The sequence below is a fragment of the Leptodactylus fuscus genome, chromosome 6 (genome assembly GCF_031893055.1).
Source record: "Leptodactylus fuscus isolate aLepFus1 chromosome 6, aLepFus1.hap2, whole genome shotgun sequence".
Lineage (NCBI taxonomy): Eukaryota > Metazoa > Chordata > Amphibia > Anura > Leptodactylidae > Leptodactylus > Leptodactylus fuscus.
The window spans coordinates 10,161,335-10,305,513 of record NC_134270.1 but is presented as its reverse complement, the minus strand read 5'-3'; the positions used below and the strand labels follow the sequence as shown (position 1 = coordinate 10,305,513).

Genomic DNA, 144,179 nt, shown 5'->3' with positions numbered 1-144,179 from the left:
ATAATTTAAGCTCTAAAGGAGTCGTCCCAACAGGAACAGGGACAGTACCTCATTTTTAGCATTGGTGGGAGATGCATTAGTCAGACCTCCACCCATCAAACTTGGCATATACAAACATTATAATGTTTTCCAGAAACAGCACCACCCTTGTCCATTGGCTGTATCTGGTATTGCCGCTCAGTCCTGTTCCTCTTCCTGACATCCATAGCTGGTAAGTTCTATCTGTCTTTGCCCTCACTGAGTGAACTGACCTTTCTGATCTTCTCCAACCTAACGTTCTTTATTTCATGACTGTCCTATCATTGACCTTCACATTGCTCAATCCAACAACTGTAGACAATGTAGACACCCTCTGGATGTTTGAGGAGATGTCATTGCATTGTCCGCTATCTGACTTCACTTGTTCCTTTGATCCTTGATATTGTAGTGTAATGCATGTCAGCAAATGCTCACGTTAAGAATTGTGAGCAAAAGTGGGGTCCATGATGTATTTCGGGGTTCGATGATGTTACTAATATTCTTTAGAGTACTTGTGGGACAATGATGTACAGATACTTTGGGTTCTAGAGCAATGTAAAGAGACATGTTCAGGTCCAAAATCTTTGACACTTTGGGGTCTCAGAAAACTTCTGCACTTGAGAAACCAAAGCACTGAGATATAGAAATTTGGGGTTCCGGACCAAGGAGGCTTGGAGAATTATTAGGTGATTTTGACACATTTACCTCAGGATTCTAGAGCATCTGTACATTGACACCTGAAGGTCCTAGAACAATGACACGTTGACACTTCAGGTTGACACATATGGACCATAGAACAATAAGAAGTTGACCCAATGGATGTTGGTGGTTTTGAGTGATCTTTTTTCATGAACGTATGGATTCCCTTTCTAGTTGCTGGTTTTTAGGTCTGGATAATCTGTTTTTTCTTAACTCAAGGTCCAAATGTTCTCCTGCCGTTGTGTTAGAGACAATTTCTACAGATTAGGGTTTCCATCAGGGCTATGGTGAAGGACAGTGATGGTTAGTGGTGCCTGGTGTTAGGGTCAAGTCTAGGGAAAGATTCAAGACGAGGTGGAGTTTGGTTTCCATCCTCTGTTCACCAATCTGACCTCTATGGACATCATCCATACGTATCTTCTTGTAACTGGTGAACCATCCAAGACCATCATCTAGTGGTGAGCTTCCATTTCCATGTAAATTTTTGTTGCCTTCCAGTACAATCCCATTTTTTTTCACAGATATTGACCCTACTATAAGTCCTGGAGATAACTGAGCACCAGGTGACGTTGTTAGGACTTGGGAAAGGGGATTGCCATACGTAAGGTCCAGTTCTGATGATTTGTGAGGAGAGGACCCAAGACAATGCACCGCTTCTAACCACCATTCTTTCCAAGCCTACATCGTATCGAAGCCACCACCATGCTCTTGGCCATGTCAACTAGGCCGTCTTAAAGAGACCTTCTACCCCCCCATACCCATCAATCAAACTTTGCTCATCCCTAACCAACCCAAAGCATGTTATGTTTTCTTTCGGAACGGCAGCCATTTACATATTAATCCGAGACTCTTTATGGGTTTCCGTTCTTACCATTGTACGAGCAGCTGCCTTAAAATTTATAACATTCGGCATTCACGGAAATTCATCTATTATGAATGGTGCAGTTAACAGAGTAATGCATAAATTAATCAAATTCATTAGTCAGTCACAGAAAACGGGCACGAGGATAGGGGGGTCGGTGGGGTGCGAACAAAGCCATCTCTGCATCTCCATTGCTCCCGATTCTCCATCTACATCTGCTACTGTGTTAATGGTAAATTTATACAGCGGCAGCTAAATAAAAAAAATACATCCCCCAGAGGTTGCGATTGGATTTTAATGACAATATGACAAAGCGCCTGTGAGGTGACACATCAGATATGTTATTTATCTGAAGACGTATAGAATGGAGCATATGCTTCTCATCCACAACGTTCCAACATCAATGAAGGATTACAAACACTAACGAGAGCTAATTAGCAACAAAGATGGAGTCCGCTCAATGAGGATTTGTAGAACATGTGTCATTTTCGGTGATGCACTTAGCACGTTGCTAATGGTAGAGTAGACTCGTGAGCTTCAAAGAAGATGTAAAATGTAAGAAGTAGGTGAAGGTTCCATCACTTCTATGAGCCGTTTATTGGGCATTTCATCCCAACGTGAGATGTGGTATCCCAATGCCAAATCGGTGCCACATGACCTTATACTGGACGGCAAATCTGAGACTGAACTACAGTATCTGATATCATCATCCAAGAACTTCAGAAACGTCTCCATAGTTCTTTGTTTGGTTGTCACCCATGGCGGTATTTTCTAAGTGTTCCATTCGGTTCCATGTTTTGACCTTGCCTACTTGAAGTTGCAACCTTTAGACTAGAAATGGGTGAACCAACTTGCACCGACCCGGGATCAGCTAGAATATTCCAAATTGTTACAAAGGTAGATTTATAGATAGGTTCCTAGGAGCCCTAACAGTGTTCTACACTATGTTTTATAGATAGGTTCCTAGGAGCCGTGACAGTGTTTTACACTATATTTTATAGATAGGTTCCTAGCAGACCTGACAGTGTTCTACACTATGTTTTATAAATAGGTTCCTAGGAGCCTTGACAGTATTCTACACTATGTTTTATAGATAGGTTCCTAGGAGCCCTGACAGTGTCATACACTATGTATTATAGATAGGGTCCTAGGAGCCCTAACAGTGTTCTACACTATGTTTTATAGATAGGTTCCTATGAGCCCTGACAATGTTATACACTATGTTTTATAGGTAGGTTCCTAGGAGCCCTGACAGTGTTATACACTATGTTTTATAGATAGGTTCCTAGTAACCCTGACAGTGTCATACACTATGTATTATAGATAGGTTCCTAGGAGCCCTGACAGTGTCATACACTATGTATTATAGATAGGGTCCTAGGAGCCCTGACAGTGTTATACACTATGTATTATAGATAGGTTCCTAGTAGAGATGAGCGAACAGTGTTCTATCGAACACATGTTCGATCGGATATCAGGGTGTTCGCCATGTTCGAATCGAATCGAACACCACGTGGTAAAGTGCGCCAAAATTCGATTCCCCTCCCACCTTCCCTGGCGCCTTTTTTGCACCAATAACAGCGCAGGGGAGGTGGGACAGGAACTACGACACTGGGGGCATTGAAAAAAATTGGAAAAAGTCATTGGCTGCCGAAATCAGGTGACCTCCATTTTAGACGAATAGTGGATTTCAAATCCGGGTCATATGAGAATGTGAACTTTGTGACTATGAGACAGGGATAGCTGTACAGGCAGGGATAGCTAGGGATAACCTTTATTTAGGGGGGAATGTTATTAAAAATAACTTTTTGGGGCTCTATCGGGTGTGTAATTGTGATTTTTGTGAGATAAACTTTTTCCCATAGGGATGCATTGGCCAGCGCTGATTGGCCGAATTCCGTACTCTGGCCAATCAGTGCTGGCCAATGCATTCTATTAGCTTGATGAAGCAGAGTGTGCACAAGGGTTCAAGCGCACCCTCGGCTCTGATGTAGCAGAGCCGAGGCTGCACAAGGGTTCAAGCGCACCCTCGGCTCTGATGTAGGAGAGCCGAGGGTGCACTTGAACCCTTGTGCACCCTCAGCTCTGCTACATCAGAGCCGAGGGTGCGCTTGAACCCTTGTGCACACTCTGCTTCATCAAGCTAATAGAATGCATTGGCCAGCGCTGATTGGCCAATGTATTCTATTAGCCTGATGAAGTAGAGCTGAATGTGTGTGCTAAGCACACACATTCAGCTCTACTTCATCGGGCTAATAGAATGCATTGGCCAGCGCTGATTGGCCAGAGTACGGAACTCGACCAATCAGCGCTGGCTCTGCTGGAGGAGGCGGAGTCTAAGATCGCTCCACACCAGTCTCCATTCAGGTCCGACCTTAGACTCCGCCTCCTCCGGCAGAGCCAGCGCTGATTGGCCGAAGGCTGGCCAATGCATTCCTATGCGAATGCAGAGACTTAGCAGTGCTGAGTCAGTTTTGCTCAACTACACATCTGATGCACACTCGGCACTGCTACATCAGATGTAGCAATCTGATGTAGCAGAGCCGAGGGTGCACTAGAACCCCTGTGCAAACTCAGTTCACGCTAATAGAATGCATTGGCCAGCGCTGATTGGCCAATGCATTCTATTAGCCCGATGAAGTAGAGCTGAATGTGTGTGCTAAGCACACACATTCAGCACTGCTTCATCAAGCCAATACAATGCATTAGCCAGTGCTGATTGGCCAGAGTACGGAATTCGGCCAATCAGCGCTGGCTCTGCTGGAGGAGGCGGAGTCTAAGGTCGCTCCACACCAGTCTCCATTCAGGTCCGACCTTAGACTCCGCCTCCTCCGGCAGAGCCAGCGCTGATTGGCCGAAGGCTGGCCAATGCATTCCTATGCGAATGCATACTTAGCAGTGCTGAGTCAGTTTTGCTCAACTACACATCTGATGCACACTCGGCACTGCTACATCAGATGTAGCAATCTGATGTAGCAGAGCCGAGGGTGCACTAGAACCCCTGTGCAAACTCAGTTCACGCTAATAGAATGCATTGGCCAGCGCTGATTGGCCAATGCATTCTATTAGCCCGATGAAGTAGAGCTGAATGTGTGTGCTAAGCACACACATTCAGCACTGCTTCATCAAGCCAATACAATGCATTAGCCAGTGCTGATTGGCCAGAGTACGGAATTCGGCCAATCAGCGCTGGCTCTGCTGGAGGAGGCGGAGTCTAAGGTCGGACCTGAATGGAGACTGGTGTGGAGCTATCTTAGACTCCGCCTCCTCCAGCAGAGCCAGCGCTGATTGGTCGAGTTCCGTACTCTGGCCAATCAGCGCTGGCCAATGCATTCTATTAGCCCGATGAAGTAGAGCTGAATGTGTGTGCTTAGCACACACATTCAGCTCTACTTCATCAGGCTAATAGAATACATTGGCCAATCAGCGCTGGCCAATGCATTCTATTAGCTTGATGAAGCAGAGTGTGCACAAGGGTTCAAGCGCACCCTCGGCTCTGATGTAGCAGAGCTGAGGGTGCACAAGGGTTCAAGTGCACCCTCGGCTCTCCTACATCAGAGCCGAGGGTGCGCTTGAACCCTTGTGCACACTCTGCTTCATCAAGCTAATAGAATGCATTGGCCAGCACTGATTGGCCAGAGTACGGAATTCGGCCAATCAGCGCTGGCCAATGCATTCTATTAGCCCGATGAAGTAGAGCTGAATGTGTGTGCTAAGCACACACATTCAGCACTGCTTCATCACGCCAATACAATGCATTAGCCAGTGCTGATTGGCCAGAGTACGGAATTCGGCCAATCAGCGCTGGCTCTGCTGGAGGAGGCGGAGTCTAAGATCGCTCCACACCAGTCTCCATTCAGGTCCGACCTTAGACTCCGCCTCCTTAGCACACACATTCAGCTCTACTTCATCGGGCTAATAGAATGCATTGGCCAGCGCTGATTGGCCGAATTCCGTACTCTGGCCAATCAGCACTGGCTAATGCATTGTATTGGCTTGATGAAGCAGTGCTGAATGTGTGTGCTTAGCACACACATTCAGCTCTACTTCATCGGGCTAATAGAATGCATTGGCCAATCAGCGCTGGCCAATGCATTCTATTAGCGTGAACTGAGTTTGCACAGGGGTTCTAGTGCACCCTCGGCTCTGCTACATCAGATTGCTACATCTGATGTAGCAGTGCCGAGTGTGCATCAGATGTGTAGTTGAGCAAAACTGACTCAGCACTGCTAAGTCTGCATTCGCATAGGAATGCATTGGCCAGCCTTCGGCCAATCAGCGCTGGCTCTGCCGGAGGAGGCGGAGTCTAAGGTCGGACCTGAATGGAGACTGGTGTGGAGTTATCTTAGACTCCGCCTCCTCCAGCAGAGCCAGCGCTGATTGGTCGAGTTCCGTACTCTGGCCAATCAGCACTGGCCAATGCATTTCTATGGGGAAAAGTTAGCTTGCGAAAATCGCAAACTGACAGGGATTTCCATGAAATAAAGTGACTTTTATGCCCCCAGACATGCTTCCCCTGCTGTCCCAGTGTCATTCCAGGGTGTTGGTATCATTTCCTGGGGTGTCATAGTGGACTTGGTGACCCTCCAGACACGAATTTGGGTTTCCCCCTTAACGAGTTTATGTTCCCCATAGACTATAATGGGGTTCGAAACCCATTCGAACACTCGAACAGTGAGCGGCTGTTCGAATCGAATTTCGAACCTCGAACATTTTAGTGTTCGCTCATCTCTAGTTCCTAGGAGCCCTGACAGTGTCATACACTATGTATTATAGATAGGTTCCTATGAGCCCTGACAATGTTATACACTATGTTTTATAGGTAGGTTCCTAGTAGTCCTGACAGTGTTATACACTATGTTTTATAGACAGGTTCCTAGGTGCCCTGACAGTGTTCTACACTATGTTTTATATATAGGTTCCTAGGAGCCCTGACAGTGTCATACACTATGTTTTATAGATAGGTTCCTAGGAGCCCTGACAGTGTTATACACTATGTTTTATAGATAGGCTCCTAGGAGCCCTGACAGTGTCATACACTATGTTTTATAGATAGGTTCCTAGGAGCCATAAGAGTATTCTACACTATGTTTTAAGCAATTTTAAGCTGTGGTTCATACAAACTTGTTCAAACCAAAACTAATCTTTGCCAAAGCCACCCAAACCCGAACAAAACAAATCTCGAGAGATCCGCCTCTCTCTACTTTAGACTATCCATTGACTCTGCCTCCTGCTACCGACCATGTATTGGGGACTACCCTGGAGTCATCTGGTAAAGTCTACATCCCTTTACAATAGTTAAGATGGTTGTCCAGATCCAAATCGATTCTTCATACTGAAGGCCTATCCGTGGCATAGCGGTGGTTCCAGGGAGCAGAAGCGGAGCTGCAATTATTCGGTGAAACTAGCACTATGCCATGGACGGGGCTTCTGCATGTGCTCTCCATCAACTGCTGCTGCTTCCGGAGCCCAGATGCTTCTGGAACAGCTGATCTGTGTGGGGTCTCAGTCCACATGCTGTGGATAGGTCACCAGTGCAAAAAAATATTAAGTTAGGACTGGACAAATCTGTTTTTATGAACTTGTATGCAATAGATCAAAAACAGGAGAAACAATGCCTCCACCCCTGCTTAGGCACCCCCTTTAACCCTTAAAATATACAGAAAACCCTCTTTCATTCAATCGACAAGAATATAATAGAATCATAAAGTATACAGCCTAAACAAATAGGATTATAAGAGAGTCGGAACGTAGCAGATAATTAAACCTGACACACAAAAGAGCTAATATCAAATAACCTGAAACCCACCGGCCCATGCAGGCGGCGCACTGTCTATATTAATTGCATTTTTACTATGCTTGAAAGAATCCCACCTTGAGTCAGAGAAGATCCAGCTAGGGCGCCGTCTGTGTGGCAATGAGTTTTCACCGGCCTCGTGGTACCAACCGGGTGCCGAGGTCTTCTGCTATTCTAGGCATTGCTTGTCAGTGCTAAACAGATGAAAGCCAAGGTAATGTTCTGCTGTCAGGAGGAGCACAGAACTGGAGAATGACTTGACAGGTTGGAGGAACTATTAATGGGCATCAGCCGCAGGAACAGGGCTCGAAACATTGGTCTGAACCATAATATGGAAGGTGATGATCATACTTTAAGAGAGCTGAGCGGCAGACAGACCTTGTTCCATATCATGATTAGAGGTGAGCAAATTGAGAAAACAAAAATCTAATTTGTCAAGAATTTGTCCAAAAATTTGGAATCTCAGTATCGTTCGAGAGTAAGCCCCAATGACTCTGAAATTGGTGGCCGCCATGTTGAAGAACACTGAGAAGAAGGATCCGATGACCCAGGGGTGGTGACCCAGTAGACTTCCCATTGATGTCTTGGAGACATCTTGGAGCACAGCCAGCCATCCCATCCCCTGCTCTTCTGCGGCTGTGCACAGACTCTTCTGGATGCTGCGGTGGTTCTTCCTGTAGGGCTCTCTTCCTGCTACTTGTATGTTAGTAAGCCTTCCCCAGACTACTTCTGTCAGTCTGCAGGTATAAAAGCTAGCTTCTCCTACCACACCCTGATGGAGCAATTTGGTTCCTAGTCATAAATTGTGTTTCTATGTACAGCGAAATTGACTGTGTTTGACCTTGGCTTCTTCCCTGCATTTGTCCATGCCTGCAGTTACTATCTTCTGCCTACCTGTTCCTGACTCCGACCTATTCCTGACCACTGAACCTGTTCTGCCAGCCAAGACTCTTCCCTGTTTAATCTCTCTACACGAATTCTACCACCTGACCTGTTCTCTGACCTTTCACATTCACTGCCAGCCCTGACCTTGGCCAGCATTCAGGTTCTGCTTCTCCTTGACACCTTGATGCTTGTTTGCCTGGTCAGAGGTAGCGTCCTGGTGGTGTCACTGCAGTGAAGTCCAGATTCCCTTGCAGGGATTAAAGAGTGAACCCTAGGAAACCTCAGAGTACGAGACGTGACTTTTCAGGGCAGTCAGGGCACTTTAAATTCAGTCCTAATCGAATGCGATTTCCAATTCAGTCAAATAAAATCGGAAAAAAATTTCAGGAAATTTGCTCATCTCTAGTCACTACTTCTCCAACTAGCCAATGAGTGGAGACCATCAACTTGCAGAGCTTTAAAGGGATTCTGTCACCAGAAACCGGCATGTCAACCTGTCCCGCAGATAGATAGGTTAGGGTCACCTGAATCAAACTCTGTTTTCCCCTTGTGTGTCGTTGCCTCCGTTGCTGAGATATCGCTGTTTTTGCAACATGCAAATGAGCAACACGGGAGCCGCCATTACTCCAAAGAGCTCATTTGCATGTTGATAAATATGGGAATATCTCGGCAACCGTGGCCTCGATTCACAAGGGGGAAACACTGTTTGATTCAGGTGACCCTAACCTATCTATCTGCGGGGCTTTGGGAATATGTGGGGTGCTGATGACACACTCCCTTTAAGAGTGTCTTGGTTTCCACATTGTTACTTGGGAACCTCTTTGGAAAAGATATTTTATAAGAACTGACACTGTTCCCTCATGTCCTTGCCATCACAGCATAGAGCAGAACACATCACCGTCATGGCAGGATTGAGGTAGACATACGTACGAGTAGTAGGGATTCATAGTGCGGAGGCCATAGGGGTAGTGATTAAATAAAAGTACAACATATAAGGCGAAAATCCTCATTCCTCGGAGGAGATAAGGATAAGGACGGGTTACGCTAGGTAGACTAATTTAACAGCGGCCTTTACAAGGAGAGAGCTTGGAGACCTTTCTGGTCCCTGCTCCATCTATCGTGCTTATGACACCAGGTTATTTCAGGCCCGGACAGTCCTGCCGGGCTTCTTACAAAGTAATTAGAGAGAATACTGCCATAAGAAAAATCCAATATCAGCTTTAGAAGGCCCAAAGCCACCCGTCATGGAGATGGCCTCAGCGTATGATAAATATATACACAATCCCGAGACCTTATCTACAGCTTCTGGACCACCACAGGTTAATAGTGGACACGCGCGGCCCGGGGAATCATTCAGGATCCCGTATTCAATGAGATTAGATGAAGTGCAAAGAGAGTCTCGTTCTGAAGGACCCAACATGTCCACGTAATATTAAGGACAAAAACAAAACCTATATTGGGCTTCAGCCATCGATTTTTGCGTTTTTCAGCGCCATCTTTTGAGAGCCATAAATTTTAGTTTTTGTCATTGATGTAGTCATAAGATGTCTTGCTTTTGACGAGGCAAGGATGTGTCATATACAGTGTTATTATTATGTATTATATTATTATAATATTAGTAGTAGTATTGCTGTTATTATCAGTATATGTATACGGGAAAAATTGTGGGGGGGTTTGAATTTTTTAGAATTTTATTAAACTTTTTTTTTTTTTTTTAATTTTTTGTTCTTAGTCCCACTAGGGAATGACTCATCGTGACTGCCTTGCACAGTATTATACTGTATATACCAGTTTTACACTGGCATACAGGCTACCAGACCCAACCCTAAGCTGGTCCTAATAGGCTTCCATACATAGCAGGCAGTGGCGTAACTATGGGACATAATACTGTGTGCAGGGGCCACTATGGGGCATAATACTGTGTGCAGGGGTCACTATGGGGGATAATACTGTGTGCAGGGGCCACTATGGGACATAATAATGTGTGCAGGGGCCACTATGGGGGATAATACTGTGTGCAGGGGCCACTATGGGGGATAATACTGTGCACAGGGGCCACTATGGGACATAATACTGTGTGCAGGGGCCACTATGGGGGATAATACTGTGTGCTGGGGCCACTATGGGGGATAATACTGTGTGCAGGGGCCACTATGGGGGATAATACTGTGTGCAGGGGACACTATGAGACATAATACTGTGTGCAGGGGCCACTATGGGGGATAATACTGTGTGCAGGGGCCACTATGGGACATAATAATGTGTGCAGGGGCCACTATGAGGGATAATACTGTGTGCAGGGGCCACTATGGGGTATAATACTGGGTGCAGGGGCCACTATGGGAGATAATACTGTGTGCAGGGGCCACTATGGGACATAATACTGTGTGCAGGGGCCACTATGGGACATTGTACTGTGTGCAGGGGTCACTATGGGGGATAATACTGTGTGCAGGGGCCACTATTGGGGATAATACTGTGTGTAGGGGCCACTATGGGACATAATACTGTGTGCAGGGGCCACTATGGGGGATAATACTGTGTGCAGGGGCCACTATGGGGCATAATACTGTGTGCAGGGGCCACTATGGGGGATAATACTGTGTGCAGGGGCCACTATGGGGGATAATACTGTGTGCAGGGGCCACTATGGGGTATAATACTGGGTGCAGGGGCCACTATGGGAGATAATACTGTGTGCAGGGGCCACTATGGGACATAATACTGTGTGCAGGGGCCACTATGGGGGATAATACTGTGTGCAGGGGCCACTATGGGGCATAATACTGTGTGCAGGGGCCACTATGGGGGATAATACTGTGTGCAGGGGCCACTATGGGGGATAATACTGTGTGCAGGGGCCACTATGGGGTATAATACTGGGTGCAGGGGCCACTATGGGAGATAATACTGTGTGCAGGGGCCACTATGGGACATAATACTGTGTGCAGGGGCCACTATGGGGGATAATACTGTGTGCAGGGGCCACTATGGGGCATAATACTGTGTCAGGGGCCACTATGGAGTAATACAGCGCGCAGGAATGCGTAGGATGGGTTTGACGAGGTCTTTGGCGTCGTTGTCGGTTGGGGGGGGGCATGTCAAAAGTTTGCCACGGGGCCCCGCCATTCCTAGTTACGCCACTGATAGCAGGCCTGTAGTATGAAAAACCACTTGAGGGCCAGACATCCCCTTTAAGGCTAAGGCCCCACTTTGCAAAAATCCAGTACTTTTTTGTTGAAGATTTTGCTGCAGTTTTTTGAGCCAAAGTCAGGAGTGTCTACAGAAGGAAAGGGAAAGTTTTTGTACATTTCCCTTCTGTTAATTCCACTGTTGACTTTGTGGATGCAGATGAGTTGAAACCGAGACAGACATCCCACCAACCGGGACTGCGGGACAGGGCCCCAAATCCGGGATTGTCCCGCAAGATCCAGGACGGTTGGGACATATGTAGTAGCTCCCCCTAGTGGAGTGTGTAGGGGCTATGTTGGGGATTTGAAGCAACTGGAACATTGATTCTGACTGCTATAAAGATATATGGAGAATTTAACCGAATCTTGAACTGTGCTGATGAAGGGTAACGGAGGACGTGGTCCCTTTAACACTTGCGGAGGACTGATACTTGTCTGTGTATAATTCCTACGCCCTCTGTTATTACATACTGCCACATATAGGGCCATTGACTGATAATAATAGACCTATGCTATGTCTTTTTCACCTCTCCGCTGCCATGAATAATTGAATATCATCTAAAAAATGTATTAGCTTCTCTCCAGAGTAATAAGTGCAGTCGTGTACCCACTTTACTGCCAATGTTACCTACAGGCGGGATTTTATTACATTTATATTGTCCTATAGGTACAGGTGACTAGTCCTGTCATATCCCAATGTTCTCTAGTGTAACCTCGGAGCCCGCCATGCATGGATAAAGACTGGAACCCCGGAGCGGAGAGCGGGATTTCATTGCCTTGCAAAATAGTGTAAAGTAGGCTGGAGAGCTCCTTAAAGGGAACAGGGCCTGTTAAGTTAAAGGGGTCCCAGACATAGACAACCAGTTCCCTGTGTATACACAGTATGTTAGTAAACCCTGTTGTACGATCATATTTTGGCAATCATGTGACTCCCAGGGTAAATTATTAAATCGAACAATACCAAAAACAGCCATAGATAAGGGTGGCGCTGTTTCTGGAAAAAAAAATTTTGTGAATGTCTCACTGCGATATAAGAGGACCATTATGCGGTGTACACAGCGCCGCGCCTCTCATTAGGCGACCTGAAGCGACCACTTCAGGCGGCACTATGTCGGGACCCCGGGGGGGCGGAATTTTTACTGACCTAAGCCAGCCCAGGACAGAGGACCAGACCAAGAAGAACAGGGAGCTGCACGTAAGCGGACACCGGTGGGGGGGAGGGGGTTTATCACTACACAGCATGGGGTCCAAAAATTGAAACAACTTTTGGACTACATGCTGTGTTGTCGGGGTGAACCTAGCCTTTTTGCCGTGGGGGCGGACGGTGGTGGTGGTGGTTGGGATTGGGGGGGGCAGCTTTCTGTCGTCCGCCTCAGGCGGCAAAAAGGCTAGGTTCACCCCTGGATGTACGTTATGTAGACCAATTTCCATGAATGACACTGGACGCCTAACCTTCTATTATATATAGTCTCGTGACAATGATAGATAGATGAGGGCGGTTCAATGATGTCATTCATCTTGATGTCTCCGAGCGCGCTCAGTCACTATCAATAATTAATAGAAAACGTCTCAGTAAGAAGATAGTTATCGAAACTAAATATAGTTTGTAGTATATGGTGAGGGGTCTTACGGGAAACCATAGCAGACCACCCCACAGGTAAAGACATCTGTCTCACTAGTGCTACCTACAATGGATAGTTCTCCTGCCTGGGAGACATTTGCATAGTTTTTTCCCATGGAGCATTGCCAGTAAGTCTCCATAACTCCTGGTCTCCTTAACGAGAGCAAGTATCTCACCAAAACTCTTCAACCCAAAATAGAAGAGACAAATGTGTCCCTTCCCTCCATTACTAGTGTGTCAGTGCCATAGTACCTGTGATCCAGTCTCCACCATGGGCCACTTAGCCTCTACAGGGGCTTCATTCAAGGGCTTGTCCAGGATTTAGGTTTTTATGGCCTATCCTTAGGACAGGCCACCAATATCTCTTCAATGGAGGGCCAACAGCCAGCGCTGGTACCAATCAGTTGGGACACGACCAATGCCTATACTAAGGCCTCACGCAAATGACTAAGTGTTCAGTCCATTGGGGGGTCCCTGATACGCCATTCTGTCCTATCCTGCTCCATGAAATCAATGGAGGACAGAAGGCACTTGGATGTCATCTGAGTGCATTCCATTAAAAAATTGGACCCCCCCCCCTCCCCAGCCTGCACACTTGGCTGCACACTTGGCTGACCTGCAGTACTTGCACCCTACCACTCTATAGGGACCAGACCATTAGGCTTCTGACCCTGTGTTGTATATAGTATGGGCGCCATCCAGGCTTGGACTGGCCCACAGGGGAGTAGTTGAGTCCACCAGTGGGCTCCTAACCCAAGGGTCTAGTGGGCCCCTTGCCCCCAGCCCCATAACACACTATACTCACTGCACTATATACCAATACAGTATCACAGCGAGTTCATGTGCCCATATAATCTGGGAAGAATATTTAACAGACTCCCCAGTTTACGACATACATAGATAGATGCATTGGGTGGCTGAGATGACATCTAGGCACAGCGTAAGGTCGGGCACTATCCTTCCTCTTGGGCCCTGTTTCCTTACTGTAAGTGTGGGGCCAAAAAAACTTGAAAGCAGATAATATTTGCATTTGTCTGTCTAGTGGGCCCCCAGAATCAGTTCTACAGGTGGGCCCTAGGCACCCTAGTCCGACACTGGCCCTAGGCACCCCTGTCCAACATTGGCCCTAGGCACCCTAGTCCGACACTGGCCCTAGGCACCCCTGTCCAACATTGGCCCTAGGCACCCCAGTCCGACACTGGCCCTAGGCACCCCAGTCCGACATTGACCCTAGGCACCCCAGACCGACACTGGCCCTAGGCACCCCAGTCCGACACTGGCCCTAGGCACCCCAGTCCTACACTGGCCCTAGGCACCCCAGTGCTACACTGGCCCTAGGCACCCCAGTCCTACACTGGCCCTAGGCACCCCAGTGCTATACTGGCTCTAGGCACCCCAGTCCGACACTGGCCCTAGGCACCCCAATCCGACACTGACCCTTGGCACCCCAGTCCGACACTGGCCCTAGGCACCCCAGTCCTACACTGGCAATAGGCACCCCAGTGCTATACTGGCCCTAGGCACCCCAGTCCGACACTGGCCCTAGGCACCCCAATCCGACACTGATCCTTGGCACCACAGTCCGACACTGGCCCTAGACACCCCAGTCCGACACTGGCCCTAGGCACCCCAGTCCGACACTGGCCCTAGGCACCCCAGTCCGACACTGACCCTAGGCGCCCCAGTCCGACACTGGCCCTAGGCGCCCCAGTCCGACACTGGCCCTAGGCACCCCAGTCCGACACTGTAATCGGTGTGGACGCAAACAGATATTTATGTCCTCACTTAAGGATAACTCATAAAAACCTAAATCGTGGACAACCCCTTTAATAGAATGTATAGTATAATATATACATAAAAAGCTACAACACAAGATTTACTTTGTGACCATAGAACTTTTATTTCGCCGCCATGTAATAGCTTCACGCCACCAAACGAATCCAGACTTTATCTGATTTTGTACAAATTCCATAAAAGTCTGATTTTATGCACGCGGAGCCAGAAAATTCATTTGTAACAGCGAGAGAAAATATTTTGTGATACGACAATAAATTACGTGCCGGCTTATGCAGGGCTACATTGACAGAATGATTGACTGACAAACAACATGCCCTCTGCACCCGCACAAAATCTCATTGAAGAGGCGAACAACATATCTAGTAGAAAAAAATCCGCATTATTTCATGAAATAACTTCAGAGCGTCTGCCTGTTGTCTCGGGTCTATCTCGTAGGGTTACTCTTTTATGTTAGTTATAGCAGTGCTGGAATGCTTTCACGAATATGACAAGGTCTTTACATCTTCCAACTACCCCCTCCCCCTCTTCCCCGCCATCGAAATGCAACCAAGAATGTGTCGGACATGATGGAGAAAGCTGGTTTGCCTTCAGTCACCTTGAAGACATCTGCCAGGTAATTTTCAGCAATAACTTTAACACAAATTAACCCAACGCCATTTTTCACACATATTTTGACCTTCAGGTTTCCGAAGATCCGTGTTCCAACACTTAGTAGATAGTTTAATGGGTACAAAAACTTATTGGGGTCCTCTTTTTTATGACTGGGCCCCCACCCACCTTTCTCCAGTTTCCAGCCTCCAACAAGTGTCCAGGAACCATGGCCTTCAAAGATGACTTGATGCTTTCCAAGCTTCTCCTCCGTTCAAAAACTCGAACCAAGAACCCATGTGGATGCCCGCTCAACACTTTTAGGTCTGGTGACCTAACCTTTAGAGCTCCTGGTCTCTGTCGTGAGATCTACTTGAGGGATATGTGTTTCTAGGCACTTCAGTATTGATATGGGTAGTTTGTGTTAACCTACCTTTGGTTGGATCTCCACCAATTGGGAAAATGGGCTGTCTGGTTATCTTATCTGGCGATTGTTGACCTGGCTGTCATCATTCCTTCTATAGACTTTAGTGGAGAGGGCCATGCCCATTTGAGGCTGCAATATGGACTGAGATGGAATGGAAGCCCCCCACCAAAAGTTTTGACCAGGGGCCTCCACCAACCCTTATCCAATTTTGTACCCAGCCTGAGATCACCATTAGCAGTTCCAAATGTCAACGAAAGAGATGTAAAGTAACCACAGTTCAGCTCTTGATAATGCAGAGGTGGAATGGATGCCTCCCATCAAATCTTTTGACCAGGTTCCTCCACCAACCTTAACCCAATCCTGCACACAGTCTGAGATCACAATGAACAATCCCAAGTGTCAACCAAAGAGATTTAACGCTCACCCTCATCTGGCCCTTCAACACTTTCCATGCTTTCATAGTTTGGTCTTGGTCTTCTAACTTTGTAAGAGTATGTCCCAATAGGACGATGCCCCTGGGCTGAACGTGAGGTCCATGAGGTGCCAAGCAAAATATAGAAGAACTGGAAGTTGGGTGAAGGTTGGCATAGGACCTGAAAAAACAAAAACACATCTGAGGAAGAAGAAGAGCTAAAGAGCAGCTTGTATTAACAAGAACATTATCATCTCAAGTTGTAACAAGTTTTGGGACACCTGGGACCCCTTAAATCAAAATTAAGAGACAACATCCTTGTTGGTTAAGGGTGAAAGAGATAATCCAGGTGTCCCAAACCGAATTACCACTTGAGATAACAAAGTTCTATTCAATACAATCTGCTCTGAGTCTTCACCTGTACCATTGGAGATAGCTCCTTGAAGGTCTCCTTGACAGTGGAGAAGAACTCATTGCCCAGTGACTGATCAACTGTCTTCCAATTACTTGATTGGGACTGAGCTCAGTACCAGATGTTGCCAGAACCGTTTGCTTGGCACGTTGTCTGGTAAACAAGGAACACGGCCCCTTTATTCAGCTAATATCGGGATGGAATTAACAGAGTAAGATTTTATTGTAGAATATCCGAGAGTCTTTTTGCAAATTTTTCCCAAATGTATTGCCTAAGAGCGTCTGGACATAAATCATCTGTGAGACTATAACCCTGAGGTCAATGAGTCTATAAGCAGCATTTATGCAGTCATTTATATATCCCACAAAGGGCAAGCACATACCGCCCTCTGCGTCGCTTAGCGTCTTCACCCGGACTTTCCAGTTGTGGTGGACGGCTCATTTATATTGGTGATATTTCTTTATGGCCCAGGAGAAATAAAACCGTCCATAGGAAGCAGCCGCTGAGATGTGATATAATGACCTTTACTCAGCCCGGGGCAGATGACCTGCAGAGCAGATGTGTGTACGAGATGTCTCTCATCTTTGTTATAAACAAGCTTTATAGAAATTCAGGACCAAACTTGTCCACCAGAGTTCCAGAAGATCATATGGTAGACCTGGGTTCTGGCACAATCCAGGCCTCAAAGTTCTAGCAGAAGACAATCCAGTTCTCAAAGTTCTAGCAGAAGACAATCTAGGCCTCAAAGTTCTAGCAGAAGACAATCCAGGCCTCAAAGTTCTAGCAGAAGACAATCTAGGACTCAAAGTTCTAGCAGAAGACAATCTACGCCTCAAAGTTCTAGCAGAAGACAATCTAGGCCTCAAAGTTCTAGCAGAAGACAATCTAGGCCTCAAAGTTCTAGCAGAAGACAATCTAGGACTCAAAGTTCTAGCAGAAGACAATCTAGGCCTCAAAGTTCTAGCAGAAGACAATCTAGGCCTCAAAGTTCTAGCAGAAGACAATCTAGGACTCAAAGTTCTAGCAGAAGACAATCCAGGCCTCAAAGTTCTAGCAGAAGGCAATCCAGGCCTCAAAGTTCTAGCAGAAGACAATCTAGGCCTCAAAGTTCTAGCAGAAGACAATCCAGGCCTCAAAGTTCTAGCAGAAGACAATCTAGGCCTCAAAGTTCTATCAGAAGACAATCTAAGCCTCAAAGTTCTATCAGAAGACAATCTAGGCCTCAAAGTTCTAGCAGAAAACAACTTCACCCATAATGGGTTGAACAAATCTGCAATGTATAGATGAAGTGAGGAACCTCAGGATTATCTGCTATGGTTGGTCGCTGACCACCCAAGAAAACTACTGCTACAAGTCCTATGTCCTGATTTTTTTAGAGGAATCCTATGTCGTATAAACATGATTGTGAATTTAGTGGTAAACCCTTGGGATATCACCTATCTTGCCACCAAGTTTTTTTCTTTTTTATACCCTCCATTATTTATCTATTGATCTAAATGTTGAGTCTGGTCTGGAGTCTGAACTTGGGGTTTGAATTATGGGGTCTGGTGTCTGGATATGGAGGTCTGGGGTTTAGATTATTGGATTTGGTCTTGAGTCTGAATCTTAGAGTGTGGTCTGGGGTCTATATCATGGGTTTTGGTCTTCGGTCTCAATTATAGACTTTAGTTTAACAATACTATACCAAGTTAACCCCAATTGGCCAATAGGCTAGGCAATAAGTTCTCGATCAGTGGGTGTTCCAGCAGGGGGTCCGAAGAATGGAGTCTCACCCTGATGGAGCAGCAAGTCAATCATGCACCCTGCCGCTCCATTTATTCATTATGGTAGCACTGGAGATAGCGGCGCAGTACTAGAGTGGCAGGACATATGGTCAACCCAGCACTCCATAAGGAGGGGAGATCATGATGTCCATCTTCTGGATTGGTGGAGGTCCTAGCTGTCAGACCTCTATCGATCCTGAAGTTATCCCTTTACTATTGAACTTCATAAAAATTGGTACAACCCCTTTAACGTCTTAGTTTTGGAGACTGTTCTGAGGTCTGAATTGTGGACTGTAGTTTAAGATGTGAATTTCAGAGTCAGAGGTCTTCATTTTGGAATCTAAGCTCTGTATTATGGGGTCTGTTTTCTGACGTTGGAGGTCTCAGATCCAAATTATGTGGTTCAGAGTAGAGTCTGAATTTTAGGGTCTACTCTGGGGTCTAGATTGTGGTGTCTGGGGTGTAGATTGGTCTGGTTCAAAATTTGGTGCCTGGTCTAAAGTATGAATTTTGGAACCTGGTCTGAATTTCAGGACCTAGGCCTTGAATTCAGGTCTAGTATGAGGTTTGAATTTTGGGGTCTGAGCTAGTTTTAGAACTTTTTATGGGCTATGGAATAATTTGGGGCTTGGATCAGGAAGATTTGATATATTAAAGGGGTTGTCCCATCACAAGGATCCTATCTATACTGCTTGATAATGTGCATGTAAGACTTTTACTAAATACACTGCTTCAGCAAAACTGCTTTGTTTGTCCACTATATCACTTTATTCATTTCTCTGTTGACACATCCCTTGACTTATCTGGTCAAAAGTCAAGTGATGTATCTGCTGCTCTGAGGGGAGAGGGAGGAGGGGCTAAGTGCACGGGAGCGAGCCTGGAGGGGGGGTAGTTTACACTTTGGGGGGGGAAGGGGCCGCCAATACAGACCCGACACCCGCTGTAATAGAGAGGCGGATGCCGGGGAGTGTAGACGCCGGCACAGGTGCCTGCAACAGGCTCCTGCCCTGCATGAAGCCAGCAGCGGCAGGAGCGATGCTGCTATTCCGGAGGGAAGGGGGGAGGGCGCGGCATAGAAGCAACGACTTCTCACCGCTGGCTTTGCATATGTAACCCCGCCCACCAATGACGCAACAAAGCCGGAAGAAAGAAGAATTTACAGCAGCGAAGATTGGTGAATATGCGACGTGGGAATACCCCTTTAAACTTTACCATCAAATTATATCTGAAATCACTGTTGTGGACAATCCCTTCCCTTTGTAATGTCCCCACTAGGGTTGAGCGAAAGAAAGATCAGATCCCGATCGGCGATTGAGCAAATTTCACGATCGGGATTGGCTGGAAAATGATCGAAAATCGGATTTTAAAAACGATCCTGAAATCTCAAGATCGGCTCAACCCTAAAAGTGACTCTTCCCATAGAGAAGCATTGACTAGGGTTGAGCGATCGGGAAAGATCGGATCCCAATCGGTGATCGAGCAAATTTCACGATCGGAAATTATCAAAAATCGGATTTTAAAAACGACCCTGAAATCTCAAGATCGGCTCAACCCCAGTCCACACTGTAAGATCCTTTTGTGAGGACAATATATAGGGAATATTCAGAAGTCCCACCGCACCGCAACCAGCCCCAGCGACACCAGACCTCTGGAAACCCCAAGTATCCCTCAAGCCCTATGGCGGAGATATAACTGCGATGAGCCGATGGCGTCGCCGCGTTCTGCTCTCACATCCTGATTTCCTTTTGAGCTGACATTACATTTTCTGGCATTCTACATTTTTTAAGTCTCTGCCGTAGGTGTCATTAACAAGACACTTGAAGCCATTAAAACTCAGTAAAGTAGCATTCCCTCCTCAATTATAACTAATTGGAATGTCAATGATCGGCTTTATGAGCGGCGAGCAGTCTGCAGAGGAAAGCAGGCGACAGTCCTGCGCAATCACCCTGTGCGGATAGTCAATGCTTCATGAATATAGAAGACCGAGCTAAAGCCTGTGCGTTCTGTAGGCGGCCATCTTTACTTCCCAGAGGGCATTTGAGTAAGTGCAGAGAATGAGCCATTTGCGGCTGCGTTCCTGCTAATGCGGGGTTAATCCGGCTACGTCCCGAGCCCTGATGATTGCTGCTAAATGTGGCTCTTTATCTCTCGCTCTGAATGTGTCCTCTGGCTGTTGTTCAATAAGTCCATTTAACTCCCTGTCTGGTGCTATAAACACTAGGCTGGGCCATTAGGAGCGGAGCAGAAGATGCACAGAGGTCCGCTCCACCTGCTCAGCGCAACGTTATTCTCCCGTATACACAAGAGCTTCTTTATACAAAAAAATCCAAGGCAAATGTATTATTTTTTTTAATAGTACGTTTGGAGCTACGGGGTAGGGGGATGGAATGGGCGGTGCAAGAGGGTTCAGGGCCCAATGACTACTTCCGCCCATTGACGACCTTGGCACAAGTGGTTATTGATATATTAGATATATACATACATATACTGTATACAGCGACGCATCTTCAATGAAGCGACCTGAGGTGGTGACTCACTTAAAATTCACTCACTTAAAATTCGGCTTCCGCTTCTTCATTAGGTCTCTGGTTCCTGTCTTGGGTGATGGTGAGAATTTTTGTGGTGGTACAAATTTTTGTAGCTTAAACAAGTAGCAAAAAAGTATTGCAGTACATTGTACAGGAGATCAAGTGATCACAGGTTCGAGCCCCCTTGTGGGACAATAAATTTTTTTATTTTTTTTGTCTGTATGTCATATGTGTTATAGGCATATTGTATTGGGTGTGCGGACATTGGTCGCATGGTTGGTATATGTATACCAATGTACCAATCATTTGGCTGATTTTCTGCATGTGATTTTAACAGGAACAGGATAGGGGAAGAGAAAAGAAAGAAGTAACACCACAAACCATTTTCATTAGCATACCCCATTACTTTTATCACATCCCCTTGTGTTATATAGTTATACTTCACATGTATTGTTATATTTATATCCACTTTTTATAATAATCAAGCGTCCTTCACATTCATTTTTCATTAGAATTGAATTTTTTATATATTCATTGTTTCACTTTTTTCACATTAATTATTCTATTTATATTTTCACTTTTTCAATTTTGGTACTAAAAAATTTTATAATCTCACGCCTCAGCATTTTGGCTGTATTTGGAACTAGCTTTTACCCACGACTTCGTCTGCGGAACCTCGACCCCCTACGGGACCCACCTGGAGCGGAGCGCAGGCTTGTTCCTTTGCCTTGTGTCCGCAGCGGGCCCTTCCTACACCTGTGGGTCCATGGACCCTCGGGGCCCCACCCTGCGGCCCACTGGAACTGTTTACCTCCTCTCCCTCCTGGCGCTCACAACCCCCCTTTCTCCCTACCCACTTCCCCATGTGGTCACTCCTTCCTCCTACCCCGTGCCCCTTTGCCCCCCAGGAACGGGGCCCCTTCCCCCCTAACCCCATGCCCCCTTCTCCCATGTTACCTACTCCGTGCCCCCTTTTTCCCCCTACCCCATGCCCCCTTCCCCCGTCTTACCTACCCTGTGCCCCCCCACCCTGCGGCCCGCTGTGACTCTTTGCCTCCTCTCCCTCCTGGTGCCCGCCATCCCCCTTTGTCCCTACCCGCTTCCCCATGTGGTCACTCCTTCCTCCTACCCCATGCCCCCTTCCCCTGTCTTACCTACCCCGTGCCCCCTTTTCCCCCACCAGACCGTGCCAACCGTGTGTCCCCTTTCCCCCTACCAACCTGTGGTCCCGTCCTCACCACACCCTGGGCTTCCCGTGCACCGATGTTCCGACTTGTAGTGTCCGCAGACGCTGCGGGACAGCTGGCCAAAGCAGCGTTCCAGAGCGCGGCGCAGGCGACCCCCTTTCCGGACGCGGCAGAGTACTGCGGTCCCGTGGTGAGGCCACACAGGTGGGGGAGTGTATGGACTTGTCGCTGCCCCGGAGTAGAGGCCCTTGTGCAGGACGCTCCGGACTTCTCAGAGACGCCATGTTGGTGTGGACGGCGGCCGGACGATAATTCCGCCCACATAGAGAAGCGGCACCCAATCAGGTGAGCTGCTGAAGGGGCTGGGATGACGTCATCCCAGGTCCTACAGCGTGCCAGGTCCTGCAGCGACTTGAACCGTGAGAAGCACCGGGCACGGGAGTGAATTGCGGTGGTGTACGGGAATTCCATGTAGCCTATCGTTCAATCCGGGACCCAAGGTATGTATGTGCGCATTTTCAGACAAGTCCGTTCGCCTGTGTAGGTGTGATTGAGGAACAAATATCCAAACACACAAATACACATACTTTCACCTTTATAATATTAGTAGGATGATTGGTGCAGTGTCTATGCACACGTTTGTGTTGTGTGTTTTTTGTTTCACTTGTGCACTATATATGAATGTAATGTGTATTCTATGGATCGTTTACGTGGGATGTTTTGTGTGTTATGATTCAATGACGCATGTTTGTGACACCGTGACCTTGCCTTTATATCACTTTGTGATGAATCGGACCCCAATAAGGATTCTCAGCTATATTTATAACTATCTATGTATTGTATTGACTGACCCTCAACTGTATATCTTGGAGAATGACTTATCTGGTCTGTATTTGCCATTTTTACGTCACCATCCTGCTAAGGAATCTTGTTATCTCAGTAGGATGTGAAGGCTAGTGACCCAAATGGGTGAATCTGATTATCTGTGGCCAGTTGCCAAGATCAAAAGCCATTGTCTCACCCTAGGCATGGCATTAACATATCTGTGCTAACTTCCTTGATTCTTAGCAGGGGGCCATCCTGGCTCTGAAAGTTCTAACACATGTGACCAGACTCTGCGGAGTCGGGTTGAGGTGGTAGAGAACTTCAAACAGTTATGGTTTTATGATGATATTGCGCCAGGGAAAGATGCTACCATTATGACAATTAGATCTTCTGGTGCGTAGTAGTGAAACGCACGTTTTTAACCCAAAAACTTTAAGCATACGGGCCTGGGAAGGGCCCAGGCCCAGTTCTCGTTACTCAAAGGGTATTGAGTTATCATGTTTGGTGTCAATATGCTGGGAAACTTGCGGTGAGCAAAGACATGCCACTTGTTTGACCGTATATTCATGTAATGAGGAATTATGACCATTTATAGTTATTTGATTGCCAAGCTAGAGGGTGGTCCGAAAGCCCTGATGATGTCATTTCAGGGTGGAGCCCAGGGTCAATATAAGAGTGACCTGGGGCGGAGCTAGTGCTTCTTGGTCTTGTTCTTCTCATCTGGACACATGTGAGCAAGTTGGCTCTGTGTGTGGCCCCTCCCCCCTTGCTGGGGGAAGGGCGGGGCAGAAGCGGCCATGTGCTGAGAGACAAAGAAAGCCATGCGGCCAAGGGACTTTGAAGGAGAGCCATGTACTCCTTTAACGCTAATGGACTTATGGAATTATGAGGACTATGATGTAACGCCTATCTGATCATGGATTTATGGACTATGGACTTTTTACATCGGTATGGAGAAACTCTCTTTATTGCTATATGCTATGTGGGGGGGTGCTGCGGTGCCCCCACCAGAGTCTTTAATGGACTGTATCTCCTGCCTTGTGGGTACCATGCGTTGGCTGCGGAATCGCCGGGTGCCTAAGGACTGTTTCTGTTTCTAATCTTTTAATCTCTTTAATCTGTTTTATCTCACTGCACTGTAACATACCTTGTCTGTAACCGTATAAGCTTGTGACCGCCAGGGTATATCTTTATATGTATTTCTGGCTGACCTAGTATTGACCATCTTGGGTTAATAAAATGTTAAAACTTTAGAAGGCTCTTCTCGTATTATCCTATAAGGCCCGGTCCTCTCTCTGGGTTTGTGGGAGCGGACGGTATAGTTAAAAAGACGATCGCGGGTTCCGCCTGCGGCGAAGGCCGGGTGGGCCAGCGGCTGCGGCCGGGTGGCTGAGGTGCGGGCCGGAGACCTCGCGCCTTGCGGGGCCGGACGCCGGGGCGGAAAGGCGCGATACGTCACACACTTGTTTTTAGTTAGGATTTGTTTAGATTAAAATTCATGTGTTGCAAAAAAAATAAAAAATTTTGATAGGTGAACAATTTTTTTTGAAAAGTAGTATATAAAATAAATAGCTAAAAGTTATAAGAAAATTTTCCCCAATCCAAAAATAATCTAAACATAAAATTACAGGCATTGCCTGTGCATAGAAGTCCGGACTCCCGAAATATATTGTACGGTGCCATTGCCATATCTCAATTAAGCAATAACAATTGATCCAAAAGCAGTGGCAGTGACCCCAGACCACCTGAGACAGGCTGCCCCACACAACAGGGCTATTACCTCACAGAACATATCCCTTTAAGGAAGAAGATCACCACTGGTTGCCATTGAGGAACCGCATCAATGGCGGCTAAGAGCCATGGCTGGAAGAGACAGATGCCGTCATCACTAGATCTTCTCCAGCCAGAAGACCTCTTCATTTCAGCTTCATTTGGCTGAGTTGCTAGGCGGTAGTACAAAATATGACTGTTGCAGTTGCAATCCCCGCCAGGGAGGATAGACTTCACCTGTTGGATCATCCAATTATTTTTTGCAGAATTCTGGTGGCTACAACATTTGGTGTCAAAACTCCTAATAACTGTGAGCACATCTACTAATTTACTTGGTGGTTCGGGAAGAGTTCTTGTAATAATTTAATGGCCCCTTGGGGTGGATGGAGTTGGAAAATGGTAGGGTTCTTGAAGAACCTTGTAGTGCTCCCATAAAAGAGACCACCACCAGTCCCACCCGCATTCAGCCTCAAGCTGAATACGGAGCAGGAGAATGGTCCTTTGGTCTTCAGTCCATAGGACAACCAATTTTTGTGGTGCATGTTCCAGGTGTAGCAAATATAGTTGCTGATGTGTGGTCTCCAGTGGGAGAGGTTTGTTGGTGCCAGTGGTGAACCAACAGTAGGTGGCTTGGGCCCGTGGTTGGTGAGTGCAGATACCTGGACAGACTACAGTTTCATGGTTTGTGGGGGATGCATGGGTACCTAAGCTGCAAATCGGGAGTTAGTGGGCGACACAGAGAAGATGTTGTTAAGCCTCATCAGAAGATTGTTAGCCGAAGGGGTATCAGTATTGGATATGATTAAGAAGTTGGCCTTTCGGAGTGAAATTGTAGGATTTCCAAGATATGGATGAGTGGAGAGCGAGCAATAGATTGTCTTATTGGTGAAGAAAGTTGAAACTGATCAAGTTGGAAGGAGGGCACTTTGTTGCTCTCGTATGAGGTTTCCTAGAGGTCAAGATCCTTGCATTGGTGCTCTCCATTCTCCTCAAAGGATAACAGTACCACTTACACAGTGCACCCTATAAAATTAACACTCACACAGTGCACCGATATCTCTATGATCATCTGCGGCCTCATAGAGCTGCTTTAGGCGTCTTCATGGTCCACCAAGCTCGTGTGGTTCTGGGCCATACAGAATGGCATTGTGGGTCTCAGATTGTGCACCCTAGGCCTATAGTATTTTCTTCACTACGCAGAACAGCCTTCAATCTGGGACTCTCCAGTTGTCAGGAAACTACACCTCCCAGCATGCACCTTGTTGCTCGGAGTTTACCGATGTAGAAGAACCAGTCAAGAGAAAACACATTTTCCAAATCAAAAGACTAAAAAGTTGACTAGCTCGACCTTTCATCTCTTACTTTCCTCCAGAGCCTCGGACAGCTACTTAAGACTTCCTTTCTCCTATGTGTGATGTTTTCTCTACACATGCTCCATCTCGCCAAGTCTTTGATAGTCTTCGATACCCTGTCAACCTCTGTTAAAAACTGCGAGACTCACTTCCTGCACTGTCTGACTGAGGCCAGCTGGAAATGCATTAAGATACCTCTCACTGGTCTATCGATTCACCAGAGTTTACAGCAAAAAGTTACGCTTGGAAAGTTCTATCTAAAGATTGTTTAACCCATTCTTGACCAGTCTTTGGAAAGTTGTTGACTTCACCCATGAGGTCTACCTCTATGACCAACATAACCATTCCAATGGAAGGACAGTAGACACCATGGAAGCTATGGTAGATACCTTCACGAAAGGTATGGTAGATATTAGATTGACTGGGAAGGGCATGGCCACCATGTGAAGGTTCTTGTTGGCTCTTGGGTCTCACCACGACATATTACACATCTGTAGTTGCTTTACTTGATGTTCCTTTGCCCAATGATGGACATGAAAATTGGCGGATGTGACCAAACAACATCTAATGTGTATAGGGGCCTTAAAGAAGACCTCTTTGTATACGTGAATTGGTGCCGATCCCCTGATTCTGGTGCAGGTCCTGGAATGCTGAGGACTAGAGAAAAATTCCAACTGTGCCGGAATCAGTGAAGAGGCCAAGAGTTGAAGATGGTGGTGGCGATGAAAGGTCCTACTAAAGTCTGACAGACTGGTTTACAAGACCTTCATTGCAGACTCCTACTGAAATTTTTAGACCCAACAAGTTGCTCCTTTAACTGATATTTGATGACATAACCTAGAACAATAGATGGACATCCTAACCGGTGTAAAGTGTTGCAGGATGGACTTGCAAAATTCAATATGGGAAGTGATACAGTTGTACAGGGCAAGGTAAGACTTACAGAACTAGTATAGCCAAATTTTTGGAAATGTGTGTTTCAAGGTAATTCAGTAACCACAGGGAACAAAATGGGGGGTCCTTACGATTCTTTCTTTGCAAATTCAAGATCCAAGATCCGCCACTTTCCTCTTTTCCATGCCCCATTAGATGTGGAGCATCTTTGGCACTTGACCCTTTTTGCACCACTTCCCTCTTTTGCCCCCAACCTCTGTTGAATGGAGCAGGGCGGAGAGCAAAACGGCCTAGGACGTGGCGACCTCGGCCCAACAAAGTTTCTATAACTCATGACAAAAAATTATTAAGAGGAGTTGGTGCCAGTCGGGGGCTTCAAGAATTCACTGGAAATTCACTGACCCCAATAGGGATCATCCAAAAACTTCAGGGCATGTTGGCATTCTACAGTCAACTTGGACGCCATTGGAACTTGTCTTGCCCACCATGCAGTGTTCACGTCATAACTTGTCCTATAGATAGGTCATCAGTTTTGAGAATACATTTTGGGCCAGAAGACCCCTTTAGGCCCAGCTATTTGCAGAGATATAGTTCTCCATACATCGTACTTGACAACAAACTCAGCTCTGCTCCACGTGCGCAGTGGAATTATTTCCCGACCTGCTCATTTTCCTTTGATGTTTGGATAAATAAGCTTTTCAGTTTTTGGATTACAGGTTTGAGGCCTCTAATCGCTTTATTGACAGGTCCGCTGCACATGCCGGAGAGCCGGCAATTCTATATTGCTTTGTGTATTTTGATTAAGCGATGTAATAGAAGGCGCTATTGACCTGTATGTATGTGTTAAACAAGTGTAAAGGAGAGAACTTCCTATTGACCCGACCGGTTTAGTCTAACAAGTGGGAAAGTAGAAAATCACCCAGCTTGGCATCCGCAATAATCGCCGTCCTCGGAGCGCTATGGCTGGAGTACGCTGCCGGCTACAAGGAACTTTTGTAGGTTTACCTTGCTCAAATCAATAGGAAGATTAGTAAGAAGCTTCTATCTATTACAGGGTTAAATCAGGGGCAGTTTGGCCCCTGGGTATAATAATAACTACCGTACATAGAATGCAGAAATAATATCCCTATAAAGTGTCCAAAATACTACAACCACGGTGTGTCTATGTAATACTGCCATACTGTACACGTAGCTGGACAAAGACTATCTCCATACCACATTCAAACTACTACTGTCATATTGTGTCTATATAATATGGCTATACAGAGCCCACATAGTATAATACCGCTATACAGAGCCCACATAGTATACCCATACATATGATGTACAAATGATATCTCCATACCATATTCAAAATCATACTCTCAAATATTGTGTCCATATAATACTGTCATATAGTTCTCTACACAGTATACCCATACATATAGTAAACAAATAGCATCTCCATACCATATCCAATATACTACTGCCATATTGTCTATATAATACCGTTATACAGAGCCCACATAGTATAATACCGATATACAGAGCCCATATATTATATCCATACATATGATGTACAAATGATATCTCCGTACCATATTCAAAATCATACTGCCATATATTGTGTCCATATAATACTGTCATATAGTTCTTTACCCAGTATACCCATACATATAGTAAACAAATAGCATCTCCATACCATATCCAATATACTACTGCCATATTGTGTCTATATAATACCACTATACAGAGGCCACATAGTATAATACCGCTATACAGAGCCCATATAGTATATCCATACATATGATATACAAATGATATCTCCATACCATATTCAAAATCATACTGCCATATATTATGTCCATATAATACTGTCATATAGTTCTTTACCCAGTATATCTATACCTATAGTAAACACATAGCATCTCCATACCATATCCAATATACTACTGCCATTTTGTGTCTATATAATATTGACACATAGGGCCCACAATGTACAGTCACACATGAATGGATCACTACGCGCCATTCTGGATTTTATGCTCCTCCCACATGACACATATGGATCATTTGCCGATCTTGGCGACCCTGACTACTTCCTGGTTTGGTATCTCCTTACAGCTTGTCCTTCTTGGGGTTGCGGGGTGTCGGATTCCTTCGCATTGTCTGTACATTTCTGAATGTCTCCAGCCCGCACGTACCCAGCGCTCGCCGAGAGGCGCCAATAATAGAATATTACAATATGACATTCATTATTTTACTTGTTTTATAACATTTAATTAAAGCTGACGACGTTCCGTTTCACTTATGATTTACTCGCCATCTCCCGATTATTTTCAGGTCTTAGCCGCCGATGGCTGTGACGTCATTTTCTGAGATTCTTAATATCTGCTTGTAAAATAGGACTTAAAGGGGAACTCTCATTATTAATATCTGGCTCCGAACCGGAACCTGCTTTTGCCCAGTTTGTCAGTAGGGCAACACTTCTTGCTTAGAATTTGGCCGCTTTAGTGTTATCTTAGGGATTTGGTAAATCTTAGATTGCCTGAGCAATTAGGTTCCTAGCCTGTTAGTGTTCGGGCGAAGGCAAAGGCGTAGCATGAAGTTTCTGGGGCCCAATGGGAAATCTTTAAAAGGACCCCCACTTAGCATGTGCTGTGTATAATACTAGTGTTTCATTATGCCGTAGGGGAGCCCTTGAGCCCCCTTTATCTCCAAAGATGGTAGTGACACTACCTATAGGTACGCCCCCATGTTCCTATGTCCAGTCTGATATACTGTGTGTCCGACCTTGGCTTGTTTCTTGACCTTGTCCTTGTTTGCCGCCTTCACTCTGTCGATTACCCGTTGTTGACCTTGGCTTTTCGACCACCTCTGCTGCCCAGCTGTAACTACGCACAAGCTCCGCCAGCCCTGACTTCGGCCTTTGCCTGACTCCTTGTCCCTGACCATCTTGATGTGTTGTCACCAGGAACGGGACGATGCCAAGAGGTAGCCGCCCTGTAGCAAAGTTCAGATCCCTGTGCAGGGAAGGCTACTGAAACATCACCATTAGGAATGGCCCAAAACTAGAGTTGAGCGATCGGGATGGGAAAAGATCAGATCACGATCGGCGATCGAGCAAATTTCATGATCGGGATCGGCTGGAAAATGATCGGAAATCATATTTTGAAATCAATCCTGAAATCTCAAGATCGGCTCAACCCTACCCAAAACCAAACTGGTTTGGTGACACAGTGGGTCCACCACCCGTTGATCATAACCAGTGCCGCACCTCCCATGAGGTGACCTGAAGTGACCGCGGGAGGGCTTAGCACCGAGCAGTGGATTGGGGAGGCCACTGGAACAGCGCTGCTCCAGCGGCCTCCCCTCACACTCAGGCAGAGAGCAGGTCCTCTCCCTGCCTGCTGTCTGCCTGCGAACGCCGCTATGCCCCGCCCCCTTAGCCCCCTCCCTCGCTCCGTCACGCCCCCTCCGCTCCGCCCCCTCCTCCTGGGGGGGGGGGGGAGGCTTTCTGTCGTCTTGGGCGGCGAAAAGGGCAGGTTCACCCCTGATCGTAACACAGTCTCCAGTGTAGGTTCCATCACTCTACAGAGTCTCTAAGCGTTAGTTCTCCAGGTTCCCTGAGCGGACTCACCTCTCACTACAAGTATATGGGATCGTGGGAACAGGCCCAACAGGAACAAAGTGCAGCTCAGACGGAGGGGCTGAGAGCCAACAAGTATCAATCCTCTTACATGTATAGATGAAACTTTGGCGTTCTTCACTTTCTACGTTATACCGTCTGTAAATTCAATCTCCTCTCATTAGGAGCCGCAGCGGCTGTGACCTTCTGTCGGTGATTTATGGGACATTAGAAGGATATTTTTTAATAACCGGTTACATAGCAACAGTCTGACTGTAGGGACTTATTCCGGCTTTATGTTCTAATAACACAATTCATTTAAATGTTAGGCATGAAATGATAATTCATCCTATAATTCTTCAGAAACCTAAATATACCTCGTGGAGGTGGCAAGAAGACGAAACGGGGCACGAGTGCCAGTGGTGGCTCTGTAATTAGATTGTACAGATGACTACTATAGACCTGGGAACTTTGTGTATCTCTGTGCCGTGAGCGCCCCTTAGTGGTGATTGCAGGCAGACAGAATTTTATCTCATCTATGGCTGCTGTGAAGTGGAGCTCTGTGGCACGAAACACATCTAGAGCCAGGATCGCGTTGAGGTTTCCATTTTTCAGGTGTGCCAGGTATCTGCAGAATGCAGGACAGAGTCTTGTACGGAGACTTGAACACTGGAGTGAACCTAGCATGACTCCTGTAAGAGCTATAGTTCTTATAGAAGGTGCTGCTAGACAAAAATATGGCCGTCAATACTGTGCAGTTACTTACTTCGACAGACAGGATGCCACTTGGTCCTGGTGGCCTGTTCAGTAATATTTCTGCATTGTTATTTAATACAATTTAGTTGTGCCATACACCTGTGTCAGTCAATCTCCATCTTCCTGAGGATTATTGGACAGTTCATTATTAAAGTTTCTGATACCAGTTTTGGTATCTTCTGGTCCAACGCTCACCTGCCCCTGGCTGCTGCTCTTGGTGTCTCTTCTTCCATCCGAGTTCTACCCCGATCACTGTTCCTTGTATCTCCTGGGTTCAGGTTCTGTGATCCCCAGCACTGTTTAAGTCCCACATTCTTGCCCTGAAATAATAACGTCACACATTGTGCAGTTCCTATACCCCATAGACAGGATGCCATTTGACCCTGGCGGACTGTTCCAGTCTTCACTACAAATTCTGCTTCATTGTTTTGTTGCAATTCAGCGTGCTATACTCCTGTGTCATTCAATTTCCAGCTACTTGAGGATTATCGGACAGTTTATTACTATTGATACCTGTTCTGTCTGTTCTTCTCCGGTTCCGGACTCTGCTGCACACCGCCTTGTCTAGTTTGTAGTTCTGTGGCCTCCATCCAATCATGCTGCTTTTGGCATCTTCTGGTTTTGACCCCTGCCTGCCCAGGGCTGCTATTCCTGGAGTCGTGATGAAGGACTCCTTGCTGAATCGGACTATTCCTCTGGGCCTTAAAGGCGATGCCCGGCAGCAGCATCCCATCGCAGCAAGACCGCAGCCGAATACAACGGCGGACAATGAAGAGGAATTCCTCTTCATTTTACTCTAAGTGAACTTACCCTAAATTCTTCCTGCCCTAGACCACAAAAGTATTTCACCATTAACCCCTTCACTACTCTAGACCATCTGGTTTTACCTAGTAACCTCTTCACTGCCCTAGACCACCAGGGCATCACTACCTTAACCCACAAGCGAATTTTACTATTAACCCTTTCACCGCCCTAAATCCCCAGGGAATTTTACCATTATCCTCTTTACTGACCTAGACCACCAGAGGAACAGACATTTTACTGCTGTAGACCACAAAATAAAATAAAAAATGGTATAATTAACCCTTCCACTGTCCTAGACCATGGACGTATTTTAACCCCTTCACTGCTTTAGACCATCTGGAGATAACCCGTTCATTGTCTGATTACAAGGGATTTATCTATTAACTTCTTCACTGCCCTAGACCACCAAGGCATTATAGGATTAACCCTTTTACTCCCCTGAGCCACCAGTGAATTTTACTATTAACCCCTTCATTGCCTTACACCACCAGGGGATTATAACCGTATCCTCTTCAATGACCTAGACTACCAGGGGCACAGACAATAAACTACGTGGTGCTGCAGGCTACCAAAGATTGTGAAATGAACTCCTTCATCATCCTAGACCACCAAAGGATTTTACCATTCACCCCTTCCCTGCTCTGGACCATCACGAGATAACCCATTCACTGCTTTAGCTCACAAGGGATTTGTCTATTAACCCGTTCACTGCCCTAAACCACCAGGTCTTCGTGCCATTAACCCCTTTACTCCCCTAAACCACCAATGAATTTTATTGTTAACCCTTTCACTGCCCTAAACCACCAGGAGATTGCAACCTTATCCTCTTCACTGACCTAGACTACCAGGGGCATCATACCGTTAACCCCTTAAACCAACAATAAATTTTACTATTAACCCCTTCATTGTCCTAGACCACCAGGAAATGTCGTACTATTTGGCAGTATTTTGGCATAACATTTGTGCATTTGGAGGGAACTAAATATTTCATTTATATGACTCCGATATAAATGATTCTGGTTCATTTTTCTGCATCGATTTCTTGTTCTAATTTACTTCATGTAGCCAGACGTGAAGTCTAAGCTTATGCAGATTTCTATGCTAATGTATTATTAGAACTTGTTTTTATGAGACGGTGTTACTGCTCCTTTAATTAATTACCAAGGGATCTCCTATCTGCCCTCCGCTACAGCCAGCGAGCGTCTCCCCGCACTCCCGAATGTCTCCGCTCTCGCAACCTTTAAACAGACATATACCTGGTCTGCATATTTTTGGATGTTACTCGGCTAATAATTTTTCCCCCCCGACTACCGCATGTCGAAACACAATTAAAATGTTTTGCCAGCTGGCTAACGACCTGCATCCAATATAACAAACCTCATTAATGAGCTTCTCGCGACTGACAAAGCCGCAAACAATCCTTTTGTGCGAGAAAAAAAAAATGAAAATGCTGCAGAGCAATAAAAAGTAACTTTTCTTCCAATTCAGAAGGATTTGGTGAAACTCTGCTGGCTCCTAGTGGACGACATGAGATACTGCAGTGATTGTAAAAATGGCTTACTATTAAAGGTAATAATAATAATAATACATTTTATTTATATAGCGCCAACATATTCCGCAGCGCTGTACAATTTATAGGGTTCAGATACAGACATACATAACAAAGAACGTCATTTCACACAATGGGACTGAGGGCCCTGCTCAAAAGAGCTTACAATCTATGAGGTAGAGGGGGTGACACAAGAGGTAGCAGGGGCGGCATTGCTTATACAGTGTTCAGACAATTTTGTGCATTAGGAATTGTGATAGGCCTGTCTGATAAGATGTGTCTTTAGTTTGCGTTTGAAACTGTAGAAATTGGGAGTTAATCTGATTGTCCGGGGTAGAGCATTCCAGAGAAGTGGTGTAGCTCGGGAGAAGTCTTGTATACGAGCGTGGGAGGTTCTGATAATAGAGGATGTAAGTGTTAGGTCATTGAGTGAGCGGAGAGCACGGGTTGGGCGGTAGACAGAGATGAGGGAGGAAATGTAGGGAGGTGCGGCATTATGGAGAGCCTTGTGGATGAGGGGGATAACTTTATATTTTATTCTATAATGAATAGGCAGCCAATGTAGTGACTGGCACAGACCGGAGGCATCGCTGTAGCGTCTAGCCTGGTAGATGAGCCTGGCCGCTGCATTCAGAATAGATTGTAGAGGAGAGAGTTTAGTGAGGGGAAGACCGATTAGTAAGGAATTACAGTAGTCAAGGCGAGAATGAATCAGAGAGACAATAAGTGTCTTTAGTGTATCTCTGGTAAGGAAAGGGCGTATTCTGGAGATGTTTTTAAGGTGGAGGTGACATGAACGTGCGAGTGATTCAATATGAGGGGTGAAGGAAAGGTCTGCGTCAAATATGACCCCAAGGCAGCGGGCATGCTGCCTAGGAGTTATAGTAAGGCCTGAGATTGCAATGGATATATCAGGGACAGATCTATTAGATGGTGGAAACAGTAGTAGTTCAGTCTTAGAGAGATTTAGTTTCAGATAGAGTGAGGACATGATATTAGAGACAGCAGAGAGACAGTCACTGGTGTTCTGTATGAGTGCAGGGGTGATGTCACGGGAAGATGTGTATAATTGGGTGTCATCAGCATAAAGATGGTACCTGAAGCCAAATCTGGCGATGATTTGTCCAATGGGGGCTGTGTAGAGAGAAAAGAGCAGGGGGCCGAGGACCGAGCCCTGAGGAACCCCAACAGCAAGGGAAAGAGGAGAGGAAACAGAGCCCGCAAATGATACACTGAAAGTGCGGTCTGAGAGATAAGAGGAGAACCAGGAGAGCGCAGTGTCATTGAGGCCGACTGAGCGGAGCATAGTGAGGAGGAGATGATGGTCAACAGTGTCAAAAGCTGCAGAGAGGTCCAGAAGAAAGGTACAGGGGATATTGTCACTCCTTAGGGAGAGACCACCATATAGGTGTATGGAGACTTATCAAGCCATTTGCGCTCCACTGTGAGGGTTCATGGGAAGAATATGCAAATCTGTCTCCCATGATGTTAATATAGGGAGACAGTGCCTCAGTCATGCAGCCCACTAGGGGGCGCTCCCTTTAACATCATGCCCGACCTTCCCAAAGCCTTTGTTGCAATGATGTGGGATTTTACCAAGTCAGTCTCTCAGCCGAGGACAGCTGTTTTGGTCTGTTTGGATCTCTTCAGCCTGGCGTAGAACCAAGTCAGTCTCTCAGCCGAGGACAGCTGTTTTGGTCTGTTTGGATCTCTTCAGCCTGGCATAGAACCAAGTCAGTCTCTCAGCCGAGGACAGCTGTATGGTCTGTTTGGATCTCTTCAGCCCGGCGTAAAACCAAGTCAGTCTCTCAGCCGAGGACAGCTGTATGGTCTGTTTGGATCTCTTCAGCCCGGCATAGAACCAAGTCAGTCTCTCAGCCGAGGACAGCTGTATGGTCTGTTTGGATCTCTTCAGCCCGGCGTAGAACCAAGTCAGTCTCTCAGCCGAGGACAGCTGTTTTGGTTTGTTTGGATCTCTTCAGCCCGGCGTACAACCAAGTCAGTCTCTCAGCCGAGGACAGCTGTATGGTCTGTTTGGATCTCTTCAGCCCGGCGCAGAGAAGACTAACTTGGCAGAGGTGAGAGGCTTCAGACCAGGTTAAGGGGATATTGTCACTCCTTAGGGAGAGACCACATAGGTGTGTGGAGACTTATCAAGCCATTTGCACTCCACTGTGAGGGATCATGGGAAGAATATGCAAATCTCATATGTCTCACAGGGTCTCAGTAATGCCGCCCACTAGGGGGCGCTCCCTTTAACATCACGCCCGACCTTCCCAGAGCCCTTTGCTGCAATGATGATCGAAACAGCTGTCCTCGGCTGAGAGATTGTACTTGGTAAAATCCCACATCATTGCAGCAAAGGCCTGTGGGAAGGTCGGGCATGATGTTAAAGGGAGTGCCCCCTAGTGGGCTGCATGACTGAGGCACTGTCTCCATATATTAACATCATGGGAGACAGATTTGCATATGCTTCCTATTAAAGGTACAGTATACCTAATGCCAGGGGCTTCTAAATGTGCAACATATGTGATGGATACTGATAGTGGTGTAGATAAAACTTGAAAGGTTATCAGAACTGGAATATGGACTGTAGGTGATCCAGGGGGCCAATGGCGACGCCCTCGTTGCTCCAAAGATCTAGTTTGAATATTGACAGCAACAGCAATATCTCATCAATACACAAGGGAAAAACACATTATGATTCAGGTGACCGTAACCTATCTGCGGGGCTAGGCTGATCTGTTAGGCACTGGTGACACACTCCCTTTAAGAGCGCACCTACCTAGGAAGGTAGATTTTCTAGATTTCTTAAAAAATCCAAGGTCGTCTAAAAATATGGTATTCATATTGCTGGGACTCTAACCAATCAGCTCTGATCTAGGGGCGACCTTAGCAGCAAGTGTTTTATTTTCCTGCAGCGCCACCACAGGTGATATGAGGTATTACACAATAATAATGCATCAGTGACTGTTGCTGGATGATAAACTTGGCAGATCTTTAGACCGTCTAGTCCACATTTACACCATCTTTTAATGGACTTACTTTGGGCCAGAATTTTTGGACACTATTTTTATCCCATTGAGACCCATTTAAGCCGCGGCCCCTTCCTCTGAGAATCCACCCACATGTCTAATATTTTGAAGAAATGTTGCCCAAACTAGATGAATCACATTACACCAAGGATGCGCCATGTTTATCTTATTGTAATAAACCTGGGTCAATGTGTTGTACATGTAATGCAGACATATGCCAGGTCCTCCAGAGCAGCCCAAGGGATCCCATTGACTTATAATGGGGTTCATCAGGGCTCTGCTGTTTTGATGGGATGAACCGCACTGCAAGCTGGAATATTCTTCCTATGTCCAACATAGATGAGAGCATATCCATAGAGGCCACTGCATTAACTAAACCCTAAATATTCCATAGGGGGCCACCAATTTCAGATTTTAAATGATGGGCACCCAATGCACCCTATTATAGTCAATGGGGTGTGTTGGACTCTATACGACACCCCAGACCAATGGAGAGGCAACACTATTTTGAACCTAGCGTAAGGTGATTGGTTAAGAGGGATCATATGACTGGCTCCACAGCACCCCCTAGCTGTTTACAAGGCACTTCATTTGGCCCTGGATACTGAGGGGGCCCTCTACAATACATAGCACATGGTAATTGGAGGCCCTATGACCTATTTTGCTCCCAGGAGCTTATTGTTACGCCCCTGCTAATAGATTAGGACCACGTCTACCATCTGCAATCAGATTTTATCATGACATCACATTAACCATCAGGGGTCCACTTCACTGGCGGACCACCCTATGGGGTTTTGGCCCATGGATCAATGAGGGTACAATGTACAGATTCCCTTCAGTAAGTCACTAGTTAATCTTACACCACATACAATGGTAAAAGAAAATTAGACTGTGTCTTTCCATCTAGAGCCGAGCTTGATGGGCTTTTGCTGCAGCCGACTGACACTGAGTGCACGCCATCTTTTTAAGATGTCACAATGAAAGCTTTAATGTCTCCTGAGATTTGAAGAAGTTTCACATCAGCCTGAGGAGCGGCACGTCTTATGAGGAGCCGTCAGACGTCGCAAGGATACAGAAACATTAAGCTAATAAGCAGATAGGAGCTCAGCACAAGGGCCTGGTGAAATGGAGACGGGATCTGAGAGGATGGAGCGGAGAGAAAACAAAGAACAAGAACTACGACAACATGAAATGATAATATGGCCGACAGCTTGGAAGGATTTGTAGTGACATCAGGTGTCCTAGGGATCTGTGGACCAGCGTATGTGCTATTAAAGGGGTCCTCCAATGGAGGTTGAAGCGCAGGGGATGTCCGAGTACCGGGATCAGCTGTTCCCACATCCTGCTGAGTGTCAGGGAGTTGCTTAAATAGCAATTCCATTACTTTTTTGGAAATCGCTTCAGTATTCATTCCATAACACTTTGATACCTTCTCAGCTTTGCTGTATAGACTCAGAGAGAATGAGCGGAGCCAGTTCATTGTTATTAGAATGTGGCAGGTTAATGGCAGGTCTATTGTAGTGGCGGAGACTTGGAGGACCGTACACGTTACATAAAAGTCATCTGAACCTACAGGGTTACTTGACTGTACTTTTTCGTTGAGGATGGCGGATGTGACAGTGGGTTGCTAAATTCTTCTCCTACTTTAGGTGGTAGGAAGGGGGACATCAAACTTTGGGGGCAGCTGGAGGGGGAACATTAAATCCCCTGGCTACAGAGCTCCCGCAACACATGAATTAAACAAGCGATGGCGTCCCTTTAAGTAGATTGAGAGTCTGCGTTATAAAGAGGCATTGTCAGCGATATATCAATCCCATTATTACTAATCCAGATGTCCTGATCGATACGCGAGACAGCGCCAAAACATAGAACAGATAACCCAGGTATACAATTACCCTTATAAGATGTTACCTATTGATTTCCCGGGGCCGTACTGGAAAAGTAACATTTTAAAGATCTATTAGTATCCGGAGCGCATCACTCAACTATAATATTGCTTTATGCTAAATCAGCGAATCCGAAACCACGTGACTCAAGGCGCAAGTCGTAAAAGGAGAAACCGTTGCCCAGTGCCCTGTAGAGTAGGAGATAGCTGGAAATTACACTGCTGGAAACAGCACAAAATAATGTAGTGTTTTTGTTTACAAACAGCGCCACCCTAGTCTATAGGCCACATGTGGTATTGCAGCAGAGCCCATGGACAAGTAAAGTAAGGGGTAGGAGGATAGAGGTCTGTAGTCTGTAATTCTCAAGGACAGAGGTGGAACTTAAAAGCGCCAGGGCTCCAATGCAAAATCTATAAGGGGGCCTCTGCCTACTTTGTAACATTGCAAATTTTATGGGGCCAGGGCCCCGTAGAGACTGGTATTTCACCATTCCCTATAGCTAAGCCCCTGCACAAGAACCCAAATCAATATTGGTTGTCTCCTGTTTGGTTTGGACAACCTCAAGTGGTAGGACCCCATATGAGGAGATGATCGCAGGAGGTTCCCCTGTAAGGCGCCCCATTATTAGCAGCGGGACAGCATTACATTCCTTGAAATCAATGGATTTAATAGCTTGGGCGAGCTGGTATTTGTAGTGTTGGTAGAAGGGGCCCCATATATGGTAATATTAAAGAGATCCTATCATTAGAATCCCTTTTTTTCTAACTAACATGTAGGAATAGCCTTAAGAAAGGCTATTCTTCTCCTACCTTTAGATGTCTTCTCTGCGCCACAGTTCGGTAGATATTCCGTTTTCTGTGTTTATGCAAATGAGTTCTCTAACAGCACTGGGGGCAGGCCCTAGCGCTCAGACAGCACTGGAGGCATCCCCAATGCTGCGAGAGAACTCTCCAGCGCCGCCTCCATCTTCTTCAGGAACCAGCCTCTACGCGTCATCTTCTAGCCTGGCTTTCAATCTTTTATGCATGCGCAATCAGCTCTGCCAGCGAGCCTCAGGCAGAGCCAACTGCACCTACGCGCGGCCATTTTTTTGTGGCAGCTTACTACAAGAGTTTGCGTAAGCGGCCGATCGCGCATGCGTATAAGATTGAAAGCCAGGCCGGAAGACGACACTATTCCTATGTGTTAGTTAGAAAAAAAAAGGATTCTAATGATAGGACCCCTTTTAAAAAAAAGTTATCAGAATATGGAGATTATAAGAAAAACATTGGGATTTTTTTAAAGGGGTGTTTTTAAATGTAATAAAAACTATAAATTTCGTATCCCCTGGAATCAGACCGACGCATAGAATACAGGTGACCGGTCATTGTTGCTACAGAGTGGACACTGTAAAAACAAAGCCCATAAGAAAGTGGCTCAAACACAGTTTGACTCTAATTCTCCCTCATTCTGAATTTTTTTCCAAATTCCCAGAATATTTATTGGTACCATTATGAAATACAACGTGTCCCGCAAAAACTAAGCCCTCATGCGGCTCTGTCAACAGAGAAATCTAAAAAGTTATGGGTTTTGAAAGGTGGCGAGTAAAAAAAAAAAAAAAAAAAAAAAAAAGATAACATTCTGACTTTTTGCATCCACCACTAGAGGGAGCCGATAAGCATAACCCTTATACATTGCTCCTAAACCTTCCCACCCCCCCTAGTGTTGGCTTTAGGGATGACATGATGTTAAAAGACGGCGCTCCCCTTTAAGTTTGTCTCAGTGAAATCTCGATGAACTTTTGCCCGTGAGATCGTTTTTGACTTCACACTTGGCTGACATAACAACATTTTTCTGCTTTCCGCGCAGAATGGAATCGCTGTTTAGCAGTTTTTCCCGCTTATTAATTTGGAGGACATAAATTTGTAATTTAGACAAGGGAAATGTCATGTAGAACGGCGAAGACGACGCTTCAGTCTCAGGAGGCTGCGAGTGTGGGGCAATAAAGCAGAACGCAGTGTAATTGTATTCTACATAGAGCTTTATGTGTAACAAGCAGTGCGACGCCTCGTACAACCGCCATAATGTTGTTCTATTTCCTAATAATACAACTATAAGATGTGCGGAGAGTTAAAGGGACACTCCAGGGAAAATGATACTCTAGTGCAGGGACTGACGGGGCGGAGCTTGACACCAAGGAGGGAGGAGCCTTGTATCATGCTCCACCCCTGCTGATGCTACACAATGGGGCAGATTTATTGAGACTGGCATTTGGTATAAAGGCCCCAAGAGTCACAGGGTTGGGCTGATTTATCAATCGATGTGCCAATATAGAAATCTACCCCAATTAGCTCCTCCCACATTTGCACAATGTGGCAATTATTTCTTTAACCCTTGGTCATTTTTATTTTATTTTTTTTTCTCTGCGCCATAACTTTTCTATTTGCCCAATTTATAACTGTATAAGGACTTGTTTTTTTTGCAGGGGAAGCTGTATTTTTCTTTAATTTTTCTGTAATATTATTTTTTGCTGTAATTTTTAGCCCCCATAGTGGTTTTGAACCCCATGGGTCTGATCAGTATTACAATGCTCTGTGATGCTACAATTGTGGCACTTCTATTACAGGCAGCATAGAGCCATTGTGTTACATGTGCAGGCCATTATACTACTTTGTATTACACGTGGGGACACTGTTGGGGCCATTATACTACTTTGGGTCACTATTGGAGCCACTATGTTACATGTGGGGTCACGATGTGGACTATTATATGTGGGGGCACTGTAGGGGCCATTATGTTACACATAGGGGCACTGTGCAAACCATTATAATACACATGAGGCACTATGGGAGCCATTATATTACACTTGGCGGCCATTATATTACACACTAGCTTTTACCCGCGACTTCGTCTGCGGTGATTTGAGAATTGGGCGGACACAGACGTGTGAAACTGTAAAAGTGCTTTAAAAAGTTTGGTGGGATAGCAAATGTGTATGTGTTATATTGTGTATGTAGTGATATAGACAATGTGATGTGTTGTATTGTGTATGTAGTGATACAGACAATGTGATGTGTTGTATTGTGTATGTAGTAATAAAGACAATGTGATGTGTTATATAGTGGAAAGCTATATGTTAATGTGAGTGAGTAGAGTGAGGGCTACTCCTGAGGTGACAGTAAGGAGTGTGTAGGCAGGTTGAGGCAGGAAATGCCAGGCAGTGTGTGTGAGTCTATAGCTGGGGCTAGGAGTCCTGCTTTTGTGAGTCTCCTGCTAGGAAGCCATGTTGTTTAGTGGCACCAAAAGTAGCCTGTGACTCAATCCTAAGGGAAAACTATGTTTGTGGAAAATTGCACGCAAATCCGTCCAGGCGTTTTAGCGTGATTGAGGAACAAACATCCAAACTCACAAACATCCAAACACACAAACTTTCACACTTATAATATTAGTAGGATGAGGGCACTGAAGGGGCCATTATACTACACTTGTCATCATTACAGGTAGTACTCGGGTCACGACGGTCTCGGGTTACGACGTTTCGTGGGTTACGAGATGAGCGAGTAGATCCTTGCTAGTCGGGAGAGCTGGCAGCTTGCTGTTACGAGGGAGCATACTTTTTCTCATAGGAATACATTGGCCAGCGTTGATTACAGCGTTGATTAGTGTACAGCATTCGGCCAATCAACGCTGGCCAGGAGGCGGAGTCTAATATTGGACCACAATGGAGACTGCTGTGGTCCGATCTTAGACTCCCCCTCCTCACAGACAAGTCTCCGGCAGAACCAGCGTTGATTGGCCGAATGCTGTACACTGGCCAATCTACGCTGGTCAATTCATTCCTATGAGAAAAAGTAATCTCCCTCGTAACAGCAAGCTGCCAGGGATCCCGAATAGCAAAGACGAACATGCTGCTTCCTGCTGGTTCTGCGGGAGGCTTGTCTGTGAGGAGGCGGATTATAAGATCGGAAGAAGATGGAGGCGGCGCTGGAGAGTTTTCTCGCAGCATTGGGGACGCACCGAGTGATGTGAGAGAATTCATTTGCATACCGAAGAAAACCGACATTACGGCGGCGCGGAGAAGACATCTAAAGGCCTTTCTTAAGGCTATTTCTACGTGTTAGTGAAAAAAAATTAGATTTTAACGGTAGAATCCCTTTAATGACTCTGGCGAACTCCCACCTACCATATTGAACTTTTCTGACTTCCAAACCCATTCTGCTTCCCACAACGTTCCGTTCAGATTCTACTTTCAAAGACGCCAATGTACACTGCGAGCCGAGACCGTTGCCTTCCATCTTGTCAACCTCAGAATTAATGGCTGTCTTTACGTAAAGCCATATAGTTATCCGGTAACCTATGCGAAAACGAGGGATTCATCTTACTGACGTATGGAGCCGGCCGACGTTTCGACGAGGAGTCAAGCGCTTTTCAGACACGTCCATCGCCAACAGTTAAAAAGCCGTATTGATTTCATTCTATAATTGCATTGTGCTCTATGAATAAATTTGAATAATTGCTATTATATTTAGTTTCGCGCTAGAACATAGTTAATAATACGCTCAGCAAAAAAAAAAAATATTGCGGCTATGTTAATTCTCCAGTGAGGAAAAAAAAAAAATCCTCTCTTTGTGTTCTCGCATGAGTTCACTTTTAATGTATACAAAAGCGTAAACCGCTATCGCACATTTGCATTACAAAGGTCAAAAGTGGGAAAACGCTACAAAAAAGCTGCGACTGCTATTAGAATAAAAGACTGGTTTAAGATAAGAAATTCTCGCTTCTGCTTTTAATTATTTTCTTATGTCAGATAGTGTCTGCAAAATTCTGTCACTTCCGAGTTCGCACCTCCCGTCGCCCCCTACTTGGGTCTACATATGGCATATTCTGCCGATGTGTCATTGCAGGAACAGTATAAGAGCCATGCAGGGGGTGTCAGAAAATTGTGAACACAGAGGTAGATGAGATGGGACTTCAGAGTTCACATCTACCCTCACCCCCTACTTGTGTCTGCACTTGGCATGCTCTGTCAATGTAGGAGTACATCAGCAAAGCATGCTACGTACGGACACTGAACAAGCTGGTCTTTGGAGATGGACTTGTAGCCTTGAGATTGCTCATGCTTCCTCACAATTTTGCTTCACAAGTCCTCAGACAGTTCTTTGGTCTTCTTTCTTTTCTCCATGCTCAATGTGGTCACACAAGGACACAGGACAGAGGTGGAGTCAACTTTAATCCATTTCAACTGGCTGCAAGTGTGATTTAGTTATTGTCACCACCTGTTAGGTGCCTCAGGTAAGTAACAGGTGCTGTTAATTACACAAATTCGAGAAGCATCACATGATTTTTCAAACAGTGCCAATACTTTTGTCCACCCCCGTTTGCTGTGGAATTATATCCAATTTAGCTTTTTGACAATTCTTTTTGTGGTTTTCTACTGAAGACAAATTAAATGAAGATAATAATAGCAAAGAATTTGTGCTTGCAATCATTTTCTGGAAGACAACGAGTATTATCAGACAGAATTGCAGGGGGGGCAATACTTTTGGCCTATACTGTAAGTTGAAGGGATATGACTTCATAGTTCACATCTCCTGTCAGCCCCTACTTGAGCCTGCACTTGGTATGTTCTGCTAATGTAGAATCGCAGGAACAGTAAAAGAGTCCATCAGCAAAGCATGCCATGTCCAGACACTGAATATACAGGCAAGCCACGTACAGAGACTGACCGAGCAGGGACTGAAAACTGTTGTAAACTCTGAAGTCTGCAATATTGTCATTGATGAGTTTCAATTTTAGTACATGTTCTATGTGCAGACACCGAAAATAGGAAAATCTTAACTCTAAAGCTTGCGGAATTGGAAACACTTCAATCGATGAGATGCAATTTCAGAGTTCACATCTCCCCCCCACCCCCTACTTGTGTCACTTGACATGATCTTCCAATGTAGCATTGCAGGACCAGTATAAGAGCACATTATAGAGCATGACATGTACTGAACAAGCAGGTAGTGACAGCAACATTTATGAGGATGAGATTTATAACAGGTGCGGAGCAAAGACAGTGAACAAACAGGAGGTGACGGAAAGTGTGAGCTTAAAGCTTGTATATAAAGCAGCTTATGTAATAATAGTGCATGGCTGCTACAAAACAGATGCCATGTGATCCCACACAGTATTATATGCTCCACAGCAGCCCTCAATAGGTGCATTTTGGTCCGGATTCTGACATGGCTTCCTGTGTCAAAATCTGGACCAAAAAAACTACGTGTGAACTAACCCTTAAAGATAAGGGGCACGAGGTCCAACTCCCTACAGGGACAAGAAAATTATTTATGAATAATAATGCTATACAAAAAACAAATGTACCGTATATACTCGAGTATAAGCCGACCCGAATATAAGCCGAGGCCCCTAATTTTACCACAAAAAACTGGGAAAACTTATTGACTCGAGTATAAGCCGAGGGGGGGGAAATGCAGCAGCTACTGGAAAATTTCAAAAATTAAAATGGTCGGAGTTTTTGGGTGCAGTACTTGCTGGGGAAGGGGAGGGGAGGGGGTGTTTTGGTTGTCTGTCTGCCCCTTCCCTGAGCTTGAGGACTGGGTTTTCTTCCCCCACTTGGAATTCAGCCTGGCTGACTATAGGGGATCTGCAGTGCTCCTATTAACTCCTTCCTGATGGAACAGTCGCACTGCAGATCCCCTATATTCAGTAGACCGGGCACTGTCAGACACAGGGATACCTAATGTGTTTGTGTGTCACAGTCATTCTCTACTTTTGTATGTATTCTAGGGAAAGGAGGGATTTACAACTTTTTTTTTTTGTTAATCTTTTTTTTTTTTTGCACTATTTTATGGGAGATTCCAGACATTTATATTGTGGCTGGTCATAGACCCCCCCCCTCCCAAAAAAAATAAAAAATAAAAAAAATAATTATTTATTTATTTTTTTGCTGACTCGAGTATAAGCCGAGGGGGGCTTTTTCAGCACAAAAACTGAAAAATTCGGCTTATACTCGAGTATATACGGTAAATATTATGTCCATATTGTTATGGAAAAAAGCTCCCTATGCACTAATGTTACCAATGATGCCTCTATAAGGCCTAGTTGATACGGGCACGGAATAGCGTATTTGGTCCTGCATCAAAATTGGGACCAAAAAACATCTGCCCCGACTGTCAGTCACGGCTTCCCGCTCCAGAGTAGGCCTAAAATGAATGGGCCTAGCCCAGAGGGTGCTGCCGCGAGGCGGACGCTGCGACTCAATGAGCCATGGAATCCACCTGAAGAAGGGGCAGCTTGCTTCTCTGCTCACGGAAAAAAGATCGCTAGCGGTCTCCATGGACCTCCATTGTGATGGGGCGGATTGTGACGTGGATTCTGCGCCTTAGTCTCAGACGGCAGTAATGTACCGCACAGTAGTAGTGCCAGCTTTTGTATTCAGTAGAATAATAATGACCACACACTTTTATCATAATTAAAAATAATTATAGAATTAAAATAATAATTTAGCAATTACTCTCATGATATTAACCCCTTCCCGACATGCGCCGTAATAGTACGGCGCATGTCGGGTCTGTAACTATGGCGACCGCCCAGGAGCCAGGCGGCCGCCATAGACGCCGGGCGCCTACTGCTTTAAGCAGTAGACAACCGGCTCTAATGCCTCCGATTGGTCCCATTGAAGTGAATGGGAAGTGCCGGCATATACGGCACGGCATGAGCAGAGCATTCACTTCAATGGGACTGCTCGCAGTGAAAGAAGCAGCCCATTCATTTCTATGGGGAGTGCTCGCATGCCGGCTCCCATAGAAATGAATGGGAAGTGTTCGGCAGCCCTGCTGTAACGCTGGCGTGTACGGCTGTGATACACGCTGGCATTACGTAGTGTGAATGCCCCCTTACACTGATCCTGCAATGATGATATACTCTTACAATAATATTTCATGAAATGTCTCATTAATGCTCATAAGCCGCTGCGTTTCAAGTTGTGCAGTCTTCGGAGTTCACATCTTCCATCGCTCCCTGCTTCTTCAGTGTCTGTATCCAGCATGTTCAGCTAATGTATTTTTCCACTGACCCTGTGATGCTTCAAGTCTTACAGCTCATGAGCCCCAATTCTGCAAGCTGCTGAGCGCACACGTTCTTGCAGCAAAGATAATGAAAATGAGGGTCCATAGAAATAAATGAGGTAGATCTCTTAGTGCTCTCTTAAAGGGATCCTATCATTAAAATGACACGTAGGAATAGCCTAAAGAAATGCTATTCTTCTCCTACCTTTAGATGTCTTCTCCGCGCCGCCGTTCCGTATAAATCCCGATTTTCATTGGTATGCAAATGAGTTCTCTTGCAGCACTGGGGGTGGTCCTCAGCACTCAAATAGCACTGGGGGCATCCCCAATGCTGCGAGAGAACTCTCCAGCGATGCCATGCTGAAGTCATTACTCCAGCCCTAACCCATCTTTTCAACCTATCCCTAACCAATGGATCCTTCCCCTCAGCCTTCAAACACGCCACTGTCACTCCTATACTTAAGAAACCGTCCCTTGACCCGTCCTCTCCTGCCAACTATCGTCCCATCTCTCTGCTCCCGTACGCCTCAAAACTTCTTGAGCAGCATGTCCACTCCGAACTCTCCTCCTATCTCTTGTCCAACCTGCTCTTTGACAGACTTCAGTCAGGCTTCAGACCCCGGCACTCCACTGAAACTGCCCTAACAAAAGTCACCAATGACCTGCTAACCGCCAAAGCCAAGCGCCATTACTCTGTCCTCCTCCTCCTCGACCTCTCCTCTGCCTTTGACACAGTTGACCACTCTCTCCTGTTAGAAATTCTCTCATCCCTTGGTATCTCAGACCTGGCCCATTCCTGGATCTCCTTATACCTCACCGACCGCACATTCAGCGTCTCGCACTCGGACACCACCTCCTCACCTCGCCCTCTCTCTGTAGGGGTCCCCCAAGGCTCCGTCCTAGGACCCCTCCTGTTCTCCATCTACACCCTCGGCCTGGGCCAACTCATAGAATCCCATGGTTTCCAGTACCATTGCTATGCCGATGACACCCAAATCTACATCTCTGGACCAGACATGACCTCCCTGCTGGCCAGAGTTCCAGATTGTCTAGCGGCCGTAGCCTCCTTCCTCTCCTCCCGCTTTCTCAAACTCAACATGGAGAAAACTGAGTTCATCATCTTCAGCCCATCCTGTATGGCCCCTCCACCTGACCCATCTATCAAAGTTAATGGAACCACAATTACCCCTGTCCCACAGGCCCGATGCCTTGGGGTAACCCTGGACTCTGAACTATACTTCAAGCCACATATTCAAGCCCTCAACACCTCCTGCCGCCTCCAACTCAAGAACATCCACCGAATCCGCCCCTTCCTCACCCAGGAAACTACCAAGATGCTCGTCCAGGCCCTCATAATCTCCCGCCTAGACTACTGCAACACCCTTCTCCATGGACTCCCAGCAAACACCCTCGCCCCCCTCCAGTCCACCTTAAACTGCGCTGCTCGCTTAATCCACCTCACCCCCCGATCCTCATCGGCTGCTCCCCTCTGCCAGTCCCTCCACTGGCTACCCATAGCCCAGCGAATTGAGTTCAAGCTACTAATGCTAACATACAAAGCCATCCACACCCTGTCCCCTCCATATATCTCTGACCTCATCCACAACCTGTCCCCTCCGTATATCTCTGACCTCATCCACAACCTGTCCCCTCCATATATCTCTGACCTCATCTCCCGCTACCTGCCCACACGTAACCTCAGATCCTCCAATGACCTCCTACTCCGCTCTTCTCTCATCTGCTCCTCACACAACCGTCTCCAAGATTTCTCCCGTGCATCTCCCTTACTCTGGAACTCCTTACCAAGACACATAAGACTGACCCCCACAATCACAGGATTCAAGAAGGCCCTGAAGACTCACCTATTCAGGAAGGCCTACAACCTCCAATAACACTATCACCGCACCGCCATCTGTACAGTCTCCCCCTCTCCTTCTGTCTCTACCCCCTTCCCTCATAGATTGTAAGCCCTCGCGGGCAGGGCCCTCTACCCCACTGTGCCAGTCAGTCATTGTTAGTATTATATCTACCTGTATATTCTGTGTATTGTATGTAACCCCCAAATGTAAAGCACCATGGGATTAATGGTGCTATATAAATAAATAATAATAAATATTAATAAATAATGCCTCCATCTTCTTATGGAACACCCTCTCCCTGTATCTTCTTCCGGCGCTGGCTTCAAACTTCTAGGCATGAGCAGTCGGCTCTGCCGTCAGGCCTCGAGCTGACTGCGCATGCCCGTCTGGTGCCATTTTATTGTGGCCGCTTACCCAGTAAGCTGGGGTAAGCGGCCACAAGAAAATGGCCACATGCCTGTGCAATCAGCTCTACTTGAGGCCCGATGGCAGAGCCGATTGCGCATGCCTAAAAATTTGACCCCAGCGCCGGAAGAAGCCGCGGAGAGAGGCTGTTCCAGAAGAAGATGGAGACGTCGCTGGAGCGTTCTCTCGCAGCATTGGGGACGCCCCCGGTGCTGCAAGAGAACTCATTTGCATACCAAAGAAAACCGGGATTTCTACCGGAGAAGACATCTAAAGGTAGGAGAAGAATTGCCTTTCTTAAAGCTATTCCTAAGTGTTAGAAAAAAAAACAACATTTTAATGATAGGATCCCTTTAAGATTCTCAAGCCTGAGCCATACTAAGTGAACAGTAGCTGTCTGCAGTGGATGTCCATTAAATCAATGGTCATTTTTGATAGATGACCATTGGTAGCAAATTTGATCTTTTTAAGAGGTGCACAGGACTGCAAAAAAATCTGCTTTCTTGCAGAAACACTGCCACACTTGTCTACAGGTTATACGTGGTATTGCGGAACGTTCCATTCACTCTGAGAACAGGTGCGGTGCTGTTTTTCAGAAAAAAGCAGTCGCGTTTTTCTACTTTTGTACAACCCCTTTAAGATGAAGAAGGAAGATATTTTGGTACATCCATCTTGGTAATAATTCAAGGACACTGCAGGCAGCCTGACACGGCTGATTATGGCTGATTAGGAGTCTATATAGATTACTTTCCACTGCGGAACGAATGAAGACAATTGAAAATTCCTCAAGGTCTGTCAAGGTATGACAAGTCTTAAGGTAATAAAGAATCGTCTTCCAAATATGTTTCAGTCAACAATTAAGATGACTTCTTTTTAACTCCTTGCTGATCAGTTGCCGCTCCGTGGTGTATATCTTCGTCGGTGGGTGCTGCTAGTTATACCCACAAAAACAGCAGCCGATGTCATACAGAGAATTTACGGAAGTGTAGATGGACTTAACACCCAAGAGGTCCATGTGGAAACATTCACATATAGAGGTAAATTCCTATTATTATTCTCACCGGGGTTGGGTTAAGATGGACATAGGTCACTCAAGAGGTCCAAAAGTGGAAGAATTAGTCATGACTATCGGACAGTATTCGGGAAAGTTCCTGTTATGGTTCTCTATGGAGAAGTTGATCCATGCACCACAATAGGTTTGGCTCTGACTGAGGTGAGGTACAGAGTCTAAAGGTGCCCGTCTGGGTAGTCAATAGATAGCCCTCTATACCCCAGGGGTGATCACACTTTTTCAGCATGTGAGCTACTTTATAAACTGACCAAGGCAAAAGATCTACTACCCACTTCTTGTGGGCGGGTTCGGGGGCGTGTCTGTGGGCGGGTCTGGGTATATGGGCGGGGACGGGCGGAGCGTGAGAGCAGGAGACAGCGGCGTTCTGTGGCCGCCCAGGGATCCCCCGTGTCTGCTTGTTCACAGCGCAGGCTGCGAGTTATCTCTGGACACTGGCAGGCTGGGGATGCGGCAGCCCCGCCTGCCAGTGTCCGGAGATGACTCTCAGCCTGCGCTGTGAACAAGCAGCACCCCGGATCCCTCCATCCCTAAGAGCGGGGAGCGCGTCATCCCCCGGAGCTGCTGCTGCCCGGCCTGCAAGTGTCCGGAGTGCTTGTTCACAGCGCAGGGAGAGTCGACTCTCAGCCTGCACTGTGAACAAGCAGACACCGGGGATCCCTGGCTGCATCCCACAATCAACCCATACGTCCTTTGCGATCGACCGGTAGATCGCGATTGACGTATTGGGCACCTCTGCTATACCCAAACATAATCAGGTCAAAGCCGTGTTTATGACTAATTGACCAATAATCCCGGGTAACTGTCGTCGTACTAATTAATTAGGCTGAGTGCCAGGCGGTAAAGAAGTCACACCACTCTGTGTTGGTATTCGTTCCTCTCTCAGCTAAGGAATATGTCCTGACGCACTTTTATTAAAACAACGTGGGGTTAAATAGTAGCAGAGAAAGGAAGTGATATAACAACAACGTAAGTTTTCATACTCATTCCTGATTGGTATGGGATATCTCAATCAAATGGAAAAAGTTTCAGCATTGCCATATATATACAGCTACTCCTGGTCCTACGTGGTAACCTTGGGGAGATGTCTTCTGGCAGCAAGCCAAGTATTTGTTTTTCTTGCTCCCATCCTGGATGCAGGCGCCATCTTATCATATAACATTATACCAGTTTCAAGCGTAAGCAAGTATATCTAGCGTTCAGCTTTTAAGGATAACAATGTTTTTCATACATTACATGATTATAAACTTTACAAACACACATGCATGCTCACTTGGACAAACATGCACGTATTCACAATAGGGGGTAAACCACTGCCAGATACCTGGGCGTTCACCTAATATGTTAAGACACTTTAAGGAATCTCCAATTACTCCAACCCCTTTTTCCTTCCAAGGAAGCAAAGTTTGGAACAAGGAGTTGTCACCGGCAGCGTGGTCTGTATGCTCTAACTACATCAGGAGACGAGATGGGGGGTCAAAGCCAGAAAGAATCAGGTGAGAAAATCAAAGTTGTAAGGTGAAGGCAAAATCAAGAGGCATGGCTAAGGTCAAGGTTGGGATTGGGGTTAGGATCAAAAGACAAAAATTAGCTCAGTGGAAGGCCTCACATATAGGAGCTCTTGTGTACTTGAGATGGGGTAGACATAGGTCATCCAAGAGGTCCAAATATCGAGGAAGTTCTTACGATGGTCGGAGGTAGGTTCATCATGGATGATATGTCAAACAACTCTTCACTTGTCTTCTGAAAAGTATAGAGATCCCAAGTGAAGATACGAATCGAGAGTTCCAGTTTGGAATGACAAAGGCACAACATGAGGGTCCAAAGGAAAGAGAAGACGCCAAATGAGACGGATGGTGGTGACCAGTCATACGTTTTAGTACATGGTGATGCCAAACTGGTGGAATTCTGGAATAGGAGAATTGAAAGTTGGAGCTAAAAAGATAGATTGGGTGGTGGTAAGGGATCAGTGGTCAACAGGTCAACCATTGATTATAGCTATTGGGTAGCTGAGTTATGGTGGACATAAGTCTTCCAACAAGTCCAAATGTTGACATCACTGATGATGTACCAAGTAATTCCTCATTCCAAAAAGACTAAGGATTCCAGAATCTCATGTTAATCTGCTTGGTGGCACTGGCCACAGAGATGGAAAAGATCAGTTGATGGACCTTATAGAGAAACCTCAGACATCTTCTAGTCTTGGTCTTGGCTGTGGTTGCATCTTATATTTATAGCTCAGGTCTTCCTATTTTAAATAAGACGGAAAATTGCTCAAAGTAAAAGCTTTTCACATCTTGTAGGGAATCATGACTTACCGATCTAGGAGAGATATTGACATTACATCAAGTTAGTCAACTGAAATCAGGTCACTTATGTCTTCTTGACACCTTCACCCTGACACTAAGAATATATTAGTCTGGTGGCTTTGCAGGTGGTTGAGATCACACCCGTCAGTTCACATCTCTGGAGACCTTTCCAAAACTCCATTATTTTTGACATATTTAGTTCTCGGCCTACCTGACAATTAGAGGCCATCAATGGATCTGGAAAGAAGAATCCAAACATGATGACTTCACCATTGTGGAGGTATGAGGAGGACGCATGGGCTCCATCCTACTATGGGAGATGATCGGACATGACAGCTTCCTCATAAATGATAAAAAATCTTCAGCAAGGTGTCAAAATAAAGTTTTGTCTATTGATTGAAGCTGGAAGATCCTTGAGTCTCCAGAGATGGAGAGATGTGAGATATAGATTTGTGTGTGGGCAGTGTTGTCAACCGAATGGTAACTGTCCAGGCTGCCCGTAATTGATACCAAGAGACCATAGATGGGTTTACATTTTCACCGACAATAACTTGCCAGGGATGTGTATATTAACTCTACCGGAGGCAGAACTTCAACCTGCTGGGCCCCAGTGCAAAAATCTAACACCCCTACTTACCTGGAGCAATCTATAATACTGGTGTCGTCTTATGTTATAAACAGGTCTTTGGGTCCGGTAGTGATTGCAAACTCTGTAACCTCTATAGCTACACCCCTGCTGACTACCAGGAATGCTGATATTACTTCATTACGGTTCCCGACTACTAGAGATGCTGGAATGAACCTGTTCCCTACTGTAGAATACCAGGGATAATTATATTAACCTGTCCTGACAACCAGGGATATTGCCCTTTTCTGCCCCCCATTAGGGATGTTGCCCTTTTCTGCTCCTGACCACCAAGGATGTTGCCCTTTTCTGCTCTTGACCACTAGAGATGTTGCCCTTTCCTGCTCCTGACCACCAGGGATGTTGCCCTTTTCTGCTCCTGACCACCAGGGATGTTGCCCTTTTCTGCTCCTGACCACCAGGGATGTTGCCCTTTTCTGCTCTTGACCACTAGAGATGTTGCCCTTTCCTGCTCCTGACCACCAGGGATGTTGCCCTTTTCTGCTCCTGACCACCAGGGATGTTGCCCTTTTCTGCTCCTGACCACCAGGGATGTTGCCCTTTTCTGCTCCTAACCACCAGGGATGTTGCCCTTTTCTGCTCATGACCACCAGGGATGTTGCCCTTTTCTGCTCCTGACCACCAGGGATGTTGCCCTTTTCTGCTCCTGACCACCAGGGATGTTGCTCTTTTCTGCCCCCCATCAGGGATGTTGCCCTTTTCTGCCCCCCATCAGGGATGTTGCCCTTTTCTGCCCCCCATTAGGGATGTTGCCCTTTTCTGCTCCTGACCACCAGGGATGTTGCCCTTTTCTACTCCTGACCACCAGGGATGTTGTCCTTTTCTGCTCCTGACCACCAGGGATGTTGCCCTTTTCTACTCCTGACCACCAGGGATGTTGCCCTTTTCTGCTCCTGACCACCAGGGATGTTGCCCTTTTCTGCTCCTGACCACCAGGGATGTTGCCCGTTTCTGCCCCCCATTAAGGATGTTGCCCTTTTCTGCTCCTGACCACCAGGGATGTTGCCCGTTTCTGCCCCCCATTAAGGATGTTGCCCTTTTCTGCTCCTGACCTCCAGGGATGTTGCCCTTTTCTGCTCCTGACTACCAGGGACGTTGCCCTTTTCTGCCCCCCATCACGGATGTTGCCCTTTTCTGCTCCTGACCATCAGGGATGTTGCCCTTTTCTTCCCATGACCACTAGTGATGTTGCCCCTTTCTGCTCCTGACCACCAGGGATGTTGCCCTTTCTGCTCCTGACCACCAGGGATGCTGACATTAATCCCTTATTATTATGGACCACAAATGCTGACATTAGCCCATTTCTACTCTAGACCACCAGAGATGATTACATTAACCCCTCCCCTGTCATTGTTAACCAGGGATGCTGACATTAGCCCTTCCTCTAGATTACCCAGCCTTATGACATTACCCTTGTCCTCGCCATTGACCACTAGAGGTTCTGACATGAAACACTTACTGCTCTAGATCACCAGGGATTTTAGCAATGATCACTACAATACACTAGACCAGTAAGGATATTGGCATTGACCCCCTTTAGTACCTTGACCACCAGGTAAGCTAGCATTAATCTATAAGTGTTCTAGAGCAATAGGAAAGTTGTCAACACCCTTTTGCCTGCCCTAGACTCCGGTCAGTATGTTTTGGTACTTAAGGTCTTATGACTATGCATTGTTAGTTTGCTAGCCTTGTTTTTCATGGCTAACACACTGACCCTTTATATTGTAATTGCCCCATACACCCGACTGTTTATTGTTGCGGGTCCGACATAGCTCATCAATACCAGATCATTGGGGTCCGACACCAGGCATGCCCATCAATCTCCAATACACATGGAGAATGGAGCAGGAAGCAGAGAGGCAGCATCCTATTGAAGTGAATGAGAGTTGACCTGCAATACCCTGATCTGGCCACTACATGGAGGACAGCGCTGTCTGCTTTCTGCTCCATTTTCTGTGTATCAGCCAATCGGTGATCGGCGGGGCTGCCAGTTGTTGGATCTCCACTGAACTGATACTGATGATGGAACCTTAGGATTAGTCATTTCATATTGTTACCCCCAAATAATCCCTTTAAGCCTTATTTGTCAGGATTCAATAATAAATGCAATGAAACTCAAGTGACTTCAAGTGAATCAGACGCAGCACTAGCGGCGGATATGCTTCACCAAATGCCCAATGCGTATTATGCACGAACCCCCTATGGGCGTCATGTGACTGCCCAAAATACTGGCCAAAGAAAGAACCTGCAGGACAAACAATGACCACTAGGTGGTGATACAATACGTCATGTAAAGTAACACACTCTCTCCTCCGTCCCTGTTACAAGATCCCAAAAATATGGTCGCCTTCCCCCTACCTAAACAAATACAGACTTTGTAATATCCAGTGAAATCCTGAGACGTTCATTAACTCTTCAGAGCCTGTATTTTTATTAACAAAGAACTAGGGGGTATCTGACATTCCCCTTATTTAAGAAATGTAGCTATCTACGTAGATCGGACTGTGACATTTTAGGTAGAATTCCTCTTTAAATGTCTTATGCGGATACTCCGGATGATGAAAAATTAACCAAGAGCCATAAAATCTATTGACTTCCCCTGAACGCCCTTTGGCTGAGCAACGCCGCCCCTATGTGTCAGCCCCATGGACCAGAGCGCAGTCATTTACATATCACATCAATCCTGATTTACGTACGCACCATAATATTTATGTGGTCAGGCTAACATATAGCGCCCCCTGTACTACCCAGAGAAACCCCCTGTCCATTAGGATTATCTATGATCGATTATTCGTCTGCGGAAGAAACGCCCGATGGATTCAGCCCTGTATTGGTTGTGACAGATCATTTCACCAGTTTTACCTCCCTGGCACCTGCGAGGAACAAAACCGCTGATAGTCCTGTACGAGGAAGCCGGGGATACGTGTCACAAATGTCGGCTGTCCTCACCCAAGTGAGGGGTTTGTGGAAGTCAGGAAACAGGGACACAGACACTGGTTTGCACACAGGTTCAGGCTTTAGTCACATGTAGCGCATACACTGCTTTTGCAAAGCCACAGGATAAACAAAACAAAACCCTTCTCGGCTGAGAAACTAACTTAAATGTAAGGAAACTTTCCCCTGACTATACAGGAGACTGGCTACCAGTCTCCCACCTTGGCAATAACAACGGGTGGCACAGTACCTGCTTTGGAGGTCCGGTCTGTACAGTTCAGCTCTGTCAGTATGGTGCCACCCTGCTAGTCTACACACACGGACTGTTATTAGGGCCTGATTAGTCAGCTGACCTCCCTGGTGTGAATCTTTACCATACACCCTTTAGCTGCCTGGCTGGGACATACCTGTCTTCCCAGACCACACCCTTCACTCTCTCACAGACTTCTAGAAATAATCAAGATATTTGGGATTGAACTGTAATACCAATACTGAGCATGAGACTCCACTAAGTCATCGTGGATTCAGTGGAACAGTCCCACATTTGAGGCGCTGTTCCGTCCACATCTAGGGAGGTTAGCCACAGTGCCATGGGCTTTACACTTTCTTGATGACACTGCGCACGGTAGACACAGGAACATTCAGGTCTTTGGAGATGGACTTGTAGCCTTGAGATTGCTCATGCTTCCTCACAATTTTGCTTCTCAAATCCTCAGACAGTTCTTTGGTCTTCTTTCTTTTCTCCATGCTCAATGTGGTCACACAAGGACACAGGACAGAGGTTGAGGCAATTTTAATCCATTTCAACTGGCTGCAAGTGTGATTTAGTTATTGCCACCACCTGTTAGGTGCCTCAGGTAAGTAACAGGTGCTGTTAATTACACAAATTAGAGAAGCATCACATGATTTTTCAAACAGTGCCAATACTTTTGTCCACACCCTTTTTATGTTTGCTGTGGAGTTATATCCAATTTGGCTTTTTGACAATTCTTTTTGTGGTTTTCCATTGAAGACAAATTAAATAAAGATAATACCAAAGAATTTGTGCTTGCAATCATTATCTGGAAGAAACTGAGTATTATCTGACAGAATTGCAGGGGTGCCAATACTTTTGGCCAACACTGTACTATGTGGGTGCCACTACTGTGTAGTGGAGGTATGGTTACAGTGTGCTAAAAATCGAAGAGCATTGTTACTGTGTTGGGGCAAAAAGGGACATGATATGAATGGATGAGGTCAAAGGGGACATGGACAGGGCTAGGAGCATAGATAACATAAAAAATATAAGCTGTGCACACCACGACTGATTCATCCTTGTGTCCTCTGCAAGTTGGAAGATATGTCTAAGTGTTGTTGATGGGGGACCCACTTATGACACCTTTACATTGAGCCCACTAATGTGTTAAAGGGGCCCAGTAACCATATATACGGCACTGTACTTGTACACAATGTCCGCCGCAACCTCCTCAAACAACTTATCAATGTCAAAATGCATATAAGTAGTTGAGGAGGTCAAGAAGCCAAACCCAAAATGGCTGAATTGCTGAATTTTTTTCATCACTGGGCCTCCCAAGAAAAATGGGGGGGAAAAAGCGGTCGTACTAACCAGCAGAATAAAGCTAAATCATTATTAACATGACTGTGAATGGGAAAGTAAAAAAGTTATGCATCCCCCCCCCCCCCAACTTTCAAGGGGCTGCAGAGAAATTTATGCACAGTAAGACGAACCTCTAGTCTCACCCACTTCCACTCTTTGTGCCCCACACAGTATAACACCCCTATAGTGGCCCTGATATAGTATGCTCTCAAATTATAATGTTCCCATCCTGGTGCACCCACATTATAATGTCCCTATTCTGGTGGGGCCACAGTATAACATTCCCCTCCAGTTGCCCCCACAGTATAATGCCCCCTTCTGGTTGTCCCCACAGTATAATGTCCCCCTCTGGTTGCCCCCACAGTATTATGTCCCCCTCTGGTTGCCCCCACAGTATAATGTCCCCCTCTGGTTGCCCCCACAGTATAATGTCCCCCTCTGGTTGCCCCCACAGTATGATGTCCCCCTCTGGCTGCCCCCACAGTATAATGTCCCCCTCTGGTTGCCCCCACAGTATAATGCCCCCTTCTGGCTGCCCCCACAGTATAATGTCCCCCTCTGGTTGCCCCCACAGTATAATGTCCCCCTCTGGCTGCCCCCACAGTATAATGTCCCCCTCTGGCTGCCCCCACAGTATAATGTCCCCCTCTGGTTGCCCCCACAGTATAATGTCCCCCTCTGGTTGCCCCCACAGTATAATGTCCCCCTCTGGCTGCCCCCACAGTATAATGTCCCTCTCTGGTTGCCCCAACAGTATAATTTCCCTCTCTGGCTGCCCCCACAGTATAATGCCCCCTCTGGTTGCCCCCACAGTATAATTTCCCTCTCTGGCTGCCCCCACAGTATAATGTCCCCCTCTGGTTGCCCCCACAGTATAATTTCCCTCTCTGGCTGCCCCCACAGTATAATGTCCCCCTCTGGTTGCCCCCACAGTATAATTTCCCTCTCTGGCTGCCCCCACAGTATAATTTCCCTCTCTGGTTGTCCCCACAGTATAATGTCCCCCTCTGGTTGCCCCCAAAGTATAATGTCCCCCTCTGGTTGTCCCCACAGTATAATGTCCCCTTCTGGCTGCCCCCACAGTATAATGTCCCCCTCTGGCTGCCCCCACAGTATAATGTCCCCATCCGGTTGGGCTATACCGCCCACCGACTGGGGCAGTCCCGGATTCTGGGATGGTTGGGTATGTTATGACTTTTGGAAAGGGGTGTAAAAAACAAAAACACAAAAATGGAAAATCGTCATGTCCTAAAGGGGGATAGAAAGCAAACTGAGCAAAAACGAAATAAAAATCGTCCTCTTAAAGCTCCGGCTCTCAGAATATAGTGATGGAAAAGTGCAATAAAAATTATATATTTTAAGGAGTTAGTTATGAAAAAACATTATTACTATTATTATTATATAATCAATAATAATAATAATAATAATAATAATAATAATAATAATAATAATATAATTTGTAACAACTTTATTGCTTCATTCACAGACTTACAGACACTACTGTGATCACGTGCCTACTTCCGGGTCCATTCGCGTTTCTTTGTAGTTTGTCCCTCCCCGGCCGCTGTTTCGGGTTTAAGTCTCAGATTCCGGAAGTGACGATCCTTTCTTTTCCTGTTCCCAGCGACACAGCGGTGAGTGCCGGGCCCGGAGAATCCGTCTCCATCCTCGGTGTACAGTGCTGGTAGGAGGGGGGCGGCGGTGCTCGGGGGTAGCCCGGCAGACTTGGCGGTCGTTGTGGGGGAGTATTTTGGGGGTGGGCTCAGGTGTTTTGGGCTATTACTGTCTCTGATTCTTGTGTCTCTCCCCCCGCAGGTCCCGGGATTACATCTGCAGCATGGTGAGTGCCCCTTCTATTACTAGTGTGGGTGTGGAACTACAACTCTCAGCATTGTGCCGTGCTTCGTCACATGGGGGATGTAGTAGTGTCACTGTTACTTCATCTGTCCTGCTGTACAAGTGGTGGCAATGCTGGGAGTTGTAGTACTTGTCTGTGCAGTGGAATGTATAATGAATGGAGTCTGTGAGCGTGTTGGGAGTGGTGGTAGGGTGGATATTGCAGGTTGTAGTCTCCTCATGTGGTATAATAGGCTTGTAGGGTATCTTCATGTATGTTATTGGGCTGTGGGCATCCTGGGAGTTGTAGTCCTACACCGATGAAATGGTTCCCGATGATGTACAGCACAATCCTTAGCTTGTAAAGTGGATAGTGAGCATACTGGGAGTTGTAGTATGTATATATGTGTGTATATAATATATATATATATATATATATATATATATATATATATATATATATATATCTCAGTACCATGAAAATTAAGGTCATGTATCTGCCTTGCTGGGACTAGTAGTACTTACAATTCTAATTGCCCCGGACTCCAATTCAGAGTGTCTATTGGATCTCTAGTAATGTGCATGCTGGGAGTTGCAGTCCTTCTCTGTGTTGCTCACGTCCCAGAATAAGGAAGATCATGCGGACTACAAGTCCCAGTATAGATCTGTGCTGCTTATCAATGTGCTGTGCTAGCGGAGGCCAGTTTTTGTAGCACTACAACTCCCAGCATGGTGGCTAGCAGTGGGGCTGCCGTCACTCTGCGGCTGGGTGATGTGACCTGCGGTTCGGTGTCTGACTACTTGTGACTTTTTTTTATCCTTTCAGCCTCGCAAAATAGAAGAGATAAAAGATTTCCTGCTGACAGCCAGGAGAAAGGATGCCAAGTGTAAGTGACGGGTGTGGGGGCTGCCGGGGGGCACGGGCACTAAAATAATCACACTAGGCCAGGGGTAGGGAACGTACGGCTCTCCAGCTGTTGCAAAACTACAACTCCCAGCATGCATACTGGCTCTGCTGTCCTTGAAACTCCCATGGAAGTGAATGGAGCATGCTGGGAGTTGTAGTCTCACAGCAGCTGGAGAGCCGAAGGTTCCCTACCCCTGGACTAGACGAACCTCTAAATTTTAATATGTTGCTCCCGGATGCAGTTTCTGTTGCTTAGCACTCCCATAAAGGAGTCAGTGGGGGCCTCGGCTCGAGTCATGTCCACTTTTTTTTTTGTAGTCTCAGTTCTTGGGGTGCCCCAACAGACCACATCTGCGTCAGGTCACCCTCTCTCTGAACAAAACACAAATTCTGACTATACAGGGGCTGATTTTGTGTATTAGAGGCGCGGTCACATGGCTGGTTCTGGTATGGTCAGTCACTAGGCAGCACAAGCACATGTGGCGGTATATTGGATATGTCATGCATGTTGCGGCCTGGTCCTTATTAGTTGATTCGAATACCTCGCTCCATAGGAATGCATTGTAGCGGCCGGCGCTTAAAGGGATTCTACCATTAAAACCTTTTTTTTGTGGATAAGACGTCTGCATAGTCTTTATAAAGGTTATTCGTCTCTTACTTTTAAACGTGATCTCCGCCACGCCGTTCCTTAGAAATAATATTTTTTACCAGTATGCAAATTAGTTCTCTGGAACTGGGGCGTCCCCACTGCTGCTCGAGTGCACAATTCTGCAACGCCTCTATCTTCGGCTGGATCCTCCCCTTCTCTGTCGTCTTCCTCCTGCGTTACCTCCAACCCCTGCGCAGTTCGCTCTGCCAGCGAGACACTAGTAGAGCCGACTGTGCATGCTGGCTTGTGGCCATTTTTGGGAGACCGCTCTTGCTCTTGTAGTGCAATGCAGGAGCGGCCTCCCAAAAATGGCCGCCGGCCGGCATTCACACTCGGCTCTGCTGGTGTCTCACTGGCAGAGCCAACTGCGCAGGCGTCTGAGGTGACTCAGGAGGAAGACGACAGAGAAGGGGAAGATCCAGCCAAAGATGGAGGCGTCGTAGGATCGTGTTCTCGAGCAGCAGTGGGGACGCCCCCATCGCATTTCCAGCACTGGGGCCCGCTTTCATCGCTGCCAGAGAACTAATTTACATACCGGTAAAAAACGGTATTTCTAAGGAACGGCGCGGCGCAGATCACATCTAAAGGTAAGAGACGAAAAGCCTTTCTAAAGACTATTCCGATGTCTTATCCACAAAAAAAAGAGGTTTTAATGGTAGAATCCCTTTAACCCCTTGTTTAGCCGCTTACATGCATTCCTATGGGAGCGAGGTATTGGGAACAATTCGCTCATCTCTACTCCTTCTACTACTACACGCCCATAACAACCCTTCCTGTCTGTATACATGTATACTTACCTTGGTGTCTTTTTATCCAGCTGTCAAAATTAAGAAGAACAAGGACAATGTGAAATTCAAGGTTCGCTGCAGCAAGTACCTGTACACACTGGTCATCACAGACAAGGAGAAGGCAGAGAAGCTCAAGCAGTCTCTTCCCCCAGGTGAGTGAGTGCAGGGCTCATCTAGCAGGGACTCAATGGACAGAAAATGACACCTTTGGGTGCAGAAGCCAAGTTGATGCCCTGGTGACAGTATGCTTGACCCGGTCTTATATCCAAGTATTACTGTATCAGGTCCTCGGCCCTTCCATGGAGGGATGACTGTACTGTAAATGCAAGGCAGATCACTTAAAGCAATTGTATTGTATTAACCGTTAACTCCCTGCACTGTGTGTGACTGGTCCTATCGGTGACTGCTGTCTCTGTATACACAGTCCTAGAGGGGAGGATGGCGGTCACTCATGGTCTCCCTGTATAGCAAAGAGAACAGAGATTTCAGTGAATAAAATAGAAGTACTATTGAATCTTTCCTCACAGATTTGGACATGGCTGCTCTGTAACCTGGTACCTACAGATCACAGAGCATTGTCCTGTCACAGCTTCTCTTTAAGCAATATGTTGGCTGTAACTTACAGCTGAGACGATTTGTTGCTGTCACTATTATGGTCCCCTATGCCTTGACTTTGGGGGCAGCCAGTGTGCTGCTGTGGCAATGCCAGGCCCTGGTTGAGGACCCAAGGCTGCCATCTTTCCTCTGAATTGGCTGGCTGTAGGAATAATCTGCAGTGTAGTCTATCAGACGATCCTGTGATCTGGGCACCTAATGGAACAAAGTGAAAATTAAATCAAATGTTCAACCCCTTCCCAAGATCCAATATAATAGTAATCTGCTTCATAGCGTATCTCTGCTGCACCACATAGGGGAAAGCTGTCGACAGAAACAACAAAGTCAGAAAATTATAGGAATCCCAAAAATTTTGGTTAAAATTTTTACTTTCAAACACATCATGTAAGCAAACGTGCCGGGTATCGCCGTGTCCACACAAGTCTGCACTATCCAAAATTAGTCTTGTGTATTCTTTACAGTGAACGTCATAAAAATTTGCACCTTGCCGTATATATTTTAACATATTTTGGTCACGTTGGTACCCCAGAAAGTGATAAAAAGTCCTCCATACCAAACACTGGTACCTATAGTAACTACAAGTGGCCCCACAAATAGAGCCCTGGCTCGTCTCAGTCAACAAAATAGTAAATTTATAGGTGTCGGGGTACGGTGACCCTGGGAAAATCGCTCAGTCCAAAAATGACCGACAGTGAACACTTTAAATGATAGATTTGTGGGGTCTTTATACACCGTCGCCCCAAAAAGTTACTACAGGCGAATCAAAACCTGTACCCCAAAATGGTGCCAAATAAAAGTGCAAAGAATAAGCCCCCACATGGCTAGGTCGACAGAAAAATAAGGGTTGTGAATTTTGGAAGGTGGGGAAGGAAAATATGAAAGTCAGAGTGTTAATATACAAACTACCTTGTGTCCTTAAAGGGATCCTATCATTAAAACTCTTGTTTTGTTTTTTTGTCCCTAACACGTAGGAATAGCCTTAAGAAAGTCTATTCTTCTCCTACCTTTAGATGTCTACTCTGTGCAGCCGTTTGGTAGAAATCCCGATTTTCTTTGGTATGTAAATGAGTTCTCTCGCAGCACTGGGGGCGGTCCCAATGCTGCTAGAGAACTCTCCAGCGACGCCTCCATCTTCTTCAGTAACGGCCTCTCTCAACGTCTTATTCTGGTGCCAAAGTTCTAGGCCTCGGGCAGCCAACTGCACATGCCTGCCTACCACAAGAAAAATGGTACTGTATAAGCGGCCATTTTCTTGTGGCCCGGGCATGCGCCGTCAACTTTGCAGTGCTGCGAGAGAACTCATTTGCACACTGACGAAAGCCGGGATTTCTATCGAACGGCGGCGCGGAGAAGACATCTACGGGTGGGAGAAGAATAGACTTTCTTATGGTTATTCCTACGTATTAGGGACAAAAAATTGAGTTTTAATGATGGGACCCCTTTAAAGGCTTACAGGGGTGTCCATAGTGGAATTTTTGGTATCGGCTGCTAATGTCTGGTGAATGTTGGTGGTTAGTTAGTGCAGGTCTCGCTGTCTGCACCCCATTGCCCCCCTCCCGGGCTGTATGTAGTGCAGACAATATACAGGGGGTGCTTTAGGGTCACCTAAATTGGAAACTGGGATTTTTTTTAAGTCAAGCTGTTTCACACACTATGCTTCTATACGCCGAATGTGTTACCCTAAACTTAAAAGGACCTTTGTGAAGTTTCCATCGGAATACCACTGAGCACCACATGTGCTGGGGGTTATAGAAAGATTGGCCCCTCTGTTTAAAAATTGGTATAATATAGGGGTAAAGTGAGTTCTCTGCTCTGCTGCAGTCGGTGTAGTGCCGGTTGTCAGGTCTCCTTGCACTTGTCATTGACTCTCCTTTATTCTCTTGCAGGTCTGTCTGTGAAAGAACTGAAGTAAATCTGCTCTCCGGTCTCTTGTACAATAAAACTATAAAAATCCTCTGCTGTCCTGTGGTTATGTGTGAGGAGCGGGGTCACACCACCTCATGAGCTGTATTCATCTTATTTAAAGGGGTCCTCTGTGAGGCCTGTCAGTCTGCAGAGGGTCCTCTGGTATCGGCCCTACAATAAAGGGGTCTTATCACACATGGCAGCCTCTCGGGGTCTTCACTTGGGGCCATCCATTCTGCGGTTACTGTGACACGACCACAAAGTGCTGGGGTTTTGCTGCAATTTCAGTTATAAAGGCTGATCAGATGGCGCGGGGGTGACCAGGGGTAATGGCCGGGGCGGCAGTGACGGCACACAAAGCAAGGTATATACCTGGGAAATGTAGTCCGCACTAGTAAGCGGGCAGTCACATGTAATGTAATGGCCTATTGGGGTGCGAGGGCACATAGGAGGAGGCTGTGGGTACAGGGCAGGTGGGGTATCTGTATGGTGGTACAAGTTTGGGAAATTCCTTTTAAGACTCCGCTGTGATCTGCAGATCATCTTGCAGGTGTCTCTTGTTTCAGTGCAGAATCTGCAGACGTTCCAGGGCAGGAGTTGGCTTACAGATCTCTGATATGGCATCAGGGTAACGGCGGACAATACAAGGTTCTCGGACTCTCTTCATGTTACAGAGGGTCCCCCACTACCTTTATATACAGTTCACAAAGTGAGGGGTGGGTGTCTGATACTGTGAATGAGAATGGGGTCTACAAGTGCCCCCTGTGACCAGAGCATCGGGGCTCATCTTCTGCCACCACTTCTATGGCTTCTCAATGACCATCTCAGATCTGTAAGGGTGTAAGGAGTGTTGCTCTGTTTATGTGGGATCCTTAAAGGGAGTCTGTCACCAGGACGTTCCATATTGGATTAGGAGCAGTCATCCTAATTGTCGTCCTAAAATTGTACAGTGCTGCGGAATATGTTGGCGCTATATAAATAAAATTTATTATATCATTATCCTGGATTCTGCCCGCGTTGCTGAGATATCTCCTTGTTTGCAATGCAGTTGGGGAGTCGCCATTATTTTCATTGCACCTATCTGGCGTCATGTGAACCCTGGCTGTCTGACCGTGCACAATGGGGGGGATCTGGTGACGCTCCCTTTAATAATTACAGGGGGATCAGACACTTAATACAGGACCGGTTCCTTCTCTCTGGAATGGGGGCAGCACGTGGCTCAGTGGTTAGCTTTGTATGTCCCTTCTGTGTTTGGTGGGTTTTCTCCAACACCCCTAAAGACAGGGAATGTAGATTCAGTCACTGTCCCATATAAGGCTCACAATGTCTATGATGGTGCTAATGTGATGGGGGGGCAGCACTCAGGACCCCTGTCAATTAGCTGGTTGAAGAGGGTAAGTACATACTGTATACCAAGCACAGTGCCACGCCGATCTTAGTGGCTGTGCTTGGTATTGCAGCTCAGCCCCTATTCACTTGAGAGGGACTGAGCTGGTGCTGGATCATGTGACAGTAAGGGACCAAGTGCTGCAGCCTCTTCATGAAGTAGGACCCCACTGATCGCATATAAGGATTAGGTCGTCATCTAGAAGTTATGAAGAATATAATCTGCCCGGGTGCAGAGTGGGGGTTTGTTACTCTACACAGATGGCAGTCCAAGGTCTCGGATTAGCACTGTGATGGACTATGTTGGTGCTACACAAGCATTGAGTAAGGGGTTGTCAACAGAATCCAAGCAAGACCCTGCTGAGATTGACCAAGATGTCTCCTGCCACCCTAATGCCACTTTGTATGGAGTGTAAGCCACGCGCCCCCAGCACGGGCACAGCCGGCAGCCGTGAATACTGTCAGTGTCTCCGTGATTATATAATAGTAATGTAATAGACGTGACATTGAGTCCATCGCGTGTGTCATATGAGTGCAGTTATAGGGTGGAGGGGCCTCGGGGGGGCTGCAGGAAGTCTCTACATAGGGTGCATTAGGAAATATTACCACTGGACACCATGTACCGGACGTGTCTGCTCATGGGGGGTCCCAAAGTCTAATGCATGACCACTATTAACCCCTATGGGGCTTTGGGCTGTATGGTATTAAAGGGTTAAATGCCAGGACTGGGGGTGTCTTTGTTAAATGGAATCCGTGGTGGTGACTACCGGATGACCACAGGAGCAGAGACCAGTCCGTCCTAGTGCAGCTTGTGACTCTAGGGGGCAGTATTGCAATATGTGGCCGGAAGGTGTGTCTTGGCCTTGTATTCCATAGGGAATATATTACAATCAGGGTAAAGGGATTGCGCAAGATTCGACAGAAATGGCGCCACATCTGTCCTTGGGTTGTGTCTGGTATTGCAGCTTATCTCCATTAAAGTATATGAAGCTTAGCCGCAATACCGTATACTACCTGTGGACAGGTGTGGCGCTCTTCTTGAAGAAAAGTAGTTGTACCACTTTTGCTATCAGACTTTCCCCGTAAAGGTATTAGAAAAACATGGTTATCTTGCAAAAAACAGTGCCACCTTGGTCTCCAGGCTGTGTGAGGTATTGCATTTTAATTCCACTAAGAAAGGAGCAGCCACTTATGGACAGATGTGGTGATTTTGGAAGGTAACAGACAAGTTTTCCTAACGCCACCCAATTTTTTCCCAAATTGTAAGATGACCTGCTGAGATCTAATAAAGGGCTCGCTTGCAGTACACAGTCAGGCCACCAGATGTCAGTGCAGCAGCGCCGCTCTCGCACCACATTACTGTGCAAAGATTTATGAAGACCTGTCAATTTAAGGAAAGCCATTAACCCCTGCCGGGGTACCTGGATTTATTTCTGAGGTGCTGAATATATACGAGTTTGGCGCTTGTATTCTGATGTCTTCGCACCGATCGCACCTCTTTATTTATAGTGCTGTAAATTTCACACAATCGGGGACAGTATAGGAGAAAGTGTGAAGACTATGGAGAGTCCTAAAAATACTGCGGTAGCCTCAAATAAACTCACATTTCCCCCGAATTCTATGTGATGCAGCCGTGTACATGAGCAGTAAACCGCGCTCCCATATCACCTCGGTCACTTTGGATTGCTCTATGATACCATCCTCTGTCGGATGTGGATTCCCGGGGTCACTGTTGTCCCCCCCAGTACGCCACTTATAGGGTTTTTCCAAAATTATAAGTATATGGCTGATTTATTTTTTTTTAAAAACAGCGCCATCCCTATGTACAGGTTGTGTCAGGTATTGCAGCTCGGTCCTATTTACTTTGGTGGAGCTGAGCGGCATTATTGAACACAAACCACGGAGATGGGTGTCACAGATTTTGGAAGAATCCTGGACCACACACTTTCAAGAAAACCGTTCACCATATCCACTCCGATTTTTTGCTTCCTTCAATAGTCGCCATTGATTCTGACAAATTTAGAATTTGTTCTCTAGCCCCCACCATTCCTGAGCAATCATTGGTGTTAGTTTCTCCATCCAAGACGGTAACTGTGCTCTTTATTGTCAGGTGGGTGGTCCTGGGACGGCCCACTTGACAGTAAAGAGTCTAATTAGCATATTGAGTACTCAGGATTGGTGGGGGCTAGAGAAAAAATTCCAACTTTGCCAGAATCGGTGAAGCAGCGGCTATTGAGGTGGTGGTGAAAGTTTGGGGTTTGCCCAAAAATGTAACCTATCCCCTATCGGCAAGGACTGTCTGAAATACTAATGTCCATGGGATATCATTGGTAGCCCCATAGAAATGAATGGAGGGCACCCCTGTATTTGTGACAGACGGGGCCCCCCAGTGGGCAATTTTCTTGTTCTGTTGTTATGGAACTAAGTTGCATTTGCTGGGCGTGCGCCATCCTGACCCCCAATGCTACCCAAAATAAAGCGTATGGTCCAGGCCTGGGCTCCGTAGCAGCTGCCGCAATGGCCTGGAGAATGTCTAACAAACCCCGTCCACCCCATGCATTTCCCCTACACACAAACCCTTTTGTCTCCTATAAAAGCCGTAATCCCACATGTTGTCGCCAGCAGACAGCTGCCCGCGGATATAACGTCCAGAGGAAGGAGGGTGAGGGGGGTGTTGGCAAAAACTTCCAAAAAAATACCCCCCTTCCCCCAGCCATGTAAGATTTGTGGTGCGGTGTGAGGACGTGGATCGCTTCCTTTTATATATAATTAGAAAGCGAGATGAAAGTCTGTAATCTCGGGCCTTGTAACGGAGTCTCGCTCGGTATGCTAATATGGAGGATGACAGACAGGGTTCCTCTTCAGATAAAGCCGAATGTTGGAGGCGCCGCACCTGGCAGACCCCCCTCCTCATAGACACAGATACCCTCTAATGTGCCAGTAAGCTGTTGGGAAAGCCCCTAGAAAGGAGAGGGTGCTGAAGGCGAAGGGCTTGGCGTGGCGCCCAAATACTAAGCACTGCAGGCTGTGAGATATCAGGAGACGCGCCAACCTCACCCCATTCATTTTGAGTGTCGAACAAGTTCGGAAAGAACCAAAAGTGACTGTGGGCCCCTCTTCAGACCCCACAGTATAATGGGGGGGCCCAGAAAAATAACAAACACTTCTATTCACCTTCTGTTACCTCTTTTGGGCTCCTCAATGATGTCATGCGCCTGTGGTCATCACTGAGATAGGGCCACGGCGGTCACGTGACCAATGTCCACCTTAGCCCAATTACAGGCCTCAGTGGTGACCCTGTGCACGTGGCATCACCAGGAGAGCCCAGATGACATGAGGAGGCCTCCACCTATTATAGTCTGTGGTCTGACCCCACTGTATAATAATTTACCACAATGCGTGTTGCGGCGGCCATTTTAGTTAGGGCCCGTGCACGCGGAGTTAAAGAGAGCGCATTTTAGCATAATACATGTGTATAGAATACACTCCCATTGACTTCAACGAATTTTTTTTATGTGTAAAAAACGCGTCAAAATACGCGCCAACAAACGCGACGTATTTTGAAGCGTTTTTTACACATATAAAAAAATTCATTGAAGTCAATGGGAGTGTATTCTATACACATGTATTATGCTAAAATGCGCTCTCTTTAACACGGGCCCTAACTAAAATAACAATGGGAGTGTTATTTTTACACGTGTATTATGCTAAAATGCGCTCACGTTAACTCTGTGTGCACGGGCCCTTAGTCCGAGACAAGCAATTTGGAATATTTGGGGTGAACCCGACTCGTGCCAAAGCGGTTCACCCATCTCTAATCAAGAATATCGTGACATCCCTCCTGAGACTGAGAAGAGCGGACAATATTAGTCACATGGTCACCGATATTCCAGAAATCGTCAAATAAAATCGTGATTTTATTTGATTTATTAATAAAAATCTGATTACTATTATAACAACACATAGAAACTGGCTAGAAGTCAAAGCTATCTGTCTTGTCCCTAGCAACCAATCACAGCCCAGCTTACATTTTTCAAGGCATCTATTTGAAGTGAAAGCTGGGCTGTGATTGGTTGCTAGGGGAAACACAGACAGCTTTGACTTTTAGCCAGGTTCTTTGTGTTATTGCAATAGTAATCAGATTTTTACTAATAAATCAAATGAAATCAGATAAATTCTGGAATCCCGCTGCCCAAATGACTGATATTCCTCAGTATATTTACGATCATACCAAGCCTCCATGCTCTTATCTGTCCTCACCTTAGTAATAGTCACTAAAGACATGATGCCTGGCAGAAAGTAACTTAAGTCCCTTACCTATTATCGGACACACCCTAAACCCAAGATATTAGCGTTGTGGTTTCCGTTGTCCGGGTCCGCTGGACCACTGAGACAGCGGTTGCACATCGAAAATGATCGAAAATCGGATTTTGGAATCTCAAGATCGGCTCCACCCTACTGTATATATAATATACAATTAGGGTTGAGCGATCGGGAAGATCGGATCCCGATCGGCGATCGACAAAATTTCGCGATCGGGATCAGCTGGAAAATTATCAGATTTTAAAATCGATCCTGAAATCTCAAGATTGGCTCAACCCTACCCATATCGCTCTTTCCCCAGTTCCTGGCCAACCTTTGTGCACTAGTGCCAGAGTCAATCACCAGGTGACCAAAAATTGGACAACACCTACAAGCGCCACAAGATGGCGCACAGAGCAGTTCCATCTTTTACCCACGATCCTTTCCGCTATAGTGATTGGTAAACCACATTTTGGACAGTAGCAGAAACGGGAACCTACAGATTGTTGCCTGACTCCTGGTATAGTATTTACTGGAAAAGGCCATGACCCCCCCCCCCCATGATCTATTACAGGCTGCTTCCTTTTTTCGAGGACTTACACGTTAACCCTTCCAGTCATTTTGTCTTCATATCGGATCCCATCAATGTATTTACATAGGGCCACAATTACCTTGTGGTCAGAGTGTGAAAGGTTGTGCAAACCCTACTACTAAGCATAGGCGGGGCCATAGGGGGTGCAGAGCTGGGCCATGGAGCATGAGGTAGCCCGAATTTTCACTCTCGTATTTAGCATGATGGGTCAGTCCTGAGTTGTTCACTATCGTCACCCTGTTTGGAGCATCTTAATGACATCCATGGGGCCGGGGGGGGGGGGGGTGAGTCACACAAACCGATGGAGCGAGGATCCCATTAATATAACAGGAAGCTCTTTGCACCACAAAGGGTAAACACAGTTCACATGTAATTCCTGGCCTGATCACTGTCCGGTGACTTTAATAGACAGACATATGACCGTCCAACAAGACACAGCCTAGATAGACATGGAGCACCACAAAGAGTCTTGTGATACAATATCAGACCATCCAAGCGCCCCACGGTGTGGGGTAGACATGGCGATGGCTGCCGCCATGATTTCACGAGAATGGCTCAGATAACAGAAGGAAATGAGAAAACCTTTGAGTGCAACGTGAGCACCATGGCTGAAAATCCGGTGACACACGGACGCCATACATATTTTGTCAAGTTTTTTTTTTTTATGGACCTACGTCCTGTGAAAAAATTGAGGTATTAATGAATACATGGACATGAATGGATCCATGAGCTGATGCCGTACACATGTGACGTGGAGGAGTATGAATAAGCCCCAACAGAATAATCACCATGTTAAAATGCGGTACTATAAACGCGGTACTATATCGACTCCGGATTGCGGACACTCGTCACATATGTATCTGATTTTATGTGTAATTTCGACATCAGTTTTCTCTCCCCATAGTTTTGTAGTTTTTATGCTAATTATTGTATGAATAATAAATAAATATTAATTAATAATGAAAAGTTTACATACAAATTATAGTCCAGACACTACGCTGCCGCACCTCCCCCTCCAGTGAGTGGTACGCGCTGCGCGGTCACGCCTCAATCCCCCCTCTAGGCAGTGGTACGCGCTGCGCGGTCACGCCTCCTTTGACCCTCCAGCTGGTAGAGCGCGCTGCGCGGTCACGCCTCCTCCCTCGTGCTACGCGCTGCGCGCTCCAGCCCCGACTCTTCCCAAGCAGTCAGTCAGTGTCCGGCAGTGCCGGGGATGTGAGCTCCGGTCTGCGGGGAGATAAGCCGGGGGGATGGCGGCTGCACGCGTGGAATACATCACTCCGTGGTGGGTGTACTGGCTGCACAATGTCCCGCACTTGGAGTTGTCTCTCAGACCCAGGAGCAGCGACTTTAACCCGACAGACCCGGGGTACAGGGAGGTGAGTGCCCCAAACTCTGCAAAGTAGGAAGGAGCCGAGCTATAGGGTCCTATATGTCACCCTAGGGTAGTGAGTGAGGTGACTGCGCTCTGTATAGCACTATAGTAGTGTGTATAAAGTGTGGCGAGTCCCATATATCACTACAGAGCTGTATATATGGCTATAGTGACCCCCCACACACACACTATATACCTATAGAGTTACCATGTAATGGTGCTATATATCACTACAGAGCTGTATATATGACTATAGTGCCCCCCCCACACTATATACCTATAGAGTTACCATGTAATGGTGCTATATATCACTACAGAGCTGTATATATGACTATAGTGCCCCCCCCACACTATATACCTATAGAGTTACCATGTAATGGTGCTATATATCACTACAGAGCTGTATATATGACTATAGTGCCCCCCCCACACTATATACCTATAGAGTTACCATGTAATGGTGCTATATATCACTACAGAGCTGTATATATGACTATAGTGCCCCCCCCCACACTATATACCTATAGAGTTACCATGTAATGGTGCTATATATCACTACAGAGCTGTATATATGACTATAGTGCCCCCCCCCACTATATACCTATAGAGTTACCATGTAATGGTGCTCCATATATCACTACAGAGCTGTATATATAGCTATAGTGACCCCATACATCATATATACCCCCCACACACACACACTGTGTACCTATAGAGTTAACCATGTAATGGTGCTATATATAACTACAGAGCTGTATATATGGCTATAGTGACCCCATACATCATATATAGCCCCCCCCCACTATATACCTATAGAGTTACCATGTAATGGTGCTATATATCACTACAGAGCTGTATATATGGCTATAGTGACCCCACACACACACACTATATACCTATAGAGTTACCATGTAATGGTGCTATATATCACTACAGAGCTGTATATATGACTATAGTGCCCCCCCACTATATACCTATAGAGTTACCATGTAATGGTGCTCCATATATCACTACAGAGCTGTATATATGGCTATAGTGACCCCACACACACACTATATACCTATAGAGTTAACCATGTAATGGTGCTATATATAACTACAGAGCTGTATATATGGCTATAGTGACCCCATACATCATATATAGCCCCCCCCCCACTATATACCTATAGAGTTACCATGTTATGGTGCTCTATATATCACTACAGAGCTGTATATATGGCTATAGTGACCCCACACACACACTATATACCTATAGAGTTACCATGTAAGAGTGCTCCATATATCACTACAGAGCATGACTAGTGACCCTACACATTATATATAGTCCACCAGCATCATATATAGCCCCCCCTCCACTACATACCTATAGTGTTAACCATGTAATGGTGCTCTATATATCACAGTACAGGTATACAGCACAACTAGCACAGAGTGGCTTTATACATCACATATAGCCCCCCAGTAGGGCTATCAATATATACCTATATAGTACTATAGTATACTATAGGTATCAGTATGTTATATATGATGCATATCGCACTATACGGGACCATACCTATATAGTGACTCCATTCATAATATATAGTTATAGCAATATATCTCTGTGCCCCATATATTACTATAGAAAAGGGTCTGGTATGTGATATATGATTATATATTATTCTGTAGCACTATAGGACAGTATATATCACTGCAGAAGTTTATATACAATACAGTATATATCACTGTAAGGCTCCCTATATTATTATAATCTTACGTGTAACTATGTGGCGGTATACATATTCATGTTAGGATGTTATGTCTAATAATAGTGCTCTAGCTCACTACAGGGCTGGATGTGAAACAATAATAGCGCCCTATAGCTGTACGTGTAATAACGGTGCTCTAGAACTCACTACAGGGCTGTTAATAGTACTCTATATATCACTGTAGGGTCATAGATATAATAATAATAATAGGGCGCTATATCGCACTGTAGGGCTGTGTGTATAATAGGGCGCTATATCGCACTGTAGGGCTGTGTGTATAATAGGGCGCTATATCGCACTGTAGGGCTGTGTGTATAATAGGGCGCTATATCGCACTGTAGGGCTGTGTGTATAATAGGGCGCTATATCGCACTGTAGGGCTCTATGTATCACTATAGGACTGGATGTGTAATAATAGTGCACTATAGCTCACTGTTAGGCTGTATGTGTAATAGTGCCCCATATACTGTATATCTATGACCATATATATTAGTGGCCAGTATATATCGCTATAGCACTGTATATATAATTATTTACTACAGGATTTCACTAGTGACCTGCAGATCAGCTGTGGAGCCCTGTCATACCGCCTTAAAGGGACAGTCCTATCACCAATGTAGATGGCTGGGTCTGACTTCTGGGACCCTACTGCCATGAGAACGAAACAGTGAATGGAGCCATGCTTGTGTACACTGACGTGTAGCCTTCTCACAGCTGAGGGTTTGCTACAGCTGGGACAATGCTCTGTGAGCACAAAACCTCTCTAGTCCTGATACTTTGTTACATTTCACCCACATGGATACAACGTATGAGCCTGAGGCAGAGGATTGTCTCGAGACTGTATCTATTTGTAACAGACCCTCAGCTGCGAGAAGTCTTAGGACTATATCAGGAACTTCCCCATTCAGTGCCAGCAGAGATCTTGAAATTGGGCGCAATGTATCCCAAAGGGGGGGTGATGTATCCTCCACGCCCGCCTTGGTCCTCCCTGCCCCCGCCTATGATGGGGTGTGACTCTCATCATACATTAGGCACTTCCTAAACGCAAATCTCCAGCTGCAATTTTTGTGATCTTGCATACAGAGTGATTTTTTTTCAGGGACAAAACTAACTCAACCCCAACATGTATTAGAAAGTTACAGGACGGTTTACGTCGCTGTTCACACCCCGGGATCTGCAGGATTCCCCGTGTTCTGCCTCCCCCCACCCGGCCCTGTCAGGCTGCACAGATGGGAGCGCTTTGCAGCTCACTTTACTTGATGCTTTCTGCAAGGTTTTGGGTTTTTTTTGTTTGTTCACTTTTCTGTTTGTCTCACACAGTCGTCTCTGCTCCACGAGTTTCCCATTATCGTCTATGGCGCGGAGCCAGCCCCACTGTCAATGATGTTTTATACAGACAATAAAAATAAGCCCCCAGTATCCGGGTATAAAGTGCCTGTGTGGTCATTGGACCCGTTCTAAGGGTGCCCAGGGGGCCAAGCCGAGCCCAATGCACTCCAACTCTGCACACTGTATACAGCATCCAGGCTGTATACTATGGTGGTGGTTCCTGCTCCCAATCACTGGCATAGGGGTATACCTTGTACATGGCAAGTGATCAGGACGGGGTGCCATGACCCAAAAATATGGTCACGAGCATCACTCTGCAAAATGTAGACGTGTGAATAAGGCCTAAGCCTCCATTTGCCAACTTTCCTCGAAGGTCTGGGAGGCTCCAAAAAAAGGGGTGACCTCCTGGAAGAGGTGGTGGCCCGAGTGGCAGGAGGCTGGCACCGGTACGTGGCAAATGTGAAAGGATCCCTGAAATCAGGCCAGTCGCCCCTTACAGCCACCGCCACCACCTGAAGGGCTCAAACCTCATTGCAATGGTGGATGATTTATGCAAAGAAAAAATGGAGGCAACCAGCCCAGTGCAGCTAGTAGTAACCTGAACGGTCGCTGCCGGCCCCGTGTACCTTCCCATGTAGGATTAGGTAGTAAAGTGCACAACTGTTTAAAAAAGATTATTATTATTTTTTTTTTTTAAAAAAACCATAAAATTTTAAAAATTTTGGATCATGGAGACTCCGCCAGACAAAGGCCAGTTCCGGGTGTAATATGGGCCATGTTATAGTCATATTATGGCCACAAACACTGCGGTGCATTGAGCGAAATGAACTAGATTGCTCCATTCCTGTGATAATGGCTGATAACAGAGAACAACAGTGAGAGAGCTGTATATATGAAAGCTTCTGATGGTGTCTGATAACAGAGGACAACAGTGAGTGGGGGCTGTATATATTGGCTGATAACAGAGAACAACAGTGAGAGAGCTGTATATATAAAAGCTTCTGATAGTGAGCATGGGCTGTATCTGTATATATATATATACAAGCTGTGATAATGGCTGATAACAGAGGACAATAGTGAGAGAGCTGTATATATTGGCTGATAACAGAGAACAACAGTGAGTGGGGGCTGTGATAATGACTGATAGCAGAATAACAAACGAGTGCTGTATGTATGTATATACAGAGACCAACAGGGAGCAAGTGATGTGTGTGTGTGTGTGTGTGTGTGTGTGTGTGTGTGTGTGTGTGTAAACCCTCTGATCATGGCTGATAACAGAGAGCCAATGCTGTGTATATATTATATATTCATTCATTCCGTTCTGTGATAATGCACCATAACAGAGCACGACACTGAACACGCGCTGTATATACCGTATACAATCCTTTCATAATGCCGCCTCTTGTTTCTCCTCCTACTCCCTGGTGACAGTCAGCAAGGTGGATCCCAAAGAGCGGATTTTTACCTATGTGCCACGTTTCGGTCTCCATGGCTCAGGCTTACATTAGGGATTACAGTATATAGATCTTCTGAAGCTACAGATGTAGCAGAGCTGTAATTGTTGTTTAACTCTTTGTGGACCACATTAGTGATTGCGGCATCAGTTCCCGCCTGACAATCTCTGCTACATCTGCTTAGAGTTAATGAAGTTGTAATTCCAGTTTTTGACACCTGCGGTGTAGTGTAATGTTGTGTCAGTAAGTCTTTATCGCACCGTGAAGTGTCAGCTCTGCTGCACGGCCGCTTTTGCTGTTGATTGACAACCCGCTCATTCCTGTCTGTCTGTCTATGATGGGACGTACTTTGGGATTGTGAGGGGACCCATTGTTTGGAGTGATGAGCAGTTTGTATGTCAGTCTTCACTGCAACTATATCATTCCATTCATAAATCTAAATCCTGCAATAGGCTGTGAAATAGACACTGGTCACACTAGTGTTTGTGCAGATTTCCTAATATACAGACTATAAGTGAGCGCTAAACCAGTCCTGACACTGTCTCTCTCTCCTTCTCATGTTTTCTCTTTCCTTCTCGCTCGCTCTCATTTCTTGCTTGTTCTCTTGCTCTTCTCCATCTCCTTTCTGTGTCACCTTGTCTGTCTCTTATGTCCCTTTGTTTCTGTTCTTATCTCCTTGTTTCCTTCTTTCTCTCACTCTGCTCCTCCCCTTCCTCTGTCTCCTCCCCATACGTCTTTGCTCCGCCCTTGCTTTGTCTCCTCCCCCTCTGCCCCGCTTTTGCTCTCTCTCCTTAGTGGTTAGTGCTGTATATGTAGGGTGGCTCAGTGGTTAGCACTATAAATACGGCAGCATGGTGGCTCAGTGGTTAGTGCTGTATATAAGGCAGCCCGGTGGCTCAGTGGTTAGCGATGTATATAGGGCAGCCCGGTGGCTTAGTGGTTAGAGATGTGTATAGGGGCAGCCCGGTAGCTCAGTGGTTAGAGATTTATATAGGGCAGCCCGGTGGCTCAGTGGTTAGAGATGTGTATAGGGCAGCCCGGTGGCTCAGTGGTTAGCGATGTATATAGGACAGCACGGTGGCTCAGTGGTTAGCGGTGTATATAGGACAGCACGGTGGCTCAGTGGTTAGCGGTGTATATAGGGCAGCACGGTGGCTCAGTGGTTAGCGATGTATATAGGGCAGCCCGGTGGCTCAGTGGTTAGCGGTGTATATAGGGCAGCACGGTGGCTCAGTGGTTAGCGATGTATATAAGGCAGCCCGGTGGCTTAGTGGTTAGAGATGTGTATAGGGGCAGCCCGGTGGCTGAGTGGTTAGAGATGTATATAGGGCAGCCCGGTGGCTCAGTGGTTAGAGATGTGTATAGGGGCAGCCCGGTGGCTCAGTGGTTAGAGATGTATATAGGGCAGCCCGGTGGCTCAATGGTTAGCGATGTATATAGGGCAGCCTGATGGCTCGGTGGTTAGCGATGTATATAGGGCAGCACGGTGGCTAGCGATGTATATAGGGCAGCCCGGTGGCTCAGTGGTTAGCGATGTATATAGGGCAGCCCGGTGGCTCAGTGGGTAGCGCTGTATATAAGGCAGCCCGGTGGCTCAGTGGTTAGCGCTGTATATAGGGCAGCCCGGTGGCTCAGTGGTTAGAGATGTATATAGGACAGCCCGGTGGCTTAGTGGTTAGAGATGTAAATAGGGCAACCCGGTGGCTCAGTGGTTAGAGATGTGTATAGGGGCAGCCTGGTGGCTCAGTGGTTAGCGATGTATATAGGGTAGCCCGGTGGCTCAGTGGTTAGCGATGTATATAGGTCAGCCCGGTGGCTCAGTGGTTAGCGATGTATATAGGGCAGCCCGGTGGCTCAGTGGTTAGTGATGTATATAGGACAGCACGGTGGCTCAGTGGTTAGCGATGTATATAGGACAGCACGGTGGCTCAGTGGTTAGCGGTGTATATAGGGCAGCACGGTGGCTCAGTGGTTAGCGATGTATATAGGGCAGCCTGATGGCTCGGTGGTTAGCGATGTAAATAGAGCAGCCCGGTGGCTCGGTGGTTAGCGATGTATATAGGGCAGCACGGTGGTTAGCGATGTATATAGGGCAGCCCAGTGGCTCAGTGGTTAGCGATGTATATAGGGCAGCCCAGTGGCTCAGTGGTTAGCGATGTATATAGGGCAGCCCGGTGGCTCAGTGGTTAGCGATGTATATAGGGCAGCCCGGTGGCTCAGTGGTTAGCGATGTATATAGGGCAGCCCGGTGGCTCAGTGGTTAGCGATGTATATAGGGTAGCCCGGTGGCTCAGTGGTTAGCGATGTATATAGGTCAGCCCAGTGGCTCAGTGGTTAGCGATGTATATAGGGCAGCTCGGTGGTTAGCGATGTAAATAGGGCAGCCCGGTGGCTCAGTGGTTAGCGATGTATATAGGGCAGCCCGGTGGCTCAGTGGTTAGCGATGTATATAGGGTAGCCCGGTGGCTCAGTGGTTAGCGATGTATATAGGTCAGCCCAGTGGCTCAGTGGTTAGCGATGTATATAGGGCAGCTCGGTGGTTAGCGATGTAAATAGGGCAGCCCGGTGGCTCAGTGGTTAGCGATGTATATAGGCCGGCACGGTGGCTCAGTGGTTAGCGATGTATATAGGTGTATATATGGTGGCTCCGTGGTTAGTATTGTATATAGGTGTATATATGGTGGTTCCATGGTTAGCAGTGCTGGAGTCCTGGGTTAGAATCCTGCCAAGGACAAGATCTGCGTGGAGTTTATATTAGTAGCCATATTGATAGTCACCCAACTTTCCTAGAATTTGATATTGCTGAAATAAACATTAAAATGGCCCCACCCAGGCGCAGCCTAGTGAAGATAGTGGCAGTGATGGCGGAGTAACGTGGCGACTAATGAGCGGAGATGGCGCTGGGGATTAAGATTCATCAGGACGGGGAGGGGCTGTATCCTGTAGATGAACTACTGTACCCAGCATCCTTTCTTATAATGTCCTGCTTATCATCAGGTGGGCCCGATGCTACCACAGAAGCCTTTCCCTCCTCCATGCTTTACACTGCAGCCACAGTGAGCCAATTGTGTTCATTATAACAAAGTCCGCACCCAATGCTTTACACTGCAGCTCTGCTCCTTTAGATTGGTTGCTGTGAATAAGGACAGGCCAAGCAGGACATCTGTGCATGTTCTTTCCCTCCCCCATACTTTGCACTGCAGATATACCAGGTGGGGGCCCCAGTCAGAGGTTTGCTATGGGGCCCGGTCTTTCCTAGTCTCTATGTACTTAGTAGGACACCACAGAGGTCAGTCAGGGGTAAAGAGGAGGGGAGGGGGGCATTATATGGTGAAGGTCTTCGCTCAGGTCACTTCCCCAGCAGAGGTGATGAATAAATAATGTGAGGCCAATTTAGGGTTAATGAGTTACTTATACACCAATGTATAGTGTCACCCTGCTATACCAGATGTAGCAGAGGGGTGCAACAATCCAGGGCAGATTAGTGGAGGCAGCAATGTTGGGGCAGTTTATGGTACACGTATACATCAGATTATAAACTATTAGCAGGAGGGCTCAGGGCGCGGCTTCACACGGGTGGCCCTATAAGAATTGCCCCGTTTTGCACTCGTGTATTTTGTATGTCGTTTGTGTCTCTGCCCCTGACTTCATCCGCTGGGACGCCATATAATGAGCGTGTTGTTGGCGCAGATGATCCCCGTCAGCTCCGCTTGAGGAGAACTCTGTGACTTCTGGCTCCTTTGTAGCTCTCGTTGTTTTAGAATTTTGTAACAAATTAGATTTTCTTTTTCCCGGAATGTTTAATAGTAGCAAAGTGACAATGTGGAGTAAAGGGATTCTACCATTAAACCTTTTCTTTTGTGGCTAAGACGTCGGAATAATCTTTAGAAAGGTTATTCGTCTCTTACCTTTAGATGTGATCTCCGCTGCGCCGTTCCTTAGAAATACCGTTTTTTACTGGTATGCAAATGAGTTGTCTTGCAGTGATGGTGGCGTCCCCACCGCTGCCAGAGAAGTGTCCCCAGCGACAACTCCTCCTTCATCCACAGCGTCATCTTCAATGTCTTCTTCCAGCGTAGGCTCGTAACTTCTAGGCCTCGGGCTTGAGCAGAGCAGACTGCGCAGGCGCACAGGCCACGGGAAAATGGCCGCTTGCACAGTATTGTTAGCGGCCATTTTCCTGTGGCTTATGTGCCTGCGCAGTCTGCTCTGCTCAAAGCGCGAGGCCTAGAAATTACGAGCCTGCGCCACAAGAAGACATTGAAGATGACACTGCGGATGAAGAAGGAGGCGTCGCTGGAGACTCTTCTCTGGTAGCGGTGGGGACGCCCCCATCGCTGCAAGAGAACTAATTTGCATACCAGTAAATACCGGTATTTCTAAGGAACGGCGCAGCGGAGACCAAGTCTAAAGGTAAGAGACGACTAGCCTTTCTAAAGACTAATCCGACGTCTTATCCACAAAAAAAAAGTTTTAGTGGTAGAATCCCTTTAAAGGTGTTTTCCCATCCAGTGTGTCAGCACTGCCTGGAGCAGATCAGATAATATGCAACTGCATGTACACAATGGACTAAGGGTTAGCTGAGGGTTTACAAAGATAACAGACCAGGCTGAGATAAGCTGCTGCAGGAGCAGTGTAATATAGTACGTGAACATAAATTCATAACAAGTATCCTATGTGTTAATCGAGGTTACAAACTATCTATGTGCCAAATTTCATTCAAATCTGTTCAGCCGTTTTTGTCTGATTGAGGAGCAAACATCCAAACTTTTACTATTTTTATAATATTAACTAGCTGGTACCCGCGACTTCGTCTGCGGTGATTGTAGCAGTGGGTATATACAGGTGCGGGTAAGGTTTTCGTAGTGTGTATAAGGTATGGGATATGAAATGTAGCTTTGTATCTTGTTTTTGCTGTAATTCAGAGAATCCGTGAGACTTTTGTGTTGCAGTTACTTTGTATTTGAGCTGCTATATATACGGTGTTGTGAGAAACTTTACATAGTGACTTTGGGACAGAAGTATTTGAAGTTAACCCTTTCCCGCCGATGGCATTTTTTGATTTTCGTTTTTGACTCCCCTCCTTCTAAACCCCATAACTTTTTTATTTCTGCGCTCCCAGAGCCATATGAGGTCTTAATTTTTCCTGGGACAAATTTTTCTTCATGATGCCACCATTATTTATTCTATATAATGTACTGGGAAGCAGGGAAAAAATTCTGAATGGGGTGGATTTGAAGAAAAAATGCATTTCTGCGACTTTCTTACAGGCTTTGGTTTTACGGCGTTCACTGTGCAACCAAAATTACATGTCCCCTGTATTCTGTGTTTCCTTACGATTCTGGGGATACCAAATTTATATGGTTTTATTTACATTTTGACCCCTTAAAAAAAATCCAAAACTGTGTTTAAAATTTTTTTTTGAAAAGTCGCCATATTCCGACAGCCGTAACTTTTTTATACGTGCGTGTACGGGGATGTATAGTGCGTCTTTTTTTTGCGGGACCGGGTGTACTTTGTAGTTCTACCATTTTCGGGAAATGTTATTGCTTTGATCACTTTTTATTCAAATTTTTATCAGAATCAAAACAGTGAAAAAACAGCGGTTTGGCACTTTTGACCATTTTTCCCGCTACGGCGTTTACCGAACAGGAAACATATTTGTATAGCTTTGTAGAGCGGGCGATTTCGGACGTGGGAATACCTAACATGTATGTGTTTCACAGTTTTTAAGTACTTTTATATGTGTTCTAGGGAAAAGGGGGTGATTTGAATTTTTTAAAAAATTTTTTTTTTTGCATTTATTAGACCGCCTAGGGGTATTGACATGGGTGGGGGGTGTCGCGGATTGTCAGAGCGGTGGGGGTCGGCAAATATGGCTGCTCCGGAGCGTTAAAGAGAGCCTCCTGGAGTATCGTTAAGGTGAGGGGCAAAGTGGTAAAGTATATGTATATGTGATTGTGTGGGGTTAGGGCGAGGCTGTAGAGGGCAATAGGAATTTTGTGGCTTGCTATGGTCCAAAGTGTGTGAGATTGCAGAGATGGTGGTGTGAGTTTGGGTTTTGTGGGGGTCCTGGCACAAACGTATGTGCGCTATTGTGACGAAAAGTAGCCTATTGTTTAATCGGGTGTATTAACTATGTTTGTGGAAAATTTCAGCCGAATCGGTCAAGCGGTTATTCCGTGATTGAGGAACAAACGTCCGAACATGCAAACATCCAAACACACAAACCCACAAACTCACAAACTTTCACATTTATAATATTAATAGGATTAATAATTAATTAATTGGAGGATAGGATAGGATAGGATTGTTTATATCTCCAGACTCCCCATATACTATATACTGTATCCTGCGCTATATTGTACTACTATATAGCGCATAATATTATATAGTGTTTAATATACTGTATACTGCAATGACTCCCAACCTTATCATGAAAAATAGAATCCCCCTCTCAAGGACCTATGATATACTCCTTAGTATAATGTAATATATAGTATAATATTACTCCTATATATCATGTATGTAATACGATAGTTCGGTTGTTTTTACACATCTTGTACTCGTCTTACGAGGCAATCCTATAGCCAGAAGGTTGAGCATCGGATTATGATGTTGACAGGAAGAGCAGTGTTTGGGTCAGCAGCTTTGTAATGTGAGAAAGCAGACAGGAAATGAGAGGAGAACAATCCTGGGGTCAGATCTTGAAGATACAGATGAGGATATGGACCCTTCCTCCAGCCGTCTACCATATTAAGTCAGGGATTGCATTATAAGCGCTTCTTATATATGACTATCATGGCCGCCCTATGCCATGTATCCTGCTGAGGGATTGGATTTTCCTGCTGGGGATGACCCAGATGTCGGATATATTAGGTAGGTGCTATATTAGCTGCTCCTAAGACAATTCCTAAGTAGTAAGATAATCCTTTAATAGTCCCACCTTGGGGAAATTTCAGCGTGTTACAGCAGCATAGTAATACAGATACAGGATAATACAGAGTAATATGTTACAGACGTAGACACAGATAAGCTGAGAAGAGAAGATATACTAGGAGTCCATGGCAGCTAAGGAAAAACAGAAGAGAAAGAGGAAGACCTCATGGTCATCCTCATAATCATTAGTTCTCTGTGCGGAGTGTCTTCGCTTGGACTGATGTAGATTATGTAGCCTGGTCACGGTTGGAAGGAAGGACTTGCGATAGCTCCTTCTCACACTTGGGGTGAAGCAGACGGTCACTTACAGTGCTGCCAAGTCCCATCAGGGTCCCATACATGGGGTGGGATTTGTTCCCCCGCATGGAGGTCACCACAGACAGTATCCTTCTGTCACCCACCACCTGTACTGGGTCCAAGGGGCTCCCCAGGACAGAGCTGGCCCTCCTGATCAGCCTGTCAAGTCTATTTCTGTCCCTGATTGATATACTGCTTCCCCAGCAGGCCACACCGAAAAAGATGGCTGAGGCAACCACAGAGTTGAAGAAGGCCCTAAGTAGTGTCCCCTGGACTCCGAAGGCCCTCAGCCTCCTGAGCAGGTAGAGTCTGCTGTGGCCCTTTCTGTGCAGCGCCTCCAGGTGATCAGCCCAGTCTAGTTTATTATTGAGGAGCACGCCCAGGTACTTATAGGTCCTGACTATCTCAATACATGTTCCTTGGATCGCCACCAGGGTCGGAGCACCTCTCCGTTTACTAAAGTCCACCACCATCTCCTTGGTCTTCCCAGCATTAATCCTGAGCTGGTTCTGCTGGCACCATTCAACAAAATCCCGGTTTAAGTCTCTGTATTCCCTATCATCGCCATCAGTGATAAGGCCGACTATAGCAGAGTCATCGGAGTACTTCTGTAAGTAACAGCTGGATGAGTTGTGCCTGAAGTCAGCAGTGTACAGTGTGAAGAGGAATGGGGCAAGAACTGTACCTTGAGGTGCCCCCGTACTACAGATCACAGTGTCAGACACACAGTCCTGGGCTCTCACATACTGAGGGCGGTTTGTCAGGTAGTCTAGGATCCAGTTGGACAGGTGATGGTCCACTCCACCAAGGTTCAGCTTCTCCCTCAGTAGCCCTGGCTGAATGGTGTTGAACGCACTGGAGAAATCAAAGAACATTATTCTCACAGTGTTCCCGGGTTTCTCCAGGTGAGAGAGAGCTCTATGAAGAAGGTGGATGATGGCGTCGTCTACCCCAATACCCGGCCGATAGGCAAACTGGAGGGGGTCCAGAGCGGAGCTCACTAGGGGGCGTAGGTGTGTCAGGACCAGTCTCTCTAGGACCTTCATTAGGTGTGATGTCAGTGCTACAGGTCGGTAGTCATTGTAGCCCATCGGGTTGGGTTTCTTTGGGACTGGTACCACGCAAGATGTTTTCCACAGTTGAGGTACCACCCCCAGCTTCAGGCTCATATTGTACATGTGCGTTATAACACCAAACAGCTGGTCACTGCACATTTTAAGAACTCTTGCGCTTATACCATCAGGTCCCCCCGCTTTGTTCGCTCTAATATTCTTAAAACATCTAGAAAGCCAAGTGTTCCACTTCAAGGAGAACCTTACAAGACCTCTACCTTCTCCAAATTTTTGCATCCTTCAATAGCTGCCGCCCTACTGATTCTGGCGCAGTTGGAATTTTTTCTCTAACCCCCACCATTCCTGAGCTATCAGCCCTGCACCCAATACACTAATTGGGCTCTCTTCTACTAGGTGGGCGGTCCTAAGCTGGGGCAGAGAGTCTAGGACCGCCCACCGAACAGTAGAGAGGAAGATTAACACATGAGCTACTGAAACTAACAACACTCATTGCTCAGGAATGGTGAGGGCTAGAGACAAAATTCCAACTGCGTTGGAATTGGTGAAGCGCCCCCTATTTATGGATGAGAAGAGTTGGAGATGGTGGTTTTCCAGGCCATGAAGGTTCATAGGGCTACGTAGTACATAGTCAACCAATCGCTTGAAGAAAGGAATTATGGGTAATGCTTAAGGTTTAAGAGATTTTGGCATCCAGGTACCAAAAAATTGCAACTTTTTGGATTTTCTCCTATTGAGGTCTATGGATCTTCTTACTTCTGACTGGTTGCCCCCTACCCCTTATAGAGGCGTTATTATTTTTGCATCAGAGCTCACTTGACAAGTTCGCTCCTTTGCAACAGCACCAAAAATGGCAAATATCCACACAACTATCGCCCCCTGGTGTCTGCCACCAACCACACCTTTGTTCTTGGTACTGAGATGTTTCCATAGGCCTCACTCCAGTACATGGCCGCACTCCGTCACATCGCCCCTCTGCCCACCCGCCGGGAGGACATGAAATATTGATGCTCGTCTATGACCTTTTGAGGATCTGCAGATCCTGGGCGGACTTTGTGTAGACATTGCAGGACTTCAGAAATGTCACTTCTCGTGTCTTCATCTAGACGGGCTCGTGGTGATCTGCGGTTCTATAATTTACCATCCTGTAGACCCGCAGGTCCGGAGTTGGTCATTATGGGGTAACCAGTGATCTGTGATACTTTCTGTATCTTTTTGGGGCAACCCCATAGTCTTGCCTTAGACCAGTCAGTAGAAAATGCGCCTTGTAGCGTTCTACTGACCCCTAATGTTTTTGGGAGGTTCTTGTAGCTCATTCTGCCCCTGGCGTGGCCTTAAAGGATTTTTTCAAATTAGGAAAACAAGGCTGCTTTCTTCCATAAACTGCTCCTCACCTGTCCACAGGATTGTCCAGGTCGGGTTCATTTGGACGATCTGTGAAGATCATCAACCGCGTTTTGCGTTAGTCAACTCCATAAACTGACTTTCAAAGCCAGCAGAGGGCGCTATGGTGGGCCCTAAAGGATGGAGAGGCAGTAGCGGGCCTTGGAGGCTGGAGGTGCTGTGGGCGGGCCCTGGAGGCTGGAAGTGCTGTGGCGGGCCCTGGAGGCTGGAGGTGCTGTGGCGGGCCCTGGAGGGTTGGAGGTGCAGTGGCGGGCCCTGGAGGGTTGGAGGTGCAGTGGCGGGCCCTGGAGGGTTGGAGGTGCAGTGGCGGGCCCTGGAGGGTTGGAGGTGCAGTGGCGGGCCCTGGAGGCTGGAAGTGCTGTGGCGGGCCCTGGAGGCTGGAGGTGCTGTGGCGGGCCCTGGAGGGTTGGAGGTGCTGTGGCGGGCCCTGGAGGGTTGGAGGTGCAGTGGCGGGCCCTGGAGGGTTGGAGGTGCAGTGGCGGGCCCTGGAGGGTTGGAGGTGCAGTGGCGGGCCCTGGAGGGTTGGAGGTGCAGTGGCGGGCCCTGGAGGGTTGGAGGTGCAGTGGCGGGCCCTGGAAGGTTGGAGGTGCTGTGGCGGGCCCTGGAGGTTGGAGGTGCAGTGATGGGCCCTGGAGGTTGGAGATGCAGTGGTGGGCCCTGGAGGTTTGGGGGGTGCTGAGGTGGATCCTAGAGGCTGGAGGTGCTGTGGCGGGCCCTGGAGGTTGGAGGTGCAGTGATGGGCCCTGGAGGTTGGAGATGCAGTGGTGGGCCCTGGAGGTTTGGGGGGTGCTGAGGCGGATCCTAGAGGCTGGAGGTGCTGTGACGGGCCCTGGAGGTTGGAGATGCAGTGATGGGCCCTGGAGGTGGGAGGTGCTGTGGCAGGCCCTGGAGGGTTGGAGGTGCTGTGGCGGGCCCTGGAGGGTTGGAGGTGCTGTGGCGGGCCCTGGAGGGTTGGAGGTGCTGTGGCGGGCCCTGGAGGGTTGGAGGTGCTGTGGCGGGCCCTGGAGGGTTGGAGGTGCTGTGGCGGGCCCTGGAGGGTTGGAGGTGCTGTGGCGGGCCCTGGAGGGTTGGAGGTGCTGTGGCGGGCCCTGGAGGGTTGGAGGTGCTATGGCGGGCCCTGGAGGGTTGGAGGTGCTGTGGCGGGCCCTGGAGGGTTGGAGGTGTTGTGGCGGGCCCTGGAGGGTTGGAGGTGCTGTGACGGGCCCTGGAGGTTGGAGATGCAGTGATGGGCCTTGGAGGTTGGAGGTGCTGTTATAGTAGCTGCTTCTGTAGCTACTAATGGAGGTGGAGGACCCCTTTAAATACTAGTTTGGCTGCAGCCTGAGACACTTTCCTTCTTTAGAACAACCTTTCTGCAATGTCCTGGCAGCCGGCAGATGATCTGACGTGGCAAACATTGGCCTCTAGTAAATGCCACACACGTTTCATATCTGCAGTTTATAGCAGGCCTGTAATTAGACAGCTGACGGGCACACGTAAGATATAGAATAAGGCACCAACCCTAATAATCCTGTCATGGCCTGTATAATACACATACACACTATTTCATAACACCCCCCCCCCCCCCCCAGCACTATTATAGTATAGAGTACACCTGAGCTGCACTACCACGTGCAACCTGTGGGTAGTTGTGGCAAGAAAGCAGACATGTATTTCCTATCCTGTACAACTCTTTTAAAGGGATTGTCCACAGAGCTCTGAACCTGTACAATATTTTTTTTTAATTTATTTTTTTTATCAAATTCCCGACTTTTTGTAACTCACTCCTGGAAAAAAAATTTCCACTCGAACTGATGACGAGACAGGAGCCCGGACTATTTATTATACCTCATAGCAGGAAGTATCTATATACACTCAGTGATGGCAGCTGTGTGACCACCGAGCAGTCTCTCCACCTCCTCCCTCTCTCTTTCCTCCCTCTCTTCTCCTCTCTCTCTCGCGCTCTGTATCTCTTGCTCTTCTCCCTCTTCTCTCCATATACACATTTCCCTATTTTTTAGCCTCAGACAACCTTTTGTTTGTTTTCTGTTTTTTTGCTGTTAGTTGTGGTGCTGCCCCTTGTTGTTGCTGGTGCTACCCTTTGTTGCTGTTGCTGCCCCTTGATGTTGTTAGTTGTGGTGCTGCCCCTTGTTGTTGCTTCCCTTTGGTGTTGGTGCTGCCCCTTGTTGTTGCTTCCCTTTGGTGTTGGTGCTGCCCCTTGGTGTTGTTAGTTGTGGTGCTGCCCCTTGGTGTTGTTAGTTGTGGTGCTGCCCCTTGGTGTTGGTGTTGCCCTTTGGTATTGTTAGTTGTGGTGCTGCCCCTTGTTGTTGCTGGTGCTGCCCCTTGGTGTTGGTGTTGCCCTTTGGTATTGTTAGTTGTGGTGCTGCCCCTTGTTGCTGTTGCTGCCCTTTGGTGTTGTTAGTTGTGGTGCTGCCCCTTGTTGTTGCTGGTGCTGCCCCTTGGTGTTGGTGCTGCCCCTTGGTGTTGTTAGTTGTGGTGCTGCCCCTTGTTGTTGCTGGTGCTGCCCTTTGTTGCTGTTGCTGCCCCTTGGTGTTGGTGTTGCCCCTTGGTATTGTTAGTTGTGGTGCTGCCCCTTGTTGCTGTTGCTGCCCTTTGGTGTTGTTAGTTGTGGTGCTGCCCCTTGTTGTTGCTAGTGCTGCCCCTTGTTGTTGTTGCTGCCCGTTGGTGTTGGTGCTGCCCCTTGGTGCTGTTAGTTGTGGTGCTGCCCTTCGTTGCTGCCCCTTGTTGTTAGTTGTGGTGCTGCCCTTCGTTGCTGCCCCTTGTTGTTAGTTGTGGTGCTGCCCCTTGTTGTTGCTGTTGCTGCTCCTTATTGTTGGTGGTGGTGCTGCCCTTTGTTGCTGTTGCTGACCCTTGGTGTTGCTGGTGCTACCCCTTGTTGTTGCTGGTGCTGCCCCTTGGTGTTGCTGGTGCTACCCCTTGTTGTTGCTGGTGCTGCCCCTTGTTGTTTGCTGGTGCTGCCCCTTGTTGTTTGCTGGTGCTGCCCCTTGTTGTTTGCTGGTGCTGCCCCTTGTTGTTTGCTGGTGCTGCCCCTTGTTGTTTGCTGGTGCTGCCCCTTGTTGTTTGCTGGTGCTGCCCCTTGTTGTTTGCTGGTGCTGCCCCTTGTTGTTTGCTGGTGCTGCCCCTTGTTGTTTGCTGGTGCTGCCCCTTGTTGTTTGCTGGTGCTGCCCCTTGTTGTTTGCTGGTGCTGCCCCTTGTTGTTTGCTGGTGCTGCCCCTTGGTGGTGGTGCTGCCCCTTGGTGTTGCTGGTGCTGCCCTTTGTTGCTGCTGTTGCCGCCCCTTGTTCTTGCTGATGCCTCCCCCCACCACACACATTGCTCCCAGGGTGCAGTGTCTCTAATTGCCCCCGCTATCCCATCACTAGGATGCCATGGGGCAGCTCACTGAGGGCCGGCCCTTTGATGTGCCCATTATCTGCCGGTCCATCTCCTCACATCTCTGGGGGGTTCCTGATTGAAAGGAGGACCCATCTGGATTTTCTATTAGGAGTAGAATAGAGGAAGCGATGAGAAGCAGGAAGCCGGAGGGGGGCGGAAATTCTCCCAAAACATAAAGCTCTATATGTATCCCCCCCCCCCCATCCTTCAAACCCACCGCCTTCCTCCCGATTCCCACAGACATCACAAGGTTTGGATATTTCATGTCACAAGGGGGAGGAGGGGGCTGGAACGAGGTCACAGGACCAAATCCTACACAAAAGCCATACAAAATGCAGAGCACAAGAGATGAGCAACATGGGATGTGGTTAATGGCGGGCGACGGGCGAGCGGCGGCCGAAATATTTATGTGGTGACTTTATATATTGCTTCATTATCACAAAAACTCCCATAATCCTTTGCCCGCCAGGCTGCACTTTTACCATTCTGCCTAAATTGCGCCCCGGTGCGCCCATCAATCATACAACCTATCTAGCTGCAGAGCCCGATCCTTCTCAGAGCTGACATCTTGCTACGGTTCTATCCAGTCTTGAGAATCTTAAGAAAACAGTCTTTAAAATCTATTGTTCCTGTCAGCAGCCCCTATGCACAACTCTGTGTGCGTCCATGGTGTAGTCAGACCCTGCAGTCCTATTGCTATTGAACTCTATGACAGAAATGACATGTTGTCCTCAGTAGTGCAGCCTCAGGCTGTCAGACATGTCGGGCCCGGAGAGTCTCTGCTGTTATTTATGTTCCCTTTTTGTTTTTTGCTCCCCCTGCAGTCGCTGCTCTTCTGGGCGCTGGTCATCGCCGTCTGTGCTTTCCTCAATCTGCTATTTGTCACCATCTATCTCATCTGCTTCTGCTGCTGCAAGAAGGAAGAAGACACCGAAACCAAAAAGACCGGTTCCTGCTGCGTCACGTGGACCGCCACCGTCTCCGGCCTCCTGTGCTGGTGAGTCGTGTCATGTATGGGGGGATGACGGTGTGGGGGGGAAATGCTACTCATACGTAGAAACATAGTCTGATTCATTCAATTCAGCTTTCCCAGGAAGAGACAAACCGTTCTGGAGCTTGGGAAAGCTGGGTGACCATACTATCGCTATGCAAGTTATATTCTCTTTTCTTCCCCTATCAGTCTGTCTTTGTAGAATGGGAGGAAATCCACGCAAACACGGGGAGAACATACAAACTCCTTGCAAATGTTGTTCCTGGCAGGATTTGAACCCAGGACTCCAGTGCTGCAAGGCTGCAATACTAACCACTGAGCCTGCAAGGCTGCAATACTAACCACTGAGCCTGCAAGGCTGCAATACTAACCACTGAGCCCCCACAAGTTATATCCTTGTACTAGACAATAGTCAGGCCAGGCAGGGTCGGTGCTGTATGTGTAACGTGGCTCTGCCCCCGGATGCCATGGCTGCAATCTCTTCCCCAGCACAGCAGGGGTCCTGGCCCCGGCCCACGAATCTCTTTGATTAGATTTTGCTCTCTCCTAGGGCTTAGCATGAGGATTGTGTGTATAATCCCGGAGCGGTACGTCGGGATCAGGGGGTGTGCAGGGGAAGTGACAGGGCCGCCACAGTCACATCGTAATTCCCTTTTACACTGCTCGGGAATTAATCCCATCTGTTGGCGCTGGACCGGAAGAGCGAGGCCCTGGCGCTGAAGGGGTTAGTGCGTGACCCGATCCAGTTACTATCATTTGCTATAATGCAGGGGGCGGTGATGGCGTATGGGGTAAAGGGTGACCCAATCCAGACTGAAAAACAAGCAGGGGCCAAAAGAGTTCAGCTCTGAAGTGAGCAGAATTATGCGAGACAAGATGGGTTACGCGGGTCCTAGAGAGTGACCGAGTGACAGGCAAAGAAGCCACGTGAGAGATAACATGGCTGTCGGACTTACGAGACAAACGCTCGGTCGAAGGAGTTAAGAAAACTGTTCCGTTCCTGTTTCCCTCTGTTCCCGACCCCCCACCGTTTGCTCCACATGTAGGGCTTATTGAAGTGCGCAGTATTTCCTGTTGTGCAGATGAGTTTTGTTTCTCGCCGCAGGGTTCGGGCCGGGAGGATATCAATGTGTAATACAGTGTGACTTGTATACGGTGCACGCGGTGAGCGGTCATGTGACATCATTACAGCGCAGTGCTGCCGGCGGCAATGCTCTTCCGAATACATAAACCTTTTATGGCCTCCTTCCGCAGCCCCTCACTCCACCGTACTTGGCTTGTCATCTCCAGGCCTCTGTGTACTGACATTATCCTGATGGGTCACTGTGTCATACAAGGTCAACATAGTATTGTATAGTGAGCGCAGCTCTGGAGTATAATACAGGATAAGTAATGTAATGTATGTACACAGTGACTGTACTAGCAGAATAGTGAGCGCAGCTCTGGAGTATAATACAGGATAAGTAATGTAATGTATGTACACAGTGACTGTACCAGCAGAATAGTGAGCGCAGCTCTGGAGTATAATACAGGTTAAGTAATGTAATGTATGTACACAGTGACTGTACTAGCAGAATAGTGAGCGCAGCTCTGGAGTATAATACAGGTTAAGTAATGTAATGTATGTACACAGTGACTGTACCAGCAGAATAGTGAGCGCAGCTCTGGAGTATAATACAGGATCAGTAATGTAATGTATGTACACAATGACTGCACCAGCAGAATAGTGAGCGCAGCTCTGGAGTATAATACAGGATCAGTAATGTAATGTATGTACACAATGACTGCACCAGCAGAATAGTGAGCGCAGCTCTGGAGTATAATACAGGATCAGTAATGTAATGTATGTACACAGTGACTGCACCAGCAGAATAGTGAGCGCAGCTCTGGAGTATAATACAGGATCAGTAATGTAATGTATGTACACAGTGACTGCACCAGCAGAATAGTGAGCGCAGCTCTGGAGTATAATACAGGATAAGTAATGTAATGTATGTACACAGTGACTGCACCAGCAGAATAGTGAGCGCAGCTCTGGAGTATAATACAGGATAAGTAATGTAATGTATGTACACAGTGACTGCACCAGCAGAATAGTGAGCGCAGCTCTGGAGTATAATACAGGATAAGTAATGTAATGTATGTACACAGTGACTGTACCAGCAGAATAGTGAGCGCAGCTCTGGAGTATAATACAGGATAAGTAATGTAATGTATGTACACAATGACTGCACCAGCAGAATAGTGAGCGCAGCTCTGGAGTATAATACAGGATAAGTAATGTAATGTATGTACACAGTGACTGTACCAGCAGAATAGTGAGCGCAGCTCTGGAGTATAATACAGGATCAGTAATGTAATGTATGTACACAATGACTGCACCAGCAGAATAGTGAGCGCAGCTCTGGAGTATAATACAGGATCAGTAATGTAATGTATGTACACAATGACTGCACCAGCAGAATAGTGAGCGCAGCTCTGGAGTATAATACAGGATCAGTAATGTAATGTATGTACACAGTGACTGCACCAGCAGAATAGTGAGCGCAGCTCTGGAGTATAATACAGGATCAGTAATGTAATGTATGTACACAGTGACTGCACCAGCAGAATAGTGAGCGCAGCTCTGGAGTATAATACAGGATAAGTAATGTAATGTATGTACACAATGACTGCACCAGCAGAATAGTGAGCGCAGCTCTGGAGTATAATACAGGATAAGTAATGTAATGTATGTACACAGTGACTGCACCAGCAGAATAGTGAGCGCAGCTCTGGAGTATAATACAGGATAAGTAATGTAATGTATGTACACAGTGACTCTACCAGCAGAATAGTGAGCGCAGCTCTGGAGTATAATACAGGATAAGTAATGTAATGTATGTACACAGTGACTCTACCAGCAGAATAGTGAGCGCAGCTCTGGAGTATGATGTAGGGAAAATCACTGTGAGCAAAACAGATTTGACACATGAATTCACCAAAATGAGAGCTTTCCATGTACTGCCCTGTCCCCAGGCTTTGTTTTAGGGCTGTAACACTATCTGAGAGTTTTGTCCGGAGTGCCCCTTTAAGTCCATGTTCTCAGGAAACTTCACTCCAGTAATTCTGTAACATCTTTCATCATCATCAAAGCCCCCGCCGAATCAGTCTTACTTGGCACTCAGCATCCAAAATTCGCCTTCTTCTAGCCACATTACCTTATCAGCGTCTAGACAAATGCTGGAGGGAGAGGAATATGCTGGCAGCCTGACAGAGCGGAGACGGCAGAGATTGTCAGCTCCTCCGGGTCAGGACCTGCTTCTTATTAATGAGCCCGAGCTAATTACGTTTTAATATGATTCACTCTAGACCTTGCATGGGACAATATATAGATGCAGAACTAAGCATAAAACACAACGTCTCATAAAACGTCCTGTTATTATAGGGCATGTGTGGGCTCAGAATATAAGGCTTTCCCTCCAGAAACAGCGCCACTCTTTGTGGCTGGTTGTGGCTGGTATAGCAGCTCTTCCCTACAAGAAACAGTCTGTAGATATGGCTGAGCCCCATTCATTTCAATGAGTCTGAGCTGTAAACTGGCCATGTGATCAATAAACATGGATAGCGGCCCTGAAATCGCTATATGAAATGGTATATAGCTAGGCCTGACTTATGGGAACCCTACAGTACGGTACTATAATAGTATATAGCCACCTCCTGTTTTATGGGAACCCTACAGTACAGTACTATAATAGTATATAGTCACCTCCTGTCTTATGGGAACCCTACAGTACGGTACTATAATAGTATATAGTCACCTCCTGTCTTATGGGAACCCTACAGTACGGTACTATAATAGTATATAGTCACCTCCTGTCTTATGGGAACCCTACAGTACGGTACTATAATAGTATATAGTCACCTCCTGACTTATGGGAACCCTACAGTACGGTACTATAATAGTATATAGCCACCTCCTGTCTTATGGGAACCCTACAGTACGGTACTATAATAGTATATAGTCACCTCCTGTTTTATGGGAACCCTACAGTACGGTACTGTAATAGTATATAGCCACCTCCTGTCTTATGGGAACCCTACAGTACGGTACTGTAATAGTATATAGCCACCTCCTGTCTTATGGGAACCCTACAGTACGGTACTATAATAGTATATAGCCACCTCCTGACTTATGGGAACCCTACAGTACGGTACTATAATAGTATATAGCCACCTCCTGTCTTATGGGAACCCTACAGTACGGTACTATAATAGTATATAGCCACCTCCTGTCTTATGGGAACCCTACAGTACGGTACTATAATAGTATATAGCCACCTCCTGTTTTATGGGAACCCTACAGTACGGTACTATAATAGTATATAGCCACCTCCTGTCTTATGGGAACCCTACAGTACGGTACTATAATAGTATATAGCCACCTCCTGTCTTATGGGAACCCTACAGTACGGTACTATAATAGTATATAGCCACCTCCTGTTTTATGGGAACCCTACAGTACGGTACTATAATAGTATATAGCCACCTCCTGTCTTATGGGAACCCTACAGTACAGTACTATAATAGTATATAGCCACCTCCTGTCTTATGGGAACCCTACAGTACAGTACTATAATAGTATATAGCTAGGCCTGACTTATGGGAACCCTACAGTACTGTAATAGTATATAGCTGCGGCCTGACTTATGGGAACCCTACAGTACAGTACTATAATAGTATATAGTCACCTCCTGTCTTATGGGAACCCTACAGTACGGTACTATAATAGTATATAGCTAGGCCTGACTTATGGGAACCCTACAGTACTGTAATAGTATATAGCTGCGGCCTGACTTATGGGAACCCTACAGTACAGTACTATAATAGTATATAGCCACCTCCTGTCTTATGGGAACCCTACAGTACAGTACTATAATAGTATATAGCCACCTCCTGTCTTATGGGAACCCTACAGTACGGTACTATAATAGTATATAGCCACCTCCTGTCTTATGTGAACCCTTCAGTACGGTACTATAATAGTATATAGTCACCTCCTGTCTTATGGGAACCCTACAGTACAGTACTATAATAGTATATAGCTACGGCCTGACTTATGGGAACCCTACAGTACAGTACTATAATAGTATATAGTCACCTCCTGTCTTATGGGAACCCTACAATACAGTACTATAATAGTATATAGCTACGGCCTGACTTATGGGAACCCTACAGTACGGTACTATAATAGTATATAGTCACCTCCTGTCTTATGGGAACCCTACAGTACAGTACTATAATAGTATATAGTCACCTCCTGTCTTATGGGAACCCTACAGTACAGTACTATAATAGTATATAGTCACCTCCTGACTTATGGGAACCCTACAGTACGGTACTATAATGGTATATAGCTACGGCCTGACTTATGGGATCTCTACAGTACGATACTATCATGGTATATAGGTCCAGCCTGAGTTATGGGAACCCTACAGTACAGTACTGTAATAGTATATAGCTAGACCTGACTTATGGGAACCCTACAGTACTGTAATAGTATATAGCTAGGCCTGACTTATGGGAACCCTACAGTGCTGTACTATCATGGTATATAGCCACGGCCTGTGTTATGGGAACTCTACAGTGCGGTACTATCATGGTATATAGGTCCATCCTGACTTATGGGAACCCTGACTGATCAGTCAGAGATTTGCTGCCTCTTCTTTCTGAGGATTGGGGGGGGAGGGGGGGTCTCGGCAGCCTGAAAGTGAATGCTTATTTCTTCCTATGGTCAGAATACCCCTTTAAATTCCCCTAAATGCTATGTATAACCAGAAAAGGCCAATGGCCTGAGCGTCAAGTACTGCAATGAAGAATATCAGGACAGCGAGCGGCAAGGCTTAATAATCTAAATGGAGCGCTAAGCCCGGACTTCACATCCTAATCTAATAAAACCTCGTTTTATAGAAATGTCCCCTGTATGGGAGAAAATTGTACAATAAGCAGATTCCAAGCAAAACATCCTTTAAAAAAACGTTACTTAAGAAATTACCGGATTTGGGTTTTTTTACCTTTTATTTTATGTGAAAAAAATTGATAGAAATTGAGAAATGTGAAAATTTTATAAAAATATAAATCTGATAAAAGATCTTTCTATATAACGATATAGGACGGCGACAAATCCAGACAGCAGCAGCGCAGGGAACGGCGGCCACAGTCATTTGCAGGGGTTTTGGGAGGGTCCTAGAGGCCGGACCCCATCCAGCATAATGTTACGGCTTATCCTAGTGATCGCTTTGGATTAGTGGGGGTCCCAGGGGTCATTCAGTATTGGCCTAGTCCATAACTTAAAGTTGGCCTCTGGGACAACTTCTTAAAATTGGGGGCCAACTCTAGAGGTCAGGCCCCGCCAATCCTAATGTGATGGTGGGGATCTTAGAGGTCGGTCCCCAATGACTAGAAAGTGATGGGATATCCTGTTTTAGGATTGGTGGGGGTCCCAGAGTTTGGACTCTCCATTTATCAAGTGATGGTCTATCCTAGCGGCCTCTTAATAATAATAATAATAATAATAATAATAATAATAATAATAATACATTTTATTTATATAGCGCCAACATACTCCGCAGCGCTGTACAATTTATAGGGTTCAGATACAGACATACATAACAAAGAACGTCATTTCACACAATGGGACTGAGGGCCCTGCTCAAAAGAGCTTACAATCTATGAGGTAGAGAGGGTGACACGAGGTAGCAGGGGCGGCATTGCTTATACAGTGTTCAGACAATTTTGTGCATTAGGAATTGTGATAGGCTTGTCTGAAAAGATGCGTCTTTAGTTTGCGTTTGAAACTGTAGAAGTTGGGAGTTAATCTGATTGTCCGGGGTAGAGCATTCCAGAGAAGTGGTGCAGCTCGGGAGAAGTCTTGTATACGAGCATGGGAGGTTCTGATAATAGAGGATGTAAGTGTTAGGTCATTGAGTGAGCGGAGAGCACGGGTTGGGCGGTAGACAGAGATGAGGGAGGAAATGTAGGGAGGTGCGGCATTATGGAGAGCCTTGTGGATGAGGGGGATAACTTTATATTTTATTCTATAATGAATAGGCAGCCAATGTAGTGACTGGCACAGACCGGAGGCATCGCTGTAGCGTCTAGCCTGATAGATGAGCCTGGCCGCTGCATTCAGAATAGATTGTAGAGGAGAGAGTTTAGTGAGGGGAAGACCGATTAGTAAGGAGTTACAGTAGTCAAGGCGAGAATGAATCAGAGAGACAATAAGTGTCTTTAGTGTATCTCTGGTAAGGAAAGGGCGTATTCTGGAGATGTTTTTGAGGTGGAGGTGACATGAACGTGCGAGTGATTCAATATGAGGGGTGAAGGAAAGGTCTGCGTCAAATATGACCCCAAGGCAGCGGGCCTGCTGCCTAGGAGTTATAGTAAGGCCTGAGACTGCAATGGATATATCAGGGACAGATCTGTTAGATGGTGGAAACAGTAGTAGTTCAGTCTTAGAGAGATTTAGTTTCAGATAGAGCGAGGACATGATATTAGAGACAGCAGAGAGACAGTCACTGGTGTTCTGAATGAGTGCAGGGGTGATGTCACGGGAAGATGTGTATAATTGGGTGTCATCAGCATAAAGATGGTACCTGAAGCCAAATCTGGCGATGGTTTGTCCAATGGGGGCTGTGTAGAGAGAAAAGAGCAGGGGGCCGAGGACCGAGCCCTGAGGAACCCCAACAGCAAGGGAAAGAGGGGAGGAAACAGAGCCCACAAATGATACACTGAAAGTGCGGCCTGAGAGATAAGAGGAGAACCAGGAGAGCGCAGTGTCATTGAGGCCGACTGAGCGGAGCATAGTAAGGAGAAGTTGATGGTCAACAGTGTCAAAAGCTGCAGAGAGGTCCAGAAGAATAAGAAGAGAGAAGTCACCATTGGATTTAGCCTTTAGTAGATCATTAGAGACTTTTGTGAGAGCTGTTTCAGTAGAGTGCAGAGCGCGGAAACCAGATTGTAAGGGGTCAAGCAGAGAGTTAGCAGAGAGATAACGGATTAACCGAGAATAAACCAGGCGTTCCAAAAGTTTAGAGATGAAGGGGAGGTTAGAGACGGGTCGATAGTTAGCAGCACAGGATGGGTCCAGGGAGGGTTTTTTCAGTAGCGGGATTATAACAGCATGCTTGAAGGAGGATGGGAAGATTCCAGAAGAGAGAGAGAGGTTAAATATTTTAGTAAGGTAAGTAGTGACAGCAGGGGACAGAGATTGGAGAAGGTGTGAGGGGAAGGGGTCACTACTGCAGGTTGTGGGGCGAGATGAAGAAAGTAGCTGGGAAACTTCCTCTTCTGTGACAGGTTCAAAAGATGAGAATGGACAGTCTAAAGTGTGGCTGGTGAGGGGATCAGTACTATCGTAGGTGTGGGAGTCAATGCCACCTGGGGCTTGGGCAGTAATTTCCTGACGGATCTTATCAATTTTATCATGGAAATACATGGCCAGGTCATCAGCACTAAGGTCTGTGAATGGCGTCTGCACCTTGGGTGTGAGTAAGGAGTGAAAGGTTTCAAAAAGCCTTTTAGGGTTGCTGGAGAGAGAAGAGATGAGGGCGGTGAAATAGTCTTGTTTGGCAAGGTAAAGGGCAGAGCTATATGTTTTAAGCATAAACTTGAAGTGGAGGAAATCTGCAGGTGAGCGTGATTTTCTCCATAGACGTTCGGCACACCTAGAGCAGCGCTGAAGAAATCGTGTCTGTGGCGTGTGCCAGGGCTGATGCCTCCTATGTGGGACTTTACGAGTGGAGGGGGGAGCAACCTCATCCAATGCATTTTTGAGGGTATCATTATAGTGACTGGTGGCCAGATTGGGACAGGAGATTGAAGAGATAGGGGACAGGGAGGACTGTAGAGTATCTGAGAGGTGCTGGGTGTCAATAGCACGCAAGTTCCTATATGTGTGATGGGTAGGGGCGTCTTGTGAAGGGGAGAGGGCACTGATGGTGAGAGATAGAAGGTTATGATCAGAGAGGGGCAGAGCAGAGTTAGTAAATTTAGAGACTGTGAGGAGTCGATGGAAGACTAGATCAATCGTGTTACCGTCTATATGTGTGGCGGAAGAAGAACATTGTGAGAGACCAAGAGAAGTGGTTAATGAGAGAAACTGTGAGGCAGCCGGGGAGTGAGGGGGGGCAATAGGGATGTTAAAGTCACCCATGATGAGGGTAGGAATGTCACTGGATAAAAAGTGGGGAAGCCAAGAAGCAAAGTGGTCCAAAAATTGGTAGGGTGAGCCAGGTGGGCGGTAGATCACAGCTACATGTAAGGAGAGTGGCCGGAAAAGTCTGATAGCATGGACTTCAAATGAGGAGAATGTGAGTGAGGGGACCGGGGGAATGGACTGAAAAATGCACTGCGGTGACAGCAGTAATCCTACCCCACCACCCTGCCTGTTGTCAGGCCTAGAGGTATGTGAGAATTGTAGGCCACCATGACACAGAGCAGCAGGGGAGGCAGTGTCTGCCTGCTGGATCCAAGTTTCAGTAAAGGCGAGCAGGCCGAGGGATTTACTAAGGAATAAGTCATTAATATATTCTAGTTTGTTACACACTGAGCGGGCGTTCCAGAGAGAGCAGTTAAAGGAGACAGGGGAGAGATGAGGGGAAGGAACACGGTAAATATTGATGAGGTTTGTAGGCCTTCTATGTGTGCAGGGAGAAGAGTTAGTGAAGGAAGGAGGGCCGGGGTTAGGAGAGATGTCCCCAGCAGCGAGGAGGAGTAACATGGACAGAGACAGAAGGTGGTTCAGGGATTTATGTGGGCGCTTCTGTTTGGTGTCACTGCTAAAGGAATAAAGGGATGATTAAAGAGTGTGAAAAGTGTGTGAGAGCTGTACATGGGAGAAGGAAGAAAATAGGGACTGATATGGATGGAGTGTACTGGTGGTAGAGATGGAGGAGAGATCTGCAGGAAGACAATGGCTAAGATAGTAAGAGACAGTGCAGCTACAGGATACCATGAGGTAAAACTTGTTGTTTTAGGTTGAAATTTACCTGGTGTTCTGCCATGGTTAGCCTGTTCCGTGCCCTGTTTAAGTGCACTTTGGTTAATCTGCACTTCGGTTAATCTGCACTTCGGTTAATCTGCACTTCGGTTAAGATGCAATTTGGTTAAGATGCATGCTGCAGATGAGATGCCCCCGCATATGAGATGCACCCCATAAGCTATATCTACTTATATAGGAAAGCACAGCTTCAGACTAGCACTAATTTAAGTCGTTAACTAATTAATCTACAAACTGTGACACATGAGGAGACTGGCAGTGTGGATCCAAGTAAACACTTGGCCAGAAACACCAATAAAATCAGTGAAGATCAAAAGACTGACACTAGTGCAGATAAGAAGACATGGAAGTGCAAAAAATATACAGCCTGGATGAAATGCTAGGATATAGTTCAGTAATCAGGCAGAGGTGAAATACAGGATTATATACCATTGAATATTACAGCAGATGATCGAAGGGAGAATTCAGACAGCAAGCAGAGGTGGGTTCAATAGCAGATTATATACCATTGAATATTACAGCAGATGATCATTCTCATTATTGTTGGGGGTCCCAAAGGTTGGACCCCACCAATCGTAATGTGTTGGAATATCCTAGCGGCCCCTTCATTCCCAGAATGGGTTGGGGTCTCAGAGGTTTGACCTCACTCCTTATAAGATGACGGCCTATCCTATTGACTTGCCATCACTTTGACATGAGAATACCTTTCGGAAAAAAAAAATTAAAAATTACTGTAAGTAAAAAATAAAAGTGAAAATTTTGGAAATAAATTAAAATTTATATTTTGTACATTTTGTATACATATACTACATGGACCAGGAATAAAAATTTGCTTTGTAAAAAATTTTTAAAAATGTAAAAAAAAATTAAAACATTAAATATAAATTCTATATAGAAGTAGATTTGGGTTCCGCTCCCTCACTTGGTCTGGCCCTTGGTTTCCAAGCACCGTAGCAGATGATACCTGAAGTAGGATTGATAATTGTTATCTTACAGTCTCCGCCTCTTATTACCTTCACTTTGCGCGATTCTAGACTATTATTACGCAAACCGCGCAAATTGCCGGGGAAAAAAAAAAGAATCAGTGCGATTGATTGTCACTTAGAGATGACAGGCGTGGATCGGTCGGGGGAGGGGAGGGTGGCGAAGGTTCAGTTCCGAGCCAGTAAATGGCCTGTCAGAAGGATCTTGTTATATAACAAAACCTCAGGGCGGTTTTTAGCAGCCAATGCCTTAAAATAGCAGCGTACGTTATCTCCCGCTATACAAAAGACTCCGCCGAGGGCTCAATTATTCAGGCAGCGCCTGAGCAGAACGGACAGGGGGGGCGACCAGCAGAGAATAGGAGGCCCCATTATTGTCACCGTGCAAAGGAATATACCAGTAAGAGGTCTGCTGAGGAAGCTTAGGCACCCTCCCCCCACCCCACCCCACCCCCGACCATGTTTGTATACACTTGTATAGGGTGGCCATTGCATGTACTAAACATATACCCAGCACTGGTGAGTTGTCTTCTGCTGGCCTCATAGACCCTGTTGTTGGCCACCATTATATCTGATCCTGGTTGGCTTTTTGTCCTATCAAGCAGCCAGTAGTCTAGAAGGAAAGTCATGTTTCCAACATGTTCACTTGGGCCTTCTTTCCCGTGGGACGGCAAGTGTCGGCCTTCTTTCCCGTGGGACGGCAAGTGTCGGCCTTCTTTCCCGTGGGACGGCAAGTGTCGGCCTTCTTTCCCGTGGGACGGCAAGTGTCGGCCTCCTTTCCCGTGGGACGGCGAGTGTCGGCCTCCTTTCCCGGGGGACGGCGAGTGTCGGCCTCCTTTCCCGGGGGACGGCGAGTGTCGGCCTCCTTTCCCGGGGGACGGCGAGTGTCGGCCTCCTTTCCCGGGGGACGGCGAGTGTCGGCCTCCTTTCCCGGGGGACGGCGAGTGTCGGCCTCCTTTCCCGGGGGACGGCGAGTGTCGGCCTCCTTTCCCGGGGGACGGCGAGTGTCGGCCTCCTTTCCTGAGCAATGGTGGCTTTTTGGCTACTTTTATGGGATGGCCAGTTATGGCTTCCTTTTACATCATGACGGGTGGCTTCTGCCTATGAAGCAGCCTGGATCACAAACAGTTACTACATGTAAGAATTTGGAAGTTTTTTTTTTTTCTTTATGACAGAACGCTCCAGGTGTGATCCCCGTTATTGTATAATTGTTCCGTTCCGACCGCCATTCGCTATTGCCGATCATTACACCATTGTTCACCCGCACTTTAATTTTTTCATGTGTTGATTATATCGGTATACGACATTGCTAGACCACAGGGATATATTGACACCCCCTCCTGTGTTTTTGTCTTTTACAGTGCTGCGGTTGGCATCGGTTTCTACGGCAACAGCGAGACCAACGATGGCGTCTACCAGCTTACGTACTCTCTGGATGATGCCAATCACACCCTAGCAGGGATTGACACTCTGGTAGGTGCCAGAAAATAAATATGTGCCTCTCCTAGAGCTCGCCGTAAATTGCAGAGAAGACATATGTGCCGCCTCTCTCCGTATGTCGGAGTATATAGGTATTTTTTTATTTTGCGCCTGGCAGAAATGAATGATCCTGGCAGCTGTGGCTGGAAACGCAGCGGAGACCGAGCAGCACAATAGCTGAACTTACTTCTGTGAAATTCCTATGGACTGTGACTAATGGAGAGAAGGATCTGGTGCGAGGCGCTGACTGGTCTGTTTGGAGCCATCTGTCGGAAAGTGGAGAGACAGGGGGATGAATATAAGACACTATAGGGCGAGGGGGGAAGCGTACATTGTTATATATGGGATTGGAAACAAAGGCATAAACAGCGCCACCTCTGTGTGTGGTCATGTCTGGCGCTGCAGCTTAGTCACATTCAGTTTAACTGAGTTGCAATACTATGTAAGGACTAAAGACAAGAGTGGCGCTGTTTTCTGAGACAGGCTCCATCACATGTCCATTGAATACTTGCATTAAGGACTATGAAACCTCTTTTCTTGGGACTCTGTATTGTCCTTCCTCCGTTATGACTCCTGGAAATTTACAGCTGGGTGTTGCCAGTGCCTTTTTAATTCGCCAGGCCCTTTGCTGTCTGGTATTGTCAGCACTGATTCTACAGTGTCATTGTGTAAAGATACGGCTGGGAATTGTAAGGATTAATGTATATATTTCCAGGAGGAATAAATGAGGGACACAGAATTGTTATTTTATGGAGAATGCAAGTATTTACTAAAAGAGATGAGAACTGCCAGATCATTTATAAGTGAAGTTAGTTGTCATACCAGACCTGTCCATGAACAAGAGTGGCACTGTTTCTGGAAAAAACAAAACTGTATTGTTTTTTTTATTTTTAGTGTCATGCAGATTCTGTAAAGAGCTGGGTAACTGCACTTAGATGAGTTGCCACTCAGCTTTTCCTGGCTCCTAAATGGCTAAGTGACTCAAAGCGGAAGATTTGGAATACAGCAGCGTTCTCCTGCGAGAGTAATATAGTGGTTGTAAGGATTTTCCGATATCCAGGGATGTTCGGTTTTGTTTAGGAGAGGTGATAGACAGACATATATGGGACAGAATTACAGATAGATATGATAGATAGATAGATAGATAGATAGATAGATAGATAGATAGATAGATAGGAGATGGATGGATGGATAGATAGATAGATAGATAGATAGATAGATAGATAGATAGGGGATAGATAGATAGATAGATAGATAGATAGATAGATAGATAGATAGATAGGAGATAGATAGATAGGAGATAGATAGATAGATAGGTAGATAGATAGATAGGAGATAGATAGATAGGAGATAGATAGATAGATAGGTAGATAGATAGATAGATAGATAGGAGATGGATAGATAGATAGATAGGTAGATAGATAGATAGATAGATAGGAGATAGATAGGTAGATAGATAGATAGATAGATAGATAGATAGATAGATAGATAGGAGATAGATACAGTTTTATGTCCTTACTTTTTGGATTGACACATCTTGATATGAAATGATCGGCTTTGAAGAAACCCTTTTATGTTTTGCCCATTCTATTAAAGTAAAAGGTTTTTCTTATGTTTTTCTCGGTGCCGTCCGCTCGGGCCGCCCCTGTATGTGATCGCCAGCGGCAGGGTACGGCGGACACATCTGTAGATACATAGATGGATTGTCTTTTGTACCGCAGACACATTATAGGCTTTCAGTGGAATCTGCTTTTGTGCTGACTCCGGTCAGTGGGTTTTGCTTGCCTTGCGGCATCAGATATCACTACTTATGGGTTTGTCGATGGACTCCCTGTATAGACTGCCCGCTCCCTGTAAAGAGCCCATTTAATTCCCTGTGAAGTGCAGAACCTATTACATCTGCGGGGAATCGGCCTCACCTCTCATTTCCTCTCTCTCTCTCCAGACCGCGCCACCTCCCCCACCCTCCCTCTGTATGGTGCCCGCTGCTTTAACCCAACAGCTGGGCATCTTGGCTCCCTCCCCCACTGCTTTCTAGCCATCAGACTTTAATCCTCCACCCCTGGGGATGTTTCCGTCGCTGCAGCCTGTGAATTACCATCTTGGATTTGGCAAGCGGAGGGAATGAGAACATGCAAAGCTTTGGCAAGACTAGCCCACATAGCTGGCACCTGAGTCCGACACCTCACCTTCTGGGCTATTCTCTATTCTCCCAGTAGTTTCTGATCTTACCTTGTTTTGGACTACCAGAATTTTTCCACTAAAGAAATTTAAAGGGCATATGTCAAATTTTGTTTTTTGTACATCAAAAGTCCATGTCAATTTAAGAGATTTTGTAATGTGTCTTATTATTGCGAGGGGAAGTCTTCCTCACCTTACTGCAAAACCCTAGTTTTTATCATCTTGTCTGTAAGAACTGGGAGGAGGGGAGAGGAGGGAGACGCAGCTGCAGTTTCTCAGTATGAGGGACTGGAGCTCAGATGTGAGATCTGATTGGCCAAGACTACACAGGCACAACTCTTATATATCACGAGGGCATCTTTCACCTTTCAGAAGCCCCCAGTTTCCCTTTTCTTGCCCAAGAGGAGGGAGATGCAGCTGCAGTTTCTCAGTATGTGGGGACTGGAGCACAGATGTAATCTGATTAGCCAAGACTACACAGGCACAACTCTTATATCACGAGGGCATTTTAGGCATCTTTCACCTTTCGGAAGCCCCTAGTTTCCATTTTCTTGCCTAAGAGGAGGGAGATGCAGCTGCAGTTTCTCAGTATGTGGGGAAGATCTGGAAAGGGAGATATGATTGTCCCAGACCACATAGCTCAGCTCACCAGGGCATCTTATTAAGAGAAGAGGCATCATCCTCACTAGAGATGAGCGAGTACTGTTCGGATCAGCCGATCCGAACAGCACGCACGCATTGAAATGAATGGACGTGGCCGGCTGGCGTCAAACGGAAGTACCAGGTGCATCCATTAATTTCAATGCGTGCATGTTGTTTGTATTGGCTGATCTGAACAGTACTCACTCATCTCTAATCCTCACCTTCCTGAGGCTCCTAATTTCTCTTTTCTTGCATGGAAGGAGGGGAGAAGAGGGAGATGCGGCTGCAGGTTTTCAGATAAGCAGAGTAGTGATATCCAATTAGCCTAGTCCTAGATCACACAGCACAGGACTTATATCGCTCTGTGGCATCTTTTTGGTGGAAGGTTCATCTTCCTCACCTCCTTTATTTACTTGTGAGCACTTGGAGGAAGTGAGAGGAGGGAGATGCAGCTGCAAATTCTTAGTATGAGGGGGAGGACACATGCTGTACCTATGGTTGTGGCCGTAAACTTTCCCTGCAGCCCTGTCTCAATGCTTAGAATGTGGTCAAGCTGCAGTACCAGTCATAGCCACAACCATATGAACGGCGCTGTGACCTAAACCTAAAAATGATCATTTTGAATAATTTTACGGCTTGTTTGCCTGCAGCGCGACGTGACAGCTGAGCCCAGATCACTGCGCCTCTGTTAATGGATTTCTGGCTTTTTCGACAGGTGTCTGGCACCAGCTACAAGTTGAAGGAGAGTCTGGATCAGCACCTGTTACGTCTCAATGAGATCTTCGCAGCACATGGCGATTACGTCCAGACCCTGCGATTCATGCAGATCATGGCCAATAATGTCATCGCTCAGCTCTCCACGCTACCCAACTGGCAGGCGACAAGCGGCAACCTTTCCATGGTCGCCCGGCAAGCCAGCATCATTGAGTATTACAGGTAGGGAGACTATACCATGTATACGGGGCTGTGCGGCCATAATACAACCCAGGACTAGGGGACGAGGGAGGAGGGGTCCCTGCAGCGGTGTGCTGCCAAGAAAACGGACGCTGCCTATTGGATTATTCCAAAAAGTGGACGCGGACAAAGGGGGGGGGGAGTGACTATCCACCATTACATGCAGGTTATAGGGGCCATATAAGGGGGCAGTGTACTATGTGGGGGACATTATAGCGGCTGGGGACAAATAATGGTGGATTTTTAACCTGCAAATGGGTGGGCAGTTTCGGTAAAGAGGGGGCATGGCCTGAATACAGGGGGACATTCAGGCCCCCATTCTCCTGATTGCTGGGGTAGATGCTGGACAGAACGCAGCGCCCTCTACAGTAAGATGCAGCCATTGCAGTTTCACAAGTTGTTTTTTTTCCCCTTTTATTCCAGATGGCTTTCTTACCTATTTGTCTTCATCTTTGACCTGGTCATCTGTCTCGTGACCTGCTTAGGACTGGCCAAGCGTTCCAGATGCCTCCTTGTTACGTAAGTACAGAACACAGGACGGAATACGATGTTCATCCTGATCCTCCTGGTTCATCAATAACATGCTAGATTCATGCAGCACTTTTCTATCTTCATCAGTACCATACCGTTTGTATAGAGCCGTGGCAAGCACACAGGCACTTCATTGATATGGGCGGGGGCGGCACCGGACCCCTCTTCTTGTGATCGGTTGGATCTCCTTTGCTCTTCTAAGTCCATTTTAGTAAATCCTTGGGTTCTTTGAAGTAACCATTCTGATGCATCTTTTCTCATAACTCTGCATTCTGCCGTCCCTCTGTTGTTCCTCCTGGAAATGTCACTAAATTGATGACTTGATGTTACCATGTCCTTTGTGAAAGGGGAGCGTCCCTATAAGCTGCCTGGGCAATGTTAGAGTATACAGCAACACAGGGTGACGCCCAGTTGTCCATTTATTCATACATTTCCAGGAGGGATAACTGAGGAATAACACAACAGTAAAATGTAAGATGCTGCAAAATTATGGGGTATACAAGTATTTACTAAATCAGGCTCCATCACGGTCGTCTTCCGACCCCGTGTCAGTGTCTTCTATGGCCCATGGCCTCGCCCAGGAGGTCAGAAGACAACCAAGGAGGAGCACACTGAACTTTTTTGGAAAGTTTGTTACTCGTTCGCTCATCTCTATCTAGGTCGTACGCGGACTGTTTGGTCTGCAGCCGGATAAGATGGCCGCGCCGGCTATGACATCGGGATCTGGATCTAGTAATTACTTCCCATTAATAAGTTTTCTTCAGTCATCCGTCAGCGCAGGAATCGCGACGTCCACTATCGTCCTGATCTGAAGAAAATGAGGGGGGTGGATAAAGGGAATCATTTATCAAAGTCATTGCCGTGCCTGAAATAACGGAGAGATAATATCGCTGTTAATTTGTACGGACAAGTTCTTTTATCTCTATGTCTAATTAGACTCATTCTTTGCTTTAGACTCCACTCACAACCGGAGCTGCAAACATAATGAGTCCTTCCATTGGCTTCAGTGGCTTACGTATCACTGCTGACCCCAGCCGGGCCATTGTCTATGCAGACCACGTTTTCTCTGCTGCAGTGACCTAAGCTATAGGGTTATGGCAGTCAGCAGATTTATGGATGCAGCTTTGGATGTAACTAGAGTATGAGATGATATTGATGTACAGTTACTTGAATGCAGTTAAGTGCACAAGGATAAAGCGGCGGTGAATTATTTAGGAGCTACCTTTTATACCGCACAATATCCTGGTATATTTATGTTCGTGCTCGCAAAAGAAATTGAAGGGTTGTACAGGATTAGGAAAACATGGCTGCCGCCTTCCAAAAACAGCGCCATGCCTGCTTTGATATTGCAGCTCCGATCCATTCAGTATAATACAACAGTCTTGAATTCGCTGACCTATCTTCACATCTGCACACTGGTGTGTCTGTTGTTCTGATCCGTCAGAGGAACTGCTAAAATAGCGGATGGTGCACGACTGACCCCATTGACTGTAATGGGAGCCATTGCTATAAACTGAAATCCCTGGACGAAGAAGTCGCGATTTTCAACAGACGCTGCAACACAGACGTGAATGTAGCCTGAGAGTAAATAGAAGGAATTGCACTCCAAAAAATTTACTTCATGATGCCATAGCCTTAAACTGTTCCAAATTTTTGGTAACCATTATACAAATTTTGCCTGAAAGGGGGGTTATTGCAAGGGCTCAAATTCACAAGAAATTGGGAAGTGTGGTCATGTGTCTATAGAGGTATCCGAAATTAGAAACCAAGGGGCTGAGCTGCAGTACCAGACATGGCCACACGTGCACTGGATGATGTCCCTGTGTTTGGGTGTTCTTAAAGGGGTAGTGCAGGACTCGAAAATATGGCTGCTTTCGTCATCTCAGGAAGCGACATTATGTGCGTTGGTCACATGTCAATGCCACGTCTCCATCTCATTAAGATGAATGGGACTGAGCTGCTGCATGGCCATGTGACAAGCGGACATGTTACTTCCTGAGGAAAAAGAAAGCAGCCATGTTTTCGAGTCCCTCACAACCCCTTTAATACCCCTCACCACACATTAAAGGCCTATCTAATATTCCTAGCCAGGGCTTTAGTTATCACCACTGTCCTTGATGCCCGAAGCAACCAATCACAGCTCAGCTTCCATGTTTGCACAGCAGTATAAGAAATGAAAGCTGAGCTCTGATTGGTTGGTAACATGGACAGCAGTGATACCGCACACAACCTGTGAATAGGCGTGGTGCTGTTTTTTGGAAGAAGGCAGCCATGTTTGTCTAATCCCGTGCAAGCCCTTTGATATCGCCTTGTCATAGAGATGAGTCTGTAACAGACGCTGTGGTTTGGACTTAGCGGCACTAAAAGCAGCAGAGTGCTCGCTCACTATCTCGCTCGCTCTTGTTGTGGCCACTTTCGAGGTAATTAGTCGAAGGAAGACGGTCACCACCGACCAACAAGTCTCCACTGTCTTCTCCATTCCTTAAAGACCCGGGATTATTATTAGCCTTTATGTGAAGATGGCGACGTCTTGTCACACCCTTATAGTGGATTCCATCACTCGTACGGCCTTGGAGGTCATTTTTGACACACAGTATGGTCCCATAGTGGGCGCCATATTACGGATCTGTAACGTGGCCATGTGCATGATCCTCAGGATTCATAACCTTAAAGGGATTCTACCATTAAAACCTTCTTTTTTTTTTTTTTTTTTGTGGATAAGACGTCGGAGTAGTCTTTAGAAAGGCTATTCGTCTCTTCCCCTTAGACGTGGTCTCCGCTGCGCCGTTCCTTAGAAATACTGATTTTTACCAGTATGCAAATGAGAAGTGTCTCCAGCGCTGCCTCCTTCTTCGTCCCCAGCGTCATCTTCAACGTCTTCTTCCAACGCAGGCTTGTAACTTCTAGGCCTTGGGCCTTGAGCAGAGCAAAATGACCACTAACAATACTGTGCAAGCGGCCATTTTCCTGTGGCCTGTGCGCCTGCGTAGTCTGCTCTGCTCAAGGCCCGAGGCCTAGAAGTTACGAGCTTGTGCCAGAAGAAGACATTGAAGATGACGCTGCGGATGAAGATGGAGGCGGCGCTGGAGATACTTCTATGGCAGCGGTGGGGACGCCCCCATTGCTGTTTGAGCTCTGGGCCCCGCCCCCATCGCTGCGAGAGAACTAATTTGCATACCGGTAAAAACCGGTATTTCTAAGGAACGGCGCAGCGGAGACCAAGTCTAAAGGTAAGAGACGAATAACCTTTCTAAAGACTATTCCGACGTCTTATCCACAAAAAAAGAGGTTTTAATGGTAGAATCCCTTTAATTGGGAAAGTTTCCCTCTAAGTATCTTATACAAAGCTCACCATCAGGGGGTAATGGTCATCTCAGAAAGAAGCCCCCCCCTACAGCGAGACTGAGATCCTCCTCCAGTTAAAGCATGATGGGAGTAATACTCTGAATAAAAAAAATTAAAAAAAATCTAAGCTAGTCTACCCTTGATCTTGGACATGTATACTGTGACCCGAATTGCTTCTTAAAGGGGTTGTCCAGGTCCAGAAAACAGGGTTGCTTTTTTCCAAAAAGAGCACCACACCAGGTGTGCCATATTGCAGCTCTTTAATGCAATGGTACACTCACCGGCCACTTTATTAGGTACACCATGCTAGTAACGGGTTGGACCCCCTTTTGCCTTCAGAACTGCCTCAATTCTTCGTGGCATAGATACAACAAGGTGCTGGAAGCATTCCTCAGAGATTTTGGTCCATATTGACATGATGGCATCACACAGTTGCCGCAGATTTGTCGGCTGCACATCCATGATGCGAATCTCCCGTTCCACCACATCCCAAAGATGCTCCTCTATTGGATTGAGATCTGGTGACTGTGGAGGCCATTGGAGTACAGTGAACTCATTGTCATGTTCAAGAAACCAGTCTGAGATGATTCCAGCTTTATGACATGGCATTGCATTATCCTGCTGAAAGTAGCCATCAGATGTTGGGTACATTGTGGTCATAAAGGGATGGACATGGTCAGCAACAATACTCAGGTAGGCTTTGGCGTTGCAACGATGCTCAATTGGTACCAAGGGGCCCAAAGAGTGCCAAGAAAATATTCCCCACACCATGACACCACCACCACCAGCCTGAACCGTTACCGATACAAGGCAGGATGGATCCATGCTTTCATGTTGTTGACGCCAAATTCTGACCCTACCATCCGAATGTCGCAGCAGAAATCGAGACTCATCAGACCAGGCAACGTTTTTCCAATCTTCAATTGTCCAATTTCGATGAGCTTGTGCAAATTGTAGCCTCAGTTTCCTGTTCTTAGCTGAAAGGAGTGGCACCCGGTGTGGTCTTCTGCTGCTGTAGCCCATCTGTAGCCTCAAAGTTGGACGTACTGTGCGGCGTTCAGAGATGCTCTTCTGGCTACCTTGGTTGTAACGGGTGGCTATTTGAGTCACTGTTGCCTTTCTATCAGCTCGAACCAGTCTGGCCATTCTCCTCTGACCTCTGGCATCAACAACGCATTTCCGCCCACAGAACTGCCGCTCACTGGATGTTTTTTCTTTTTCGGACCATTCTCTGTAAACCCTAGAGATGGTTGTGCGTGAAAATCCCAGTAGATCAGCAGTTTCTGAAATACTCAGACCAGCCCTTCTGGCACCAACAACCATGCCACGTTCAAAGGCACTCAAATCACCTTTCTTCCCCATACTGATGCTCGGTTTGAACTGCAGGAGATTGTCTTGACCATGTCTACATGCCTAAATGCACTGAGTTGCCGCCATGTGATTGGCTGATTAGAAATTAAGTGTTAACGAGCAGTTGGACAGGTGTACCTAATAAAGTGGCCGGTGAGTGTATAACATTGCAATACCAGAAGCAACCTGTAGACAAGTGTGGCGCTGTTTTTGAAAGAAAGTAGATGTGATGTCCTCGGTTTCTGTTTTTCTACAGGTGGAGCGGCCTTTATGCAGTCTCTTTACGTTGGTCGATAATCCTATAGAAACTAAATTTAGAAATAAAAGTTAATTATAACTGGACTTGTTAAGTGGAGCCGCCCCCTAATGTGCGATGGGTAAGTCGCGGGCCGGCAGTGTGTATGACCATAATTGCCTTATTATGGAGGAATCCTGGAAACCTTTAGTGTCTCTGGGAAGGAAGACGAAGCAGATAAAGGGTTTGATGGTTTCCATCTGCCGCGGGGTCCTCCTGGGAGTCTCTCATTACCAGCTCCTGTGTCTCGCTGCTTTCACGGGTGCACCCATTGATTTCGGATATTCTTATTCGGGATGTAGTGTGAGAACCAGCGACTAATGGCAGAGGAGCCAGAGATCTGCAGTGCACATGAATAATGGAGCAGCGGGGCAGGGTGAACTCGGACCTCACAGCTGAGATCCAGAAGATAGTGTAGGCATATGTTCTGCAGGTGCTTGACCCAAAAAAAAAAAAAATCTCCCATCCTGGAACGCCAGCGTCTTCACACCACAAGACTCCTTAAAGGGGATGTACAACTTTTTTTAAAAAAAGAAAAAAAAAATTGCTGCTTTTTTTTTACAGAAATAATGCCAAGCTGCAATACCAGCCATGGACAAGAGTGGCGCTGTTTCAGGAAGAAAGCAGCCATTTTTTTTTATTTTTTTTTAATCTTTATTATTGGTCTTGCTAAGTTAAATAGATATACTAATATAGATAGATTTTTTTTTTAATTTTTTTTTTTTAAAGAAAATACATCCTGCAAATTCTCACTCTGGCCGCTTAGCCTAATAATAGGCAGACAATTGCCTATTTTTTTTTTTTTTCTTTTTTGCAGGAGTTACCTCATTTCCATCATAGATAACACCACTGAGCCATCATTACTAATAATAGATTGTGTCACAGCTTTCTCACACTTAACCCTTATCATGGTGTCTATCATACGCCACTATCATACATATATCATTATGATAGACACCGTAAGGGTTAAACACTGACTCCCTGGGGGAGGGCTTGTACACAGCAGCCAATCTGAGCAAGCAGAGCTACAGTAAAATGTATGGGAAGGGGTCAGCCTCTGATGGGACAGAACCAAGCAATAACCATGCTATGTGTATATAGTAATGCAGTATTTTTGCTTTCTCCACCCCCTAGGATGTTGACTTTTGGGCTGATCACCGTGTTATTAAGTTGGGCGTCCTTAGCCCTGGATACCTCTTCTGCAATAGTAAGCAAAGTTTTTCTATGTGCACTGGTGAATTTATTTTTTGTAATATTTGGACCCTGCCAAACTACTGTATGGAAGGCTGTTTTTGATATTGCAGCTCAGTCCTATTTACTTGGATATGTCTAAGCTGCAGTACCAGACACGGCCCATGGGCAGATGTGGCGCTGTTTCCTGAAAAATAAGTCACCATGTTTTTCTAATCACATCTGTGCAGCCATCATCCCTAGTTCTTTTCTGAAGTGGTCACCACTAAACGGGATGCCCTCCAGGAGGCAGTATAGAGCATTCAGTATAGAGAGTACCTAAACTCTTTTTTTTTTTTTTTTTTTTTTTTTTTTTACAGCTGAGGGTTTGTTGCTATACGGTTATTACATATATTTTCTAGCATTAGTATAGGTCGTGTGTAAGGTCACCAGATCAGGAGCGATGACATCTGATGTAGCACATGAGGCGTTTCTCTTGAAGGATCAATTTAAAGGGATCCTATCATTGGATAAACTTTTTTCTCGATAATGTGTCGGAATAGCCTTAAGAATGGCTATTCTTCTCCTAGCTTTAGATGTCATCTCCTCGCTGCCGTTCGGTAGAAAACCGGGTTTTCTTCGGTATGCAAATGAGTTCTCTCGCAGCACTGGGGGCGGGCCCCAGTGCTCAAACAGCACTGGGGGCGTCCCCAATTCTACCAGAGAACTCTCCGGCGACGCCTCCATCTTCTTCAGGAACCCGCCTCTCTGCGCATCTTCTTCCGACCTGAGTTTTCAATTTTCTAGGCGCTGAGCAGAGCAGACTGCGCATGCCTGGGCCACAAGAAAATGGCCGCTTACATTGTAAGCTGTGTAAGTGGCCATTTTCTTGTGGCCCAGGCATGCACAGTCGGCTCGGCCCGAGGCCTAGAAAATTGAAAACCCAGGACGGAAGACAATGCGCAGAGAGGCGGGTTCCTGAAGAAGATGGAGAGTTCTCTGGCGGCATTGGATACGCCCCCAGTGCTGTGAGAGAACTCATTTGCTTCCCAAAGAAAACCCAGTTTTTTACTGAATGGCAGCGCGGAGAATACAACTAAAGGTAGGAGAAGAATAGCCTTTCTTAAGGCTATTTCGACGTGTTATCGAGAAAAAAATGGTATCCAATGATAGGATCCCTTTAAGGGCAACCTGTCGTGTAGAAAATGTCGGCGCCATGTTATAGAGCAGGAGGCGTTGAGCAGATTGATATATCATTTTATGGGAAAATATTCAGTAGAACTTGTCATGTATTCCTTTACCTCTTTTGTTTTTGTAGGCTTAGAAGCAGCCATCTTGTCATGGGGCGGTCCTATCAGTGATTGACAGCTATATCCCCGCCTCCGTGACAAGATGGCTGCCTCTAGAGCCGAGCTATAAATGACTATATGACAGGTTATACTGAATATTTTCCCATAAAACTATATATCAATCTGTTCAGCTCCTCCTGCTCTATAACCTGCCGCCTGAAGATTGGACTTCATGTTCCATCTGAAAGGTTCCTTTAAGGAGTCTCCGCAGCCTCGCTGCGATCCCTGGTATCGGCCGTTTCCTCAGAGTCTTTCCTGATCCATCTGCCCCATCCCGGGAGTGTTAGAAGGTCAGCAGCTTTTCTAGGAGACTCACTTTGTCGTCTCAGGGGAATGCTAAGTGTCCATTTAATTCCAGTCAGACACTTAGCAGAGGTCCTTGATCTTGTCGTCTTTATGGGATGTTGTGATTTATGGGATGGGAGACGAAGCTAATATGAAAAAATAGGGGGAAGAAATGTTGGCTAGGTAAGGTTTTTGTTTTCCAGAGCGCCCCCTCCTGTGTGTCAGATGAACTACAGGTGACATCATTCAATCTATTGCGCTCATCAATCTTTACAATTTCCTTATCTATGACAGGTGGCAGATAAATAAGATTTATATTGGGCCCCATCTGGGGCGGGGGGCCCTCTCCTATATCCCTAAGTGGATCATGTCACCCCAGGGCCGCACGTCACAAGTCTGTAATGAGCCGCCATTGTCATGTTGTCCCCGGGGAGGCGGCGGGGACCATCTGGGGGAGAAGTCTTGAGATGTATTGATTGCACAGAAGACCTTCAGCCGGGACATTAGTTGGATTATCAATTAAGTGATTACAGCTCCGGAGGACGGCCCACTAAAAGCAGCCGCAGTCATTGGTCTGCGTGTGTACATGCTGGTCTTATTGCGACATTATAGTGTTCTGCTATGGTTGTATTAAAATTTATTGCCCAAGCTTTCGCATGAATGATGGTCATAATGGAAGGGTGGGGAGGGGAGAAATTTAGTCGCTGACTAACGGCAAGAAAGCTGCCTGTGTACAAAGGCATTCGTTTTCCATATTCTTCTGTCATTTCAACCCAAGTTATACCGCCATCCTGCACCAAAACCATACTCTTATAGATACAGTCCATATAATACATTCGTATAGTGTTCATATGATATGCAATATCCAAAAAATACCAACATAATACTGCCATATAGTGCCATAACAATACACAGTCCATATAATACAACCACGTAGTGTCCATATAATATGCAACATCATAACATTACTGTGCTATGCAGACGATATATTACATAATCCAGCATCTAAATAAACCTACATAATGGCAAAACTGTACTGCTGTATACGACCAAGAATATAGAACCGTATAGTGTACAAATAATATACCACCATATAATATTAATGTTATACTACCATATAATGCCAAAACAATATTGCAATATACAGCCATCTTATAATCGGATATACATCAGCTAAGTATTCCCCACATAATACTGCCATATATTAGCTAAAACTATTCTGCCATATACTGGCCTCTATAATACAACTACAAAGGACCCAAATCATAAGCAGCATCCGCATAATACAACCATATAGTGCGCCTGGGATATGCAGCATCCATATAACACCCACGTAATACTGACATATAGAGTCAAAATCATACTGTGCCCATATATTACGTCTTTGAGCATCTCCATAATATCCATAGAACAGGAAAACAATACAGCTGTATATGACTTATAAAATACAACCATATATTGCACAACCAAATATAGCCATATAGGGCCCAAATAATATGTAGCATCAAAATAATACCTACATAACACTGCTATATTGTGCTATGCAGCCGATATAATACATCCAGCATCAAAACATACTGCTGTATACAACTCACAAAATACAACCATATACTGCACATAATACTGCCATATGGCTAAACAATAATGCTACGTACAGTCCTATAGTCTCCTAATACAAACATATAGTGCCCATAGGATAAAAGTACATCAGTATAATGCCATATAGTGTCCATCTCCTATACCGCAGCAATATTATATCTGCAGAATACCGCCATATACTGTAGTTCCAAATATGGGAACACATTGCTAAATATTACAATGTGGTTTTAGTTTAATTTATGGGATTTAGAAATGGTCCTGAGATCTGCCCATTTTGCCACCCCCTCCTTGTGTACATAGTCCGGCCCGGCCTGCTCCATTCTCATTCTATGCATCAGCCCTTAAAGGAGCCTTTTCAGAAGAAATTTATTAAAGAAAAAAAAAGAAAAAAAAAGAAAGTCCTCCTGTTGTACAATAAAAATGTGAAAACTGTACTTCAATATCTTACTTCTAGCCTGAGATACAACCACTGAAAGCTGTAGGCCAGAAGCCTGAGGCTGCACCACTGAGACTCTAATGTCCTCTTCTGATTTGTTATTGGTTTTTGTGGAGACTTTATTTACATAGTGATTTCTACCCACAAAAGATCTCCATGATAACATTGCACCTCACCAGTATCAGAAGAGGACATGTTGTTATCCGAATCTCTCAGTAGTGCAGCCTCAGGATTGAGGCCTGTAACTTCAAATAACCATATCTCGGCCTGGAAAGAAGATATTTAGAAACGGTTTTCACATTATTAATCTGTATAAAGGGCTTATTATATCTAATAAGTCTCCTTCAAGATGTGGTCAAGTGCAGATCTGCATACTCCGACCCATCACGTTGCGTATGCAGAACATGACACCAGCGCGGAGGTGCCTGGCAGCGAACGTTCATGGCAGCGTAATGTTTTATCGATACAGGCTCTGTTCTTGGATTCCTCCGTTGTCTAATCTCAGCTTTGACCCTTCTCCGATTCCTCCAGTCGTTCTTAATTGAATTTCTTGGTTTTCTCGCGTTCCGGCCTTCCCCCCCATCTTTGCCTGATTTGCGCATTATATTCTTATCTCCACGGTTATGAGGCAGGTGCGCGGTACAGAGGTGGATGGAAATGAATAGTGACATTGATTCTTATTAGAGGGCGGCCACGGGGGAAATAGGATTCTGCGCCACATCAGGGAGGGCGCCTTGTCTCGTCTCGGGTGCGGTTTAGTATGGAGTCTCTTAAGAAGAATCTCTCTCGTCTTCTGTCTGCTCTGGTTTTGTAAATGCGTCCCCATACAATAGCAATTCTATAGAATTTTTTTTATTAAAAATCTGTATTGTGTTCCTCTGTTGTTCTTCCTGGAAATATATCAATGGGTGCGTTTTTCATTCTCTTTGTGAATGGGATATATCTATACACTGTACAGACTGTGTAGGGACACGCCCAATTGACAGGTAGAAGGATAAGGACATGTGATGCAGCTGTGTCCAAAGCGCCGCCTACCCGCAATTGCCATGAAAGCCTCAGTTTTACCTGCGCCCAGATGGACAGGTCTTTGCGGCTCCGACCGCATCATGTCACCAAAATGTTAACGCGAATTATCAATTTATATAGAAATTTCCCAGAGGAGCAACAGAGGAACGATACAACATATAATTTCTAACAAAACCTATTCCAGCATTGTTGTTCAGTGGCACATACAAGTATCTAGTAAGACGGACAATTCTGAGCCCGATGGAGTGTTGTCCCTCTGTTGTTATTCCTGGAAATGTATTAACAAATTGACATCTGGGTGTTACCATACACTTAGTCAGTAGAACACATTCAGTCCATGCTGACCATGATTGTGCCGGGACTAAATGTCAGGTTTATTTTGTCTTTAATACGTTTCCAGGAGGAATAAATGAGGAATGCTGGAAAAAATGAGGCTATAAAATTGCAATTTTTTATGCTAAAATGGATGCGTCCAATTTACAGTATATTTCGGCGTTATTACTGGGAAAGCTGGGTGATCACCAGTATAACCACTAACCCTTAACCCTGTCTTGTAGGGCACCAGTGACTTCTGCGTGGCACCGGACAAGTTCATCATGAACATGACACAAGATCAGATCAGTGGAGGTAACGCCCGTCCTAGTCGGACTACACGTGCCATGAGGCCGCTCGTGGTGCCCACTAACCCCGTTCTGTCTTTCCAGAGGTCGTCCATTATTACCTGTACTGCAGCCAAAGCCTGAAGAATCCCTTCCAGCAGGTACGTAAAGAAGACCCCCGACTCTACGTCACCGCACACCGGCACCTACATTAACCCCCCGTCCTTCTCTCTAGGCCTTGAACGTCTTCCAGAAGTCGCTGACCACCATGCAGATCCAGATACAAGGCTTACTGCAGTTTGCCGTACCCATATTTCCCACTGCCCAGGTGAGGACCCAACTTTTTGGCAGTTTTTATGTGTGTGTGTGTGGAGCCACCACTAGGGGGAGCTAGCATTGTATTCAGTGGGGTCAGTCCGGGTGTCCATACCGAAATCTACATTTTCTTTTTGAATTTTACCTCATTTATATGACGGACAGAGTTACAATAGAAGATAACACCTCTATAGATAACACCACTGAGCCATCATGACTAGAGATGAGCGACGACTATTCGAAACGGCAGTATCAAATAGCACGCACCCATAGGAATGAATGGATACAGCCGGGCCGGCGTCCTGCCGCTTAACCCCCTACGTGCCGACCGCTCCCATTCATTTCTATGGGTGCACGCTAATCGAAGCTGCCGTTTCGAATAGTACTCGTTCATCTCTAGTCATGACATCACTACTGACATCAGATGATGTCACAGCTTATCTCCTCCCCCCTCCCGGAACAGAAAACTTTCCCTTAGACCTCAACGAGTCTATTGCAGCCTATGACCATGACTGTACTGTAAAGCAGATCACTAAATGCTGTTCACAGAGCGGAGGAGAAGCTCAGACAAGATGGCCGCCCCCATAATCCTGGACGGAAAATAGAATAAAAAATCGACAGAAATTGAAATGTATAAATTTCACTATGTAGATGGGATCTGAGTGCTGCCCCTAGTGGTGGTCAGTGGCATTGCAGAGGCAGATTTTTCCATTATATAACACAATAGGTTTTTGTGCGGTGACCCCGCGGGGTGTTTGTTACTAAATAATAGACAGTAAATAGAGATTTCGTTGCAATGTATTTTACCTGATCCCGTTCCTCTAAACAACGCCGTGCCTCGTATTTCTTCCAGAAAGATCTACAGGGCATCCAACTGCTGCTGAACACGTCGGAGTCTAACCTGCACCAGCTCACCGCCCTGCTGGACTGCCGGGGACTACACAAGGTACGGAGGGGCCGGGTCACGTCCAATAATCCGGAATATCCCATAATCTGGTAACCTGACGTGTTCTGTCTCCGCCCCAGGATTACTTGGAGGCTCTGATCGGCATCTGCTATGACGGGGTTGAGGGGCTTCTGTACCTCGGCCTCTTCTCTATTCTGGCGGCGTTTGCCTTCACCGCCATGGTATGTGCCGTGCCGCAAGCCTGGAAGCATCTGGTCGCAAGGTGAGATTTTGCGTTGGCTGTCATTGCACCATTGTCCTCAAGGGGGCAGCACATGGCAGGGGAATTTAGGAATTGTACTTCAAGGAATTCTCTCATCTTTATTTCAGAGACAGAGATTACAACGACATTGATGAGGAGGACCCCTTTAACCCGCAGGCGCGGCGCATAGCGGTGCACAATCCCAACCGGGGGCAGCTGAGGAGTTTCTGCAGCTACAGCAGCAGTTTGGGCAGCCAGGCCAGTCTGCACCCGCCGGGCCAAACCATCTCCAATGCCCCCGTTGCCGAATACATGTAAGTGGTTGCAGAGCTGAGTTTGTCATCTGGTCCCGTCCATGGTGGGTTCGGATGACCCCTTTAACGTGTCTTCTCCTATCTCTTGCAGGAACCAGGCAGCTCTCTTCGGTGGTAACCCTCGCTACGAGAACGTTCCACTGATCGGGAGAGGATCGCCCCCACCCACGGTACGCTGGGCCTCTGAATCCAAATCCTTCTTGTAGATGACTACTATGGTCACGAAAAGGGGCAGTCCCATGTAAGAATATTGTGTATGGTTCGATCCGGCCCATCATGATATTCCTGGTATATAGTTAGAATAGCGCCACCTGCTGTTTATATGAATAGCTTTTAGTGCGTCCACCTCCATAAATGTGCCGGGGTGGTTGCACATGCTCAGTCTTGCCTCTCTGTGCTGTGCGGAGTCGGCTGTTTCCGAAGCTGCGGCGTCTTCTCTGCTTGTCATAGGGGGCGCTGCAGATATGATGAAAAAGACAGAGAAAAAAAATCCCTCTGTATACTGGAGCAAAGCGAGACGAGACTGAGCATGTGCGGCCACCTCATTTACTACGATGGACACAGGAAAACTGTTCAAAATAAACAGCAGGTGGCGCTGTCCTAAAAATATTCCCGAAATAAGTGTAAAAAACAAAAAAAAGTGTCCAGAATTTTGGGCTTTAAACAATATTATACATGGGACGATCCCTTTAAAGCAGTGCAGGATGGTGTAGGAAGCCGTCACTGTCCGAGCGCTGTATCTAAGCACCCCGACCCAGGCAGAGCGGACTGTTGGATCCTTGGTATCTACAGCCTGCCCTAACCATCTCCAGTTTTGTGTCCGTGGGTTGCCCATGATACAGTTCAGTCAGATTCAAGTGACTATGGCTGAGGTGCAGTACCGCGTGTAACCTATGGACAAGGGTGGCGCTGTTTCTAAAAGGAAGCAGCCATGTGGCCCCATGGGCTTTGAGGGCAATTTACCCATGTACATTGGTCTGAGTAGTAAAGGTTCAGAGTAATGAGGGGGCGCAGAGGTACAACACCTTGTCACAAAAATCGGAATCCTGCCGCAAGGCGACGTGAGTCCTGCCAGGCCCGCTAGTCTAGTGTATGATGTCAGGGGTGATAAGCCGCTGCCAGAGGCGTCCCCCATTCCACCACACATGCACTCTTAGGTGAGCCAGGCATGCAGTTGTATCTGGGGTGAATAGTTGACGGTCGCAGTGCGGCGCTCCGGCCGCCTCCTTGTACCCTATAACGCTCCATATCTCGGCCGCCATTATTAATCAGATTTGCTGCGACCCCCTTTACGACCCCAATGACAATGTACCCGGTGTCGGCCACAACCAATGATGTCATTTAGGAGCCAAATACGTTTTCGTTTTTTAATTCCTTTTGATAAAATTTTGATTTCTCCACCGATTTGCCGCCGTTCTCCTGTATTCTGCCGCCTGCTAATCCATCTTTTGTTTTTGCATGCTTGTGTTGGAGCTTTGTAATGTAAAAAACGTAAGTTGTATCATTGTCTGTAATGTCCATGTGTCTCCCCCCGTCCACCCCACACAGGTGCCTGCGTCTTTAAATATCTCTGAGCGATTTCAGTCTGACATGCAATATTAGTGGACAATGAAGTCTATGGAGAGGGGAAGATGAGAGAGACCGAGATAGGAGACTGTTTCTGCCCAGTGGTGTTGTCAAAGAGAACGGTCTCTCTGCTTTGAGCTCTTCTCCTCTTCCTCCCCCTCTCCGTAGACTTCTATTGTACAGATTTGATCAGTGGCAGAAGGAGATGAAAAACTGAAGACACGGGCACTTTTCTGTATTATAAAGTTTGTTCCCTTGACCCGTCCTATGGATTTATGAAGCAAAAAAGTTAAAGCCTTCTTTAACACTTTAAATTCTGGTTGACTGCAGGGCCACTAGGGGGAGCTCTCTAGATATACTGTATATATATTATAGCACTGTGTAACATGTATGCAGCGGCTCCCCCCATTGGATGTTACATTCAGCACATATAGCGACCGATGATTTTACATAGGACTGCAGCTGCGAGGTCTGAAGATGATGACGGAGCACTTCCTTAGCCCGGGGTGTTTCCTCGGCCGTACAGGAAGGATTACGTCCCCATCGCCTCCTGTTCATTAGCTGCTCCATTAATTATATAGGGCGGTTAAGTGCTGTGGTTTTCGCGGAGTTAAGGAGAGCATTACGCAGCAGAGTAGCCTGCAGTGTACGCCGCTCTAAGAGGGATAGATCACCAGCCACTTACCAAGGCCTAAACCCAATATCCACCTCACCCACCTGGGGATGCACTTATATACCTGCAGGGAGGGGGGCACTAGTCGTCCATCAGGGTGCTGGGTGAATAGCCGATCCTGTATAGAGGGGTGGGAGGGACTGACCATACACCCCAAACATCATGACCACCAACAAACCCCTTGTAAAGTGTTTACCACCAGGGGGCGCTCACTGCATTCAGATTTCTGTAGATGACATATATCTATACTCAGGAGCTCCCCCTAGTGGTAGCAGCATACAGCCAGAATTCTAGCAATCTTCGTTTTCCTGCAGGGCCCCTGTGATATATGTGTACGCTCCGCCCTATGTCTTGTGTCTGTACGTTATATACTTCTAGAAGCTGATGGTTCTTCTATTTTCTTTCTAGTATACTCCCAGTATGAGGGCGACCTACCTCTCCGTCAATGAAGAGCCAAACGGTATTTACATGCAAAGCAACGACTATCCAGCTTAGACTCCTCCCCCTTTCTGCCGATGGTACAGCCTGTGGCCACTTCCCCTCCTGCCAAGAAGAGACTGCAATAATGTTTGGCTGATAACAGGGAGTAACAGTGCACAGGCCTGTTGGACCAGAGGAAAAGCCTTCCCTACACTGGAAAAAGAAGACTGGACTACAATCATATAAGGAGGACCTTTCACCTCCTCCACCAACTCAAGCTTTTTTTCATCCTTTAATAGGCGCCGTTCCACTGATTCCGGCGCAGTTGGAATTTTCTCTCTAGCCCCCACCGTTCCTGAGCAATCAGTGCAGTTAGATATGTTAACTAGACTTCCTAATGTCTAGTGGGTGGTGTCAGGCAGAGGGGGCGTGACTCAGAGCTCTTACAGTGTCTGCCTCTGATTGGACAGTGTCAGAGAGCACAGAACCACGCCCCTTGCTTGCTCCTGTCTGACATCACCCACTTGTTGTTAGGGAGTTTAGACATCATAACTAACTGCATCAATTACTCAGGAACGGTGAGGGCTAGAGAAAAAATTCCAACTGCTCTGTGATCTGTGGCGGGGGCATATTAAGGGGTGCAAAAATTGGAGCTAGTGGAGGTGGTGAAAGGTCCTTTTTTAAGTCTGAATTTGGGGTGTAGGACTTTTTTTTTGGGAGGGGATGGAGGGGGTTACATCTTCCCAATTTTTTTTAACTTTTGGCAAAACATACAAAGAATACTAGACTAGAAACACTACAACTCCTTTATAGGTTTGTATATACACCCCTTCTTTCCTGTATATACACCCCGCCCTAAAGTGGTTCATAAAAAGTGACTGAGGTCTAAGAAGCTTGGCTCTCCGGAGCCACCTGCTGGCCGGCTGGGGTAAAGCCACTGAACTGTATTTTATTTTTATTTTAAATGTAAATGTATCAGTACTGCAGGGGCTCGGGAAACCCCACAACATCTGAAACGGAGTTAGCCCTGTATATTTTTTATGTCCATCGCCCACTGGGTTTTTACTGTCTCCGCTGACCGCAAGCAAGGGGGGTGAAGCTGCATAGACCGAGATATGGCGAGACTTGTATTGTTTTTACTTGTTTAAAAAAAAAAAATGTTGCCCAATTTTTTGGGGCATCTGCTTTATTTTTTATTACGTACAACTTGTCTTTCTTCCAACCCCTGGAAATAAACTGATTACGACTGTAATGTTGTCTATGGTGATTTTTGGGGGGATGAGGTAGAAATGCTAAAATTAAAAAAAAAAAAAAAAAAAAAAAAAGGACCTGCAGTACCTAATACAGCCTGTGGACCAAGGTGGCGCTGTTTGTGAAAAAAATTTAATCTTAAGGGTAATTCCAGACAAAATCGGTATAGGGATCAACGGTGGCAAATATATTCCTTAAAGAAGATCGTATGGAATTAGAGAGATTCTTATGTTGCGTCTCAAGAGCAGAACTCAGTGAATGCAGCCTACATGAAATCCAGACTGTAACAAGTGACATGAGCCTCACAAAGCCATACTCCAATCACATCCAAAGCCCTTACTAGGAATTGGGCAGTTCTGCACTGACAGATCTCACCTTACCACAGAGCATTGTAAGAGTTTTGAGCACAGCTTTGGATGTGACTGGAGTATAAAATTCCATTTCCATGAACATGCTTTGTATAGACCCTGAACCGGCAAAAGCTGCAGGGAGAGGTTACATCATGCAGCCTAGGATTCTAGCAAAATTTTCAATGCAGCTTTGGGTGTGACTGGAGTATAAATGACTGTCCCCATCAACACGGCACATCATTTGCAGCTTTTTCTGGCTCAGTATTTATACAAAATATGTCCTGTGTTGATGGAGATGGTCATTTATACTCCAGTCACATCCAAAGCTGCATTCAATATTCTGCTAGAATCCTAGGCTGCATAATGTAACCTCTCCCCGCAGCTTTGGCGGGTTCAGCATCTATACATGGTATGCTCTGCTTTGCTGGATACAGTATTCTATACTCCAGTCACATCCAAAGCTGCAATCAAAATTTTGCTAGATTACTAGTGTATAGCAGGTCATTACAGCTTTTTCTGGCTCAGTATTTAGACAATGACATGCTAGACACTAGAAATCTAGCACAATTTTGATTGCAGCTTTGGATGTGACTGGAGTATAGAATACTGTATCCAGCAAAGCATGCTCTGTATAGATGCCGAACCAGCCAAAGCTGCGGTGAGATGTTACATCATGCAGCCTAGGATTCTAACAGAATTTTGAATGCAGCTTTGGATGTGACTGGAGTATAAATACTGCCTCCAGCAGCGCAAAGCAAACTCTGTACAAACTCCAAACCGGCAAAATCTGCATTGAGATGTAAAGTCATGCACCCTAGCAATGTAATACATTTTCAAACGCAGCTTTGGATGTGACTAGAGTATAGAATACTGTATCCAGCAAAGCAGATAGATGCTGAACCAGCCAAATTTGCAGTGAGATGTTACATCATGCAGCCTAACATTTTAACAGAATTTTGAATGCAGCTTTGGTTGAGACTGGAGTATAAATACTGCCTCCAGCAGCACAGAGCAAACTCTGTACAAACCCCAAACCAGCAAAAACTGCAGTGAGATATAAAGTCATGCATCCTCGCAATGTAATACAATGTTGAATGCAGCTTTGGATGTGACTGGAGTATAAGATGCAAGCAATTCCTGTAAGTATTCCGAATCTTCAGCTTCACCCCGCTGTTGCCTTTGCCCCAATACCCGGGATCTTCTCTTATTGTCTACGGGAACAGGATTTGACAGCGAATAAAACCGTCCATTAGCGTTCTTCGTGACTCTAGTTCTTCCAATGCTGCAGTGAGAATAATGCAACAAAATAATGATTAGGGAGGAAATCCAAGATATTGTGCAAAATGATTCGCCATATGGATAATACATAGCACCCAGCTTTCCCACACACAGACCAAGTGGAGGACTACTACACCCATTGTCTACGCCCCAAATCCCAGAGGTGGTGATATCTCTGTAGGTGGGAGGAGGGGCAGACAAGCACAGGATTTGATCCCAGGACCCCAGCGCCGGGGGCCTCCGTGTCTCACCACAAGGAGAGGGGTAATTGGTAGTGACAAGCCGTCAGCTCCGAGACTGGATACAGGATGAAGAGGCAACAATGGAAGTCAGAGGGGAGGGGTCACGGGGCGGAGAGCGCCCCCCACATACCAGCAGTCACATGACCTGCATTGTCTTCTGAGTATTAGCAGCCCCATAATGTGACCCCGTAATGTGGGAGCTGCGGCCCCCTAAACCAGTGACATCCCATAGGAGTAAGTCACAGCCCCCCCATAACAATGTCATAGACCGCAATAACAGCGATGGCCATGGCGCCCCACTAACAGTGATCTAATGACCGTGCTAACTACAGTACCCCCAGAAATGTCATAGTGACCCCATAACAGTGACCGCAACGTCGTCCTATAACATTACTAACCATAGTGACCCCATAATAGTGACCGCAACGTCGTCCTATAGCATTACTATCCATAGTGCCCCCATAACAGTGACCGCAACGTCGTCCTATAACATTACTATCCATAGTGACCCCATAACAGTGACCGCAACGTCGTCCTATAGCATTACTATCCATAGTGCCCCCATAATAGTGACCGCAACGTCGTCCTATAGCATTACTATCCATAGTGCCCCCATAATAGTGACCGCAACGTTGTCCTATAGCATTACTTTCCCCCTACGCCCAACAGCAGCACAACTGGGGTATTCCTGCCCCTATGAGCTGTTAGGACAGGTGGAATTTTTAATTACCTAACAGCTTTTGACCTCTATAAGAGGCCGGAAGACCTGCTCCTCCCTTGTGTTTTTTTCTGTCCTGTGGGACAGGACAGGTGGTCAGGGGGGGAGCAGATGTTCTGACCTCCTATAGGGGTCCACTACTCTCCCCCACCGGTACCTGACAGCAGAAGATCTTTTTCTGGACATCCTCTTTTTTCAGCAGAGGTCCCCTTCTCCTGGCGGGGACCCTGCCGGCTCGTGCACGCTCCTGTCCGGCTGGCGCGCCGGGTCGTGGCTTTCCCCTAGGAACGCTAGACCTAGGAACCTTTCTTAGGTTCCTCCGGTCCGCCATCTAACAGGGTCCGCCGCACATGTGCAGTGCGCGGGTCTTGCGGCGGACGGGAAGAGAACAACCCCTAGACACGAGCATTGCACGGTAGTTCGGGAGGGGGGTCCCCCGGTCCTGGGGACCATACCTGGGTCAGATCCCCCTCCCCCTGTCTTCTCCCCTCCCCTTTTTTTTCAGGAGATTCTGGCTCCGTTGTAGCCCCTACCCCTTGGGCGGGGCTCCGGGCAAAACCCCACCCCCTGGCCTATTTAAGTCCCCTTAGAGCTTCAGTTAGTGCTTGTCGCTCCGGTTGCAAGCACATCAGTTGGTGAAGCTCCCTGGTCAATTTCTGTGCTGGAGAACTGTCTTCATTGACTAAGAATGTCTTCTTCTTCTTCCACTGTTCCGCCTAGAAGGAAGGCTACTTCCAAAAGGAAGCATCTGGCGTGCGCTTCTTGTAGAGTGCCGCTGCCTGATGACTCCCAATATCGCTTCTGTCAGGGGTGCAGGGCCCCCTCTGTTGAAACAACTCCCATGCGAGAGATGGTGTCCTGGGTGAAGGGGTACGTCCAGGACTCCATGAAAAGAATGGAAGCCGTCTCCCTGGCCAAGAGGCCACGGCTGGATTGCGAATTGTCCCTGCCGCCTCTGGAAAAGCTGCGCCTCAGGGATGTGGAGTCGTCTTCTAGTACGGAGGAGGAGAAGGAGATTTTTCCCCTGGACAAAATGTCCAGAGTATTCAAGACCCTAAGAATCAGAGACCGGGAAGGCGGGGAAGGCTCTAGCCGTAGGTCTCGTACCTTCAGGCCCTCTTCGGAGATGCTCCGCCTGATGGAGGGCGAATGGAGGCACCCGGAGAGATCCTTTGCGCCATCCACACGCTTCAAGGCACTTTTTCCCGTCTCTGAGAGTCAACTAAAGGCGTGGGGTCCCCCGCCAAAGGTGGACGTCGCCGTGGCCAAGTTATCAAGGCGCTCCATCCTTCCATCAGAGGACGGCTCGGGCCTCAGGGACCCCATGGATCGCCGAGTCGAAGGATCTTTGAGGCGTGTATATTCGTCCGCCTCTGCCCAGGCCTCTTTGGGCATGGTCGCGAATGAGGTAACAACTGGCTTACGCGCAGAACTGTCATCCCTGGCCAAGGACATCGATTCCGGCGTGGATCGTGATGATCTCCTCGCGGCAGTGTCCGACATCACGCTGTTGGTGGATCACCTGACAGAAGCTACCCATTTTCAGACCCGTCTGGCGGCTAGATCCATGGCACTGGCTACTGTGGCTCGCCGACCCCTATGGCTGAAGCCCTGGAAGGCTGACCTTACTTCCAAAAATAGCCTCTGTGGTCTCCCCTTTGAGCCCGGACGGCTGTTCGGAAGGGAGCTCGACCACATCATGGAAGGCTGGGCCGACTCTAAGAGCAAGAACCTGCCACAGCCCCTTGAAGGTCGGAGTACCTCCTTTCGAGGAAGAGGCACTCGAAGAGGCACCAGAGGCCAGCGGCGATCCGGGAAAGGAAGAGGTCGGGGCTCATCTCGTGGCCGTAAGAATGCCCCCTTCTAATTCCCTCTCAGTACACCCCCCCCTTCCTACTCCCCCCCCCCTCCCCTGGGGTGGGCGGTCGGCTTTCCCATTATGTGGAGGCCTGGCGGCAGAATATTCGGGACCCCTGGGTCATCCAGATGATCCAGGAAGGTTATAAAATTAATTTTGTTTCCCAGCCGCCAGAGAAGATGGTAAGAACCCGCCCTCTTCAGGGCCCCAAACAACTTCATCTGGAGAGATTGATTCAGGAGTACGTGGACAAGGCCGCGCTAGAGATGGTTCCTCGCGCAGAACAAGGCACAGGCGTCTACTCTCCAGTCTTCTTGGTCCCCAAGCCAACAGGCGAGTGGCGTATGATCATCGATCTCAGGTATCTGAATCACTTCATCCGCAGGCTGCGGTTTCGCATGGAAACCATAAGGTCAGTACTACCTTTCATGCACCCTGGAGATCACTTCGTCACTCTGGACCTGAAGGACGCCTACCTCCACGTACCCATCTTTCTGGCACACCGAAAGTTCCTAAGGATTGCCGTAGACATACAGGGGAAAGAGGCGCACTTCCAGTTCGCAGCCCTCCCGTTCGGCATATCCTCCGCCCCCCACACCTTCACAAAGGTCATAGCTCCGGTCGCTGACGCCCTGCGCCTTCAAGGCATATTCATAGTCCCGTACCTGGACGACTGGCTTCTGAAGGCTCATTCAAAGGAGGTTCTTACCACGCAGGTGCAGACCGTCGTAGCTCTACTAGACAAGCTGGGGTGGCTGGTAAACTGGCAGAAGTCAGTGATGGTGCCATCAACACGAGTTCAGTTCCTGGGACTTATTCTAGACTCTCTCAACATGACGGTCTCTCTACCCTCTCCTCGCAAAAGGAAAATTGCTCTGGCGGCACATCATTTGTCTTCCACACGGAAGGTCACCATCAGGACGGCGATGAAGGTCCTCGGATTGATGTCCGCTGCCCTAGATGCAGTTCCTTGGGCCCTATGGCATATGCGCCCTCTACAGAACGAGATCTTGAGAGTCTGGAATCACAGTCCTTCAGGTTTACAGAAGCCAATCCAGTTAACCATCAGCACCCGGCAAACCTTGCCCTGGTGGACCCATCTGCGAGATGGGAAGTCCTCGGTCCAGCCCGCCTGGACCCTGTTGACTACAGATGCCTCCCTCACAGGCTGGGGAGCTCATCTGGGGGAGACCCCGGTTCAAGGTACATGGAATCAGCGGGAGAGGACGCACTCATCCAACTGGCGCGAGCTTACCGCAGTTCATCGAGCCCTTCTGTCATTTGCACCACTTCTACGAGGGAAAGCGGTCAAAGTAAGATCAGACAATCTGACGACAGTCCACTATATCAACAAGCAGGGAGGAACCAGGTCCCCCTCGCTCATGCAAGTCACCAACCTGATCTTCTCCTGGGCAGAACGAAACCTCTCCCAGCTGGCCGCGGTACATATCCAGGGCCGCCTGAACATCCTAGCGGATCAACTCAGCAGAGGCCGGCCGACCGCAGGCGAATGGTCCCTGAACCAGGACATCTTCCACTACCTGACCAGGAGGTGGGGTCTCCCCGAGGTGGATCTGATGGCCACCCAACACAATGCCAAAGTAGAAAGGTTTTGCTCCCTGTACCGGGAAGACAACCCTTTGGCTGTGGATGCCCTGTCAATACCATGGAGGTTCGAACTGGCATACGTGTTCCCTCCCATCCCGATGATACCGAAGGTATTGGCAAAACTCAGGCAGGACCAAACTTCGGCAATAGTGATCATGCCGTTCTGGCCAAAAAGGGCATGGTTCACCGACCTTATCCTTATGAGTCGGGGGAACTACTGGAGGCTTCCACCAGTCAGGAACCTGGTGTCACTGAACAGTCGGCCGTGCCTGGGCCTAGACAAATTCAAACTCACTGCCTGGAGGCTAACCGTGTCATACGCGCAGACAGAGGATTGTCCCAGGGAGTGCTAAGTACCTTAGCCCATTCAAGAGCAGAGGCAACCAATCAGAGCTACCAAAGGATCGCCCGGATATTCCGAGATTGGTGTACAGGCAGCCACCGCGATCCAGACAGAGATGCAGTCCTAGAGTTCTTACAGAACGGCCTGGAGAGAGGACTAGCACCTGCCACCCTCAAGGTTCAAGTGTCAGCTCTATCTGCTCTCCTGGAGACACGGTTATCACAAGATCCTCTTGTCAAACAGTTCCTTAGGGGGGCTGCCAGGCTCCGCCCCCAGGTACGGCCCCCTGTCCCCAGGTGGGACCTGGCCGCGGTTCTACAAGGGCTCTGTGCGCCCCCCTTCGAACCATTATCTGAAGTGGACTGGAAGTACCTGTCATTTAAAGTGACCTTTCTGTTGGCAATAACCTCCGCCAAGAGGGTTGGCGAATTGCAGGCTCTAGCAGCCTCCGAACCTTTCATAACTTTCTTTCCTGACAGAGTACAGCTAAGGTTCGTCACAGGATTCTTGCCGAAGGTACCCACACTTCAGAACACCAATCAAGTGATCACCCTACCGGGCTTCTTTCCCTCTCCTGCTACGGAGCAGGAGGAGAAGCTACACACACTGGATCTGGTAAGAGCACTACGTATCTACCTGGACCGTACAGCACCGTTCCGAAGATCAGAGAATCTTCTGGTTAATGTGTTTGGCCACAATAGAGGCGCTAAAGCATCAAAGGTAACCCTGTCTAGATGGATCAGAGAAGCTATCAGCTGTTCCCTACGGGCTCAGAATCTTCCTGTTCCAGATTTCCTACGAGCCCATGCCACCCGATCAGTGGCGACATCAGGGGCAGAGACACGGTTCCTCTCTCTAGAGCAGATATGTGCTGCAGCCTCTTGGAGCTCACAGCTGACTTTTGCCAAACACTACAGATTGGACTGGCGTACGGCCGATGCTACAGCATTTGGGCACTCCGTCTTGGCATCAGCCTGCCAGGAGGTCCCGCCCTAGGGGAGATAATACTTGCTAAATCCCCAGTTGTGCTGCTGTTGGGCGTAGGGGGAAAGAAAGATTATGAATGATAATCTGTTTTCCCTTAGCCCAAACAGCAGCACAAGGCTCCCTCCCTAAGAGGTGCTATTGTACAGATTTTATGTATGTGTGTGTAGCTCTTGGCATAGATTGCTCTGTATATCATACTTGTTACTAACACAAGGGAGGAGCAGGTCTTCCGGCCTCTTATAGAGGTCAAAAGCTGTTAGGTAATTAAAAATTCCACCTGTCCTAACAGCTCATAGGGGCAGGAATACCCCAGTTGTGCTGCTGTTTGGGCTAAGGGAAAACAGATTATCATTCATAATCTTTTTTATCCATAGTGCCCCCATAACCGTGACCGCAACGTCGTCCTATAACATTACTAACCATAGTGCCCCCATAACAGTGACCGCAACGTCGTCCTATAACATTACTAACCATAGTGCCCCCATAACAGTGACCGCAACGTCGTCCTATAGCATTACTATCCATAGTGCCCCCATAACAGTGACCGCAACGTCGTCCTATAACATTACTAACCATAGTGCCCCCATAACAGTGACCGCAACGTCGTCCTATAGCATTACTATCCATAGTGCCCCCATAACAGTGACCGCAACGTCGTCCTATAACATTACTATCCATAGTGCCCCCATAACAGTGACCGCAACGTCGTCCTATAACATTACTAACCATAGTGACCCCATAATAGTGACCGCAACGTCGTCCTATAACATTACTAACCATAGTGACCCCATAACAGTGACCGCAACGTCGTCCTATAACATTACTATCCATAGTGCCCCCATAACAGTGACCGCAACGTCATCCTATAACATTACTAACCATAGTGCCCCCATAACAGTGACCGCAACGTCGTCCTATAACATTACTAACCATAGTGACCCCATAACAGTGACCGCAACGTCGTCCTATAACATTACTATCCATAGTGCCCCCATAACAGTGACCGCAACGTCGTCCTATAACATTACTAACCATAGTGACCCCATAATAGTGACCGCAACGTCGTCCTATAACATTATTATCCATAGTGCCCCCATAACAATGACCGCAACGTCGTCCTATAACATTACTAACCATAGTGACCCCATAATAGTGACCGCAACGTCGTCCTATAACATTATTATCCATAGTGACCCCATAACAGTGACCGCAACGTCGTCCTATAACATTACTAACCATAGTGACCCCATATTAGTGACCGCAACGTCGTCCTATAACATTACTATCCATAGTGACCCCATAATAGTGACCGCAACGTCATCCTATAACATTATTATCCATAGTGACCCCATAACAGTGACCGCAACGTCGTCCTATAACATTACTATCCATAGTGCCCCCATAACAGTGACCGCAACGTCATCCTATAACATTACTAACCATAGTGACCCCATAATAGTGACCGCAACGTCATCCTATAACATTATTATCCATAGTGACCCCATAACAGTGACCGCAACGTCGTCCTATAACATTACTATCCATAGTGCCCCCATAACAGTGACCGCAACGTCATCCTATAACATTACTATCCATAGTGACCCCATAATAGTGACCGCAACGTCATCCTATAACATTATTATCCATAGTGACCCCATAACAGTGACCGCAACGTCGTCCTATAACATTACTATCCATAGTGCCCCCATAACAGTGACCGCAACGTCATCCTATAACATTACTAACCATAGTGACCCCATAACAGTGACCGCAACGTCGTCCTATAACATTATTATCCATAGTGACCCCATAATAGTGACCGCAACGTCGTCCTATAACATTACTAACCATAGTGCCCCCATAACAGTGACCGCAACGTCGTCCTATAACATTATTATCCATAGTGACCCCATAATAGTGACCGCAACGTCGTCCTATAACATTATTATCCATAGTGACCCCATAACAGTGACCGCAACGTCGTCCTATAACATTACTAACCATAGTGACCCCATAATAGTGACCGCAACGTCGTCCTATAACATTATTATCCATAGTGCCCCCATAACAATGACCGCAACGTCGTCCTATAGCATTACTATCCATAGTGCCCCCATAACAGTGACCGCAACGTCGTCCTATAACATTACTAACCATAGTGACCCCATAATAGTGACCGCAACGTTGTCCTATAACATTATTATCCATAGTGCCCCCATAACAGTGACCGCAACGTCGTCCTATAACATTACTATCCATAGTGCCCCCATAACAGTGACCGCAACGTCATCCTATAACATTACTAACCATAGTGACCCCATAATAGTGACCGCAACATCGTCCTATAACATTATTATCCATAGTGACCCCATAACAGTGACCGCAACGTCGTCCTATAACATTACTAACCATAGTGACCCCATAATAGTGACCGCAAAGTCGTCCTATAGCATTACTATCCATAGTGACCCCATAATAGTGACCGCAACGTCATCCTATAACATTACTAACCATAGTGCCCCCATAACAATGACCGCAACGTCGTCCTATAACATTACTAACCATAGTGACCCCATAATAGTGACCGCAACGTCGTCCTATAACATTATTATCCATAGTGACCCCATAATAGTGACCGCAACGTCGTCCTATAACATTACTATCCATAGTGACCCCATAATAGTGACCGCAACGTCGTCCTATAACATTACTATCCATAGTGACCCCATAATAGTGACCGCAACGTCATCCTATAACATTATTATCCATAGTGACCCCATAACAGTGACCGCAACGTCGTCCTATAGCATTACTAACCATAGTGACCCCATAATAGTGACCGCAACGTCGTCCTATAACATTATTATCCATAGTGACCCCATAACAGTGACCGCAATGTCATCCTATAACATTACTATCCATAGTGACCCCATAACAGTGACCGCAACGTCGTCCTATAGCATTACTATCCGTAGTGACCCCATAATAGTGACCGCAACGTCATCCTATAACATTACTAACCATAGTGCCCCCATAACAATGACCGCAACGTCGTCCTATAACATTACTAACCATAGTGACCCCATAATAGTGACCGCAACGTCGTCCTATAACATTATTATCCATAGTGACCCCATAACAGTGACCGCAACGTCGTCCTATAGCATTACTATCCATAGTGACCCCATAACAGTGACCACAACGTCGTCTTATAACATTATTATCCATAGTGACCCCATAACAGTGACCGCAACGTCGTCCTATAACATTACTAACCATAGTGACCCCATAATAGTGACCGCAACGTCGTCCTATAACATTATTATCCATAGTGACCCCATAACAGTGACCGCAACGTCGTCCTATAGCATTACTATCCATAGTACCCCCATAACAGTGACCACAACGTCGTCTTATAACATTATTATCCATAGTGACCCCATAACAGTGACCGCAACGTCGTCCTATAACATTACTATCCATAGTGACCCCATAATAGTGACCACAACGTCATCCTATAACATTACTAACCATAGTGACCCCATAATAGTGACCGCAACGTCGTCCTATAACATTATCCATAGTGACCCCATAACAGTGACCGCAACGTCGTCCTATAGCATTACTAACCATAGTGACCCCATAATAGTGACCGCAACGTCGTCCTATAACATTATTATCCATAGTGACCCCATAACAGTGACCGCAATGTCATCCTATAACATTACTATTCATAGTGACCCCATAACAGTGACCGCAACGTCGTCCTATAGCATTACTATCCATAGTGACCCCATAATAGTGACCGCAACGTCATCCTATAACATTACTAACCATAGTGACCCCATAACAGTGACCGCAACGTCGTCCTATAACATTACTAACCATAGTGACCCCATAATAGTGACCGCAACGTCGTCCTATAACATTATTATCCATAGTGACCCCATAACAGTGACCGCAACGTCGTCCTATAGCATTACTATCCATAGTGCCCCCATAACAGTGACCACAACGTCGTCTTATAACATTATTATCCATAGTGACCCCATAACAGTGACCGCAACGTCGTCCTATAACATTACTATCCATAGTGACCCCATAATAGTGACCGCAACGTCGTCCTATAACATTATTATCCATAGTGACCCCATAACAGTGACCGCAACGTCGTCCTATAACATTATTATCCATAGTGACCCCATAATAGTGACCGCAACGTCGTCCTATAACATTATTATCCATAGTGACCCCATAACAGTGACCGCAACGTCGTCCTATAGCATTACTATCCATAGTGCCCCCATAACAGTGACCACAACGTCGTCTTATAACATTATTATCCATAGTGACCCCATAACAGTGACCGCAACGTCGTCCTATAACATTACTATCCATAGTGACCCCATAATAGTGACCGCAACGTCATCCTATAACATTACTAACCATAGTGACCCCATAATAGTGACCGCAACGTCGTCCTATAACATTATTATCCATAGTGCCCCCATAACAATGACCGCAACGTCGTCCTATAGCATTACTATCCATAGTGCCCCCATAACAGTGACCGCAACGTCGTCCTATAACATTACTAACCATAGTGACCCCATAATAGTGACCGCAACGTTGTCCTATAACATTATTATCCATAGTGCCCCCATAACAGTGACCGCAACGTCGTCCTATAACATTACTATCCATAGTGCCCCCATAACAGTGACCGCAACGTCATCCTATAACATTATTATCCATAGTGACCCCATAATAGTGACCGCAACGTCGTCCTATAACATTACTAACCATAGTGACCCCATAATAGTGACCGCAACATCGTCCTATAACATTATTATCCATAGTGACCCCATAACAGTGACCGCAACGTCGTCCTATAACATTACTAACCATAGTGACCCCATAATAGTGACCGCAACATCGTCCTATAACATTATTATCCATAGTGACCCCATAACAGTGACCGCAACGTCGTCCTATAACATTACTAACCATAGTGACCCCATAATAGTGACCGCAAAGTCGTCCTATAGCATTACTATCCATAGTGACCCCATAATAGTGACCGCAACGTCATCCTATAACATTACTAACCATAGTGCCCCCATAACAATGACCGCAACGTCGTCCTATAACATTACTAACCATAGTGACCCCATAATAGTGACCGCAACGTCGTCCTATAACATTATTATCCATAGTGACCCCATAATAGTGACCGCAACGTCGTCCTATAACATTACTATCCATAGTGACCCCATAATAGTGACCGCAACGTCGTCCTATAACATTACTATCCATAGTGACCCCATAATAGTGACCGCAACGTCATCCTATAACATTATTATCCATAGTGCCCCCATAACAGTGACCGCAACGTCGTCCTATAGCATTACTAACCATAGTGACCCCATAATAGTGACCGCAACGTCGTCCTATAACATTATTATCCATAGTGACCCCATAACAGTGACCGCAATGTCATCCTATAACATTACTATCCATAGTGACCCCATAACAGTGACCGCAACGTCGTCCTATAGCATTACTATCCATAGTGACCCCATAATAGTGACCGCAACGTCATCCTATAACATTACTAACCATAGTGCCCCCATAACAATGACCGCAACGTCGTCCTATAACATTACTAACCATAGTGACCCCATAATAGTGACCGCAACGTCGTCCTATAACATTATTATCCATAGTGACCCCATAACAGTGACCGCAACGTCGTCCTATAGCATTACTATCCATAGTGACCCCATAACAGTGACCACAACGTCGTCTTATAACATTATTATCCATAGTGACCCCATAACAGTGACCGCAACGTCGTCCTATAACATTACTAACCATAGTGACCCCATAATAGTGACCGCAACGTCGTCCTATAACATTATTATCCATAGTGACCCCATAACAGTGACCGCAACGTCGTCCTATAGCATTACTATCCATAGTACCCCCATAACAGTGACCACAACGTCGTCTTATAACATTATTATCCATAGTGACCCCATAACAGTGACCGCAACGTCGTCCTATAACATTACTATCCATAGTGACCCCATAATAGTGACCACAACGTCATCCTATAACATTACTAACCATAGTGACCCCATAATAGTGACCGCAACATCGTCCTATAACATTATCCATAGTGACCCCATAACAGTGACCGCAACGTCGTCCTATAGCATTACTAACCATAGTGACCCCATAATAGTGACCGCAACGTCGTCCTATAACATTATTATCCATAGTGACCCCATAACAGTGACCGCAATGTCATCCTATAACATTACTATTCATAGTGACCCCATAACAGTGACCGCAACGTCGTCCTATAGCATTACTATCCATAGTGACCCCATAATAGTGACCGCAACGTCATCCTATAACATTACTAACCATAGTGACCCCATAATAGTGACCGCAACGTCGTCCTATAACATTATTATCCATAGTGACCCCATAACAGTGACCGCAACGTCGTCCTATAGCATTACTATCCATAGTGCCCCCATAACAGTGACCACAACGTCGTCTTATAACATTATTATCCATAGTGACCCCATAACAGTGACCGCAACGTCGTCCTATAACATTACTATCCATAGTGACCCCATAATAGTGACCGCAACGTCGTCCTATAACATTATTATCCATAGTGACCCCATAACAGTGACCGCAACGTCGTCCTATAACATTATTATCCATAGTGACCCCATAATAGTGACCGCAACGTCGTCCTATAACATTATTATCCATAGTGACCCCATAACAGTGACCGCAACGTCGTCCTATAGCATTACTATCCATAGTGCCCCCATAACAGTGACCACAACGTCGTCTTATAACATTATTATCCATAGTGACCCCATAACAGTGACCGCAACGTCGTCCTATAACATTACTATCCATAGTGACCCCATAATAGTGACCGCAACGTCATCCTATAACATTACTAACCATAGTGACCCATTAATAGTGACCGCAACGTCATCCTATAACATTACTAACCATAGTGACCCCATAATAGTGACCGCAACGTCATCCTATAACATTACTAACCATAGTGCCCCCATAACAATGACCGCAACGTCGTCCTATAACATTACTAACCATAGTGACCCCATAATAGTGACCGCAACGTCGTCCTATAACATTACTAACCATAGTGCCCCCATAACAATGACCGCAACGTCGTCCTATAACATTACTAACCATAGTGCCCCCATAACAATGACCGCAACGTTGTCCTATAACATTATTATCCATAGTGACCCCATAACAGTGACCGCAACGTCGTCCTATAGCATTACTATCCATAGTGCCCCCATAACAATGACCGCAACGTCGTCCTATAACATTACTAACCATAGTGCCCCCATAACAGTGACCACAACGTCGTCCTATAACATTACTAACCATAGTGACCCCATAATAGTGACCGCAACGTCGTACTATAACATTACTAACCATAGTGACCCCATAATAGTGACCGCAACGTCATCCTATAACATTATTATCCATAGTGACCCCATAACAGTGACCGCAACGTCGTCCTATAACATTACTATCCATAGTGCCCCCATAACAGTGACCGCAACGTCATCCTATAACATTACTATCCATAGTGACCCCATAATAGTGACCGCAACGTCGTCCTATAACATTACTAACCATAGTGCCCCCATAACAATGACCGCAACGTTGTCCTATAACATTATTATCCATAGTGACCCCATAACAGTGACCGCAACGTCGTCCTATAGCATTACTATCCATAGTGCCCCCATAACAATGACCGCAACGTCGTCCTATAACATTACTAACCATAGTGCCCCCATAACAGTGACCACAACGTCGTCCTATAACATTACTAACCATAGTGACCCCATAATAGTGACCGCAACGTCGTACTATAACATTACTAACCATAGTGACCCCATAATAGTGACCGCAACGTCATCCTATAACATTATTATCCATAGTGACCCCATAACAGTGACCGCAACGTCGTCCTATAACATTACTATCCATAGTGCCCCCATAACAGTGACCGCAACGTCATCCTATAACATTACTATCCATAGTGACCCCATAATAGTGACCGCAACGTCATCCTATAACATTACTATCCATAGTGACCCCATAACAGTGACCGCAACGTCGTCCTATAACATTACTATCCATAGTGCCCCCATAACAGTGACCGCAACGTCATCCTATAACATTACTAACCATAGTGACCCCATAATAGTGACCGCAACGTCGTCCTATAACATTATTATCCATAGTGACCCCATAACAGTGACCGCAACGTCGTCCTATAACATTACTAACCATAGTGCCCCCATAACAGTGACCGCAACGTCGTCCTATAACATTACTATCCATAGTGACCCCATAATAGTGACCGCAACGTCGTCCTATAACATTATTATCCATAGTGACCCCATAACAGTGACCGCAACGTCGTCCTATAACATTACTAACCATAGTGACCCCATAATAGTGACCGCAACGTCGTCCTATAACATTATTATCCATAGTGCCCCCATAACAATGACCGCAACGTCGTCCTATAGCATTACTATCCATAGTGCCCCCATAACAGTGACCGCAACGTCATCCTATAACATTACTAACCATAGTGACCCCATAATAGTGACCGCAACGTTGTCCTATAACATTATTATCCATAGTGCCCCCATAACAGTGACCGCAACGTCGTCCTATAACATTACTATCCATAGTGCCCCCATAACAGTGACCGCAACGTCATCCTATAACATTACTAACCATAGTGACCCCATAATAGTGACCGCAACATCGTCCTATAACATTATTATCCATAGTGACCCCATAACAGTGACCGCAACGTCGTCCTATAGCATTACTATCCATAGTGACCCCATAATAGTGACCGCAACGTCATCCTATAACATTATTATCCATAGTGACCCCATAACAGTGACCGCAACGTCGTCCTATAACATTACTAACCATAGTGACCCCATAATAGTGACCGCAACGTCGTCCTATAGCATTACTATCCATAGTGACCCCATAATAGTGACCGCAACGTCATCCTATAACATTATTATCCATAGTGACCCCATAACAGTGACCGCAACGTCGTCCTATAGCATTACTATCCATAGTGCCCCCATAACAGTGACCACAACGTCGTCCTATAACATTATTATCCATAGTGACCCCATAACAGTGACCGCAACGTCGTCCTATAACATTACTATCCATAGTGACCCCATAATAGTGACCGCAACGTCATCCTATAACATTACTAACCATAGTGCCCCCATAACAATGACCGCAACGTCGTCCTATAACATTACTAACCATAGTGACCCCATAATAGTGACCGCAACGTCGTCCTATAACATTATTATCCATAGTGACCCCATAATAGTGACCGCAACGTCGTCCTATAACATTACTATCCATAGTGACCCCATAATAGTGACCGCAACGTCGTCCTATAACATTACTATCCATAGTGACCCCATAATAGTGACCGCAACGTCATCCTATAACATTATTATCCATAGTGACCCCATAACAGTGACCGCAACGTCGTCCTATAGCATTACTAACCATAGTGACCCCATAATAGTGACCGCAACGTCGTCCTATAACATTATTATCCATAGTGACCCCATAACAGTGACCGCAACGTCATCCTATAACATTACTATCCATAGTGACCCCATAACAGTGACCGCAACGTCGTCCTATAGCATTACTATCCATAGTGACCCCATAATAGTGACCGCAACGTCATCCTATAACATTACTAACCATAGTGCCCCCATAACAATGACCGCAACGTCGTCCTATAACATTACTAACCATAGTGACCCCATAATAGTGACCGCAACGTCGTCCTATAACATTATTATCCATAGTGACCCCATAACAGTGACCGCAACGTCGTCCTATAGCATTACTATCCATAGTGACCCCATAACAGTGACCACAACGTCGTCTTATAACATTATTATCCATAGTGACCCCATAACAGTGACCGCAACGTCGTCCTATAACATTACTAACCATAGTGACCCCATAATAGTGACCGCAACGTCGTCCTATAACATTATTATCCATAGTGACCCCATAACAGTGACCGCAACGTCGTCCTATAGCATTACTATCCATAGTGCCCCCATAACAGTGACCACAACGTCGTCTTATAACATTATTATCCATAGTGACCCCATAACAGTGACCGCAACGTCGTCCTATAACATTACTATCCATAGTGACCCCATAATAGTGACCGCAACGTCATCCTATAACATTACTAACCATAGTGACCCCATAATAGTGACCGCAACGTCGTCCTATAACATTATCCATAGTGACCCCATAACAGTGACCGCAACGTCGTCCTATAGCATTACTAACCATAGTGACCCCATAATAGTGACCGCAACGTCGTCCTATAACATTATTATCCATAGTGACCCCATAACAGTGACCGCAATGTCATCCTATAACATTACTATTCATAGTGACCCCATAACAGTGACCGCAACGTCGTCCTATAGCATTACTATCCATAGTGACCCCATAATAGTGACCGCAACGTCATCCTATAACATTACTAACCATAGTGACCCCATAACAGTGACCGCAACGTCGTCCTATAACATTACTAACCATAGTGACCCCATAATAGTGACCGCAACGTCGTCCTATAACATTATTATCCATAGTGACCCCATAACAGTGACCGCAACGTCGTCCTATAGCATTATTATCCATAGTGCCCCCATAACAGTGACCACAACGTCGTCTTATAACATTATTATCCATAGTGACCCCATAACAGTGACTGCAACGTCGTCCTATAACATTACTATCCATAGTGACCCCATAATAGTGACCGCAACGTCGTCCTATAACATTATTATCTATAGTGACCCCATAACAGTGACCGCAACGTCGTCCTATAACATTATTATCCATAGTGACCCCATAATAGTGACCGCAACGTCGTCCTATAACATTATTATCCATAGTGACCCCATAACAGTGACCGCAACGTCGTCCTATAGCATTACTATCCATAGTGCCCCCATAACAGTGACCACAACGTCGTCTTATAACATTATTATCCATAGTGACCCCATAACAGTGACCGCAACGTCGTCCTATAACATTACTATCCATAGTGACCCCATAATAGTGACCGCAACGTCATCCTATAACATTACTAACCATAGTGACCCCATAATAGTGACCGCAACGTCATCCTATAACATTACTAACCATAGTGACCCCATAATAGTGACCGCAACGTCATCCTATAACATTACTAACCATAGTGCCCCCATAACAATGACCGCAACGTCGTCCTATAACATTACTAACCATAGTGACCCCATAATAGTGACCGCAACGTCGTCCTATAACATTACTAACCATAGTGACCCCATAACAATGACCGCAACGTTGTCCTATAACATTATTATCCATAGTGACCCCATAACAGTGACCGCAACGTCGTCCTATAGCATTACTATCCATAGTGCCCCCATAACAATGACCGCAACGTCGTCCTATAACATTACTAACCATAGTGCCCCCATAACAGTGACCACAACGTCGTCCTATAACATTACTAACCATAGTGACCCCATAATAGTGACCGCAACGTCGTACTATAACATTACTAACCATAGTGCCCCCATAACAGTGACCACAACGTCGTCCTATAACATTACTAACCATAGTGACCCCATAATAGTGACCGCAATGTCATCCTATAACATTACTATCCATAGTGACCCCATAATAGTGACCGCAACGTCATCCTATAACATTACTAACCATAGTGACCCCATAATAGTGACTGCAACGTCATCCTATAACATTACTAACCATAGTGCCCCCATAACAATGACCGCAACGTCGTCCTATAACTTTACTAACCATAGTGACCCCATAATAGTGACCGCAACGTCGTCCTATAACATTACTAACCATAGTGACCCCATAATAGTGACCGCAATGTCATCCTATAACATTACTATCCATAGTGACCCCATAATAGTGACCGCAACGTTGTCCTATAACATTACTAACCATAGTGACCCCATAACAGTGACCGCAACGTCGTCCTATAACATTACTATCCATAGTGACCCCATAACAATGACCGCAACGTCGTCCTATAACATTACTAACCATAGTGACCCCATAACAGTGACCGCAACGTCGTCCTATAACATTACTATCCATAGTGACCCCATAACAGTGACCGCAACGTCGTCCTATAACATTACTAACCATAG

The 144,179-nt window shown here is 46.4% G+C and overlaps 2 protein-coding genes across 3 annotated transcripts; both read left to right on the top strand.

The window, feature by feature from the left end:
- The first annotated feature begins 59,153 nt into the window (after positions 1–59,153).
- On the top strand, positions 59,154–64,284 carry RPL38 (ribosomal protein L38). 2 transcript variants are annotated; one of them, XM_075279369.1, is made up of 5 exons: positions 59,154–59,169; positions 59,351–59,375; positions 60,198–60,258; positions 61,745–61,867; positions 64,217–64,284. In XM_075279369.1, exons 2-5 carry the CDS (start codon positions 59,373–59,375, stop codon positions 64,240–64,242), a joined length of 213 nt encoding a protein of 70 aa, XP_075135470.1. In that variant the 5' UTR covers positions 59,154–59,169; positions 59,351–59,372; the 3' UTR covers positions 64,243–64,284. The 2 variants fall into 2 exon arrangements, with proteins under 2 accessions (XP_075135470.1, XP_075135469.1); XM_075279368.1 differs by lacking the exon at positions 59,154–59,169 and adding an exon at positions 59,171–59,219.
- Positions 64,285–71,675: 7,391 nt separating this feature from the next.
- Positions 71,676–124,446, top strand: TTYH2 (tweety family member 2). The gene is made up of 14 exons (XM_075279349.1): positions 71,676–71,894; positions 90,329–90,501; positions 102,879–102,990; positions 106,535–106,755; positions 107,197–107,292; positions 113,429–113,501; positions 118,717–118,786; positions 118,864–118,919; positions 118,994–119,086; positions 119,927–120,019; positions 120,100–120,242; positions 120,350–120,535; positions 120,627–120,705; positions 123,183–124,446. Exons 1-14 carry the CDS (start codon positions 71,766–71,768, stop codon positions 123,267–123,269), a joined length of 1,611 nt encoding a protein of 536 aa, XP_075135450.1. The 5' UTR covers positions 71,676–71,765; the 3' UTR covers positions 123,270–124,446.
- The last annotated feature ends 19,733 nt before the right edge of the window (positions 124,447–144,179 follow it).

Bases quoted from the DNA above. Each gene is read 5' to 3' on its own strand.
- RPL38 (XM_075279369.1), top strand. The intron at 60,259-61,744 runs GTAAGTGACGGG...CTTTTTATCCAG, and splicing joins CAGGAGAAAGGATGCCAAGT to CTGTCAAAATTAAGAAGAAC. The intron at 61,868-64,216 runs GTGAGTGAGTGC...ATTCTCTTGCAG, and splicing joins CAAGCAGTCTCTTCCCCCAG to GTCTGTCTGTGAAAGAACTG.
- TTYH2 (XM_075279349.1), top strand. From the start codon at position 71,766: ATGGCGGCTGCACGCGTGGAATACATCACTCCGTGGTGGGTGTACTGG. The intron at 71,895-90,328 runs GTGAGTGCCCCA...CTCCCCCTGCAG, and splicing joins CAGACCCGGGGTACAGGGAG to TCGCTGCTCTTCTGGGCGCT. The intron at 106,756-107,196 runs GTAGGGAGACTA...CTTTTATTCCAG, and splicing joins AGCATCATTGAGTATTACAG to ATGGCTTTCTTACCTATTTG.